Genomic DNA, 144,179 nt, shown 5'->3' with positions numbered 1-144,179 from the left:
ATTGAAAAGACCACTGTAAACAGTTAAAATCGTTGGCAGGGATATAATGAAACTTGTATTGTGGAATCAACTATGGTAACTATGGGTATATAATAGATGGATAAGGGTAAAAGATGCAGAATACTTTATTTTAAATACAGAACCCATGGAGGGCGGGAAGAAGGTCCGAAGGTTTGAATGAACATTTTTGTTTAATGTTTGAAATGGTTAAAGTTAAAATGTGTTACATTACGTAAAACCAATAAAAAATTATAGATGATAGATAGCCAGATGATAGATGATAGATAGATGATAGATGATAGATGATAGATTAGATAGATAGATAGATAGATAGCCAGATGATAGATGATAGATAGATAGATAGATAGATAGATAGATAGATAGATAGATAGATAGATAGATGATAGATAGATAGATGATAGATAGATGATAGATAGATAGATAGATAGATAGATAGATAGATAGATAGATAGATAGAGATAGATAGATGATAGATGATAGATAGATAGATAGATAGATAGATAGATAGATAGATAGATAGATATAGATAGATAGATAGATAGATAGATAGATAGATAGATAGATAGATGATAGATAGATAGATAGATGATAGATAGATAGATAGATAGATAGATAGATAGATGATAGATCTTTCTTAATTTTATTAGAGGTAGAAAGAAAGATTCCAATGGGCAAGGAAAGTTTGGTTCCATCTTTATTTTGTAAAAATACACACAGGATTAACACCTGTTATTATCAATTAATTTACATATCTGAACCTCTGCATTGCGTCTGATGTTTGTATTTCTGTTGTTTTATTGTGGAAAACATTATTACAAATTTCCAGAAAAATATATATTATCTCAGCCGTTTTCAAACGCTTGTTTTTATCTGGCAAAAGAACAATTTAATATAAAAGTTGTAGCACCAAAGCCCACAAAACTCCAGAGGTGAATTGATCTCAATGATCTCAGGATTAATTGCCTGACATACTGCTATTAAACAAACCCTTTTTCATAAATATTTGGTACCCAGCAGATTCTTCCTTATCATCAATCAACAGAGTGTTCAGGTACACAAGAGCCATAGTGTAATTTAAAGACTTTCCACGCCAGCTGGAGAAGTCCATATATCATCTTGTTCTTTCTTATATTTCAGCACCCTTACAGACATGTATAGTTCTGAGAGAAGCTAGGTCTTTATCCCTCTGGATCTTGTTTCATTTGGATTTATGGTCCATGTGTATTTGCCCTGAATGCCTGAAGAGGACTAAAGGCAATCATAAGGCCCTGGACCTGGGTCCATCCGGGATCAACTATTTTGATAACCCTTTTCAGAATCATGGATGGAATTCAGCATTGTGTGATGCATACCCTCCAACACATTAAGGCTGCAAACCGGGACATGCAGCTTCCTGTCCATGCTTCTGCACGAATTACGTGACCTGCATGGGAGCACAGAGCCAACATACATAACTTTTGGGGCTATGAGTTGTGGTTCGAGGACCCAATCCCCGCGTAGTGGAATGAAAACACAAGGACACGTGATATAAGGTTAATGGGCAAGAAAAGGCCACAACTTTATTGATTACAGCAAGTGAAAAGGTATTGGCTTAGGCATTGGATTACGTCAGCTGACTCCACCCCCACAGAGAGGGGTGAGTCTAAAACAGGGGGGTTTATTCACCAGTAGGTGGAGCCTGTTGATGCTAATCCAACTATAGGCTCTCCCCTGATGTCACCGAGGGTCGTGCCATGGCCTCCCGCCAAGCAGGCATCGGACAGAATACACGACCGCCGGATTCCTTTAACGGAATACCCAAAATTGAAGGCACAGGCCATAGCCACACCTAGCCCTTCGACACACCACAACACATTATTCCAATGCCTAACCTACCCACCAATACCACAAAAGTTGTGACGATTGCTACGAGATAGGCGAAAAAACCAAAAAGCCTAATGCCAAATGGAAAAATTCCTACCAGGCCCCCCGGACAACCAGGGCGACCAACCTAAGGTCCATAGCAAGGCCAAAAGAAAACTGAGACCCTGAGCTCTAAGGGAGTGGAGGGTGGGTGACTCGCGACGGGACGACAAAAAGTGAGGCCAGAAGGCTGTTGCTGCAGCAATTTAGGCTGCTAAACACGCCCCCTCGCAGGCACCTGGTTGGGTGCCTGCCCGTGGGCGTGGGCACCAGCCAGGTGAGTGGGAGGCAGGGGGCTAACGCCCCCTGCTTGAGGCGGAGTCCGGTTCCCGACCACAACCACTCCCCTCTCTTGCAGGAGGTCATGATCTCGTGCGTTCTTGGGCTCTGCGATCTCACACGATTTTGTGTGCTGTGCTGAGACCACAGCAGCCAAAAACTGGATGTCCCAATTTAATTGGGGCAGTTGAGGGGTATATTAATAATAAATTTTATTTATACCCCACCCTCCCTGGCCATAAGGCAAAGGTAAAGGGACCCCTGACCATTAGGTCCAGTCGTGACCGACTCTGGGGTTGCGGCGCTCATCTTGCTTTATTGGCCGAGGGAGACGGTGTACATCTTCTGGGTCATGTGGTCAGCATGACTAAGCTGCTTCTGGCAAACCAGAGGAGCACATGAAAACGCCGTTTGCCTTCCCGCCGGAGCGGTACCTATTTATCTACTTGCACTTTGACGTGTTTTTGAACTGCTAGGTTGGCAGGAGCAGGGACTGAGCAACGGGAGCTCACCCCATGGCGGGGATTCGAACCACCGACCTTTTGATCGGCAAGACCTAGGCTCTGTGGTTTAACCCACAGCACCACCTGCATCCCTTCCCTGGCCATAATAGGGGGGGGGACCAATTTAAAACACAGGTTAAAATGCAATTTAAAATGCAGCCTCATTTTAAAAGTAGCCCATACATCAAAACCATAAGGGGAGGGAAACATATGGGTCAGATTGAGTCCAAACCAAAGGCCAGGGAGAACAGCTCTGTCTTGCAGGCTGCGGAAAGATGTCAAGTAACGCAGGGCCCTAGTTTCTTGTGACAGAGTGTTCCACCAAGTCGGGGCCAGTACTGAAAAGGCCCTGGCCCTAGTTGAGACCAATCTAACCCCCTTGCGACCTGTAACCTCCAAAATGTTGTCATTTGTGGACCTTAAGGTCCTCCGTGGGGCATATCAGGAGAGGCAGTCCTGTAGGTACGTGGGTCCTAGGCCGCATAGGGCTTTAAAGGTCAAAACCAGCACCTTAAACCTGACCCTGTACTCCACCAGGAGCCAGTGGCATCATTCTGTCGGTGCAAACCTTTCTCCTTGCAAGACAGAACCATAGCCCTTCTCTTCCCCCCACATGCTGTTCTAGGGGTTCTCCCACCCCACCCCCCGAGTCAATTTGGTGTGGGGGGGGGAAGAGGAGAGGAAAGAAAGCCCCATTGAACTAGCAGGTGGGGGCAATCATTGTGCTGGTTCCCACTAGTGCTTTAATTGAATGCAGCCCCATGTTTCCAGCCCTATGTCTTCCTAAGCTCACTTTGGAAAGGGAGGACAAAATGTCAGCACAGAATGTTATGCCAAAGGAGGCCTTCAGCCTGAGTAAATACTAACAGAATCCAGCTCGAGGGAATTTGGAATGTGGTTCCAATGTAGCTTGATATGTGTGACAGCAAATGTCTCCGGCAAAGCTCCATCTGTCCTGCAAACGCGACTGATATTGGTGTAGACATCCTGGCTACATGATCTAATTGACTGCATGTGTGACAAAGCAGAAGGCTATTTAACAACAGGGGGCAGAGAAGTCCTAAGATGGTGGGACAGATTTTCCACCTTCCCCCTAAAAAAAAGACCAATAGCCTTGGCTTCTGTTTTATATCTCTGCAATAAGCCCTGCCCAATTGCTCCCTTGTCCACGCTGAACCATTCATTCTTGTTTAAGGTCCATGGCCTCTCTTTTCTCTCCTTTCTTTGTTTCTCACCTATCTACTGCTGTTACCAACTCAGCCAGGCATCTGAGGTCATGTTTAGAGGGTGAAGGCAGACTTAAGGAGACAGAGTTGCTTTGACACTGTCAAGAGACATTCAGCCTGGGAACATAAGGGCAAATATCTGTAGACAAAGAATCAGGGATATGTACACCAGTCCTGCTTCCAATCTCTCCATACTAGAGATAGATGAATACATGGATTTCTGCTTCTTTTCATTTCTCATTTTCCCAACTGAAACTTCAGTTCACCTAATTTTCACTTCAATTCACATTTAATTAAAGGGGGGGGGGAGTTTGCATGGAATTTTGTAAGTGCTTTGGTGTGCATTTCCCCTAAACTGCATACAGTTTTGTCTAAAGTATGCATCTTTATTAGCAATTTCCCCTAAAACAATATACAATGGAACCTCAGTTGTCAAACATCTTGGAAGCTGAACGATTTGGAACCTGAACGCCAAAAACCCGGAAGTAATTGCTTCCATTTTCAAATGCGCCTCAGAAGTCAAACTGCTTCTTCTACATGTTTTTCCATTTTGTCAATGGATTTTGCCGAACCGACTGATGATCCTCAATTTTCAAATGTTTCAGAAGTCGAACGGTCTTCCGGAACAGAGTACGTTCGAAAACCAAGGTTCCACTATACAGTGGTACCTCGGTTCTCGAATGTAATCCGTTCTAGAAGACCGTTCAACTTCCAAAACATTCGAAAACTGAGGTGCAAAGGACTGGCTGCAAATGCAATTGAGAAAATTGAAAAACACGCAGTGGAAGCCGTTTTACTTCCAAGGTGCATTTGAAAAGGGAAGCATTTACTTCCAGGTTTTCAGCGATCGGGTTCTGAAATGTTTGTCAATGGAGACATTCGAAAACCGAAGTACCACTGTAGTTTTGTATGTTAGTTTCACAAGCATATGCATTTTTGGCACACTCTTTTTGGTAGCAGAACAGAAGGAGGAGGAGGAGGAGGAGGAGGAGGAGGAGGAGAAGAAGAGTTTGGATTTGATATCCTGCTTTATCACTACCCGAAGGAGTCTCAAAGCGGCTAACATTCTCCTTTCCCTTCCTCCCCCACAACAAACACTCTGTGAGGTGAGTGGGGCTGAGAGATTTCAGAGAAGTGTGACTAGCCCAAGGTCACCCAGCAGCTGCATGTGGAGGAGCAGGGACATGAACCCGGTTCACCAGATTACAAGTCTACCACTCTTAACCACTACGCCACACTGGCATCAATATTTGGAGATGTGTTAAAAGACAGGTGTGTTTGGGTTCACTTTTTGTTTCAGGAAGCACGAACAAAGTGAGTTTGAATGAAAAAGCAAACTGAAATTCTCCTCCATCCAGGCACCATTGCTCCACCACTGATCTTGCAAAAGCCTGAAGAGGGCTTGTGAACTTGTACATGCTTGCAAGCCTCCTGGTGTGAGGGGAGCCTGATAAAATCCTGAAAGATAGTTTAATGAGTTTGCGGTGGGGGAAAGTAGGCTATTTATTGAGATTCTTTTAACCACTGGATCGAGTAAGTGTTAAAACATAAGCCAGGCTAGCTTCCCATGCTGAGGTGATCACATGAGTGATGGGCCATTACGGGAAAAACAAAGGAAAGTGGATCTGTAGGGTGTGCCACTTCAGGGGGTGAATTTTTTTTTCCTTCTAGATTTCTTCTGTGAGGTGTCAAAAATACGTTTTGGGGTGTGAAGAATTCAAATCTATTATTTTTTTGACGGGACAACATTTACCTTGGTAAGTCTATGCTTGATGAAGAACTACATAATCTGCTTTCGGAAAACCGAAAAATTGTTTTCCAGCTCTTAGGTTGTGCCTAAGATGACTCCATCGATTCTCAACACTCTTGGTGGTGCACTGTCACAGCTTACACCACCAGAGAGACTTCTCTATGGTTAGGCCTCTGATACCTGGAGCTTAAAATCATTTAATTATAGGGTCATCTAGTTGTCTCACAGAAAACAGATTGAACAGATTACGACCACGGGCATAGGGTTGGCCCCCCCAAAGCACACATCTCAGGGGTCAAAGGCCAGGGTAAAGGGGTACGTAACCCTCCCCTCCCTTGTTTTGAGGTTCTGATGAAAAACTCTCATTTGAAAGTGCAGTTTGCCTTGAGAGGAAATCCCTCTCAATGTGTAGGATTTCCCCTCAGTACAGAAAACAGCTTCAAAGAAAAGATTTTCCTCAGAACTGCAGCAGATGCAGATTTTTTTTTGGGGGGGGGGGAGGACTGCTTGTTGAATGCAAACCCATATTTAACATCACTTCTAATTTGGCCTTGTGTCAGCTGAGATGAAAACATCAGTCATTTAAAAGAACCAGCTTCCCTTTCAACTGATGGGGTTCATCTTTTCCACAAAGGTACCAGAAAGCATTTGTTTAACATAAATGTGCCTCGGAGCTAAAACTCAATCTAACCTGAGAATCGTGCTCATGAATCATAACATAATGGTGTGCCAACAGATAAGAAAAAAACCAAGTGAATCTATTTCTACACCCATTGGATTTCTAAACCAGGTGTGGCAGGGAAGAATATTTCTAACTACCAATGGCCATGAACAAGATGGACCAGTCAACTATAATTATGTCATGTACATAAATCAGTGTATTTATCAGTGAAAGGCCAGAAGATACAAGGATGAGGAAGCTCTCCTATGAGCCACTGTACTATCATATGAAGATAAAGCCATTGATGGCTCCTTTCTGCTTCTTTCCTTGTGACCTTGTGAATGCCAACCTTCTAGGAACGGGGCCATCATTCAGAGCAGAGGGGGGAAACCTCAAGTCTAGGTGATAAATGCAGGTGACCAGACCTCTCTGTCTGGCCCTTGAGACTCTCTCCAGGTCCTACCAGCTTCCTAGCTTCACCCTCTTTCCCCACCCCTCAGCAGCCTAGCTTCACATCCTCCTGGAGTGTTTGTGCCCAGCTGGGATGCATCATTGAAATTTGATAATACTCTTGTTTGCCTGGGTGGAGAACAGAGAGGGGCTTGGGAGTTTTAGCACTGCAAGGTTGCAGTTCACAAGGGAAGAAGCTAAGGAGATCTGGACACAAAAGCAAGCTTTAGAAAAAAGGCCAGTTCTTATACCATGTGTGCAAATTAAAGCCAAATGAGGACACATCCAACTGTGAGGCTGCTCTCTACCCAAACAGCAATGTTGCAGATGAGAAACATGTTCAATGTCACCAGGATTTTTAGGTGCCAGGATGAGCCCTTTGTTATTTTGCAAAATGCTTTATTTAACTTTGTTCTCATCTGAGGCAAGTGGGATAAGATGTTTTATCTCAGGCTTTGTCTGATGGCTCTCCTGCAGCCCTTCTTTTATGGGTAAGGGACGCGGGTGGCGCTGTGGGTAAAACCTCAGTGCCTAGGACTTGCCGATCGTATGGTCGGCAGTTCGAATCCCCGCGGCGGGGTGAGCTCCCGTCTTTCGGTCCCAGCTTCTGCCCACCTAGCAGTTCGAAAGTACCCCTAAGTGCAAGTAGATAAATAGGTACCGCTTTATAGCAGGAAGGTAAACAGCGTTTCCGTGTGCTGCGCTGGTGCTGGCTCACCAGAGCAGCTTTGTCACGCTGGCCACGTGACCCGGATGTGTCTCCAGACAACGCTGGCTCCCAGCCTCTTAAGTGAGATGAGCGCACAACCCTAGAGTCGGACACGACTGGCCCGTACGGGCAGGGGTACCTTTACCTTTAAAGGTAAAGGGATCCCTGACCATTAGGTCCAGTCGTGACTGACTCTGGGGTTGCGGCACTCATCTCTCTTTATTGGCCGAGGGAGCCGGCGTACAGCTTCCGGGTCATGTGGCCAGCATGACTAAGCCGCTTCTGGTGAACCAGAGCAACGCACGGAAACGCCGTTTACCTTCCTGCCGGAGCAGTACCTATTTATCTACTTGTACGTTGACATGCTTTTGAACTGCTAGGTTGGCAGGAGCAGGGACCGAGCAACGGGAGCTCACCCCGTTGTGGGGATTCGAACCACGACCTTCTGATCCGCAAGTCCCAGGCTCTGTGGTTTAACCCACAGCGCCACTCGTGTCCCTCTTTTATGGGTACTTTCTGCTATTTGGTTGTTTTATATGCTGTTGGATTTGCTCTTTTATCTGTTTTTGCTGCTTTATCTGTTCTTACTTTTAGTTCTTGATGCTGCTTTGAGAGCCTCAGTGTGGACCTGCTGTTGTTTCTGATAGAGCTCCTGATTGCTTTTGAATAGATCCCATTGTGCACTACTTTGCAAACTCTTAAAAGCGGAAATAGTAACATAATAAAGTATATATCATTCCTCTTTATATATAATTGATATATACACATTCTGTCTACATTCTCTTGCAGCAGACGATGCATACTGTGTGTGGGTATGGGGACCACATCTGTTTGCAAGCAAGTGTGGTGGCAGAAATTAGCTGTAGCTCTCCGTTGAGCATACACTCCAGGCCAAACTAGACAATACATTAAAATGCATGATTCCATTTGAGTCATAGCATAGCATAGCATAGCAGAATCATAGCACTGTAGAGTTGGAAGGGACCCTGAGGATCATCTAGTCCAACCCCCTGCAATGCAGGAATATGCAGCTGTCCCTTACGGGGATCGAACCTGCAACCTTGGCGTTATCAGCACCATGGTCTAACCAATGTCTAGTTTTCCTTTTTATATATAACAACCATAGTGAAGTGTGGGTTTCCTGCTCTGAGGTGAAGCAAGACCAGAATGGGTAATAGGCAAACTTCAGGGTGATGGCAGGGCAGGGCTCAGTCTGGATGCAAGTCTCAGCCTGGGCCTGTTGCTTTTGATCGCTATTTCAGCTCACTATTGCTGTTCGAATCAAACACTCAGGCTAATTTTGATGAAATTTTGTGTTGAATATATGCTATATGGTAATTTATTGACCCAATAGGTATCTAAAGCCATTTGCACATGCAGAATGTAGGCACCCTATATATCAGCCTATATATAAAAGGTAAAGGTACCCCTGACCATTAGGTCCAGTTGTGGCCGACTCTGGGGTTGCAGCACTCATCTTGCTTTATTGGCCAAGGGAGCCGGTGTACAGCTTCTGGTTCATGTGGCCAGCATGACTAAGCCGCTTCTGGCAAACCAGAGCAGAGCACGGAAACGCCTTTTACCTTCCCACTGGAGCGGTACCTATTTATCTACTTGCACTTTGACGTGCTTTTGAACTGCTAGGTTGGCAGGAGCAGGGACCGAGCAACAGGAGCTCACCCCGTTGCAGGGATTCAAACTGCTGACCTTCTGATCAGCAAGTCCTAGGCTCTGTGGTTTAACCCACAGCGTCACCCATGTCCCTATCACCCTATATATAAAAATGAGGAAACCAGCGATATTTTAGGGAGCAGGCTAGCAGGCAGGGCCCATTACTTTACATCAGAGGAGCAACACAACACAAAACACTTTTGCTGTATGTAGGTTTTATTTTATTTGTTTTGTATCTTATATTTTGGAAATGTACAGCCAGGTTGTTTTTTCTTTAATGTTTTTAGGGGGGCCCAAGAGAGTGGGGCCCTAAGCTATAGCTTCTTTAGCTTATGCGTAAATCTGGCACTGCTCATATTTTGTTGTGCAGGGTTGTGCAGGGTTGTTAAGGCAGCAGAGAGCATTGTTGGCTGCCCACTCTCCACCTTAGAGCAGATTTATACCACAAGGTGCCATAGGAAGGCACTGGACATAGTAAAAGATCCATCGCATCCTGGTCACTGTCTCTTCGAGCTTTTGCCGTCAGGATGGAGATACAGGACGATGAAGACAAGAACGAGCCATCTTTAAGAACAGCTTCTTCTCCAGAGCGATCTCGGCCCTGAATGGGAAGCCCGGACTTTGAAAGTCAACTAATCTCCCTTGCTGTATCATACTGTATTGTTTAATTAGTGTTTTTATGGAGCAGTCAAGTAATTTCGTTGTCCCCGAAGGGGGCAATGACAATAAAGATATATTATTATTATTATTATTATTATTATTATTATTATTATTATTTGCTCCATGAAGGAAGCTGGCATCGTTGGTAATCCTGATCCCTTTCCCCCAACTCCACCCTGCAGCTGTTGTTTAAAAGAGGAGCCACAAATGCAATCACACATTCAGCCTACCATTTAGTTTGGGCCTTAAGCATGAAACTTGGGTTGCCTCTGTAGAAAGCTAAGTAAAATGACCCTGGATGAACCCATGAAAATCAATGAATGGAATTAGCAACAAAAAATACAGCAGATTTGCTGGAGAAGATCTATATAATGCATGCAGAGGAGAGTGCGGCCACTTGGTCAGCGGTTTTTATCCAATTCCCAAGCAAGCCTTATGTGTGTTGCAAATATTTTGTTGGGTTGCCAGTGAGAGGCAAAGCGACATTCTTCTGGGATGCAACACAGTATTGAAATAGAAAGAAAGAGCAGTGTGTCTGTTTATGTTTCCTGTAGAAATTCCCCAAGCCTACTTTCTCCTGAGAGAGAAGGAAACAGCTGTGGAGTGTAAACGCTGTGAATTCCCCCTGCCTCTTTGCTATGGAGCAGAATGCGCTTGCTACTGATTTTTAAAACAAAACACATTTGTCAATGAAGCGTTTGCAGAACATCCGCAAAACCACAACCCAAGTGGTGATTCAATTTGTCAAAATCCACTTGTTCCTCATTCCAGATGGTGATATTGCTGGTGGTGTTGACTTTCAACAAAAAAATAAATTTAAAATATCATGGAGGCACCCTTAGGTGAATGACTGGTACCTCTTAGACCATATAATTGTCCAAGCTGAAGATCGCTGCAATGTGCTGCTTATCAGAGCTATGACGAGTGCCAACAACTGCTGGACAGATGACCAATTAATACATTCCACGATGGCTGTCAAGATTATACCTCAATGCAGGCTTCAAGGAAGGACACCAAGGTGCAAAATGAACACTCAAGCCCTTCAAGATCCTATTAGGCGGGATTGCTTCCAAACGACTCTTAAGGACCATATTCTTTCCAAGTTCCCTGATAACATTAAGGAATACTGGACCAAGCTAAAGACATTGATTATTGCAGTCTGTGGACAAACTATTGGATACCAGACCAAGAAACAGCAGAAATCCCTCTGCAGTGCCACAAATCCAACTTAACGGTGTAATGTTGGAAAATATTGATCACTTCTCTCACCTGGGCAGCTAGCTTTCCACAAGGGCCAACACTGATGCCGAAATCCAGCATCACCTGAGCTCTGCAAGTGCAGCTTTCTCCTGATTGAAGTGCAGAGGGTACTCACTGGATGAGGAAACATTGTGGTGGTAGGTCTGCCCAGAAACCAGGAAGCAGCAAGAGTCAGGAGAACTTCATTTGTTTATGAACAAAAGAACAACAGCTCAACATAGCCACTAGGACTTGCTACCCAGGTAAGGCTAAGGTTCCTTCTAGTTCCCACTGAGCTATGGAAGGGAGCACACCCAGAGCTTTCATTTACAGATCAGGTGTCATGAAAACCCTTAAGCCATCACGGCCTCTCACTTTGTCACACAGAGTCCTCAATTCCCATCTTTGTTGAGGTACGTTAGCCAGAAATGGCTTCCTCTTGGAGAAGGTAGGGAGAAGAGAGAATTGCCTACTGAGGTCACTGTGCTGCCTCTTCCTCCTCCTCCTCCTCCTCCTCCTCCTCCTCCTCCTCCTCCTTTGCCACCACTTCCAGGAGTCAGAGAAGATGTGCTGGAGGAGTCTTGCACCAGGTCCAAGGGAGAGAGCCAGCCGATGGAGTAGCAGCAATAGCAGGAAAAGGAGAAGCGAGACAAGTGTCCCAGCCATGGGAAGCTGCAACTTTCCAGCCTGACCATGCCAAATAAAAACAAGAAGGAGAAAGTAAGCCTGGGTAGGAGCAGGCCCTGGGGTGCTGGACTGGTAGGGAAGGGTGTAGCTGGCAGGGTGCAGGCAGGCCTGCGAGGGCTGGAGTTTGAGGGGTGTGTGGAGGGCAAGGAGGTTATGGGGGTTGAGGATGGGCACTGGAGCTGGCTGGGTTGAGGGGGCGGCATTGTCTGTATCCTGAAAAAAAATCCAATCTAAGGTTTCCATGGTTTTATTTTCTTACCCACCACATTTTAGGGCTTTGCACTTTTTGCAAATATGGCACAGCTGCATGTTATGAAAGAAGAACACAACATTTTCTGTGACAGCCCCATGTCAGTCACACGGCGCCAGTTTCACACAATAATATTCTTTAAAAATATTGGGAAACTTTTACATTAAAAGGCAGTTAGCTTCAATATTAAATAATTGCACTTCGTCTCCACCTGGTGGCTACACGGGGTGGTCCCTTCCTTATTCATTACTGCATTTTCTGTGAAACTCATACAAAATGAAGATGATGATGATGATGAAGAAGAAGAACATGTGGTGGCCCTTGTAACCAATAGATAAGCAAACCCCACAGCACTGGCTTGAATGAAGTAGCTTACACCAGCAGAACATAGAGGCTGCCATTTTGGCACAGGGGAGCAGTTCTCACCTGTATAAAAACAACGTCCAAAAGACTAGACAACCACAAGGGCATAAAAGCATGGGAAGATCCCAGCTGGATCTGACCCAAGGTTCATCTAGCCTGGCATCCTGTTCTCACAGTGGCCGCTCCCCGCCTGCAGTTCCCAGAAAATGGTATTCAGAGGCATTACTGACATCAACATGCCAAAAAGAGCCATCCTAGCTAGGTGCCATTGGTCATCATATCCTCCATGAATTCATCTAATCCACTTCTAGAGCCATCCAAGTTGGTGGCCGTCATGACCTCCATAGTTTAGCTATGCGCTGTGTGAAGAAGCACTTTCTTTTGTCTCTCCCAAATCTTCCAGTGCAAAAGTGGAGAAAGCCTTTGGAAAAGAAACCAAAAGAAATTCTGTCTCATGCAAAGAATATGCCCAGTAACATATTCTAACCATCCTTCTTTGACAGTCTCTTTTCTTCTTCTTCTTCTCTACTTTGTCATCTGTGAGTTTGTTCATTTGGGGCTGGATTGGAAAGAACTATGTGGCATTTGATAGGCTGTTAGTCACACCAGGGCTTTATTTTGTGAGAGGTGTTTTCAGAGTTCAGCCTCTTAAAGTGTGCAGTAAAGAGCAAGACCTGCCCTGCTGAGTGACCGCTATCAATCCGCCTTCCTGTTTAAGATTAGAAGAAGTACTTCTGTGTGGGAATTTCCAGGGAGTCTTGATCTCTGGCACAGCAATTTGAAGAACCTCTTCCTATTATGGAATGGAGCAGGATCCCAGCCTTAAGGTCTCAGACTAGTGGGGGTTTTTTGCAGGTGTATTTCCCAACGTGTCATTTACGCAATAATGTGATGTTAGTGCTATGTTGTTGCATTATTGCCATCTGCAGGGGCACTCTGGCACTATAGCTCAACAAAAGTGGGACAACAAAACCTGGCATAATCGTGGCATAAAAAGTTGCAGGATTTCAGCAGGAAATTATGAGGTGTTCACTGGCTGAAGGCTGTATGTCCACACACACACACCAACTTTTATGGGCTTGAACAGCATTGAAAGTAGCATTGTACATGACCACCTTGATACTGTCATGTGGATAAATCATTGTGGATGCGCAATAGAAAGGATGTCTGGAGGGGGCCTTAGACCTTCTTTTCTATTTCCTTTCTGTTCCTTCCTGGTATTATACCAGCCACAAACAGTCTGTTTTGTTAGCTTGCCAGTAAAGTGTGTAGGAGTTTTATTTATGTATAACATGTGTTCCTCTCCAAAAACCTGTTAGCTCTCCTTTTAGAAACGAAGCCTTGATCATACATGTAATCAACACTCCTGTCTTGAAAGTGACAATTAAGCTTTTCCTTACAAGACCAATATAAAGTTCCAGAAATCAAGAGAAGCAGTCTCTTCTATAGCTGGGGTGAAGGATCTGTGGCCTTGCAGATGGCGTTAGACTCCGACTTCTATCAGTGCCAACCAGGACAGCCAACGGTCAGGGATGGTGGCAGCTGTAGTTGTCATTTCCACTGAGGCATTAATATGTTTTCCCCCCAGTGAGGATAAATAGCCACTTTGGATTTAGGACAGGAAAATGGGGTGAGGGGAAGGTTTATCACCCCTTTTATAGGCTGGGGGGTGGACTGGAGTGAAGCCTGCTCCACTAGGGTCCACTCCCAAACCCCGCCCACCCAGTGAGGCAAGATTGGCCAGAATTCAAATATTGGGTGGCCAGAAAGCCCACCACAGCTGGCCTGGGGATTTCCCCAAATGCTGGCCACTTAGCCCAGTGTTGCTCCCTGGGGGATGGAGCTTGCAGCTGCAGGGCCACAACAGCCGCCCACCTTGAGCCTGGGTAAGCAGCCTATTATCACCCTTTTCCCTCCATGCTCCCATATTTGTGAAAATAGAAACATCAGGATATCTGTTCACAGATCTCCAAGGCCTGTTTATGTATTTTGTAGACATTCTACTGTATCGTTCATGAACATTCTGGAAGGGCAGAGGCCAGTTGCCACCGAATGAAGAATCCTAATCTAGTAGGTACAGATATTCCAAAGGACCAGAAAAGACTTTTTATGTATGCAACAACAGCCGTGCGGATGTTACTAGCCCAGAGATGGAAAGAAGATAAAGTCCTGACCCAAGAGGAATGGCAAATCAAGCTGTTGGACTATGCTGAAATTGCAACACTGACCGGAAAGCTCAGGAACCAAGAAGACAAAAACTTTAAGAAAGAATGGGAACAATTTATAATTTATTTAGGAGACCACTGTAAGCAGATGAAAACATTAGCAGGATTCTAATAACACTTGTAATGTAACAAGTAATATGGACAATATAGATTTAAAATACAGTGGTACCTTGGTTTAAGAACAGCTTAGTTTATGAACAACTTGGATTAAGAACGCTGCAAACCCGGAAGTAGGTATTTTGGTTTGTGAACTTAGCCTTGGAATAAGAACAGGTCCCGTTTCCTGTTGAGTGTGTTCCATTTGTAAATTAAGTCCCCCGCTGCTATGGGAAAGCACGCCTTGGTTTAAGAACGGACTTCCGGAACGGATTAAGTTCGTAAACCAAGGTACCACTATATGGATTATGAAATAATATGCAGTTGAAAACGTTGACAGTAAGACCCAAGGAGGGGATGGAGGGACGTCTAGAGATTCAGGGAAATCTCTAAATGTGGGTATTTATTTGGTATTGTTATAACTCTACACTTGTAAAATCAAATAAAAATTATTTCCGAAAAAGGAAAAAAGAATCCTAATCTAGCCCGTTGACCAAAGGCCAATAATAGATGACAGAGAAACCACTGTGCATTGTTGAGAGAAGCCATACTCCACTTTGGCTGCTGATCTTAACAGCTAAGGAAAGGTTCTTTTATTATGTATTACAATCACTCTGTGTTCCACTGTCATCTGTCCCCTGTGATAACAGCCGGTGGAGCGGGGAGCCATAGTGCCTGCTGGCGTGTTGTACATTACATTGCAAAATACAGTTGCTTACTGAGTGGTAGGAATCAGGAAACATTTGCCTCTCTGGAGACGTAGCGCTAAATTTGGCTCGCAGTGTTTTGCCTATAGCTGTTCTCGGGGGCATGCTACAGCTATAAACATCCTTTGTCAGCGCGGTCCAGTGTTTATCTTAATATGTCACCGTCTTGAGCTGAAACACAAAGCTGAACAATGTCTCACGTGACCTTGGGGAAATCGCAAGAAAAGGAATCCCAAACTTAACCTATTTGTCTAAGCAGCATCCCAGGAGAGGCGGGAAATGGTCTATTGTAAAGACACAATGCGAAGAAAAGCATCCCAGAGATGGCTAATTCTAGACTGCAATGTAGACCATGCTGGGAAAGAGAAACAAGGGCAGGTAAAACCTTGGAAATTCCTTGGTTACTATACTCTACTTAAAAGATCCTGTGCCTATTTCCTTGCTAGATGCACCCACCAGCTGGTGAGTACCAAATCTGTATCTCACAGTGGAGCATATTCTCCAAGTAAGGATGAATGGATCTGCCAGTTTTGATTATCATTGAGGATCAGTATATACATGGCTAGTGTATCAGGATAATTAAATGGAACCCACACAAATGGAAGCAGTATACCTGTGAATATCAACCATTTTTATTGTGATTATTGCTATGTGTGTGTGTGTGTGTTCTATCCATGTTTAATTGTATTTTAATGGTTGATTCTTCTATGTTTTTAGCAGTTTATCTATAAGTGGCCTTGAGTCTCATCAGAGGAAAAGGCGGTGTATAAACAAATATATCATCATCATCATCATGTGTGGTTGGTGATTTACTTTTGGAACCTCTATTTCAGCAAAATGTTCTGAATGCTGGGGGAAATGGCCAAGGATGAAGTTATGACGAACTAAAACATTCATCTGGATGAACTTGAACTGAACAATATGGCTCCATCAGATTCAGAGCATGAGATTCTGAATCTCAGGATTGTGGGTTTGAGCCCCACTTGGGGCAAAACAATTCCTGCGACCTGTGGGTATAGGGCAGTAAACAAATTTAAATAAATACAGTACAATCCAATCCAATCCAATACCCTTGTGGTCCCTTCAAACTCTCCAATTCTATGATCCCATGATTTTGTAAAAGCACAAAATTGCACTAGTTTGTTTAAAAATAAACACTCCAAGCTAGTGGTTTTTGGGGCAGACATAATCTGCAACATGTAACTTACACAGTAATCATTGTTGGATTTATACTGTATCATTCTGCTATACCTCGGTTTTTGAGAGTCTCAGAAGCTGAATGTTTCGGTTTTTGAATGCCAAAAGCTGAACGGCTTTCGCTATGTATTTTTCAGTTTTTCCAGTTGAACTTGCAGCAAGTCCTTTGCGCCTCAGTTTCTGAACGTTTTGGATATCGAACAGTCTTCCGGAACAGATTACATTCGAGAACCAAGGTACCACTGTATTAGTTGTCCTGCAATGCCTCCCCTGGGTTCCTGTGTAGTATGGCTGTCTGGAGGGTCACTCTTGTCACCACACCGGTCCTGAAAGACCTATATTGGCTCCCAGTACGTTTCCAGGCACAATTCAAAGTGTTGATGCTGACCTTTAAAGCCCTAAACGACCTCAGCCCAGTATCCCTGAAGGCGTGTCTCCACCCCCATCGTTCAGCCCAGACATTGAGGTCCAACTCCAAGGGCCTTCTGGCGGTTCCCTCACTACAAGAAGCGAAGTTACAGGGAACCAGGCACACGGCCTTCTCAGTAGTGGCACCCACCCTGTGGAACACCCTCCCATCAAGGAAATAAAAAACTATCTGACTTTTAGAAGATATCTGAAGGCAGCCCTGTTTAGGGGAGTTTTAATATTTGATGAATTGTTGTATTTCAATATTTTGCTCGCAAAACCCAGCCAGATGGGTGGGGTATAAATAATAAATTGTTGTTGTTGTTGTTGTGCTATAGGGCAACAAAAGCAGGCCACTCACTCACACACACACAAAACATTTGTGATATAACAAGTTTCAAGGTTTCAACAGGAACTTATGGGACATGCAGAGGCCAGAAGCAACATGTCCCCCATGAAACTTTTGCAGATGCTAGTAGCATCGAAAGCAGGATCACATACATCTGCTCCAGTACCACTGTGAGCACACAACAAAAAAAGAGCATCTGGAGGACCCTGGCATAGACAGGAAAATGCCTTTGGCCAGGCTTGACGGCAGTGCAAGGCCTAGCCCCCTGCCTAAGAAGCAATCAGAGGTTCGCAATGTTAGGAAACATTAGCAGAATGTTAATAGAATAGCAAACTGCGTTGCACATTCTGACTATTTATAGAGCAGTGATCCCTGCTGCTACATTATTATCATTAGATCATTTACTACTGGTAATTTAGAATCTCATTCTCCTCTCCCCCCCTTTCAAAAGCTTGAATTGAAATAATTGAGCAACCGTGCCAAACTAAAGAACTAGGAGAGAGAATAAGGCAAGATTCTATAAAGAACATTATCCCCCAAGGACACCTAGTGGTGGAGAGATGCTGTGACTAAGATTAAGACCTACTAGGGTTTTAAACAAGAGTTTCTGGAGCGGTGGTAGCAATAGAATGGTGCTCAGAACTGAGTCAGGTATTGAACCTAGTAGCAGTTCTGTGGACTCATTCAATGTTATGGACACTTTATCAGTGTGGGGGGGGGGAATGGGCCTTTTTGCAAGCGTGACCGTCGTCATGTGGACCAAAGTTGTCGAACTTTTTTTTGCTGGTTTCCACCTGGACACTGCTACCGACTGCAGTGTTCCGGGTATGTCTGGGAAATTCCGGGCGCATGGCAACCTTAGGCACAGTACTGGAAAAACTGAAGGCATCACACAAGCTTCGTCATCCATCTCTCTGCAATTTGCCTAGCACAGGTGTGCTTGGAAAGCAGGTCTGGGCTGCAGTTCTGCTGTAAGTTCAGAGAACGCCTTCGGGGAAATCACTTCTCCGCTTAGCATCAGCTTTCCCATCTGTGAAATGGGAATAATTTATCTCACCTGCATATTGTGCAAGATCAAAAATAATAAAAGAGTTTTTAGTGATAAGTTTCCATAGTGCTGTGGTGGGCAACCCAGTCCCCCTCCAGATGTTCTGGACTCTTAACTCCCATCATCTACCATGGATGCTTTAGTTGAGATTCCTGCATTGCACGGGGTTGGACTAGATGACCCCTGGGTTCCCCTCCAAATCTACAGTTCTATGATTCTATGATCAGCCCCAGCCAGAGAGGCCAATGGTGAGGGATGGTGGAAGCTGGAGTCCAGCAGGCCATGCATTGTCAGCTGGGGACTCCATTAAGAGAACCTGAAATCTGCAACTCGCTTGCTCCAGAGCAGCCGCCACCTGCAAATAAACAGTCCTTGGGATATGGACTAGCACGTACCTCCTTTGTGTACGACTGTATTCACCTGTGCAAACATTTTACTTACTAACAATGGGCGCAGCTGCATGCGTGCTTAAGATCCAATTATGCAAACAATCCCTTTAGGGGGGAAATGGCTTTGCGGCAAAAATGTGTTGCTAATGATAGTGTAATCCAATAGTTTTTAATGGAAAGGATCCATTTTCAGCCCTGGTTTCAAGGCCCTGAACTCCTCTAACCTCAAACATATTGCGGCACAATTCCAAGCACCATAAACTGTGTACTTTTCGAACTGCCATCATCCCAAATATCAGGGGAATTGTTTTCAGCAATGTGTTGTGGATGCAATACACACATGCACAGTCGCAGGTTAGTTGGTCACGCATAAGTTGGTTGTCGTCTATAATGCATGAATAGGGGCTGTCTTTAGCCTTCGACTCCAGTTCTCCTAACTCCCCCTGCCTCAATACCCACAGCACTTTTAAAAATAAATAATAATAATAATAATAATAATAATAATAATAAATAATAATTTTATTATTTATACCCCGCCTATCTGGCTGGCTTTCCCAAGCCACTCTGGGCGGCTTCCAGCAAAATATAAAATTTAAAAAGAAGACACCTGGCTACACGATTTGGGTTGGTCTCCTTTATTTGTTCCCCAGCAACAACAGTTTGAACTTAATTGCGTGGTGAGTTACCCAGGTGGAAATAATGACAGATGACACAATTATTAAGGTTAATGGGCTAAAAAGGCGATAGCTTTATTGGTTACAGGTGATGAGCGGTAGTGGCTTAGGCATTGGTCCTAACCAACTATATCCGACTCCAGCCCATCTGCTTGAAGTCCAGGAAGGGTTAACCACCAGTAGGGGGAGTCCTGCTGATGCACATCAACTAGGAACTCCCCTGGGGTCACTGATAGGGGGTGTGCCTTAGGCCCTAACTTCCCTAGGCTTTGGACAGGGCCACGCCCCCCAGAATCCGTTAACTGACTACCCTTTAATATGCGGGGCAGGTGATGGCGCTACCTCCATCTTCCATCTACAGAACAATACCAATGAAAGTTGTGACGATTTGCTACGAGGTAGGCAAAAACCAAGTGGCTCGTGACAATTTGCCAAGTTGAAAAATTCCAACCAGGCCCCTCAACAGCAACCAACCAAGGTCCATAGCAAGGTCAAAGGACAAAAATATAGAGTGGGAGGGTGGGAAAAATAGGAACAGCTGGCCGGTGGCAAAGAGGGAGGCCACGCCCTCAAACCAGCTGATTGGCCGGTTAGGGAGTGATGCAGCCGGGAATCCCTCCAATCGAGTGGGGCTGGCCTCCACCCACTGCGCACGTGGAGGGGCCGTGAAGCCCACAACCCCACCTCCTCCTTAAGGCCAAAGTGGCTTTCTAAGACCTAAGCATACCTGTTTTCATTCCTTATGTGTCACACTTGCCCAGCCAAAGTGTGTTCAACACCGTGTCATTCCCCCGCCCCTCCTGACAGTTCATTTGTTGCTGCTGTGTGTTTTCAGCAATGCAAATTGAAAAAATGGCTTCCATTAAAGAACAGGCCACATTTTTGTTCAACAAAGCTATCATTTGACCAAACGATGAGTTCCAGGTACTGTGTGTAGGTTTTCTTTTGCAGAGCACAATATTCCTGGCAGAATGATGGCTAAGCTGTTCAAAATGCAGATTATAATTAAAATGGGAACCACTGAGAGAGATTTGGGTTGTTGTTTTCTTATATAAAAAGATTCAGTCACTGCAAGCTTCAGTAATTGGATAGATAGAATTTCAAATTGGAAAGTATTGCAGTCATTACAAAGAAAGGTTTTGATTATACATATTTATTCTGTGAAGGTCACCAAGCCAGGGAAGGGAGGGTGGCCTTTCCCTATTGGATGCTACACATGGTGGATAATAGAAAATTTAAAATATAATTGTGATTGATAGGTGACATTCAAAAAGTCCTTTACCAAACTTCAGAAGCTTGGTTTTCCAAAGGTCAGGGTTTGCTTGTTTTTTACCTTTTCCTAATTGCTCATTTAGCACCAAAGGGATTTCCCTGTTCCCAATGCTGTTTCCATATTGGAACTTTGCCTGTTTCCAGTTGGGAATCTTAATAAGCTATGCACAGTGCATAGACAGACCGTGGAACTTGCTCCCACCATAGCCATCAACTTTTCCCTTTTCTTGCGAGGAATCCTATTTGGAATAAGGGGATTTCCCTTAAAAAAAAAGGGGAAAGTTGACAGCTATGGTTCCCACAAGAGGAAGTGATGGCCGCCAACTCTGATGTCTTTAAAAGAAGATTAAACAAAACCATGGAGGGTAAGGCTCTCAGTAGCTGCTAACCTTGATGGCTGTGCTCTGCCTCCACAACTGGAAGTGGTGTGCTTCTGAAGACCACTTGTTGGAAACGGCAAGAGGGGAGAATGCTCTTCTGCTTGTGAATTTCCTGCAGACATCTGGTTGGCCACTGTGAGACCATGGCGGTTGACTAGATGGACCATTGGCCTGATCCAGCTAGCTCTTCTTACATTATTATGTGGGGAAAACTTCACCCTCTTTTCCTAAAGGCGGCACACAGAAGCCTCCCCTTGATAAGAAGCCTTGAGGTGCCTGTAGCAGCTGCCAGTTCTGGCAGCTAATACTACAGACCCTCCAAGTGTCCCTGTTTTCCAGCGGTAGTCCCAGATTTACAGAAACCATCCCAGCATGTCCCACTTTTCCCTAAGACGTCCCTATTTTCATTGGAGAAATGTTGGGGGGTATGGAGTTATGCGATCCCTGAGCTAAGGAGATAACTATACAACCTTTAGAAGACATCTGAAGGCAGCTCTGCATAGGGACTTTTTGTGTTTAATGTTGTTTTGTGTTTCTATATATGTTGGAAGCCACCCAGAGTTGCTGGGGCAACCCAGTCAGATGGGTGGGGTATTATTATTATTATTATTATTATTATTCAATAGGGTGTCCCCATTATCATCAGATAAATGTTGATGCATATGGGAGTGGGGTATAATTCCCAAAGTGGCTTCCAAGTGATTTACAAATATAAAGTAAATTAAAAAAAACCAAACACATAATTATAATGTACAATAAAACAATTCCGAACATTACAATAGGTAATTCCGCAACTTAGGAACTGCAGAAGAGAACAGCATTTCCTGGACCACCATGATTTAGAACTTCTGAGGGTGGTAGAACTACCAAGAGATGTAAGAAGAGCTGTATTTAAGGTTTTGGGGTCTGAGTTGTTAGGCCTTGACCAACCTGCGCCCATGTCTTTCTCCGTCGACATGAAGACCAATCAAGTTCAGAGATATTTTTCAAATGCTGGACAAAATAGCCCAGAATCACATTTGGTATACAGTCATATGGGAACGCGAAGTATGAGTCAAAAGGTAGAAATAACGAGCAATTAAAATGTCACTCCCTTGATCTTCTTGACCCTAATGATGATTTGTGTGTCAGCTACACGGCCCAGGTGGCTGCTCTGTCAAGTGTGGCATTTTAAAGCTCTTTCTCTCTGGAACACACACTCATTGCCCTTTGCAATGATAGAATCACCAGACAATCGAGGGCGGGTGGGAACAACAAACCAAGAATGCTTCATAAACACCGTGTGTGTGTGTGTGTGTGTGTGTGTGTGTGTGTGTTATTATTGGTTTTCTGGCTGCAAGGAAGCAAGTCTGACAGATATATCATAGTTCAAGGGAGCATTTCTTTGGATTTCTCAGGTCTCAATATTAAGCTGCACCAAACAAAGATGATTCCATCTGAGCTCAGTGCAACTTGTGTCCCATTGACCTGGCTTATTATAATCATTCACAATAGATGGACCATGGAAAAGAAACTCAGGTCTTGAAGCAATAGAATGGGTTCCCAGAGACCACCATTTTTTGCTGGCTCAAGGGGTAAAGCTTGGTCGACTTTGGTGTGCTGAGGGAGAAGCCTGCAATGATATGGGGGTCAATGGAACCTTAGATTTATCCTGCAGCTCAAAATATATAATTTATTCAACAAAATACCAAACCAGAGGCAGGTAAAATAGGCGACAGGTGGCAACTCCTAGTATACACAAGACTTAGAACCTTTTCTGGAAAAAGTAATCCAGACACATTTATCCATGTCCATCCATTTATCCTGGATTTTATTACATCCAGGTTAGACTACTACATTGTATTCTACATGGAGCTGCCCTTGAAACGCCTTTCAGTGAAGAATACACCAGCAACTTGGCTGATCCCAAGAGTAGACAACGTCTCACACTGTTATTAAAATTACTTCGCTGGCCATCTGCTTTAATAAAAATTTCCCAAAAAATGCCTATAGACTAGGGCACTGAAGAACCACCTGTTCCCACAGTGACCTGCCAAATTGTTGATGTCTTAATCAGAGGTTACTCACTCAAAATGGGTGATGAATAGAAATGGGTTTTTTCACTTCAGTGGGTCTAAAACATAGTTGAATCCCACCCATTATGTTCATTTCATGTTAGTTAATATATAATGGCTTCTCCCAAATAATTCTGGGAACTGCCAGAATTGGGAGAGCCAGTGTGGTGTAGTGGTTGAGAGCGGTAGACACGTAATATGGGGAACCGGGTTCGCTTCCCCGCTCCTCCACATGCAGCTGCTGGGTGACCTTGGGCCAGTCACACTTCTTTGAAGTCTCTCAGCCCCTCTCACCTCACAGAGTGTTTGTTGTGGGGGAGGAAGGGAAAGGAGAATGTTAGCCGCTTTGAGACTCCTTAAAGGGAGTGAAAGGCGGGATATCAAATCCAAACTCCTCTTCTTCTTCTTCTTCTTCTTCTTCTTCTTCTTCTTCTTCTTCTTCTTCTGTTGGAGCTGCTGGAAAAGAGAAGACTGATGAGGGACATGTCCATATTCAAAAGCATCTACTAGTTTGCAGTGTTACATCATAAAAGCATTCGTTGAACGCAGTCTGAGCTCCAGACACCCTTCCTAGGCAAGTCTGTGTGATCACCAGCAAATACACTATGACAGCCATTCAGCTATTTTTCCTATCTGCTCAGATGGCAGCTGTCTGGGGGGAATCAATTCAAATTGCATGCAGATACAGATTCCAGCACATTTCATCACCTTCCTTACCACCTGTAGCACCTAATCAATTTATCTCAGCTATTGGTGGAAGGTCAAATGGTTATTCAGTATGGCTTCAATTCCACAACACAGTGGTGCCTCGGGTTAAGAACTTAATTCATTCTGGAGGTCCCTTCTTAACCTGAAACTGTACTTAACCTGAAGCACAACTTTAGCTAATGGAGCCTCCCACTGCCGCCGCGCCGCCAACGCCCGATTTCTGTTCTCATCCTGAAGCAAAGTTCTTAACTTGAGGTAATATTTCTGGATTAGCGGAGTCTGTAACCTGAAGCATATGTAACCTGAAGCGTCTGTAACCCGAGGTACCACTGTATGTGATCTAAGGTGTCCTGTCTCGAGATTGCAAAGCAGGTGACCCAATTCCCTTTACTGCTGGAGAAATATTTCTGAACATTCGCAATGTTTCCTGGGGAGGGTACCCCTCCTTTTTAAAAAACATTTCTATATCGCCTCTGATGGAACAGGAGGAAGGGTACCTCAGTCAGTAAAATGTCTTGGGCCAGCCCTGCTGTCCACTATGCATGTACTTTCTCTCTCTCCTTCTCTCCCCTAAAAAATGGAAGGCTAGGATTGTTTTGACAGGCTGACTTATTTTATGAGTACATGCCAGAAAGCAAGCAGCTGGGAACATGCTCTTCCTACCAATGAGCCTGGAAGCAATGATGTATTTCTCCTACTATACACAACCGCACAACAGGCTGTGCATCAGAGTCAAAGCCCAGTAGCCCTGTCCTTTAGCAAGGGGTCCGCATTTAATTTGGCTGGACCAACTCAGGTCTGTGTGGTATCCAATGGAAAAGCCATGGAAAACTCACTCTTTAATGCTAAATCAGAGCAAAGATCAATCCAGAAAAAACCTGAATTGCTGCTTCCTCCAACTGAGCACTAAAGAGTGGCTTTCCTAGTGGAAAGCAGCAGGACAAGGGGAAGTGTGGATAGATGAGAACTTAGGTTCATTCACTCTGACTCAGAAGGTGTCTCAGAAACAACTGCAATGCGGCAGCTAGACTAATCCGGGGAGCGGCTGCTGGGACCATATAACACCAGTTCTAAAATAATTTGGCTCCCAGTATGTTTCTGAGCACAATTCAAGGTGTCAGTGCTGACCTCTAAATTCCTAAATGGCTTCAGCCCTGTATACCTGAAGGAATATCTCCACCCCCATCATTCAGCCCAGACACTGAGGTCCAGCTCCAAGGGCCTTCTGGCAGTTCCCTCACTGAGAGAAGTCAGGTTACAGGGAACCAGGCAGAGGGCCTTCTCAGTAGTGGCACCCGCCTGTGGAACACCTTCCCAGCATATCTAGATCTCTGCACCTTTCTTGAAATGGAAGGAACATGCACCTAAAGCAAGAATTCCAACACAAGTCCTTGTTTAGTGTCATTCACCTTAAGACAGGGGTTGTGACTCTGTGGCCCTGCAGTTGTTGCTTGAATCCAACTCCTGTCAGTTCAGTCGGGGGTTGGGAATGCTGGGACTTTTAGCTCAACATTGGGAGGGACATCGGTGCAAAGGATCCCCCTTAAAGTTTAGCTGCTTTAATTACATAGTCGTGAAAAAGAAACAACTCCATCCCCAGTTACACCTGTGGCTTATATTGAAGGTCAAGCACATGTTTTGCCGTTCTCCATTTCCACCTTCCCTTTCCTTCCTTCAATTGAAAACAATGGGAAATTCCATCTCTACCCTAAGATGACCTCTTTTTTGCTTTGTTTTCTGTTGCTGTAATGCCGGGCTTCATGTTCCTTACCATTCGGCAAAGGAACTGTAATGGTTCTAGGGGTTGCTCGTGTGTAAGTTGCCACCACTCCTGGCTAGGTTACCTGTTTGAACCCTTTCTGTCTGGACAGCCTCAAGTTTTGTGGCTGCCTCAGTCACTGGCAGAATCCGTCAGTGGGCGTTTCTTGAACCTCTTCCAGCATAAGAGCTGTTTGACGCCCTGTCTCCTCCTATTCTCCCTGCGCGGAAGTCTTCTGCGCAGGGTGGGTGTGGGCAGCGGAGTCCCCGTGCTCTCTCCGCTGGTCTCCGGCGAGGACACCTGGAGCCACCTCTCCAATTCCCTCATTTCCCCCCCTTCTCCACTGGTGTTACGCTGATTTCCTTCCCCAACAGATGGGCTGCCTCTCTCCCTGCTGGGACCCTCTCCGCCATCCCTCTGGAGCCTCCTCTCCGCCTCCAGCTCCGATGGCAGTTCCCTGACAGGAACAATGAGAAAAGCAAGTGTTTTTTTAAAAAATGCTTTGTTTCTTTAATGGTCCTTTAATGGTTAGCCTTTTGACGAGCTCATTCCAAGGCCAAATGCATCCTGGGAACTCACACTTAGCTCCACCCCACCCCGCCATGTAGGAATCGCTTGCCAACGACCACAGTACCTGGGAACAGACAGTGACCAGAAGAGGAATGACCACTGGGAGGAGCGCAGAGAGAAGATACGCTGTGGTGCATCTGCCGCAGCACAACCGAGCGCCTTCATCTGCTCCAGCTGCAACAAAACATGTCTCTCCTGTATCGGTCTCTATAGCCGCAGTAGGTGCTGAAATCTTCCAACCGCTTGACTTCACCCCCAAATGCACATTGTCTCTTCTGAGACAGACGGATGCCAACATTATGGACACAACCAATCTAAGTGAAGCACATGAAGGCTGCAATCCCAGGCACACTTACATGGGGATGCACGCCATGGAACTCAATGGGACTTGTTACTTCTGAATTAGACTTGCTCCACAACCCATTGGTTTTAATGGGAAAGACTTGTTGGATATAATATAACTCTTCTACTGGAACCCATGGAAATTCAGAGTGCTTGTATTTGGGTTGGATCACATCCTACATTAGGGACGCAGGTGGCGCTGTGGTCTAAACCACTGAGTCTAGGACTTGCCGATCAGAAGGTCAGTGGTTCGAATCCCCGTGACGGGGTGAGCTCCCGTTGCTTGGTCCCAGCTCCTGCCCAACTAGCAGTTCAAAAGCACGTCAAAGTGCAAGTAGATAAATAAGTACCGCTCCGGCGGGAAGGTAAACGGTGTTTCCGTGCGCTGCTCTGGTTCGCCAGAAGCGGCTTAGTCATGCTGGCCACATGACCCAGAAGCTGTACGCCGGCTCCCTCGGCCAGTAGAGTGAGATGAGCGCCGCAACCCCAGAGTCGGCCATGACTGGACCTAATAGTCAGGGGTCCCTTTACCTTTACATCCTACATTAATTGCTAAAATCAAACATTATTATTATATTTATTTATTTCCCACTTTTCCCCCCGATAGTGACTCATGATAGAAGCACAGTGAGAAATATCTCTGCCTCTCAGTTGCTCTTCATTAGCAATCATTATTTAAAGGCAGCCAAAACACTTGCTGCTTCTTTCCTTTACATCCCGAGACTATCAACAATGTCTCACGTGAACAAATGGTCATAGCTGGAAATAAAATGCCTCTTTCGGCCAGTGAAGCTGAACAAGTATAATTAAATCCCGAGGACCTTCCGCCAGAAAGCCATGGAATTTATTTCCTACCCTCAAGGTCAGTCTAATGAAATTCATTGGCTTTTCCGGATCAGGCTGCCTGCAGCACTGCTGTGCGTACACAGTCTTGCAGCCAAACCAAACGCCATTCGCGTCCTCTCCCTGTTCTCCCTCGCCTCCCCCAAATTATCTCAAAGCCACAAAACGTGCAGAGAATCATATAACCCTCAGACCTCCGCTGGATCGGGCCGGTGGCCCAATCTGGTACAGTATCCTGCTCTCACAGTGGCCAATCATGGAAAGCCCATGAGCAGGACCTGAATGCAACAGCCCTCTCCCCTACTGTAGTTTTCAGCAGCTGGTATTCAGAAGCATACTGCTTCCATCAGTGGAGTTAGGACATACCGTACTTTTCCGTGTATAAGACGCCACCATGTATGAGACACCCCGTATTTTGGGGGACTCCGATTTAAGAAAATGGGGGGAAAGGGCCCAGAGGTACTGAGCTTTATTGGGGTGGGGGGCGAAAATCACTCACCAGACTGAGAAACACACGTGTCATAAAAGCAACAAAGCGTCTGCCTGATTGCCAACGGAAGCTGGTAATTGCCACAGCAGAAGCCAATACAGTGGTACCTCTGGATGCGAACGGGATCCGTTCCAGAGCCCCGTTCGCATCCTGAAGCAAACGGAACACACATCTGTGCGTGCAAGGGTCACATTTTGCCGCTTCCGCGCATGCACGTGACATCATTTTGAGCAGCTGCACATGCGCAAGCGGCGAAACCCGTAAGTAACATGCTCTGTTACTTCCAGGTTGCTGCAGAGCGCAACCCGAAAATGCTTAACCTGAAGCGTATTCATCCTGAGGTATGACTGTATACACAGCAGCCCTTGGCGCATCCAAAAATCAACGACACAATTGCCGCAGCAGCAGTCAATCCAAAGCAGTCCTTGCCACAGCCACAAATCACCCACCCAATCGCCACTGACAACCTCCTGGTCGCGGCTGCAACCAATCGCCCTTCCCTCCTCTGCACTATCCATATATAAGACAAGCCCCGATTTTGAACATTATTTTGGAGGGGGGAAACCATAGTCTTATACATGGAAAAGTACGGTATGCATCAGGGTTAGCAGCCACTGATAGCCTGACCTGCTGTTAAGCCATCCAAACTAGTGGCCCTCACATCACCTTGTGGCAGTGAGTTCCAGGGTTTCTACACATGAATCACAGAGTCGGGAGGGACCACGAAGGTCATCTAGTCCAACTTCTTTGCAATGCAGGAAACATTTGCCCCACGTGGGGCTTGAGTCCACAACCTTGAGATTAAGAGTCTCATGCTCTACCAACTGAGCCATCCCAGCTCTGTAAAGTAACCCTGGGATGAGATGGGGCTAAACAGAGCAGAGATGTAATGAGCAGAGATGTGCCAAAGCTGCTGGAAGTTATAACCTTGCTCCAAATGATTTGTGGGATTGGGGGTGTTTTTTTTACAGAGGCGGGCACTAGGAGTTCGTTTTGAGGATCAAATTTTGATTGCTTTCAGTTAAATGCATCACAGGGGGATATGGGATACTAATGCCAAAATGGTGATTAATTACAGTCTGTGGAAAATTCCTCATTAGGCAGTGCTGCCAAGAAGTGGTGTGTTCTTGATGACAATGTCAGTCTATATCAATAGAGGACATATTGATTCACTCCATCTATCAAAGCGGTGGCTATATTATCTGCGATTCATCCATCATCCATATGAAATTTCCCTACTGTTTGTCAGGATTTCGTTCATGAGGAATAGCCATCAGTAGCAAGCTGTATGAATTATGGACTCAATTCCACAAACTTGTACGATCCCAGTGACCACAGGACAGAAGAAGGGGCTGTCTACCATTTGTGATGCTAAATTGCGCATGCACAGAAGCGCCGAATCACAACCCGTGCGTGCGCAGATGCGCCGCTGCAGGTTGCGAACGCTGCGGGTTGCGAATGTGCATCCCGCATGGATCACTTTTGCAACCCAAGCATCCGCTGTAAAAGGAAACTCCTAACTACAAACATGTCCAGTGCCACCTAGTGACTAAACTGCATAATGACAATTTCCACAAAGACACACACACCCCTTTTTTTTCAACCACACTTTTTGATATTATTACCCTTAGTTCCTTTACATTTCTGCTTCAGTAATGGACTCTACATGGGGCTGCCCTTCGCAGCAGCCTGGAGACTGCAGCTAGGGCAGAAAGTAGCAGCCAGGTTGCTAAGTGGTATTTCCCCCCAATTCGCAAAGATCTGCACTGGCTTTGGGCCTTTTGTCATTAAGCCCAACTCAGGGTGTTAGCAGTGCTATTTTTCTAGAGGTGCTAGAACTCACCCTTGTTCTCTTATAATGGCAATGGCACCCACCTGAGAGGTGCCAGAACTCAGTTCTGGTGAGTTCTATCTGGGGGAAAAGCTCTGGGTGTTAGTACTGACATGCAAACAGCTTATGACCTGGGCACCTGAAAGATCATCTCTCTACACATAATCCTGCCCAGGCTCTGAGGTCAGCTGGAAATGTTCTTCTGGCAGTGCTATTGTTACATGAGATATTGGAGATCTGCAGATCACGTGAGAGCTAAGAAACACACTCCTTTCTGAGCTTTGGCTGGCTCCAAACTTGGCTGTTTTTCAGCAGCTGCTAAAGATTCTCCTCTTCTTCCAGATGTTCTGAACGGGCCATTATGTGCCCAAAAGGCTGCATACATACAATACTTTCAAAGCACATTCTTTCCCTCTTATAATTCTGGGCACTCTGCCCCACTTTTTGCCTTTGACCTGACCCACACTTTGCCTCTGGCTGCATCTCCTACATGTATGTGGCTCCAGGAAGGTTTTCCATGAGGGGATCTGGCCCTCAGGCTAAAAAAAAAGTTCACCACCCCTCTTTTATGTAAAGTTGTCGTCCTAATCTTTCAGCTTCTTCCTTCAAAATAGGAATAATAAGAGCTCAGCGAGAATTTTGTTGTGGCTTTACAAGAATTATGCCGTTGCTTTCAGTGAATGTGAAGGCCCTGGAGGCATCCCATCACATCCCTTATTAGCTGGGATAATTGTAAAATGAAGCTAAGACTTTGGGCTGAAATGGATTTTTCACAATTTATCTGTTCTTTCTTGCTGTGGGAGGTGGAGGTCGTAGGGTGGTAGATTTCCATTGAGCTGCATTAAAAACAACACATTTCCATTACTGTAGAAAGAATAATGGAACCTTGCTCAGGACTGGAAAGGGAGCCAATATGAACAGATTTTCTCTTTGTCTCTAGAGCAGCCTTTGGCAAGAGGCATCCAGCGTTGTTCTGTTTCCTGAATCCTCCTTCCAGCTGCCTGCATACATCACAGACATGCACATATCAGCTTAGCGGGCCCGTCCACAAATTTTTATCCACCCAAAATATAAACTTCTCTAGTACTAAATACAGTGGTACCTTGGTTCTCAAACTTAATCCGTTTCGGAAGTCCGTTCCAAAACCAAGGTGCGCTTTCCCATAGAAAGTAATGCAAAATGGATTAATCCGTTCCAGACTTTTAAAAACAACCCCTAAAACAGCAATTTAACATGGATTTTACTATCTAACAAGACCATTGATCCATAAAATGAAAGCAATAATCAATGTACTGTACTATACAATAAATAAGACAGTATTGTAGATAAAGATAAAAGTTTTTTTAAAAAAAATCTTACCTGCACTGATGATAATCATTGTTTGGATTGGAGGGAGGGCTTTTATCCATTTCCGCAGTCACACAATCAATCAATCAGTAGCGGAACTGAGTTCCACACAGTCACAAAAACAATTAACCAACAAAGCCTCAAAAATACAAAATAAATAGCAAAAACTAAAGTGCCAAACTTAATTCATTCCAGAAGTCCACTTGACTTCCAAAATGTTGAAAAACTAACTCCTAGGAGTTGCTTTTACTCTTTCAGGTGACTTTAAGTCACTGAGATTCACTAATTTTCTCTGAGAGAACAGCTGATTGGGAAATCAGAAGCGCAGCTTCTGATTGGTGTAAGTGCCCTGCAAACAATAGCCGACAGCCGAATCAGATGTTTGGCTTCCAAAAAATGTTTGAAAACTGGAACACATACTTCTGGGTTTTTGGCTTTTGAGAACCAAGGCATTGAGTACCAAGGTGTCTGAGAACCAAGGTAGCACTCTACTGCTTTTTTCTCAAGCAAGAGTGGCTAGTTCATTCACCCTTGTCTCTTTTGCTTGATGGAGCACGTTTGGCACAGTTTAATGCAACCCTGATTAATTCAAAATGTGCATCCACAAACTCTGGAACCCAAACACATAACAATATGAATCTCCCAGCAAATCAGCAGAGTTCCCCCAAGCTTTGGAAAGACTTACTTACTGCATCTGCTGTGCTTCCAAAGCTAGCAAGAAGATAAAATGAATTTTCAGAAGTAACAGGTTAACACAGGATGGCAAGGGCAGCAGCCGTGGGCAACCTTGTATCCACCATGGAGTGGAATGGGATTTCCAGAACAAGAGGCAAAGTTTGACATCCAAAACGACAAGCATCAAGGGTCAAAAGGAGTGACATCAAAGGTTGCAACTGTAGCATCGCCTGAAGGCATCTTTGAGAAATCACTGGAGAAGCTCCAGTGAATTAATGCTTTTTGAAAACAGCAGTCATCAAAACTTAGCCAAGCATCAAGAAACACGAAGCACAGAACTTACTGACACAGGAGCTTACCCAAAGAAACATTAGACAATTCTGATTTTTAAGGTCCTGCCACCTGGTTGATCTCAATAAAAAATTAAGGGAAGGGAAAGAGATTGCATTTATTTATCTCCATTTATGAATCAGTTCCATGCAGTTATGAATCAGCATGGAACATCAGCATTAAAAGCAATTACACAATTTCGTATAGAAAAGTAACTGTGACAATTAAAAATATATAAACACTTTCACAAATGGAAATACTTCCATAAGTAAAATGAAAAAAAGCTTTGAATCCAACACAGATACAGACTGGGAGAAACATCTCCACTGATATGACTTGTTGAAAAAGGAAGGTCTTGATTAGCCATGTGAACCACAGCTGAGTGAGGAAGTCAACTGTACAGCCAACTCCCTGTAGAAAGCAGACTTGAAGTCACCACCCATCAGCTGATCATGCTCTGAAAACAATTGTTTGAGAGGTTAGTGGCTCCACCCACCTGTCAAATTTTTCCAGTGATGGACAGGGGAGGTAGGGGTCTGGCTAAATCAGGTTCGCCACCTCTTGGCACGGTCCGGTTCACGGGCGGTTGAAGAACCAGCTGAGGACGTCGGGACCGGGGGCAAGATGGTGGGGTGGGAGCAGGAACAAGAGTCCAGAAGGCAGGGGTCCGAGGGTCAGGAAGCAGGGAGTCATGAAGTCAAGGTTCCAAGGGTCGAGAAGCAAGGAGTCAAGAAGCCAAGGGTCCGAGGGTCAAGAAGCAAGGAGTCAAGAAGCCAAGGTCCGAGGGTCGAGAAGCAAGGAGTCAAGAAGCCAAGGTCCAAGGATCAGGAAGCAAGAAGCCAAACCCAGCAAGACAGGAAGCATGTTGCTGTGGCAAAGAGCCAAAGGGAAATGCTGGTCTTATATCCTTTCCCGGCTCTTGCCACCAGGTGCAGTGAGTCAGCCTCACCTGTGCAGCCATGCCTTGCTTCTCCAGAACAAACTTAGGAAGGCCCAATCCTGCGAAGCCCTACTGGTCACAGGGCCTGGCCCCTGCACACACTCCTGACACCTCTGCTCTACTGAGCCAGAGTAGTAATCCAGTGTAGAGATGGATTGTGTACATTAGAACAAGGGTTGCCAAGATGGCACCATTCGTACACAGGAGAAATAGATATATTGTCAGGGATTGGTCCCAGGAGGGCAAGCTGGAGGAGGAATGGTGGAGATCCACACCCTTCTCCTAACGCTGTAGGAGAAGTGGAACGCAGCATTGATTTACAGCAGGGGTTTGAGGAATGTCACAGCTCAGAGATAGACAAACAGAAGAGTTGGGAAGTGTTAGAAGAAGGTGTGTGGAGCCAGCGGCAGAGGAGCCAGCTGACACGTCACTGGAGAGTATTTCTGATCCCCCTTCTCCCAGAGCGGGACGTTCGTTAAGAGCGCAGGAACAACGGACTCAGAGACAATTGGCCATGATCAGCCACCGTAAGGGAAGATGCTGTTGCTAGGAAGGAGGGAGGAGGAGCTCAGTTGGAGCAACCCCATTGTCAGAGCTTGTTGCGTTCTTTTGTCTCTCGCTATTATGAACGAATAAACTCATTCAAAAGGACTCGACCTTGTTTTCTCTGCTCTTGCTGCAACCGGGGGAGGAATAGCTTTCCTGAAGCCTTGACATGTATCAACAACCACAGGAAAATCCCAAGGTTTGCAGAGACAATATGTATCGCACAAAAGGGCTTATCCACACTTCCCAGGGGGAAACCGCTTGGACCCTGCCAAGTGTGGACATGCCCTAAGAGGTGGCAAAAGGGGTTTTAGTTGCCCTTTCCCATCATTTCTCCAGTGGTACGCAAAAATATTTCATGTTGTGTTTGATTGGAGCCATCTGCACTTAACCTGGGGACAGGTTTTGAAAGAGGGCGTCTTAATTCCTTCCTTTATCGCTGCCCATAAGTCTGCCACAATACCATTTTTTAAAACTGCTTGAAAGGAAATCTACAAATAGATAAACGGTCAGTTTAAACGCCTTTCCTGATTTCAGGCTATGCCCTTAATCTCACTTTTTCCTTTCCTCCCCCCTCCCCCCTTTCTGCATGCCTGCTGCAAGGGCAAATTATTAGGAGGCTAAGGAAGCAGAGCTCTGGCAACGTCGTGCAGAGATAATTTTAGGGGATTACACTATTTATGTAGTTAACTGCTCATGCTGGTCAAAGATTATTAATGCTTTTAAAAGCTTAATAAATAGAGCTTGTCAGGAAATGGCTCGACGGAACCTTCCTACTGGGGCAAGGAGGTGTCATCTAGAGTTGCCACTGCAATTTTGCCCAGAGGGAAATATATTTCATTAAGATGATAGGCGCACGCCTTGTTGTCAAAAGAAGAAGTAAAGAGAAATTGTGTGAGCCAGTAATTTTCTTCTGTGAGACCAAAAGAGGCCTGCTCCCCACATTACAATGGAGGCATCCAGTATCCCCAAAATAGAGCAAACTCCCCCCCCCCCCAAAAAAAAAAATCAGAGCTGGCGCAAACGTTTATTTGTGGTTTTGTCCCCCAAATCCTGGTTCATTATTTCTTAACCTATCTTAAACTGGAAGATGGTCTAGATAAATATTTCAGGTTACATGGTGGTTCAACTAATTTATTTAATTCGAAAATGTATAAAATGACTGCTTGCTCAGAAAAAGTTCCAAGCAGTGTACGATTCCAATTAGTATGCAGGACGTGACTAAAATGCAGAATCCAATTAAAAACAAGCATACGAAAAATCATAATTAAAGAAAGATAAAATCAATAGGATTCCTTTCAGACTGTGGGTATGTTTTTCCAAAGGAATTACTCCCAATATAATGCATTTTTGGTATGTTATTTTCACTAATATACACATTTATGATAACTTTAGGCTAATATATTCATTTTTGTACAAATTACATGACTGGAAAGCTGCACTGCAAAATTCAGAGAGGTGCCAATTTTTTAGGGGTTATTGTGTTTCAGTTCGCATATTGTTTTGATAAGTGTAAATTAGGTAAGTTAGCCTTTAAAGGCAAACTGACTAGAAAATCTTCCTCCATCCCCAATAATAGCCAAGGCTAGTCCTTAGGATAGCCTAACTTCTGTCGTTGATGCTCAGATAACCTCCAGGTAATATGTGGGGCTGCCTCTGAAGATGGTTCAGAAACTCCACCTGTTACACTGGTGCAACACAGTTTGATGAGCATATCACACTGCTCCTGGTCTGACTGCACTGGCCACCAGTTAATTTCTGGGCTCAATTCAAAATGCTGGTTTTGACCTATAAAACCTTAAATGGCTCATGACCAGAATACCTCAAGGACCACCGCTCCCCATACGAACTGCCTCGGACTGTGCACTCGTCATCTGAGGCCTTTCTTCATGTGCCTCCTCCAGGACAGATCCGGAAGATGGCAACAGAAAATGGGCCTTTTCTGTGGTGGCTCCCCATTTGTGGAATGCTCTCCTGAAGGAGGCTCGCCTGGCACCATTGTTATATATCTTTAGGTGCCAGGCGAAAACTTTCCTCTATAACCAGGCCTTTAGCTATCTGTGGCCTTTTAGAAGTGGGTGGGGTGTTTCTAATGCATTTCTCTTTCCTCTAGGTCTTAATGTATCTATGTGGCGTTTGTTGTCTATTTTGTTGGTGGTAAGTCACTTTGGGTTGCCCTGGGAAAGATAAAGCAATTAACAAATTCAATAAATAATGATAGCAATAACAGTCCGTTTGCTTTGGCGCTTGATAAACACAAAATCCACAAGCGCCTCTCCCTGGAAGTAAAAATACAACAATAAAACAAATAAGTTGCAATTTCCTGACTTTTCAAGAAACTCTAAATCTGCTGCCTGAAGTAGCCACCTCACTGTCTAATGGTAGGACTAGCCAGTGGCGTAGCGTGGGGGGTGCAGGGGGGGCCAGCCGCACCGGGCACAACATCTGGGGGGGGCACTCACAGCTCTCTGCCCCTACCTGGCTCACTCACTCTCTCTCACTGCAGTGCTGGCTGTGCGAATCCGATCCGAGCCTCCGGGTCCTCGCCCACTGTGGAGGGGAGGGTGCCAGGTGTGCGGTGCGGTGCGGAGAGAGAGTGAGGGACTATCTGGGGGAGGGACAGTGCAGCGGGGGGGCGCAAATTACTTGCCTTGCCCCGGGTTAGAGGGCGCAAATTACTTGCCTTGCCCCGGGTGCTGACAACCCACACTACGCCACTGGGACTAGCCCTCCTAGCAGACTTGACCCTTGTTCATATTCTGAGGGCACACAACTCTGCCCTTCCATAGAATCAGAGCACAGCTAATCTCCAATCCCTTCTAACATCCTTCACTCGTCCATGGGGCTCTCTGGAGAGTCTTGGCCTTTCAAACTAGCCTACTTCACAGAGCTGTTGGGGAGATAAAGCATTGTGAAAGGGCAGCGCTCACACACCTTTTGAAATACGGTATTTTAAACATAGTATTCCATGGGCATTTGGTTGGCCACTGTGAGAACAGAGCCCAGGGCTAGATGGACCTCTGGCTTTCTCCATTAGGGCTTTTTTTATGTTCTCAGTTGCAAGATTCCTGCACTGGGCAAGAGGACTAGAATATATGACCACCAGCACTCCAGCATCCCTTCCAACTCTAAAATTCTATTATCCTGTTTTGTGGACTGTCCCATCAAAAGAATTACTCTCTTTGACTGCTACACTTCAGCTGCAGCCGGAAAAACAACAACAGACCAATCTTTCCAGAATTGTAATAGAAACTCCTGCATTATATAACCAGAAGAGCCAGCCTTAAACTATGCTTTTATCCTACTTGCCACATAAAGGAGCACACTAGCCTTACCAAACCGGCTGTAGCTCATGCAGATCTTCAACGGTACAGTGCCACCTACGGTACACTCTGGAAAGTGCCATAAACAAACCAGCTTTTCTCTGTAATGCTTTCAAATGTGTCTGGTGGCGCCGTTGTTGCAGATGTGGGATTTTAACTACATTTACCTGTAACAGCTCAGGGAATGTGGAATTTTGTACCCATAACCTGGCTGGAAGACTGCATTGCAAAATTTAGAGAAGGGTTGTTGTTTTTGCTTTGAACATGTTTTAATTTTATTATGATTTTACTGTCTGGTTTTATGTTTTTATGTTGTTGTAAACCAGGGTGGTATATTTTTATGATACAGCGGTAGACAATATTCTGGAGGATAAATAATAAATCTGTGGTCTGAACCAGCTGAAGTTTCTCAGCACTTTTCAAAGATAGCCCCACATAGAGTGCATCACAGACGCCATTGAAGTATGTGTCAATCATCCCCTGATAATCAAAGCCAGGTCTAGTATTATTCCCCTCAAACATGAGTTTGCAAAGGAAGTGCAACCCTATCCAAGGCAGGCTGCCCTCCCCATTTTCCAGCTCTTAGCCTGACAATTGCTAAGCCTTACTGCACTTAACGGCTTTGAATTAGCCAAGATGGCTGCCCAGGCGTTTATATAAAAATTGAAACTTTTGCTTACCATTATAGCAAACAAAATGTGCAAGTGGCAATTTCCCCAAAGAGCACATTTCCTTCCAAGGTGCGAAAATAAAATAAACACTGCATTTTGCAGAGTGCCATTTTGAAAATTGTCCCAGTTGCCGTCTCTGGGCATGGAGCCATTTAAGAACTATTTGGTCCACATTTACCCATGTAATATGTTTTTCCCTCCCTCCCTTGCTTACACAGAGAGAGGGGAGGGGGAGGGAGAAAGGGAGGGAGGGGAAAAATAAAGTAAATCAAGGAGACAGAGGGTGAAACTCACCACTTTGCACAGCTTGCCAGAGTGGACAAGTACTGAAAAGAACAGCAAGGCTGACTTAAGCCACTAGACACCAGTCCTTTTAACCCTGAAAGCAGTGAGGTGTTTCTTTTTTAAAATGGGAATATGGTTTATAAAGCATATTAAGTCACAAACAGTGATAGAAATACAGTGTTAAACTAGACCCTTCCCCAATTACGTATGAGTAACTGAAAAGCCAGCACAGCCTGCTTATGATGACATGCGCTCCGTACATTTAAAGCACTGTGACACCACTTGAAACAGTCCCAGCTTCCCGCTAAGTATTCTGGGAGATGTAGTTTGATAAGGGTGCTGATATTGGTTCGGAGACTCTTGTTCCACTCACAGAGCCACGATTCCCAGAGTGCACTGTGAAGATGCATTGATTGTTAAACCACTGTTTAAAGTGGCGTGGTGCTGCTTTAAATGTACAGTGCAGATGGAATCAGTAAGTGGTGTAGCAGATAGAGCGTTGGACCCAGGCGTGGGAGACCCAAGTTCAAAACTGACCACCCGGCCCCGAAGCTCAGTGGCTCAGTCTCTCAGCCTAACCTACCTGGCAGAGCTATCGTGAGCATAAAGTGGGGGTGGGGAGAACCACCTATAGTCCTTTAAGCTGCTTGGAGGAAAGGGGGGGGTAGAATGGCATAAATGAATAAATATAAAGAGGAGAATGCAGATTCACACCCTTTTACAGGAAGTTCCCTCTTCTTCGTTCTCTGTTTGCGGTTCAGACTGGGGGGAATTCACAGTGCAGATGCTAGACCAAGATTAAAATAGCCTAAGTCCCACGGAAGTCAAGGCAGTGATGTCCGTTGGCAATGAATGAGAGATCAGTACCAAGATGGAGGTGCAAGCATTTAGCAGATCCTCTTTTTATCACAACATATGGTCCCAAATCTTTTCTTGTGGTTTTCGAGTTTTCTCTATCTTACAGTTAAGAGATGAGTCATGAGTTAAAGAATGAGTCATTAGCTCACTTGCATTTGGCTGCTTTTTTTTTTTTTTTTTTTTTTTTTTTGCAAGTTAGCTGCAGCTGGCTAAGCACTGGCCGGTTGGTTTCCCCTTTCCCATTGACATCTTTTCCTGGAAGCCATTGACTGTGAACCTAAATAATCCTGGGGGGAAAGCATGAGAATGAGCTCGTTTAGCATTCCTTCCCTGATCCTATGATATGACCCAACTGTCTGGCAGACAAACAAACAAAATGATTCTGGTAGCATCTGAGGGTCATCTGAACACCTCTGCTTGCCACGTGTTTGAAGAGCACATGTTCCAGAAGGTAGGTGCAAGGTGAGTGCTGGAGTGGACCCCTTTGTGCCTTGCAACAACACCTTCAGGGGGGTATTCGCTCATCACTTCCAAGGCTCAGTGGAGCCAAGGCTGATGTCAACTTAGCCTCAGGATCTCTTATCAGTGCTGGAAGGTAAAGGTAAAGGGACCCCTGACCATTAGGTCCAGTCGTGGCCAACTCTGGGGTTGCGGCGCTCATCTTGCTTTATTGGCCAAGGGAGCCGGTGTATAGCTTCCGGTCATGTGGCCAGCATGACTAAGTCGCTTCTGGCGAACCAGAGCAGCGCACGGAAACGCCATTTACCTTCCCGCCTGAGTGGTACATATTGATCTACTTGCACTTTGATGTGCTTTCGAACTGCTAGATAGGCAGGAGCTGGGACCAAGCAATGGGAGGTCTCTCCGTCACGGGGATTGGAACCGCCAACCTTCTGATCGGCAAGTCCTAGGCTCTGTGGTTTAACCCACAGCGCGACCCGTGTCCCTATCAGTGCTGGAAACAAGCTGGAAACAAGGGCATAATAATGCACACATTTGTAAATGCCTGTCTTTCGTTTACTTAGCAGATTCAAAGCAGACAACCACAATAACTGACTACTATTGTCATTAAAAACCATTGAGATAGCAGAAACACCGCAAATATAAAATATATTACAGACTTAGAACGTTCTTCTGTAACGGTAGTTCTATGAAAGGCAGGAACATCTGACAAGACCCATTATATCCAGATTTAGGAATTCAAATATTTGAGCATATTTCTAAATTAACAAACCTGATGGTCCCCAAAGCAAGCCCTTCAGCTCTTCTCTCTGTTTTCACCGGCTCAAAATTCCTCCATAAAGATCTTATTAATTTCCTATTGGGTGCAGTCAGATCATTGGTAGCCAGAGACTGAAAAACATCCTCTGGTTTATTGTGTATTTTTTAATGGAAATTGGTGTAAGCACAGGGGCATAGTGGGGGGGGGGTGCAGGGGTGATTGCCTCAAGCACATTTTCCTGGGAGGGTGTGCTGCCCTCCCAAAGCCAACCCAGCACCACTTTGCAAGGCAGGGATCCAATCAGATCCAAGACTTTGCAAAGCAGAGTTGAGGCTGGGATCATTCCCAGCTTAGGGCTGGTGTTACTCCAGCAGCGAGGGCTGGGCTAGCATGTGGTGAGCTCCTTTTTGCCCGTGCCCCTGGCGCCATTAAAACACAATCCACCACTGTATGAGCATGTTTCGCATCCTGCTCTCATGGAACGATTAATGTGTGATATGTTTAGAGTAGACCTCCAAGTGTGACTTGAAGTCTCCAGAATTGCCTGGCCACCTCGGGGGGGCGGGGCTCAAATCCCCAGGTGGGTGAGTGATTAAAAATTAATAAATAATAAAACAAAACTGTTATGTACTGAGTTGAATAGGATCCAAACTGCAGCAGTCTGATTGGTCCTAGAACAATAGGATCCAAAAGGCAGCAGTCTGATTGGTCCTAGAACAATAGGATCCAAAAGGCAGCAGTCTGATTGGTCCTAGAACAATGCAGCAGTATGATTGGTTGGCAGGAACCACCCAATCATGCTCCAGATAGAAGTGAATCCACAACCTGATTGGCTTACAGTAGAATTCCGGAATTAGCCAATCATGTGCAGCCCATTGTGTAAATAATGTATATAAAGCAGATACTTTGAGGGGACTTTCATTTTTATTCCTCCTCACCACTATGAGCTGAATAAAGAGCATGAAATCACTTTGCGACTCTGAGTATATTTCAAAAACAAAACAAAGAAGACTTTGCATACAGTTTGCAAGCTCAGGCCAGCAGGAGTTGGCTGCAAATAATAACATTTTAGGCAATCGAGGCAGCAGCGGTCTGCCCTTCTCCACTCCCCTCTCCCAATTGACCTCCATCTCCAGGGCCTGCCCATGTGACTTCTCCAAGGGTTACCCCTAGGTTTCAGGTTTGAGCCCTGAATTCTCAGGGTCTGGGATGCTCCTGACCTGGCAATCCTAGTAGAAAGCAAGAAGCCAAACTGCATCTAACCAATCTGGAACGGTACAGTTTCCGCTCCTAGCTCTCATAAATACTTCTCTTGAGAGTTCACAACCTCCAGTGACGCACGCTGGGTTTCGGAGGGGGCTGCATCAGATTGTTGTTTTACTTGTTGTTTATCTGATTTTCAGTGCTTATCACTTCTTCCCAACCATATATCGTAACAATGACACACAAGAAATCTGTAATTGTTTGTTTTGCTATCTTTGTCCTCTAGTGTGCTGCAAATTGCAGAATAAAATTATTTTCCACTGGAAAAAAAATTGATTTGGGGTGCCTTGTGGGAAGCGGTTCATAAATCAAATAAGTAAATAAATAATCCAGAAACATCCGAAGAGACACAGATTCCCTATCCCTGATTTAAGTGATCTAACTAAACATCACATTCTGTGCTCATTGTAGACAGCAAACAAGGAGAAGGCAATTGATCATTGATGCCACAGATCCCAGTAGACAAGAAGTAAATATTCTGTGGCTTTCTTCTCTGTCCTTTGACCGTAAAAGCTTTGTATTTGTTTTGCATTGCAAAGGAGCCCATGAGTTCCAATCAGTGACAGAGACAGAGTTGCATTAGCTGCTGACTTTGCTTCTTTGTCTTAGTATGCATCTCACCATCCTGTGATCTTTTTTGCCCATTTTAACCTAATTCGCCCGCAAAGAGTTTCCTGAATTACCACTGCAGCATTCTGCAGACTGGTCTTCCACTGTGTTCTCAATCAGTAGCTTTTTTTTCTCTCCTGCCCTCTTTTTTTGTTTAATATCAAGCCCAAGGAAGAGTTCTGTGAAGTTCAAAAGCTGACCATGGACCATAGGAAGATGCCTTATACTAAGGGTGGATCTACGCACAGGAAAAACCCCGCTATAAATAAGCCAGAAATTAAATTGTTATAACAAAAGGGAAAACAACCTATGTAAAAATCGCACAGGAAATTTGCTTGCTCTCTGGTGCCATCTGGTATGCTTATAACACATTCAAAGCATTGTTTTTTGACTAATGTACCTGAGCCCTGAGGCAGCCCATCTGGCTCTTATTATCTACATGGACTGCAATGGCTTTCCAGGGATTCTGGCAAGGGACATTCCCATGTAGAGATGCTGGGATTAAACCTGGCACATTCTGCTTGCAAAGCCATTGCTCTACCTCCAAGCTACAGGTCTTCCTTGAAAACATAAACCTGCTGCTTTGTAGTCTGAAATTGACTTCCTTTCCCACTCTGCTTTTAGACTCGGTTAGTTGCAATTTTTTGAAATTGCGGTTGCAGGACCAGACAATTTACTGTTGACTGACAAAACATGTCTACAATGTGTTTAATTACCAAAGATTCTGCCTCTTTCTTCCTATTCAAAGTAGCAGCATTATTATTGATGAACAGTCCCTTAATGACAGCTTACCGTATTTTTCGCCCTATAGGACGCACTTTTTCCCCTCCAAAAATGAAGGGGAAATCTGGGTGCGTCCTATGGGGCGAATGCAGGCTTCGCGGACCTCTCCGCTAGCAGCGGGAACGCTCCCGCTGCTGGCGGAGACGTGCCTGCATGCCGAAGCCTGCGCGCGCTGAGCTCAGCGCGCCCAGGCTTCGCGGACCTCTCCGCTAGCAGCGGGAACGCTCCCGCTGCTGGCGGAGACGTGCCTGCATGCGGAAGCCTGCGCGCGCTGAGCTCAGCGCGCCCAGGCTTCGCGGACCTCTCCGCTAGCAGCGGGAACGCTCCCGCTGCTGGCGGAGACGTGCCTGCATGCCGAAGCCTGCGCGTGCTGAGCTCAGCGCGCCCAGGCTTCGCGGACCTCTCCGCTAGCAGCGGGAACGCTCCCGCTGCTGGCGGAGACGTGCCTGCATGCCGAAGCCTGCGCGCGCTGAGCTCAGCGCGCCCAGGCTTCGCGGACCTCTCCGCTAGCAGCGGGAACGCTCCCGCTGCTGGCGGAGACGTGCCTGCATGCCGAAGCCTGCGCGCGCTGAGCTCAGCGCGCCCAGGCTTCGCGGACCTCTCCGCTAGCAGCGGGAACGCTCCCGCTGCTGGCGGAGAGGTGCCTGCATGCGGAAGCCTGCGCGCGCTGAGCTCAGCGCGCCCAGGCTTCGCGGACCTCTCCGCTAGCAGCGGGAACGCTCCCGCTGCTGGCGGAGACGTGCCTGCATGCCGAAGCCTGCGCGCGCTGAGCTCAGCGCGCCCAGGCTTCGCGGACCTCTCCGCTAGCAGCGGGAACGCTCCCGCTGCTGGCGGAGACGTGCCTCCATGCCGAAGCCTGCGCGCGCTGAGCTCAGCGCGCCCAGGCTTCGCGGACCTCTCCGCTAGCAGCGGGAACGCTCCCGCTGCTGGCGGAGAGGTGCCTGCATGCGGAAGCCTGCGCGCGCTGAGCTCAGCGCGCCCAGGCTTCGCGGACCTCTCCGCTAGCAGCGGGAGCCAGCACTGGGCTCCCACGGCTTGCAGAGAGCTGCCTGTTTGGGGGCTGGGGTCGGGGGAAGCTCGGGCTTCCCCAACCCCGCGCCTGGGGGGGAAATAATTTTTTTCCTTTATTTCCCCCCCAAAAAACTAGGTGCGCCTTATGGGACGGTGCGTCCTATAGGGCGAAAAATACGGTAATTAATCATTTCCTGTTCCTTGGGGGAAAGGGACTTACTCAACTGCTTTCCTATCATTATTCTTTTTTCTTCATAGCAAAAGATCAAAAATTAAATTAGCAAAAGAATTTAAAAGAACAAGAAAACTGTAAAGCTTATCCCCCCTCTACTGCATAGAACAGGAACTAAGAACGTAGTGTACAACTACACAGCTAGTAATCAGGAATGCTACAGCCACCCGAAACAGGAAGCAATGAAAGGCACAGCAGATGTGAAGCAAGGAGGAAGCTAATAATTGTAGGAGATGTTTGTCTAACAAGACTTATGTCTCAGTCAGCATTTCAGAAGGAAGGGGCACGGGTGGGTAATATAGGACTATAGCAAGTGTTGCATCAAACCACCTTTTAAATTCTGCTCTTGGTTCATTGCAGAAATGCAGTGTCGTACTGTGAAAGCTACTGGCCCATTAGAGTGGTGCATATGAACCCACTCAAATGCTGAAAGCTTGCAATGAGGGCATTGCAGCTATGCCTGCCTCCTCACAGACAGTGGCCATGCATTCAGTGGCTGTGAGAAGCAAGCCTACAGGCATATGTCATACGCATGGGGAGAGGGAACCTGGGCCAATCAGGATTCATGCCTCCCTACCTGTGGGAGGGGCCCCATCTGTGCACATCAGCATCTGTGAAAGTGCTCTGACTACATACATCAGAATGTGCAGAGGGCTGTTTCACACAGCCACCGTGTGTGTAGCCAGCACACCTGCTGGTGTGATCACTCCATGTGCACATCCATGACCCTGTGGCTCCCTCACATGTGCCTCCAATACCTGAGGGGTTTGCATGTGTTTGTCCCCTCCTGTTGTTGAAGTGTGCAGTTGGTCATAGTTACCATATACACCATCCAATGTCCAAAGCTGGAGAGACAAGGTAGGTTTCACAGGTTTCTGAAGTGCTGAAATAAATTATTTAGCGTGAGCCAATAATGGGACAAATAGGGACACGGGTGGCGCTGTGGGTTAAACCTCACGCCTAGGGCTTGCCGATCAAGAGGTCGGTGGTTCGAATCCCCGCGGAGGGGTGCACTCCCGTTGTTCGGTCCCAGCACCTGCCAACCTAGCAGTTCGAAAGCACTCTCGGGTGCAAGTAGATAAATAGGGACCGCTCACTAGCGGGAAGGTAATCGGTGTTTCCGTGTGCGGCTCTGGCTCGGCAGAGCAGGAATGTCACGCTGGCCACGTGACCCGGAAGTGTCTTCGGACAGCGCTGGCCCTCGGCCTCTTTGAGTGAGATGGGCACACAACCCTAGAGTCTGTCAAGACTGGCCCGTACGGGCAGGGGTACCTTTAATAATGGGACAAAGTGGTAATGGTGGAGGTTGAGCGTGTGTGTGTGTGTGTGTGTGTGTAGATATTTGTGTGTATGTTGTTGTTGTTTAGTTGTTCAGTCGTGTCCGACTCTTCGTGACCCCCTGGACCAGAGCACGCCAAGCACTCTTGTCTTCCACTGCCTCCCGCAGTTTGGTCAAACTCATGCTGATAGCTTTGAGAACACTGTCCAACCATCTTGTCCTCTGTCGTCGCCTTCTCCTTGTGCCCTCCATCTTTCCTAACATCAGGGTCTTTTCCAGGGAATCTTCACTTCTCATGAGGTGGCCAAAGTAGTGGAGCCTCAGCTTCAGGATCTGTTCTTCCAGTGAGCACCCAGGGCTGATTTCCTTCAGAATGGATAGGTTTGCAGTCCATGGGTAGCTATGTATAAACACATCACAGTAATACATATGAGCTCTACCACACCATAGTCAACTCTAATTAAATTAAATACAGTCTTTGTCTTCAGACCAAACTGGGAGCATGCTATCGCAAAACCACTAAGTGGCACTGCATTCCAATGTTGGTTAGTTTGTGAATGCTGAAAGAATTCTCCTGAATTTAGTCCCCATGAATTATAGGGACATCCTGTTACATATCCTCCAACATTTCTCTGATGGAAAAAGGGGTGCCTAGTGCTAATTTTCTAAAAAAAGAGGTGCTGGAACTCACCATGAATGCCTTCCTTGTTCTCTCTCTCATAATGACATTGGCACCCACCTGAGAGGTGCCAGAACTGACTTCCGGTGAGTTCTGGCTGGGGAAAAAGCCCTGATCCTAAGGAAAAGTGGGACATTCTGGAATCAAATCAGAAATTGGGAGGGCTTCTGTAAATGCTGGACTGTCCCTGGAAAACAGGGACACTGGGAGAATCTGTGTTATGCATTCTTGTCAACTTCAGGTAACAAGACTGAGAATTTGCATGGCGAGTTCCCGCCCCCCACCAGGATAAATAAAGACACAAGAGACCATAATTTAAGGTTAAATGGGCGAATTAGGCCACAACTTTATTGAATTCAGGAATGAGAGGCATTGGCTTAGGCATTGGTCCTATCGACTATCCAGCTCCAGCCCATTTGCTGGAGACACGGGAAGGGTTAACACCATAGAGGGGGAGTCTCCTGCTGAGGCACATCAACTAGGAGCTCCCCCAGGTCACCGCTCGGGGGCGTGCCTTTGGCCCACACCTCCATAGGCTTCGGACAGGGCCACACCCCCCGGAGTACTTTATCAGACCACCCTTCGTTCACTGGGGGGAGGTGATGGCGTTCCTCCCCACACACACACACACATCCTCTTAACCCCTTCTTACCAAAGCCCGCAACCCCACCTCCTGGGCAGGCCGGAAGTGGCTTTAGTAAGAAGGAGCAGCTAGGTAAACACCATTTTATTGGTAATAGGCAATATGGGGGGGGCACTGTGTGAAGGACAGAAACAAAAAGGCGTTCATATTAACAGTTGTGATGTTTTGAAGTTAGGAAGGCTTTTGTCTGTGTGTGGTGGAAAGTTGGTCATCAGTCCTGAAGCCAGACCCACAAGTGCCTGAAATAGCGCAGCCATTTCCTATTGCCAGTATATTCCAGTCACATCGTGCATTGATTAGTCCTGCCACCTCTCTCTCACTTTGAACGGCAGATCCGTTAAAAGAAGCTATGTCACTCTCCCTCTTCAAAATACCATCTCCTTCCTTTTTTCATTATTCTACTCAATTTCATTTGCAGTGATGTTTCCCAAATGCAGTTGGCACACTCTTTGCAATAACACATTTTGCAAATAAGCCCCACTTTGCTCCCCTCCTTGGCAAGCTAATCAGCACTTTACAACCCATCTGAGCCTCTTTACAAGCTAATTGATGTTTTGCCATGCATGTCACCTCCTTTCCCAGGCTATTTTTTGCACCAAGGATGGAAAAAAATTCCTGCTGAGGGAAGATGCCATGACAGTTTGGTTGCTGTTGTTGTTCTCTGACATTGTCTTGTTCAGCTCTAAGAAACTATCTAAAAGGAAGCCCTCGACTTAAATGATGACAGAAATGCCAGGTAGACTTTTGGCTGACTTTATTGTTGGTAGAACATGCATTTCCCCTGACATTGAAAGGAGTGCTCTAACAGGCTTGCCTGGTACCAGGAATGGGTGGGCAGGGGATTGGCAAACCCAATAGTTCACACCTCCAGCTCACTGGCATTAGTCGACCTTTGTGGTTACTTAAAGGAAAGGCATTTCTTCACATACAAATTATAACTGAGCAAAACAAAAAACAAAAAACCCTGCATGTCACATTAAATAAGCTACAACGTATTAAATGTAAGTGCATTTTTAAACTATTGTCACTACGTGGAAGAGTGCAATCCAGGTCAGGACCATAGTACATGAGTTTAGCTCATGGGTAGGCAAACTAAGGCCCGGGGGCCAGATCCAGCCCAATCGCCTTCTGAATCCGGCCCACGGATGGTCAGGGAATCAGTGTGTTTTTACATGAGTAGAATGTGTCCTTTTATTTAAAATGCATCTCTGGGTTATTTGTGGGGCCTGCCTGGTGTTTTTATGTGAGTATAATGTGTGCTTTTATTTAAAATGCATCTCTGGGTTATTTGTGGGGCATAGGAATTTATTCATTTCCCCCAAAAAATATAGTCCGGCCCCCCACAAGGTCTGAGGGACAGTGGACAGGCCCCCTGCTGAAAAAGTTTGCTGACCCCTGATTTAGCTCTTCCTTCCCCTGCTGTGGGTCCAGCCCTCTCCCACTCTCAGGGCTGGCTCAGTTGCAGTTCAGCACAGAAGCTCAGAGATGAGCAGCAAGGTTGATTCTTTATTCAGAGAGGAAAAAACCCAACAGAGAACACCACGGACAGGACGAGCTTGGTGAGGCAGTTGCCAGAACTGAGGACCTGAGCCTCCTACTTCCTCTGAAGGCTCCTCCCCAGCCAACTGCCTTCCCAACTCCTTTGGGAAGGCTCTCTGTGCCTTTTGTTCTGCTATATGTAACTCCCTCCTTGTTCTTGGGGACAGAGGAGGAAGGGAGAAGGCAACAGTGGAAATGGCAGGTGGCTGGGGATCTCAGCCTCCTCTTCAGCTACCTCAATCTCACTTAAACCTGTTGCTTGCTCAGCCTCCAACCCACCTGCACTCCCTCCTTCCTCTGACCTGTCTCCTGCATCCCATCACCATTCTCCTGCTTGGAGCCTTCCCACACTGATGATTCCCTGTGGCGTTCCCTGGCTGTAGTGGTTAAGAGCGGTAGACTTGTAATCTGGTGAACTGGGTTCGCATCTCCGCTCCTCTACATGCAGCTGCTGGGTGACCTTGGGCTAGTCACACTTCTTTGATGTCTCTCAGCTCCACTCACCTTACAGAGTGTTTGTTGTGGGGGAGGAAGGGAAAGGAGAATGTTAGCCACTTTGAGACCCTTCGGGTAGTGATAAAGCGGGAATATCAAATCCAAACTCTTCTTCTTCCTCCTCATCTAGCCAGTTCCTGACACCCGCATGACTGCAATTTGACTTGGCAAGGAAGCTTTCATTGGCACCAAGGGGGGGGGGCTTAGTTTCTGAAGGAAATTGCAGCTGTGAAGGTTGGGTGGCATGTTTGTCCGGGGCCAAAGTAGGAGAGGGAATACAGTGCCCCTGCCATGGCAGCAACTGCTTAAAATTGAACCTACATTAAATGCCGGAGCACGTTCAACATAGCATATTGTTCGGCTCTGAATCATAAACCAGAAATTAAAAATAGTGGCAGAAATCCTAAGCATGCTCACTTGAAAGCATTTTTTCATCCAAATCTCCCCCAAAAGGATAGTGGGACAAAATGGGATCAATGGTTTATCAGGGACAAGTATCCTCACAACCCCCTAAAAAAACAAACAGCCAAAGGGAAGTTAGAGCAGATGCAGAACTGATTTTTCAGTTGTTGCCCTGGATCAGAGCAGGGTAGAGATGGCAAACTGGTGGACTTCTAGATGCTACCGAACTACAACTCCCAAGACCCCTAACCAGAACAGCCAATGGTCAGGGGGTGATGGGAATTGTAGTTCAGCCATATTTAGAGAGCCACAAGTTAGTTGTACTGGATGGAAAGAGGCTGCTTTCGACTTGCGGTCTTCAAATAAAAACATCCTGAAGGTCCCAGGCCACAGAGAGGTTAGGCTGGCCTCAACCAGAGCCAGGGCTTTTTCGGCTGTGGCTCCAATCTGGTGGAATGCTCTGTCACAAGAGACAAGGGCCCTGCGGGACTTGACATCTTTCCACAGCGCCTTCAAGACAGAGCTGTTCCACCAGGCCTTTGGCCAGGGCACAGCCTGACTCCCTCCTTTAGCAATCCTCACAGAACTCTAGCCCAATGGTTGCCATTAATCAGATTTGAACTGATTTTATAATGAAATGATTTAGAATGTTGTATAATTTTACTGTTGTTAGCCGCTCTGAGCCCAGCTTCGGCTGGGGAGAGCGGGATATAAATAAAATTTTACTACTACTATTATTATTATTGCCTTGGCTGTTTTTTAAAAACACAACTTTTAAAGGGCATCCACTCAGAATTAAGTAAGTGCAGACCCGTTGATTTCAAGACAGCTTCCCATTGGAGTGTTGCCAGCCATTCTGAAGACATGACTCCTGAACAAAACAAAGAGCTTCTCCAGGAAAAATGTACCGGTAATTAGAAGCTAGCCTTGATGGCATGTTCACCATCAGATGCTCAATAGCAGTCGGCCCTGATTTGCCTTACTCTTCTTTGCTCCGGTGCACATTTAAATCTTAGGGAAATGTCTGTGGCTTTTGTTCAACCAAAGGGAGCTTGCGGGGGGAAATAAGTCAACTTAAGAAGAAGAAGAAGAAGAGTTTGGATTTGATATCCCACATTTCACTCCCTTTAAGGAGTCTCAAAGTGGCTAACATTCTCCTTTCCCTTCCTCCCCCACAACAAACACTCTGTGAGGTGAGTGGGGCTGAGAGACTTCAAGGAAGTGTGACTGGCCCAAGGTCACCCAGCAGCTGCATGTGGAGGAGCGGAGACGCGAACCCGGTTCCCCAGATTACAAGACTACCGCTCTCAACCACTACACCACACTGGCTCTTAACTTAACTTAAGACTTCTGGGGCTAATCCTGGGGTCCCTCAGAGAGCCTCTTCCTCTCAGCTTGATGTGGTGCCCTAAGGGGTCATAAGGTAAGCCAAAAAGATGTAGTGTCTTTTGTTTCTAGCCGCACCCACCAGAATTAGGGTACAGTGCTAGAATTTTTTTCAGTCAAGGTGTTAGGAATAAAAGAATTTCTCTGACAAAAAGCTATTTTTTATTTCTTGCTGCTCCTCTTCCCTTTAAATCTTTTTCAAGAAATATTTCTCAGGCTCTACCGAACGACCAGGTACTTTTAAAATCACTATGTCAGGGAACTGCCATCGGCTCAGGGAGGAGAGGGGAAAAGCCGGATGGATGACAGAGAGCCCCCAAAGATCGTGGGAAGCAGCACCTCCTCAGTGGAGGAGAGTAACCACGCCTCCAGTGGAGAGGAGATGCAGGGCTCGGAGGAGGCGAGGCGGTGCCAGGACACCTTGCCTGGGCAAAGCGGGGAGGAGAGAGGTCCTCCGTTACCCATGCCTTCCCTGCGCAGTAGGCTTCCACGCTGAGAGGGGAGGCGCAGACTGGGAGTCAAGAAACTACTCTGCTGGGGAAGGTTTAAGGACCGCCCACTCATGGATTCTGCCAGTGAATGAGTGAGCCACGGAATAGTGGCGCTCTGCATGGTGAAGGGTTTTTGGCACCAATAGCGAGGCTTTACAGCCAACCAGGGAGGCATGTGTCTGATTGCTCTTGAGTAACCCCCTGATATCCTTACACACTAGTTTGATACAACAATGTGCAGTAAATTTGATTGTACTACATGCCTAGCAAAATCGGGAAGGGCCATAGCTCAATAGTAGAGCATCTGTTTTTCATGCAGAAGGTTCTAGGTAGAGCTGGGAGAGAACTCTGAAACCCTGATGGACCAATGGTCTGACTTGGTATAAGGCAACTTCCTGTGTTCCCTAAGGCAACTTCCTGTGTTCCCTATGTCCTGACACTAGACTATCAGGAATGAATGATTAAAGGAGTATGCAAAGACTATCAACAGCTGCCATAGATAGCACATAATGTTCTGCATTTCCATCCCTTCACCGTGACTCTTGTTTTGGCTTTTCCCTTCTTACAAAATTGGGAAATGAAATTAAAAATTCAATACTGAACGTAAACACAGCATTTCACTTACACTTTGTTCGCCTGCGCCTCGTGTTTACTTTCCCGATAGAAACCTTCCTAGACACCGGATACTCCTGGCATGATAAATAAATATTATCTTTAAATAGAAGACCTACATCACTGCAGACGTAATACAGAGAAATAAAGAACACCTGATATAATCACCATAAATAACAAATAGCAACTTATCAGTACAGGCCTGTCAATCCAGCAAGACGCTTTCAACTGCCTAAGTGGAAATGTTTCAACCCCATGTAAAAGCAGAATCTTCTCAGATGGCAGATAAAGTCTGATTTAAAAGGAATCTGTTTTTGTGCCTTTTACTCTGTTTGTAGAGTCCCAGTTTTCCCAAAATGAATCCCTAAGGATATTTGCAGAGGAGGAAAGAGATTCTGCTCTCTGTCTTTGGGTTATAACGAGAGATGTCATGAAGAACCCAAAAGTGCTACTTGCAAAAGCAAACAGCCCTGTTCACCTCCTCACAAGTAGGACCAGGGTGATAAAGGGCTCTGCTCAGTGCCTGCCTTATGCCCCACCAGCTTTGGCCCTGACAGCCGATGCATTGACCACACCCCCGGAAGACCACACATTCAGTGTCTGTGTGAAGACCAACTATATGCTTACAGTGAGAACAGTAGGAAACTGACTTAAATCAAGACAGACCATAGGTCCAACTACTGTTGTGTTCCTCAACCTTGGATCCCCAGACATTGTTGGACTGCAGTTCCAATCATCTCCTTCCCATGGACCACAATTCCCATCATCAGCTTAGCCAATGATCTAATAAGAGTTGCAGTCCAACCACGTTGGGAGCTGTAGTCCAGCTACCTCTAGGAACCCACTAGTCTACAATGACTGGCAGCACCTCTCCAGGATTTCCCCCAGCCTTATTTGGAGATGGTGAAGACTGAACCTGGGACCTTCTACTGGGATGCTCTACCACTGAGCTGTGGCTCTTCCTCTAAATTGTAAGCACACAGGGACTCCTTCTCCATTGCAACAGGAACTGTTGCAGTTCCATGGGCTAAAGTGAACTATGAAAATGTACATGTGGAACTGCTTCACACTAATGCCAAATGAATGACCACCTAGGGACATGTTTAGGATACACAGTCCTCATATCCTGCCCCCTCCGATGCAGTCATTAAAAATGTGTGCATGGTATATCTTTTGGAACTATTAGCGTGCTAAGGTCAAGTTTGTGCATGCATGCTGTAGACCTTGAATGGAGAATCTGTGGCCCTTTAGATGTCCCTGGATGCCCATGATGGAGGAGGCTGATGAAAGTTGTACTTCAACCAATGCTAGAGGGCCACAGGTACACCAATCTGTGCTCTGAAGTACCTAGTCAAGGCAATGTATATACAGTGGTACCTCAGTTTACAAACTTAATCCGTTCTGGAAGTCTGTTCTTAAACCGAAACCGTTCTTAAACTGAGGCGCACTTTCCCTAATGTGGCCTCCCACCACCCATGCCCTTCCACTGTTCAGATTCCATTCTTAGACCAAAGTAAAGTTCACAAACTGGGACACTACTTCTGGTTTTGCAGAGTTCATAAACCAAATCATTCGTAAGCAGGGCTGTTCTTAAGCCAAGGTACCACTGTATATATGGCCTGCACACACCTGGACACAGTCTAGCAAACTACCCACTGAAAAGACTCCAGTATGAACTGTACAAAGCTACATTTTCCCAACACGCAGCTGCTACTTAAAAGCCAGGCACTAAGAACCAAAGAAAAAGGCTTAATTTTCACTTATAAAGCAATATCCTACTCAGCTTGTCTGAGCTGCAGTTCTAGTACGTTTAACCAACTCAGCATTGAGTGGTATGCCAGTTATCAGGCAAAAGTAAAAAGTTGTTCATTTTTTCTCAACAGCTGTGGTTGAAAACTCCCAGATTCTAAAAGAATATGCACTACTGATAATGATCGTGGTTTCATACGAAACATGTGGTGTTGTGGCTAGAGACTTGGACTTTGTAGACAATAACAGCAGCCTCATTGGAAGGGTGGGCCTGGATATCAGTTTCAAAATAAAGGTATAAGGGAAATGGTCCGATGGAAATAACCTAATCTTTCGAATGAAAAGCAGAATAATTTACGGTGCTGCAGTTTAAATATTAGCTGTCATGGAAGATGCTAAATAAATCTCAGTGAGAGGAAGTGGAGTGATGCTGTTCCCTTTTCCACTCCAAACCTTTGCCCTTTCCAGGATGTCTCAGGGTAGTGTGAAAAGTGTGGGTGCTTGTCAGCTCTCAGTAATGTCAGTCTACCCACTTGGAACTCTTATTATTTATTTACTACATAGATGCCAAAATGTCTCCTAAGCAGTTAAGTGACTTAGAAGCCATTCTAGCCGTCCCTTCTGAGTTCAACCTGCTGTGCGTGTGTGTAAGACCACACCTAAATATTGGTATAGTAGGGATAGAATCTGCTCTTAAGGCAGAACTTAAGACAGAACATAACAACCCAGCTGAATCTGATGAAAGGGTAGGGATCGATGGCCATTTCTAATTTTTGCAGTCTTAAATTCAGACCTCCAGATTTCTGCAGCAATTTCCTTTAAAAAACAACAACCACTGTCAGGGAACTGCCATCGGCTCAGGGGCGAGAGGGGGAAAGCCGAATGGATTACAGAGAGCCCCCAAAGATCATGGGAAGCAGCACTTCCTCAGCGGAGGAAGGTAGCCACACCTCTAGTGGAGAGGAGATGCTGGGCTCGGAGGAGGCGAGGCGGTGCCAGGACACCTTGCCTGAGCACAGCAGGGAGGAGAGAGGTCCCCTGTTACCCATGCCTTCCCTGCACAGTAGGCTTCCGCGCAGAGAGGGGAGGCGCAGACTGGGCATCAAGAAACTACTCTGTTGGGAAAGGTTTAAGGACCGCCCACTCTCAGATTCTGCCAGTAAATGAGCAAGACATGGATTAGAGGCGCTCTTCTTTCCAAAGGTTTTTATCACCGATAAGAAAGCTTTAAAACAGACTATTGCAGCATATTGCCTGGTTGCTCTCGAGCAACCAACCTATACCTTTAACAACCACCTTATGAAAATTCTTCAGCATTTTAAGAACATAAGAAGAGCCTGCTGAGTCAACCCAATGGCCCTTCCAGTCCAACAGCCTGTTCTCACAGCTGCCAACCAGATGCCTGTGGGAAACCAGTGGGCGGGACCTGAGCAGAAGACCTTCCTGTGTTTTCCATCAGATGGCATTACTGCCTCAGACCTTGGAGAAAGAACATAGCTCCCATGTCTTATCCTCTATTAAAGCCATCCACCTTGGTTCCTGCCACAGCCTCCTGTGGAAGCAGATTCCAGAGTTTAACTATACACTGTGCGAAGAAATACTTTATTTTGCCTGTCCTAAATCTTCCAACATTTAGTTTCATGGATGTACATGAGTTCTAGTGTTATGAGAAAGAAAGAAAAACTTCCCTCTGCTTTTCCTCTGTCTTCCCCATCCAAATAGTTGGACCCCTCTGGTTACTTAAAGAAAAGCAATTTTTTTGCGTAGAAATTATAACCAATTGGGAATTAAACAAAGACTTCAGTTCTAAACATCAAAGCCAGACCTGCCATGAGGCAGTGTGAGTCACAGGCCTCAGGCGGTAGCGTCTGTAGTACTAGGGACCGAGGGTAAAGTGTCTGAAGACAAAGCTGTGTGTGTGCTACAAAGGTTGTCCTTTGCCTCCTAAGCTAGTCTATAAGCCTCAGGTACAGAGGGGACCACTGTTATGTCACCAGCAGGGATGGAGGAGAAATTATATTCAGTATGCATTTTAAGACAAAAGAATCAGATGTGCACTTTGTGAAACAATATGCGAACAAAACACAACCTTCCTTCAAAATTCGCACCAATGCGAATCTTGCAGAGCAGTTCTCCAACCAGTGCTTACAAAAATGCAGAAATTAGGTGTGTCTGAAACTGAATATATTGGTGAAAGTAACATTTAAGAATGCATTATATGTGGGGAAATTGCATGCAAACTCAAAACTGCATCTAAAAATGTGTTTAGTAGCACAAATGATGATTTTTTGGCAATGGGTGTTTTTTTAAAAAAATATTGCAAATTGCTGCAAGGTGTGGAGAACTGAATTTAAGATTTGAAAAACTGGAAACTCGGAGAACTAAAATGGGCAGATCCTTCCATCCCTAGTCATCACCAGTGTCAGGGGTAAGATTCATTTCTCAGTCTGGTCAGTATTTGATGAACGGAAGGCAGGGAGGACACTGTCTTGCCCATGGGTAGGCAAACTAAGGCCCGGGGGCCGGATCCGGCCCAATTGCCTTCTAAATCCAGCCTGCAGACAGTCCAGGAATCAGTGTGTTTTAACATGAGCAGAATGTGTCCTTTTATTTAAAATGCATCTCTCGGTTATTTGTGGGGCATAGGAATTTGTTCTTTTTTTCTTTTCTTTTTCAAAATATAGTCTGGCCCCCCACAAAGTCTGAGGGACAATGGACCGGCCCCCTGCTGAAAAAGTTTGCTGACCCCTGGTCTTGCTCTTTGAACAACTCTTGGATTCAGCAGTGATTTTAATTCAAAAGTAAATCCCACTGTGCGTGATGGGGTTATCTCCTAGCAAAGCACACACAGGACTGTGACCTTAGAGACTTGGAAACCTTATTTGTTTAAAATGCTTACTATCCTACCCTTCCATCTGACAACTTTTCCAGGGCAGCTCACCATCAATATTCAAAACAACAACAGCATGGAAACTAAAGTGCAATTAAAATGATGGATCCAGAGAAAATCAATATGGGAAGACCACACAATGCAATTAAAAGCAAACATCCCCTCCCCACCCTCTCCCCCCCAAAAACTGTGATATCCCTGACCTACCTTACAAGGCCATTGTAAGGTTTATCATGAGAAAAAATATTTGTAGGGTGACATTTTCTTTTTGTAAACCTTCAATCCTAAACCTATTTATCTGGGATGAACACCCACTAAATTCAACAGAACTTACTTCTGAGTACACCTGTTTAGGATTGTGTGTATGTGTGTGTGTGTGTGTGTGTGTGTGTAATATTCATAATTGTGCTGTTGAAGGCTCTGAGGTTACTGAAGCCAGGGCAGCAAAAATTTGTTCCAGCTGTTCCACATTCCAGATCGGCAGGGCTGGGTTCAGGTGCAAGTGCCGCCAGTGACTCAGCAAATTGCAGCGTCATTTCACACACCCATCTAAATCTCAGATCATATGGTTGGCAGTATTCACAAGCCTACAATTATTCAGCTCTGCACAGTAATGTACCTGTGGGAAGCTAATAGAAATAGACTGAATGTAACAGACACATGTTCTGAAGAAAAGCTTGTCCTTCGGAGCATATTTCATCTCATTCTACCCTCTGCAATGGACTGAGCAACGACACAATTAGTTTTTGACTCTCAGAAAGTACTATAGCGTTTAATTGTTTGAGGGAATTAATACATTCATATTTTGACTGTATATGTAAATGACACCTAATCTTAAGTGTTTGCCATTGGAGACGTCTAAGAACAGCTGCTTGGCTTGCAAGGTTCCTTCTTTTTCTCTCTTTTTTTTCTTTTTTTAAAATTTGATATATATTTATTAATTTAAAATAAATACATTTATGAAAAACAGATGTACATACAAGTAAACAAACATACAATCAAATGGTACTGCAAATTTTATAGTGTGGTGGTTTGTTTGATTTGCAAGTTTCCTTCTATATGTCAGACTGAATGGCATTTGTGATGGTGTAACTGTGGATTTTTAAATATATCTGCAATTTGCTTTTAGAGTCATCTCTTGTGAAATTGTACTGAAACAATAAATGCTTCATAACAATAATAATGCAGTGTCAGCCATGTGTTTTCGAACATAATCAAAATTGACAGGTCCCTGTCCCAGTGGAATTGCAGCCTGGATTTTGACACTGCATAGAGAACATGTGAGAAAATATAGCTAATTGAATACAAGACCTGAGCTGTACTTTCAGATGCCAAGATCCTTGTAGCATTATGCACATTATGTTTCCCAGCATAAGCAAAAACGACCTGTTCCCACCCCAGTGGAGCTGACGTAATCATCTTATGTTGGAAGAAAACAAGGGATGCATTGAGAAAACGCAGAAAGACATGTTTATTTTAAAATGCTATGATCCAAGTATGTGTGACAGTTGTTGTTTAGTCGTTTAGTTGTGTCCGACTCCTCATGACCCCATGGACCAGAGCACGCCAGGCACTCCTGTCTTCCACTGCCTCCCGCAGTTTGGTCAAGCTCATGCTGGTAGCTTCGAGAACACTGTCCAACCATCTCGTCCTCTGTCTTCCCCTTCTCCTTGTGCCCTCCATCTTTCCCAACATCAGGGTCTTTTCCAGGGAGTCTTCTCTTCTCATGAGGTGGCCAAAGTATTGGCCTCAGCTTCACGATCTGCCCTTCCAGTGAGCACTCAGGGCTGATTTCCTTCAGAATTGATAGGTTTGATCTTCTTGCAGTCCATGGGACTCTCAAAGGTCAGTAGATATGGGCATTTCCTTAGCTCTAGGAGAAAAGATCACTCACTAACCTGCCACCCTTTAAATCAGGTCTGGAGGGGATCTTTGGTCCTCCAGATGCTGCTAAACTACAACTCCCATCATCCTCAGCTGTTGGCCTTGCTTGCTGGGGCTGATAGGAGTTGTGGTTCAGCAACATCTGGAGGGCTAAAGGTTCCCCACAACAGCTTTGAATAGCTCCCAAGGAACTCCTAGATGCTACAGTTATATTGCAATCCTACATACGGTCCCCTATGAGAAATGGGGATGAGTGAGTGGCTGTCAAGCACTTTGAAGACAGCTAATTCTCCCCTGGCCTCCTCGCTGGCCCAAACAGGACTAATTTAGCCAGCTAGCCCTGGTGACCATCTAATGTTTATTGGATGAATTTCCCTCAAAATTGATTTTTGAACTTTGAATTTATTGTTATTCACGCTTTTATACTGTATTTATGCTGGGTTTTTGGTTGTTGTATCACAATTAAGTGTTTTAAATTTGTTGTTAGCCACCCTAAGACAAGTTTTCTGAACCAGGAAGGGCGGGGTATAAATAAATTATTATTATTATTATTATTATTATTATTATTATTATTATTAGCAGGTAGGCTATTTAGACTTGCAGGCCAGTTTTAAGGACAAAGCCCCTTCCTGTGCATGGCCAAAGAACGTGGATGAAACTGTTCCAAGCTACTGCTAGTTTAAAAGAGGCACAAAATAATAATCTGTCATTGTATCAACTCCACAGCCATTGGATTTGCTGTAGTGCAATGAAGGTTTGCGTCACCCACCCACTTCTGGTTCTCTGGTGGGGGGGGAGAGAGTGATGTGCGTTTCTCCAGCGCTAAAATAGCCTTGCACGAGTAGGAGGAACTAAAACAAATTTCCTGTTATAGTTTCACCAATACAGTTGTTCCGGAGGTCCGTTCTTAGCCTGAAACTGTTCTTAACCTGAAGCACCACTTTAGCTAATGGGGCCTCCTGCTGCCGCCACGCCACCAGAGCATGATTTCTGTTCTCATCCTGAAGCAAACTTCTTAACCTGAAGCACTATTTCTGGGTTAGCGGAGTCTGTAACCTGAAGGGTATGTAACTGAAGTGTATGTAACCCGAGGTACCACTGTACTTTTGTTGCAAAGGACAAGTTTTGGGGTTTTTTCAGGAAAAGTCTGAGGCCTCTTAAAGTGGCAACCTTGCTACAACAGCGGCAAGAGCCTCGATAGCACAAGGATGGAAGAATGAGGTAATCCCAACGAAAGAACAGTGGCAAGAAAAATTGCTGAGCTATGCAGAGCTGGCCAAATTGACTTACAAACTGCAAGAGAAGGACTTTAAGGAAGAATGGGAACGTTTTACAAATTATCTAAAAAGACAACAAAATGAATTGGACTCCTTGGCAGGTTTTGAATAAACATACACAAATTTATTGGTTGACAACATGATAGATAGATAACGTAAGGGTATGTATAATTTTAGAGCATGCAAAGAATAATATGTGCTGAGAAATCAGAGAGAGGAGCTGAGGGAAATCTTTGGTGGGGGGGAGGGAGGGATAGAAGGGGGGGGAATAATGGTTATATGGTTTGATAATTTGTTATGCTGAAATTGCTTAATAAATTTTTTCTTTAAAAAAAAAAGTAGAAGTGGCAACCTTGCAGGAGCTAAGAGCAGGTCTCAATCTAGTAAAGGCATGGATCTGTTCACCCTCTCTGGATGTTAGCATCAAATATTGCCCAGTCCATATCAAAAGAAAACAGGAGTCCAAAGTGAAGCATCCTATTCACAGAGTTGCCTGGGAAAACTACTAGGATCTGTGTCCTAGCAAACATACATAAGGTTGCACTGCATGAAGTACTGGATCGATGCCAAGCCGTGAAAGGGTCTGCAACTGCCAACAAAAAGGATGTTGTTTCTTCCAAACACACCCCTGGGAGAAAGACAAGCTCACTGCAGGAGATTCTGGCCACCAGATCCAACAAAAATAAGCAAGCAATTACAGTGCTGTATTGCAAACATTAAAAAAGAAGAAAACTTGTCTGTAAAACTCCTAACTGAGAGCTAGGAGTTCACCTCCCCCACTTCGTCTTACAGAAAGTCTGTACAGAACTCAGATTCAACTGTTTCAGCAGGTATTTCAAGTTGTTTTGTGCCTATGTAGGGAAACAGCATCTGGTTGGCCAATGTGAGAACAGGATTCTTGAACTAGTTGAGCCATTGGCCTGGTCCAGAAGGCTGTTCTTATGTTCTTACCTACGGTTTTGTTTGTTTTAAAGACTGTATTATTTGATTGGTGAACTGTTTTGATTGTTGTGTAAACCTGCTGTTATGTACTGAGTTGAATAGGATCCAAAAGGCAGCAGTCTGATTGGTCCTAGAACAATAGGGTCCAGAATGCAGCAGTCTGATTGGTCCACAGAAGCCACCCAATGCAACTCCAGGTGGAAGTGAATCCGCAACCTGATTGGCCTACAGGTGAATCCTGGAATTAGCCAATCACATGGGGCCCATTGTGTAAATAATGTATATAAAGCAGACATTCTAGGGGAACTTCCATTCCTCCTCACCACTATGAGCTGAATAAAGAGCACGAAATCCACTCTCGACTCCCAAGTATATTTCACCTGCTGTGGGATCTACAGTGGTACCTCGGGTTACATACGCTTCAGGTTACATACGCTTCAGGTTACAGACTCCGCTAACCCAGAAATAGTGCTTCAGGTTAAGAACTTTGCTTCAGGATAAGAACAGAAATCGGGCTCCGGCGGCGTGGCAGCAGCAGGAGGCCCCATTAGCTAAAGTGGTGCTTCAGGTTAAGAACAGTTTCAGGTTAAGAACGGACCTCTGGAACGAATTAAGTACTTAACCTGAAGTACCACTGTATAGTGAAAAGCGGGATTTTGTGGTGCAGTTGTCAGCTCAAAAATGCACCGGAGAACCAAGCAAAAAATGGGAAACTGAAAGGAAACCGAAATTTTGCCTATGTGAGGTTTGCCTTGGAACAAGGGAAGGCACCAGACTAACCTGACTCTTTGTAGCTGACTGAGGCAGGGAGAGTGGAAGCTGTTTACTTTGAGGGGAAATAAGGCTGCTTTGCAGTCTGACACTGTCTGTCTCAGGGATTTTGCCTGCTCCCGCAGGCCTCCATAACTATACTTGTAGATAAACAGATTCCACTAAAATGCCATCAATCGCCAGCACTCGCCTCGCAGGGGAACTGACCCTGTGGAACTCCCTACCGCTTGGGAACAGGGGGACTGTCATGAACAAGAAAACAATATTTTTTTTATTTTGCCTCATCCTGCTGCTGCTATTAGAACAGTATACGTTCCAACTCCCAATTTACTAGAGGCAGTCCCTCTCCCCGGACAATGCTTGCTCCTATTTTTTTGTGTTTTGAAGATGCCTTCTTTTCTTTTGTTTCACTTTTTCAGTAGTTGAGAGTGAGCTGCTAGATTTCTTTGGGCAGGTGGAATGCATTTTGTTGCTTGAGAGACTGCATTTGCCTGCCGCCACCCTCAAACCTGAGGATCCCCATTCTATTTTGTGTGTGTGTGTGTGTGTGTGTGTGTGTGTATACACATACATATATATATATATATATATATATATATATACACACCAAAAGAGCCTTTGCCCCCAGCTGGCTTTTAAATCACTGCAGGACAAGCTAGGACAGACAACAAACCCTTTGCGCCTCTCCTCTGTTTAGGGTGGGTGGGTGGGTGGGTCATAGCTGTCAACTTTAAGATTTGAAAATAAGGGATCAGCAAACGCGAAAATAAGGGATCAGCAGCCTCACCTGTCCTGAGGACAGTCTACAGGATATCTAACAATCCGGGATAGCCTCGGGAAGCAGCGAGAAACAGCGCTGGAATAAGGGAATTTCCTGCCAAAAAAAGGAAGGTTGACATCTACGGGGTGGGTGTCCAATCCTGGTACAGTGGTACCTCGGGTTAAGAACTTAATTCGTTCTGGAGGTCAGTTCTTAACCTGAAACTGTTCTTAACCTGAGGTACCGCTTTAGCTAACGGGGCCTCCTGCTGCCGCTGCGCTGCTGTCACACGATTTCTGTTCTCATCCTGAAGCAAAGTTCTTAACCCGAGGTACTTTTCATGAGTTAGCGGAGGCTGTAACCTGAAGCGTCTGTAACCTAAAGCATCTGTAACCCGAGGTACCACTGTATTCTGTGAAATGTTGGCATGTTTAAGGGCCCGTGTTCAATGTAGCTGAGGCCAAAGCAGTGCAAAGAAGAACTGGCCAGGAACAGTAAACGCTGTCATGCTTTACAAGACGTTTGTAAGGGGGACTATATAAATTATTGTAAAATGGTTTAGGAAGGAAATAATTACGAAATGAAGTTTAAAAGCATTAATTATAATAATAAAATGCAAGATCAGGTAGCGAATTTGAAAATCACTAGACAGGATTGATGGAAGTCTCAGGCTAAAATAGCCAAAATGAGGATGGTGTACTGTGTTATGAAGTTTTGTCTGGAAAACATTTGCAAAAATTAATAAAAATGATGAAAGAAAGAAAGAAAGAAAGAAAGAAAGAAAGAAAGAAAGAAAGAAAGAAAGAAAGAAAGCTCTGCCATGCATTGTGAGGTTGGGAAGGGATATTTTTCCGAGATCTTTCGTGGGCCCTATAGGAGGTACAGTGGTACCTCAGGTTAAGTACTTAATTCGTTCCGGAGGTCCATTCTTAACCTGAAACTGTTCCTAACCTGAAGCACCACTTTAGCTAATGGGGCCTCCTGCTGCTTCTGCACTGCTGAAGCAAAGTTCTTAACCTGAAGCACTATTCCTGGGTTAGCGGAGTGTGTAACCTGAAGTGTATGTAACCTGAAGCGTATGTAACCCGAGGTACCACTGTACTGACAAGCAAACAGAAGCCCACGGGCACCGTGCTAGTGACCCGTTAAGATACAGATTTCCCCCCAGTATGATCTCTCCCACATGCAATCTATTCTAGGCACTTTCGGGCAGTAACACCTCATTCTGCTGCATGCGTAGTTCCACTCCTTAGTTGCTAATCCTGCAAAAGGCAACACTGGTGTGTGTATGTTTTTGGGAGGGGGGAGGAATTGGCTGCAGCCTGCAATGTGAACCCCCTTCTGCATTGAATCCCTTTGATTGCATTTTTATAATTCCTCTACCATCTCTTAACGATTTGCCAATCCCAAACCACCTGTAGTTGCAAGTGAAGGGGGTATTGGGATCGATTTCTTTCTTTTTTGTTAATGAATTGAAAAATACGGGGGGGGGGGTGGAGCGACGTGCACCGGAAGCTTCTTCCAGCTTGCCGTGAAGCCAGACAGTTGCCTCAGACGCCTCCTTGCTTTCTCCCACTCCATTTGTATGCAGCGAAGCTCACATGTTCACGCTCTTCGGCGTGTGACCTACACTAGAGAGAGAAAGAGTGTGAGAGACCAGCCAATTGCTGGACTGCCTTGAAGGGGGAAGGCAGCCAATCAGGAAGCCCATGCTCAGTGTTTCTAAATTAAGCAACAAAACCGGGGCCAGGACAGACGTGGGAGCTGAGCTTCATAAATCAAATTTCCCTGCAGTGATAGAGCCGTGATGCAATTGAGGAGGCAAGACGTATCCCTCATGAATCCATTCACATGTTTTGGGCCTCGTGTCGATGCTTCTCAGCGCAGGCCCCTCCAGGAACAGGTGCTGCTGCTGCTGCTGCTGCTACAAACTCCACAAAGAGAATGTAGCAGATATATAGGATTAGCCCCGAGTTCTTCATTCATGCTGTATCCTCAGGCAATGCCTTAGCTAGACATGTCTTTGCCTGGGGCTGGATCCCAGTCCTGCATCCGTCCTCCTGCGGGATGCGGCGACACCAGCAACGAAAAGCAAAACACACAATATTAGCACTTTCTGAGGGCAGTACCGGTTTCAGTTCCGCTAAGAGCAATCAGACGCATTGTCTGAATGCCGTTAAGCTATAATCAGTGGATGAATGCACAGTCGTTGCAGACTACAAATGAGATCCTGAGTCCATGAGAGTGAAGGCAAACGTGCCGACCAAAATTAGGTTTGTGGTGAAGATCTATTCAGACTCTTAAACTGAATGAGAGCTGTAGCTCAGTGGCATGCCATCTGCTTTCGATGCAGAAAGTTCCAGATTCTATCCCTGGAATCTCTAGGTAGGGCTGGGAGAGACTCTGAAGATCCTGGAGTACCTCTCTGGTCGGTGTTAAAATATTGATCTAGATGGACCAATGGTTTGGTTCAGTATAAGGCAGCCTTAAAGGTAAAAAGGTAAAGGTACCCCTGACCATTAGGTCCAGTCGTGACAGATTCTGGGGTTGCGGCGCTCATCTCGCTCTATGGGCCGAGGGAGCCGGCGTTTGTCCGCAGACAGCTTCCAGGTCATGTGGCCAGCATGACTAAGCTGCTTCTGGCGAACCAGAGCAGCGCACGGAAACGCCGTTTACCTTCCTGCCCGAGTGGTACCTATTTATCTACTTGCACTTTGACATGCTTTCGAACTGCTAGGTTGGCAGGAGCAGAGACGGAGCAACAGGGGCTCACCCTGTCACGAGGATTCGAACCGCTGACCTTCTGATCAGCAAGTCCTAGGCTCTGTGGTTTAACCCACAGCGCCACCCGCATCCCTAAGGCAGCCTTATGCTCAGTCAAACTGCCAAAGTTGAATGCTCTGCTTGTAAAACCTTTGATGCAAGTTTCAAAAAACAAAACATGAAACAACAACTTATCTTTGCTTCAATTATGAATCTAGAGAAGCTTCCAGATGGGGGGTTAACTTACAAACATGTCATGGAGAAAATGGCAGCAGGTCATTGGCAACTAAGGGGGCTTCCAGACTGTCACTGTTTTTTGTTGTGATTCAGTAACAGACCTGCAAATTCAAATTGCACAACTGCAGTTGATATGGTGCTCTTGTACAATAAACCTACTCCCCCTTCCATTTTTTTATTTTTATTTTTTACTTTTTGCAATAAAGAAAGTGCGCTGGGAATTGTGGGATTTCAATTGTTTGGTACAGTATTGTATAACCTCACTGCACACGAATCAGAACAAATTATTGATGTATAGCTGACATCGTCTAACCTCTCTGCAAACTTTGTGCAAACAATCCAGGGTGGGTGCTCAATGAACAGGTTGTCTAGAAGTGACTTTTCCAGATATTCCCCCAAAAAGTTAAAGCCAGATTAAACTAGGCGTGGGGTGGGGAATATGGACTTTGATGCATGTTTGAACAAGAAGTATCATCCGTAAGCAGCACTGGCTCTACAATAAACACCTACCTATAATAACTCTAGATTTAGAAAAGTTTTTATACTATTGGCCAGCCATCTGGCAGTAAAATAATTTTTCCATAACCAAAGCACTGCATTAATTTTTGTTTATTTTTTGGCCAGCAAGGAGAGAATAATGATCAGGAGACATTGAGCAAGTATCCTGGCAACAGCATTAATGTGTTTGGGAATGGGATGTAAATGTAAGCAATTTCCCTTCTGCACGGGCCCCTAAGGTTCTCCTTCGCAATGTGCAGAAAAAGCAGTTTGCCGCTTTTCATTCTAATTAAAGGGGTTTCAGTGAGAAGAGTCCTGCTCCCCATTCCTCGTGTGTTGTGTAGTCCTCAATTTGTATGCATTTGCCAGGACAAATTATCTGCATGAACTCTCAGGGGTGAACTAGGCTAGCTGAAGATAAGTGTCCTTTGGTGAGACCCCTTCTATTTCCATGTATCCCTTAGATGAGCAGTAGCTATGCTCTTATTGGTGCTGGATGGCTGCCATTTTAATTTCCCACAATGCACCAGAAAGATGCTACATTGTGGGCACTGTGGGAAATAAAAATGGCAGCTACCTGGTGCTTATCAAAGCACTGATTTTTAAGAGGCTCCAGGTCTGGTCTAGTCTAAAAAGCTACCCAGGAGTGCCACATAAAAACAGTCTCTGGCTCCTCAAGGGAGCCAAAACGCTGCTCTTAACCCGGTAGCTGTCATTTATCCTGGCAGTTTTTGCTGCTCTTTGTCTGAAGCCTACTCATTAAGAGAATCAGTTTTTTTAAAAAAAAAACCAAAAGACAAGGTCGGATCAATGTTATAGGGTTGATAGGCTTCAGAACATCAATGTGACATCCTGTGATTTGAGAAAACAATGAACTGACATCCATTCATTTCCAAACATGTCACTTAGGATCTGAAAATGTATCCATTCAACCAAAATGTATCCATTCCACAAGTCACAGTTAAATAAGTAGTTTCACATTCCAAGCAAATATTCTGTCCCAGAACCCTGTCAGAGAGCGCACCCAGAACGAAATGTCACAGTTTGTGGGAAATCCCTTTGGTACCTTAGGGCTACTTCATAGTTACCGTTCACATCATTAAGCACAGAGAAATCTTGCTCTCATATTGTCGTTTAGTCATGTCCTGCTCTTTGTGACCCCATGGACCAGAGCACAACAGGCACTCCTGTCTTCCACTGCCTCCCGCAGTTTGGTCAAACTCATGCTGGTAGCTCTCACATACCTCTCATACAGATGGGGAGTTTCTACATTTCTCCAGCTACTTCTTGCAGAAATATTCTGATAGGTTGCATTTATTTATTTATTTATTGTTTGTTTGTTTGTTTGTTGTATTTATTTATTAATTTTCTATACTGCCCCTCACTGTTGGATCACAGGGCGGTTTACGACATAAAAGCGCAAAAATACATACCATGGTAACAAAGAAAAACAATAACCCCCAGTGTACACGTCGTAAACAGTTTTAAAGGCCATAGATTGCTTAATTAGCCAAAGGCCCTGGGAGAAGAGGAATGTTTTTGCCTGGCGCCTAAAGATATGTAGTGAAGGTGAGCCTTTGTTTGGAGTAGACGGAAATATTCCATTAAACAAAATATTCCTCTTTCTTGGATCTGATCTGACTTATGTGGCAGACAGGGTCGCACACACATAAACACATATTCAAGGAAAGAAGCTGGAATCCACCAATTGGCAGGGCTGAACCCAGCCCGCCCCCTCCTTCCCTCACAATCACCTCACAATATTGTACTTTTGCTTTGTACTTGGCTATGTGTGTACAGCTATGCCTACCATTGTTATGGAGCATTATGGGGAATTAAAGGGGTGGCGCTGCCTGGACTGCTGCCAAACCTGCAAGATCAGCTTGCCAGTTTGCCAGGGTCAACTAATAAGAGAGAGGCCCCACCAAAGGAAACTCAAGATTCATAGAGTCCAACTGGATGTTCCCTAGAAGCCAACAAGTTGGGCACGCATGAAATAGCTCTTTTGCAATGCTGCTTCCACCCCAGCCATGGGTATTCAAGGGATGCTGCCTCTGATACAGCCATCAATAGCCACTGATAGACCCGTCCTGTGTTTCTGATAGACCTGTCCCTTAGCCTCCTAGCTAATCTAAGCTGACGATGGATGGTGAGGACATCTTGCTTTCATAGAGTGCCCCGTACATTAATTCTGCACTGTGTGAAGACGTCCCTTCTTCTCTTATCTGCCTTTCTTACAGTGAAAGATTCAAAGTGAGTCCTGAGGAACAAAGAAGGAAAGAAAGTAAATAGTTCCTTGATAGTTTTGAGGATGTATGGTTGTTATTCTGGATGCAAATGGCTTAAGCTGTCCTGTGGCCTAGTGAAGCACGCAGAAATGTAACTTTTAAACATTCGCCCATATGCACAGAGTCTCCAGAGCATCTCTGACCAGAAACAACCAGTTTTTTTGTGCAAATTTAATGAGATTTACATTTTTAAGGATGGAAGTGCACTGATAATTGCTCTGAAACTGTTAGCCTGGTTCTTTGTATTGCCTGTGAGAAGCTATTAGTTGGCAAAGCCATCAAGCTTTTTAATTTTTTTAAAAACGGTACTCCAGGATAAGAAATATGAGGCAACGTTCACCCTCATGACGAATAAAATCTATTAGTGTGACTGGATAGACAAAGAGGGCAAATATGCCTGTACCTTTAAAGCAAGGAACCCTTTTTCACCTGAGTGCCACATTCTTCTCTAAGCCACCTTCCAGGGGCCGTATGCTAATGGTGGGTGGAGCCAGAGGCAAAAGTGGGCGGAGTAATGGATGTGACTCTTACCTTTCTTCTGCTAGCTACATTCCAGCTGTGCCAAGGTCAGAGGTTTACATACAAATCTCCACCCAGGGAAGGAAGCAGCAAAAACACAAGTTCAAGAACACATTCAAGCTGGGCAAAAACACTCAAGGAGGACATGGGCCAGGGCCAGGGAGGGATGGTGGCTTCAGGTGACTCCTCAGCAGCAGGGAGATGCCTGGAGGACTCTTTGGTGCCAACTTATAATGCAGCTATTTTCCCAGTCATTTGCAGAAGACTAATTTGGCCCAGTCTTGGAAGAACAGAGCCACCTGCAATATTGAAGGCAGTTTTCCCCCCCTACAGTATATTATGTGGGGTGGGGAGAATCCTTGCCCCTCCATTTTGGTTGAATGAGCCAGACACGAAAAGTCCCACCAAGTTCTTTGATCCACAAAGAGGAAGGCAGGGGGAATCCAGGTGCTTATGAACACCAAGATCCCTGGTTTCGTCTGATCTCAGGTGTCAAGACCCACCCTTACCTATGAAACATGCCATGGGGTCTGATTGATCACTGAATGACAACTGTCACACAAACCAATGGGAGAGAGAAGGAGTCCTTAAAAACTGAGCTGTCGTACGCACACCGGGCTCCATCCCCACCCTAACTCCAGAATCGATTGCTGACCATCAGGAAACTTGCAAGTGACCATCCTGGTTGTGTTACTCTTGAGTAGAGTTGCTATATTTCAACAAGTAAAAACCAGGACACCCTGAAAGTTGCTGAGCTTCTTAAAGGAAGACCCAAAAGTTGTGGAGCCTTTTTCTTTTTTACAAAAACTCCCCAAAAACGTGACTTGCCTAATATCCAGAACAAAGCGTCACATTTCAGAAATCCCCCCAGGACGACAATTCTGCCTTTGAAATCCCGGTAATGTCCAGGCAGCCCTACTCTTGAGGAGACCAGCTTAGGATCTGTCAGGTTTGTGCCACAGAGTTCATTTTCTTTCAGTATTCTGCTTTTGTCCATTTGCTTCATTCTTCCCTTCCTTCCGTCCTTAATACGGATTCAGAATTTGGTGCTTACCAACCTCAGGGATCTTTGCAATCTCCCACTCGCTTAAACTGCTGGGACACTCTGTGAATATAGGTTTTGGCTGTTATAGAGAATCACACTCTTCTGATCTGTGGGAGAGACAGGGAGAAAGAGTTGTGTGCTGGCTTTAACCTCAAAGTGAGCTGAGAGGGATCGACTAGAAAATACAGGCTCTGTTGTTTCAGGATCCCCAGATTTCTTCCCAGCTGGAGAAGACTGTAAGTTCAGAGGGAACTGTTGGCAGTGACTACCAGGTATGTGGGTGGCGCTGTGGGTTAAACCACAGAGCCTAGGACTTGCTGATCAGAAGATCGGTGGTTCGAAACCCCGTGACGGGGTGAGCTCCCGTTGCTCAGTCCCTGCTCCTGCCAACCTAGCAGTTCAAAAGCACGTCAAAGTGCAAGTAGATAAATAGGGACCACTCTGGCGGGAAGGTAAACGCCATTTCTGTGCACTGCTCTGGTTTGCCAGAAGCAGCTTAGTCATGCTGGCCACATGACCCGGAAGCTGTACGCCAGCTCCCTCGGCCAATAAAGTGAGATGAGCGCCGCAACCCCAGAGTTGGCCACGACTGGACCTAATGGTCAGGGGTCCCTTTACCTTTTTTTACCAGATAAAAGGCACAACTGGCCTACTCCACAAGGCCATTGGGCATAAAAGGCTCTCCTGAACATCTGTCTTCTGCCTCATAGTATATTTAAAATCATTGGTTCACTTGTGGTACTTTTGTCTACTTTGGTCTGTTTGTAATATTTCATGTTTACATTTTTATGTTTTGTAACCCACCCTCGGGTTGGTGACACTGAAGGGCAGGCCAGAAACATTTCAAATAAATATTGAAATAAGAGTAAGTATTTTCTTCACTTTAGGCCTTCAGAACCTCTGCAGTGCTGTTTCATGGCAGAAGACTGAGATGACACCCAAAATATTTGCATACTTTGCATTAGCATAGCGTCCATTATGTACCTTAATGTTTTTCAATCCAAAACGAGGGAGGATTTCCAACTACCTGGAACAAATGCTTTTCGTTTCCTCTCCGATTCAAGCCCGGTGACACAAAGGTGCCGTTGTTTAGCCAGAATCCAGATCCATTTGTGAGATACCTGAAACACTCAATTAGGTAAGGTGGAAAGTAAGAGGCACTGGAACAGCATGTGGAATATTTGCTGTATTCAGGTCGCATGGAGAGAGTGCGTGATCAGTAGGAAATGCACACAGGCTCCGCGTCGCTTTTCTTGCTTATTTTATCCCCAATGCAGCTGGGTCTCTAATTGTACAATTAACCACATCTTGCGAGGGAGCTGTGTAATCGGAGTGGACTCTGTCATCTGCTGAACCCAAAGGCCGGGGGGAAGGTGGCTCATTTGTTTGCCTGCTTTTTCACTTTGCTCAGGGGTGGCGTGTTGCAGGCTATTAATAAAATGATAACCTATCATTCTAATTGCCTGTTCTTTGGGAATGTCTGCATCCGTTTTTTACAGTGGGGTTTTGTGTAACGACAGCTGCCTGTGGCCATCCTTTGCGGGTGAGGCAGGTGGCAACCAAGAAATAATGTTTGTTTTGTGCCGGCATCCTGGCTGTGAAATCTCTTCCTGAGACAAGTTCTCCTTGGGGTCATCATTGTTATGACTTAAGATACCAGGCTGAAATATTTCCCTCTGTGCTTTAAACAGCAGCTGATGGCTCATTCAGACATTGGGATCATTGTGTTAGGTTCTCCTGGTTATAATGCTCACACACACACACACACACACACACACACACACACACACCTCAGTTTCTAATGTTCCTTTTACACCAAATCACCTGCGGCATTATGGAACGGTGGCTTTTTTTTATCGATATACCACCATGTCACACTAAGTTACATTCACACCAGTGGGCGTTGCGTGCCAAAACAGGCATCAATGGGCATATTGCCAACGTTCTGCCCCTTTATACCCTCCAACAGGACACTGCCCAAATCCAGGACGCCATCTTCCAGGTCCAAAATCCCGTGCCAGTCACTTAACAACATGGACCCAGAAAAAGCGCATTGTCAGGTATGGTACCCGAAAGCACACATATTGGGGCACCATGCAAGATCACAGACTCCAAAACCCCACTTTTTTGGGGGGGGAATATTTCAGCCTGAAATGATTGCCGTACTCTTGCAGGGGGAAATGGGATGTCTGGGTTTTCCTGTGGCAGTTGTGTTTCTGTTTCCCCATGGTTCACGTATGAAAGCAGTGGGAAAGAACTGTATGCAGGGTTCGCACCCCAAATTTCATCCCTCAACTTTCCAGGTTAGTAGTGTGACTTTTTTTTCTTTCTGGAAGCAACGAACCTGGAAATGAGCACTGAATTCAACTAGATTTTCCAGAAGTGGCTTCTAGGTCAAATGAAAGATCACATAAAATGTTGAAATTATTGGGTAAGGAAACATTGGAAGGGGAATAAATATGCACTCTGAATTGTATGAAGCTGTTAGTGCTTCATTTCATTCTTTGTAACCGTGGCTTAGCATTACATGCGAACCAGGTTAATGTGTGAAAATAATTTTTTTGGCAGGAGGTCGGGGTGGGGGGAGCCTGTGTGTCTTCAGCTGCAGTCAGCCAAGTCTCAAGCTGGGAGGCCTCAGCTGGCAATGGGTTCATGGGAAAGGTAGATTTTGAGCTGAAGAAAGGGAGAAGTGAAATCCCATTCTGGGAGAGAGTACCAGGAAGAAGGGGCAACAGGGAAGATGACTGAATTTCTGCAAGCAGAAGCTTAAGAGAGAAAGGGAAATGAAAATATTCAAAATGAGAGACCAAGGCAGGCATAGGCAAACTCGGCCCTCCAGATGTTTTGGGACTACAACTCCCATCATCCCTGACCACTGGTCCTGTTAGCCTAGGGATGATGGGAGTTGTAGTCCCAAAACATCTGGAGGGCCGAGTTTGCCTATGCCTGGTCCAAGGGGATATGAAGATGTCAAAAGTCATCCTGTTATGAGGCTTTGAGAAATCAGTGTGCTTTTGCAGAGACCCCCGTCATTTCTGATAACATTTCTGTTTTCGTGCGAGGTGAATTTTCCGCTTACGTTAAGACAGGCTTGCAGTTTCCAATACTCTCTCATCCACAGGAAATCAAATCAGAGGAGCAGTGACAGTGGAGCTTCTCAACACTTGGAGAAATGGAGATCATGCCAGAATAGAAATCCTTCCAGAGAAAATTCATTTGTGATCTGACCCAGCAAGCCAAAATGGCCCTGTGGTATTCTGCCTTGCGTGTCTTCCCATACAGCTGTGCTTCTCAGTCGTCGATCACCAATTGCTCTCTTGAGGCCTATCAAGCAACAGCCCAATTGACCTGATACGGTTGGTAGAATCCTGTTATTTCCTCCACCACCCCGTCAGCAGCCAAGTCCCAGATCTCATTTCTGGCAAAGCCACCTGACTTCTTGCAGCTTAATGTGATTGTTGGAATTGCAAAGTTAATCTTGCCCTGCAAATACCAAATACGGCAAGACTTATCAACATGCTTTCACAAGTTAGCTATATTTATCTTAAGAGTGCAAGGTCGGTCTCCCTGTTCCTGTAACTCTTCAAAAAAAAATCACTATTCTTTTATATGTATTTAAAATTCCTTATTTAGGACGTTCCTGTGGCCATGGCGGAGGACTCCTAACAAAGGACTCGTGCAGAGGCAACTAGCTTATAATTTGTAAACATCAAGCAATAACAATATTCTGTTTTAATCGTATGTGTGTGGATTTTACATAAATGGCACTACAAACATTAAAAGGGAGCACCATACCTCCGAAGCTCCGTCTTTCAGCCTGCCACCACAGAACCTCTCCACTTAGTCACACTTGACCTCAGTATATGCATTTTTTATAGGCATTACTTGGCTGGAGTAGTGCTTTGCAAAACTCAGAGCATTGCAAACTTTAAAGGATAGTGGTGTGTCCGTTCTCATATTGTTTTGGAAAGCTCACTGGGAAGAAAAGTGTGATATAAATGTAAGTAAGTAAATTACCCTATTGTAAACAGGTAGCTGTTTACAATCACCCTATAAATGTTGTTGGCATCTGTCTGTCTTGAAGTCAAACAGCTGTGCTAGCAACACTGAGGTGACCACCCCGGATAGCAAGCGTAGGCAGCGTGTATCTAGGCTGCCCAGAAGAGAAGACAGTTGAGATTTCTATTCCACCTTAAGGAGCAGACGTGTGGAACTGTTGCGTGTCACATGTCTGTTTACATTCCAGAACAGCTTGCTGGGAACTTCCATTGTGTGTATAGCTTTTGCTATTTCTAGTTCTCTCCGAGAAGACGAAGAGAGAGAGACATGTTTCTTTGTCCTGATTTATGCTTAATAAATCTGTAGTTGTAGTATGCTTCCACAAGCCTCACGCCTATTTTGTGTGCGCAGTTCAATCTGCTGATAGTGTGCCCTGGCTTTGAAGCCCAGGTCGCTGATTTACGGCGGAGCAGAGGCTGATGTTTTTTGCAGTGGGACGGCTGGAAGGAGACGGCCCAGCTGGGGCTAGCCAGCTGGCCTCCTGGCCCTTTGCATGTCAACAAAGACATCCCCCCTTGACCTCACTGATGTGGTCCAAAGGAAAGCAATATGTTTGGCACCGGCACCTTTGCATGGTTTCGGGGTGGGAATGTTTTTCAGCCCTGCCTGCAGATGCCTGGGACTGACACTGGGCCCTCCTGCATGCAAATATGTCCAACCGTGGAGGTACAAACCCTTCCTCACTTTGCACAGGTGGATAATAACTCCTGAAACGGAGCCATACAACCCTACGCCTAAAGTAGCTGAATACAAGTTCTGACTGTAGCAAGACCTGAGACTTCTCTTAACTGCAAAGCAAGTCAGAAATGTGCCACAATGAATAAACTTTATCCTGGCACCAGGTGAAGAAAAACTAGGTTTTACCAGACCAGGCTCCACCAGCCTGCAATTTTAAACACACTTATTAGGGACAAATTGCCATTGAATTCAGTGAAATTAACATGTCAGGCTGCACAGTTGCAGTTCTAAGACAAGGCCCACTAAACCTGCTCAGGATTGCCTGAAATTCCATGCACACTTTATTTAACCCAGTTTGACACCCACCCACTCACGCATTTGTGTACACACACACACACACACACACACACACACACACAGAGGCTGGGAGCCTCAATGGCACCCCTCTGGAGGTTATACCTGAGGCAAAAAAACCCCAGTTAGCCAGGTAGCAATGGCTCTGGGCAAAGCTATACATTATACAGCGGTACCTTGGGTTAAGAACTTAATTTGCTCTGGAGGTCTGTTTTTAACCTGAAACTGTTCTTAACCTGAGGTACCACTTTAGCTAATGGGACCTCCCACTGCCGCTGCGCTGCTGGTGCACGATTTCGGTTCTCATCCTGAAGCAAAGTTCTTAACCTGAGGTACTATTTCAGGGTTAGCAGAGTCTGTAACCTGAAGCGTCTGTAACCCGAGGGACCACTGTATTGCCAGAGAGGTTCCCAAACCCATGTGTGCAGAGGAGTGTGACGATTTCCAGGATAGAAATGGCCAAGTCATGTGGGGCTGCTTAGCCCTTCTCTCCCCCTGTCATTCCCCCAACCAACCCATCTTCCCAGCTGTTTCACTGCATCCTGACTTATTTCTGGAATTGGGAGTCAAGGGGATGTGGGCAAAATAGCTAGGCAGGAGGGGTTGCAGGGGAACAGGGAGAGTCATGGGGAGAGCTGTAGACTCCATCCTATCTGCTGCTTCTCCTCTGAAAATATATCTCACGCCCATCTCCCTGCATTTATGGCCCTCATCAAACCCAGTGGCTGGGAACTTGTGTTAACAGATGGAATATATATCTACACCCTAAGCCTTGCTGAATCCAGGGCCAAACTAGATGTGGCATGAAGTCATTTGCATCTTTCTTCTAACATATTTGTTTACAAAACTAGAAGGCTCTCTGGAAGGCTTAACCCTTTCCCCTCCACTCATTGTTGTTTACTTGCTTTTGTTCAAAATTGCCACTTTTGTTCAAAATTGTTTTTGTTCAAAATTGTTTGCTTTTGTTCAAAAGTTTTGCTTTTGTTCTAAATTGTTGGTTTTCCACCTACAGGAGGAAACATATGCATGTCTGTATCTCTGCTATAAAGGCAGCTGCTGAGTGATTTTTAGAGGGGAAATGGTGAGTGGGGAAAGGATTAAGCAGACCCTCATACCTCATCTAGTTTGCACATTAGTGGCACTTTTGAGTTTTGGTTTAGAGTGCAAGTATGCATGAATAGGAGAAACCTTTAACCTTTTTTTTTTTTTTTTTTTTTTGCGCAGAAAGCCTTGTGGAGAAAACCATTTTTGGTTGTTAGCAAGTTTCTGAATAAACCTAGGGTAATTATTGCCTTGGATATCTCTTTGTCAAATTCATCTCTGTTAGCCAAATCCTAGAATAGATTCTACTACATAAACTGACGCTGGTGTTTATAGATGCTGCTGAGATATAAATAGACTTTTGATGGCAGGCTGTGTAATAGGTTTTCCATTTTCATAATTTGGAGACAGCCAAAGAGCTTGTTAGTGGGGTGGGGTAAGATGGAGAAACTCTGAAGCATACATAGATGCAACTCAAGGTCATGTCTAAGAAGATGGAAACAAGTCCCTTACAACAAATATTTCACACACTGTGGATTTTTCTATCCAACCACCCGAAGTTTATTATAACGAAAGTCAATCCTGCAAGTTCACCACACCCTGAACCAAATTAGGGAAGCGACTCAGATTGGATGTGATTTGTTAAGATTGCGAACATAAACTCTCCAGCTGCAGTAGAACTAACACACCCCTTGGTAACCTCTAGATTAGATTACGGCAGTGCACAGAAGCCGCCTTTGAAGAGACCTTTGCTGTTCACTACCAGCCTCCACCAGCCAAAGGTCTCCCACACCCTCAAGTGACTTTCCCTTTGTTTTGTACTGCCTCCCAGAACTCCTCCCAGAACCCACCTCTCATTCTTCCCTCAAATACCTCCTCAAAATCCACCTTGTCCGTGAAGACTTTGGCTCAACCCTCGAGTTCCCACGCCCTCCTGCAACTCAGCCTATAATTAAGCCTAATGCACTTAAATTAATCCTGAGCAATTGCATATTCCTTCCCTGTTTATCCCTGCCTCCCCTCCCTCTGCTGTTTCCTCCGTGTCAAATTTTAGATTGCAACCTCCCTGGTGTAAAGACCCGTCTTGTTGACCCGTGCTCCGCAAGATGCCATCGCACAACGATGACACCACATGCACAGGCCTGCTTGTAAATTGCCACTGGTCCAGAATTTGGTGACTGGTACCAGCTGGGAAAATGAGGCCAATTGTGAAGGAGCTACGTTAAGTTACTGGTGACTTTGTGGGCTCAATTCAAAGTTCTGCTGTTGCTCTTTTGATCCCTGTAATATCTGGGTGCAGAGTGCTTGAAGGGAAAGCCTGCTAAAATGTGCTCCCTGCCCTCCTGAATGTTTTCTTCTTCTTCTTCTTGGAAGGCCTTGCTTAGTGTTCTCTCATCATGGGAATCTCAAGCTTGGTGCATAGTTAGATGCAGTGCTTGGGCATGTTCTGCACAAGCAATGGAATGAGGTGGCAGAGCAGACTGTACCACTTGAGATTGTAGGTTGTGATGGGTGGTGGCTACCAATTTTTAAAAGCTTTCCCACAGATGAAGCTTAGTTCCAGAAGCAAACAGGTGGAGGCCATCTAGGAAGGCTCTACCCTGCCTTTGGTCAATGGTATGACAGGTCTCTACTTGCAAAGAGGTGTTATGTCATTTTTTACGGAGAGGAATATTCCCTTGACCTCACAGGTGGCTGAAGGGCGACCTTCTTGCAATGGCGCAACACCAGAGGTGCAAGAGGTGTAGGGATGTTGCAGGTTTGTCAGAAATGGAAACAGGAGTGGAAATTGCCGCAATTCACATATTTGCCCAAGGGACAGAAATTGCACAAGCAAATCCAAACAGTCATCGATAATGTTTCTAGGCCTTTCTTCCACATGCTCTTTTGCTTCTTATTCATTATTATCAATAGTGCGTTATTACAGTGGTACCTCGGGTTAAGTACTTAATTCATTCCGGAGGTCTGTTCTTAACCTGAAACTGTTCTTAACCTGAAGCACCACTTTAGCTAATGGGGCCTCCTGTTGCTGCCACGCCGCCGGAGCACGATTTCTGTTCTCATCCTGAAGCAAAGTTCTTAACCTGAGGTAATATTTCTGGGTTAGCGGAGTCTGTAAACTGAAGCGTATGTAACCTGAAGCGTATGTAACCCGAGGTACCACTGTACAAGCGTTTATCTGTGCATGTGAAGTACCATGTATATTGATAAAAGGTAAAGGTAAAGGTACCCCTGCCTGTACGGGCCAGTCTTGCCAGACTCTAGGGTTGTGCACTCATCTCACTCTATAGGCCGGGAGCCAGCGCTGTCCACAGACACTTCCGGGTCACGTGGCCAGCATGACAAGCTGCATCTGGCGAGCCAGCGCAGCACACGGAAACGCCGTTTACCTTCCCGCTAGTAAGCGGTCCCTATTTATCTACTTGCACCCGGGGGTGCTTTCGAACTGCTAGGTTGGCAGGCGCTGGGACCGAGCAACGGGAGCGCACCCCGCCGCGGGGATTCGAACCGCCGACCTGATGATCGGCAAGTCCTAGGCACTGAGGCTTTAACCCACAGCGCCACCCGCGTCCCATGTATATTGATAGTGTCATATAATTCATGTTAAGCGTCTATCATTTATGATTTTACCTTTGTCTTCACAGAAAGCTGGTCTCCTTCCCCACCACAAGACACACCCGCATTTCATCAGTAGAATGCTTGCCATGGTCCCTTCACACACACCCCTTCAATAAAATATTTGAGGGGACCGCCCCCCAACCCAAGTTGGCATTGCCATTCAAATGCTGTGGGTGCACTGCATCAGGTGATTTGATTGTGCAGGGTGGGGTTTCCCCCCCCCCCCCAAAAAAAAAATTATTCAATCTGGCACCCCTGATTGATAGAACAGAGAGGCTTCAGCCTTCTGCAATATTTAACACCAAAAACGAACAGGCCATTAACTCCAGGTTTCCTGTCTGCTGGAAGCTGTCTGCACTAAGCCATCTACACTGGTACCTCGGGTTAAGAACTGGAGGTCTGTTCTTAACCTGAAACTGTTCTTAACCTGAAGCACCACTTTAGCTAATGGGGCCTTCTGCTGCCGCTGCTGCACGATTTATGTTCTCATCCTGAAGCAAAATTATTAACCCAAGGTAATATTTCTGGGTTAGCAGAGTCTGTAACCTGAAGCGTCTGTAACCTGAAGCGTATGTAACCCGAGGTACCACTGTACTCTGAACTGGGGGCGCTGGCTCTGGGTATGTAGCAAGATGTGAGTGTGGTGGGGTGGATAACACTCTGCACATGGGCAGGAACACTCTCCACGGTTCCATCGCTGCCAATCTTTGGCGTCCAAGAGAGCTTACAACTGAGCTGAGCTGCCCCCCAAAAAAATGGGAACGAAGAGAAGGGCGAGGCTGGATGGCACTTGGCGGGGAGGAACGAAACCCTGGCCCCAGACGGGCGGAAACTTCAGCTGCTGTGTCCTCCTCTCTCCTGCAGCAGGAAGCTCTTGAGAGGATGCGTCGGGCGGAGAGGCAACCGGGGCGAGAGGCCTTCCTGCTCCGCCTCCCGGGGCTGCTCTGAATGCCCCGATTCCTTGCCGGCGCAGCCAACAACGCGCGCCTGTGACGCGCCGACGCGGGCGCGCGGCTCCCTCTCGCCTTGCCACATCGCGGGCCACCTTGGAGGAGCGGCTGCTCCGAAGGCGGTCGCGGGCACAGCCTCTGCGGGAGCCGCCGGCAGCGGAAGCAGCCGCCTCCCCGTCCGCCCGGCCAAGGCTAGAAACGCCCCCCCCCCCCAGGAGGCACCTGCGCCGCCCTCTGCAACAGCGCCAAATGCGCGCCGGGAGGAGCCGGAGCCATCCAAGCAGCCGCGGCGTTCCCGGCTTCGCCTCCGCTTTCGACTTGTGGCTCCTTCTCCCCACGGTGGGTTTTCCCTCAAAATCCGAGCCTTCGTAGACGAGGCTTTCCGGATTTCGCCCGCGTTGAGATCCATCCTGGCCGCTTGGGCGCCTGGATCGCGACCTGGAGGGTTCTTTCCGTCTGCGTTTTTACGCGCCAGGCTGCGAGCGGGGAAAGCTGCTCGGTTGCTGCTCAGATGAGGAATTTCTCTGCAAGGTCATCTCTCCTGGCTGCCGGTGCTGCGGCGGCGGCCGCTGCTGCTTCCCCCTGGCTGCGGAAGGTAAGCGGAGGCTCGGGGAGTTGCGCTTGCGTTGGGGCAATGCAGGTTGCAGGCGGCGGCCGGTGAGGATCCTGATAAAAATCCTGCCGCGGATTACTCCTAGGCGCGCGCGTAATTTATAGAAGTCCCGCTTTGATAGGAAGAAACCACTTACTAATAATAGAAGAACTTTGCAGATAAGTTCATTTGCCCTGGCCGTGGTTGCATTCATTCAGGCACATTCAACCCTAATATCGTCTTTGCAGATAAGTAGTTTTACTGGCCCTTGTAGGGAGAGACCAAGAAAAAAAAGTTGCACGTGTGTTTTTGGTATGGGGGTGATGGGCAAATATGTTTATTTTAAAAGGGGGCCAGTCCTCTCCTTCAAGTGATCTTCAGTTTGCATGCACCAAAAATTAAATCAGGTCAATGGCCAACTCAAATTATGATGGTATTATTAGTTACATCCCATAAAAGCTTTGATGCCTTTAGGATTGCTATTCTCCCCTAGAAAGGAATTGGAAGAGACATCCAATGAGAATTGCCTTGGGGAAGAGGGAAGAAACGAAGGGGACTGGATTGAATCCCAGATGCGTGACATGTGTACTAACTGTTTACGAGCTGCTTTGATGGCTGGATAATTTATTATGAAAATAAAGCACTTGAGGGAACTTTTCCCAGACGCAAGGTCAGGGCGAGAGGCCCTGGTGCTTTCAAGAGGCCAGCTGCTTCCTAGGCTACTTTTGCACAAATGATCCTTCCAGGCGACGTAAAGATCTCAATCCTTTTTAACTACGATTCTGATCTTGCCGGAAGTCAAGGTAAATTGAGGCCTGCACCAACCCAGGTGTTCTCCAGAGCACATACACCACTGTTCTGCTTTCCCTGTTAAGAAGTGCGAGAGTCTGTAAGCACAAAACAGGGGAGAGATTCTAACTCACACAGGGGTAGCTGATAGCCTTGCCTTCCTTTGTCTGAATGCGGCTTTACCTTGGGAATGCATTTAGGCTCAAGAACAGCAATCCTCTTCCATATACACCCTTTGTAAAATTGGCAATAAAACCCACCACTTCCTAGAGCAAACCTTAGCAATTGCACCACCATGGTCATTTTGGAGACCGGACGAAAAGGGACACCCTCATTTGTCGTTGCTCAGAATGAATGGAGGAGAGGGTTAAGGGAAGGTGCAAAGTTTTGCTTCTTTACCTTCGAACAAACACATTGAGTTTCTTCTTCCTGTTTCCAAGTGGTGGCTTGTCTGTAACAAAACAGACCAGGTAATATACACATGTCCCAAGAAGGGCATTTTAACTCTTGGTTTGTTGACTTAATTATATTTCATTTGACGGAGGTGTTTTTCAATACTGCCTTCAGAGGGCTTTTAAAAGAAAAGGTAGGGAGGAGAACTGCCAACAAACAGATTTATTATTTTTTTATATTAAAAAAAATATGGGTTCACAATATGCCCACTTCAGAGGCTTTTAGTCGACAAATGGTTAACAATATCTGGACAGAGTCCAGAAGCTTCTCTTTGGCATGCAGTTTGTTGAGATGAATGGGAGCTGCAGAGGAATGTGTGAAGCAAAACTTCCCTCCGGATCCTGCCCTCTATCACACTGCTGCAGTGTGTTCGGATTGTGCAGGGTGCCCCCTCCCGACTCAATCCAGTAGATAGAAGAGTCATTGCCATAGCAACACCACTGTCACAGCACCGAAATACTTCCTCAGTACAGGTGATGGGGAAAACAAGACAACAACAGAACACAAGCCTTGTGGCATCTTTCGTTAATTCACACGTACGGTTTGGGTGGCTCCCGCTGCCACTGATTGTTGTTGGGGGAGGTGTTGCGGATGGAGAGTGGGGTATCTATATTTGTGCCAAAAAATTGCATCCCCCGCATTTTTTGTTTCCCCTGCCAGCCTGCATGAATCCTGGTACTCTTCCTCTGCCCCCTCCATTTTTCATTCATTGATTTTCAGATGGCTCTGCAATGCTTAGCCATGACCGTCAGTCCCCTCAGCTTCTGGGGCTGATGGGAGCTGTAGTCCAGAGACAGCTGGATGGCCACCATGTTGGCTTCCCCTGAAAGTCCACAGGAATGTAGCTGGGTCATAGGAAGAAGGCCTAAGCAGGGTGCAAGGGTATATGACTACCCTGTGTTCACTGTCCCAACAGGGTGGCCAGGAGAACAGACAGATATTCTTCTGGTGCTTTTGCTGAAAGAAAGGGGAGCACGGGAAGATATACAATACAGTCATACCTCATGTTACGTCCGCTTCATGTTACGTTCTTTCAGGTTACGTCCCGCGGCAACCCAGAAGTACCGGAAAGGGTTACTTCCGGGTTTCGCCACTCGCGCATGCGCAGAAGCGCAAAATAACATCACGCACATGTGCAGAAGTGGCAAATCGCAACCCACGCGTATGCAGACGTGCTGCTGTGGGTTGCGCTCTTTTTATGTTGCGAACGGGCCTCCGGAACGGATCCCGTTCACGACCCGTTCGCAAGTGTTTACGAACTTAATCCGTTCCTGCTGTCCATTCGTAAACCAAATCCATTCTTAAACTGAGGCGCGCTTTCCCTAATGAAGCCTCCCACTGCCAGTGCCCTTCCACCGTTCGGCTACTGTTTGTAGACTGAGGTAAATTTCGCAAACCGGAACACTACTTCCAGTTTTGCGGAGTTCGTAAACTGAATAGTTCGTAAACAGGACTGTTTGTAAACCGAGGTACCACCGTATAGGCCACATTGTCTACCTTGCTCAGTGTTGTCAGTTCTCAGAAGCAATGGTTCTCCTACAGTCTGCGGCCCTTTTACAGGCTGCCAAGCTGAGAGGCTGCCTTCCTGCCACCTTCCCAAAGCTTAGTAAGTGCTTGCTTCAGGAAAGAGGCATGAGGGCTCCGACAGGGTCCTTCCCAAAGCCTAGTTTGCTCTTGCCCAGCTTTGGGAAGGAGATGGGAGGGCTCCAGAACCCCGCCAGAGCATCGGGGCTTCTTCCCAAAGCCTGGCACCATATTACCAAGGTCTGCCCCTGCCAGGGTCTTCTTTATGCGAACCAGGTGCTCTGCCATTGAGCGATTTTTGTATCCCAAGGAAGCCCTGCTATTAGGCAGAGTGAGGCAGCTGTCTCAGGTGGCAGATACAGAGGGGCAGGTAAGGGACGCAGCTGTATGCGCTCTGTGCTCCCCAGAGCTATCCTGCTGACCTTGGGTGCCATAGAGAACACAATTGCATCTCCAGCGTTGAGCCAAACATCAGCTGCCAGTCTGGTTTGCTTCTGTACATGGAGTAGGTAAAGGTGACATCTTGTCCTGTGCCTTGGGCAGCAAAATGTCTTGGGCTGGTCTGGGTCCTTCCCCAAAGAACTGTTCCCGTTGGTTCCTTATGCATAACAGGACTCCTTAGACAAGCATATAATATTGTGGTTTCTTCTCTCTTCCGGCTGATAACAAGTCTTCTGAAAGATTAAAAAATTCGTATTTTTTGAGTTTGCTGTTCAGCTGTGATTCGTTTGACAGGCATTATTATTATTTATTAAATTTGTATACCGCCCTATGCCAGTAGATCTCAGAGTGGTTCACAATTGGACAGGCAGTACCTATCCCCAGACTGCAAACTATAAGCTATAATGCATGGCCTTCCAGGTATGTCCCAGAAAGAGGCTGTTGGGTCTGGGAAAGTTGAAGGGAAGATGACGGCCCTTTCCCCTTAACCTACTTTTATAGCTTTAGGCAACCTGAAATTGCAACAATACTCACGATGTAGGAAAGCAAGGCCGGCAAGACTATCTCGGACCCTCTCTCTGCAGAGAAGCAAGATAACTAGAATTAGAAAGAAAAGAGAAAACTCCCTCCTTCCCCTGTTCCCTTCACTTTTCCATATTTTGTAGAAGGCAAAGGAAATGGCCTGGTAGTCACCTAATTCTGTGAGAATGCTGAAGGGTGTGGGGAGGAGAGAGCAGGGTTCAAACCCCTACTGGGCCTAAAACCCGCTAGGTGACTTCGGACCAGTAACTCAATTTCACCTTAACCCTCAATTTCACAGGGAAACTGGGTGTTAGGGAGAAGGGTTCTAGTCAATGGAATTTGAGTCACTTCTCCAATTTCAACAAAGTGATTTGCGTTCAATGAAAAGCCCAGCCTTTCTTTTGATCTCTTCTTTTGCATGTGTACAGATCCTTCTTCATCCGTTTCAGGGAGCATTTGAGCATGTGAAATCATACCAGGGATGGGTGGATTTGGAAGTTTTGGTTTCGCTCTGTGTTTTGCATTTTTCCCCCAATCCTAGGTCATTCCCCACATTTCCAATCAATTTGCACATTAAAGGCCGCGTGAAAATTCACCAGCGAATGTCTCCAAACACGTTTCCCCTCATGTAATGCGTTTTTTGCATGTAATTTTCTCGAATCTGTGCATTCTAATGCACATTTTACCCTGGTATGTGCATTTCTGTACACGTTACTCAGCCGTAGAACCACACTGCAGCATTCCAGTAAGTGAGAATATTGACGCATGGCCATGTTTCGGTTGGTATGATGTTTCAGAAGGTGCAAACTTGGTATGTTTGCCTTTAAACTTGAACTGGAACAATTTCCCTCCCCATCCTTACATAAATGCACCAGACCTGAACTGATACAATCCAGTTTGCATAGGCTTTCCCAAATTTGGGCCTCCAGCTGTTATTAGAATACAACTCCCATCATCCCTAGCTAGCAATGGTCGGGGATTGTGGAAGTTGTAGTCCAAAAACAGCTGGAGACCCAAGAGATGGATTGTTAGTGATTTATACAGATGTTCTCAATTGTCCCATATGGTGATGATGGGTCCATGCCAAATTGAGGGGGTTGTGCAAGGTACAGGGAGCCGGTGTGGTGTAGTGGTTAAGAATGGTAGATCTGGTGAACCGAGTTCGCTTCCCCGCTCCTCCATATGCAGCTGCTGGGTGACCTTGGGCCAGTCACACTTCTCTGAAGTCTCTCAGCCCCACTCACCTCACAGAGAGTTTGTTGTGGGGGAGGAAGGGAAAGGAGAATGTTAGCTGCTTTGAGACTCCTTCAGGTAGTGATAAAGCGGGATATCAAATCCGAACTCTTCTTCTACGGACACGTTCCTATTGTTCTAGAATAGGAACAGGGAAGATGGGAGCTGTCACCCAACAACATTTGGAAGGCCACAGATTCCCCAGTGCTGTCCTGGAACATTGTTGCATGTTGGAGCAGAGACATACTGCCCCCGAAGGTCCTCTGACAAGGAGCCAGTGTGGTGTAGTGGTTAAGAGTGGTAGCCTCGTAATCTGGGGAACCGGGTTCACGTCTCCGCTCCTCCACATGCAGCTGCTGGGTGACCTTGGGCCAGTCACACTTCTCTGAAGTCTCTCAGCCCCACTCAGCTCACAGTGTTTGTTGTGGGGGAGGAAGGGAAAGGAGAATGTTAGCCGCTTTGAGACTCCTGAAAGGAAGTGAAAGGCGGGATATCAAATCCAAACTCTTCTTCTTCTTCTAATTCTCCAGGACTGAATTGGCACCTGAGCTGAGCGGATCCTTGCAGATTTTGGCATGCAGTGGGTCCATCTGGAGCCCCTGGCCACGCGCTTCGCCTGCTTGCAATGCAACTTGCTCTCAGCGGCTCTCTCTAAGCGAGGCTGAATTGCCAGATGGCTGCCCAGAGGAAGTGCAACCACTTTACTGGGTGCTGAGTCTTGCCCAGATTTGCTGAGTCTACGTTGTGAAGGAAGGCTGGTTTTGTGGTTGCATTAATTGGCTGGAAACCGGGTGGGAATCTGCTACCAGAGCAGCGACTGGTGGCTGATGGCTAAAGAGCAAATAAGCACAAGAGGATTGGGAAAGAAATGGTGAGCCTTAGCTGTGTTTGGACAGAAATGTAGACAAGTATCAATAGTAACACAAGGCAGATGAAAGGGAAAGTTGCCACGACACTCTTGCATTGTATTAATAATTTTGATGAATGATTTGTGGTATTTTCTGATCTTTTGAATTACTATGATTTTATTGAATTGCATGAATTGTTTTGATGAATTTGTTTTCATTTGCTTTATTTATGTGCCATTGTGTTTGATAGCACAGCGATTGCAGTATTTGGTTGTTTTTTTAGGGGATGCGGGTGGCGCTGTGGTCTAAACCACTGAGCCTCTTGGGCTTGCCGATCAGAAAGGTGACAGTTTGAATCCCCACAACAGAGTGAGCTCCCATTGCTCTGACCCAGCTCCTGCCAACCTAGCAGTTCAAAAGCACGCCAGTGCAAGTAGATAAATAGGTACCACTGCGGCGGGAAGCTAAACGGCATTTCTGTGCGCTCTGGTTTCTGTCACGGTGTCCCATTGCATCAGAAACAGTTTAGTCTTGCTGGCCATATGACCCAAAAAGCTGTCTGTGGACAAACACCAGTTCCCTTGGCCTGAAAGTGATATGAGCGTCGCAACCCCATAGTTGCCTTTGACTGGACTTAACCATCCAGGGGTTGTTTACTCAGAAATAAAGTCCCATTGAGGTCAATGGGTTTTACTCAGAGAAGTGGGTATCTGATTGCAGTCTAACCCTAAGCATGTGTGCCTGAAATAATGCAGATTCTTTCCCTGTTTACCACTGAATTCACCTCCCTCCTCTTCTTCCCCACCCCCATGCAGTGAATTATATAGATTGTAAGTTCCTTGAGGCAGGGACCTATTCTCTTGTACTTTGAAAAGCATCGTGCCCGTCGATTATACTCTAGAAATTATAATAATAGCATAGTAATTGTAATTAATTGGCAACTAGAACTTGGACAAATCATGAGCTTACCAGGCAGATGTCCAGCTTTGACTTGAAGGCCAGTTGAGACAGTAGATGTTTCAGGCGTACTCTTAAATATTTGGAGTACAAATGAAACAAACACAGATGTGTCTTCCCCCAGAAGAATCTGAATAGTTTCATTTTAAGATCGTTTCTTTTATTATTATTATTATTATTATTATTATTATTATTATTATTATTATTATTTTCCTCTCTGCTTTCTCAATAACAGCCAAATGTCAACACATTTTGGAACACTGCAGCTTCCTGGAACAGTTTGTGTTTTCTCTGCAGTGTCCCTTGATTTTTTTTTGAAACACTGAGCTGGCAAGAGGCCTCCCAACCTGCAGAGGTGATGTTATTATCATTACCGTTATTATTAAATTTCTAAACCAGCCTTCATCCAAGGGTCACAGGGCAGCTTACAATGCAAAAACACAAGAACTCATAAGGTAGTAACAAGGTTGAGCTGCCATAGGTCTGCAGCTCCTGAGTTTTAAAAGATTCCTAGCAAAGGGAGGCACTACCCCATTCCCCTACGTTTTTGAACCGTTGTCTAATTAGCCCTGTTTAAAAATATACCCACTTGGAACATCGCTGCTGCAATTTCCTCCTATTTGATCTTGTTATGCCTTTGTCTGCTAGATAGGAACAGGCCTCCCCTATAGGGCATTTTCTCCCTGCGCACGTACTTATAAGACCATGATTAAATTGCTTCTGGTTCTGAACCTTCTCTTTGAATCCATCAAGGAGGCAGCCAGTGGGAAATCTGGGGATATGCTATAATTATGATTGCTCCCCACCCCACCGGTTGTCATTTTGGAAGTTCTGTCCCCAAGACGAAGGGCAAAGCAAAGGATGGGACCTTTCCGTTTTCTTCTTCACAATGGATGTCCCAACAAGCCAGTTGGTCTCTCTCAAAAATATATGCAATAAACCTCCCACAAACACATGGCATCACTCATCCTCTGTGTACTTACAGGAGAGTAAGCTCCACTGAACTCAACAGGACATGCTTTTGAGTTACAATGGGTGACCCAAGTCTGTTTTGGTTGTGCTCATTCAATCAGTCCTTACTGCATCAATCTGCAATCTTGTCTAAATGCATGCACGCACACAAACCACATTTTTGCATGGCTTTTGCCCTAAAACAGTGCATTTCAATATGCATTTTTGGTGGAGCCACAAACTGCATTGCAATGTGTGGAGAAGTGTGAACTCTGAAAGATAAGTGCTTATTGATCCAGAACATGCAAATAAGGTCTGTTCTCTGAAAAATGCAGACATTTCTCTTTTCTTACTAGGCACGCATAGAATTGTGTGCAGGATTATCACTCGATGACTGTAACTTTAATGATCTCTAAACATGAATGGGTTGTCAATGAGATAATTCTTTTCCATGGAGGACTCTCATAGCATTTTAAACACAGTGATTTTATTTTATTTTTTGCGAAGTTGGTTTGTGCAACCAGCTGCCAAAAACCAAGGGATGCGTGTACATGTGTGAACCAGCCTTAAGTGTGGCATATCTAAGAGCCAGTGTATTATAGGTATTTTGTGAAGAAGAACCCAGTGCTTCCATAGAAAGCTGGGATACAGTCCTCCTCTGCTTCTCTCCACTGTTGCCTGCTGAGCAGGAGACCAGAGCTCCATGTGCAGATGGACTTGGGTTCAATCCCTGGCACCTGCAATTAAAAAGGCTACAGTGGCAGGTGATGGGTAAGACTATCTGCCTGACTCCCTGGAGAGCCACTGCCAATCAGGGTAGACAGCATTGGGCTAGATGGGGATGAATCTTCTCACCTGGCATATGACAGCTTCTCTGTGAAAACCTTTTCCTATCCATGAAGTCAGAGAAAGAGAGACCCCACAGAATAATACTGTATTTTTAACGACTGTGTTGCAGGAACAAATTCAAACAGATCCAGCTGTTTCTGCTGCTGTGACAGACACTGCTCCTGTTGAGCTTTTTGTTAGGCAGCCTATTAAACGCATGAGCAGGCTATGTCTACTCTATATATTCCCAATTAGGTATTTTTAAGCTATTGTGGCACCTTCAGAATGGTACATTTCAGTTCCTTGTAAGAACATAACAATTCATAAAAAGTGAGTCGTGGAGTTGGAAGGGATCCTCTGATCATCTAGTCCACCCCCGCCGCCCAAGGCATGCCTGACTGATTTAGTTTCTGTTCTATGGTGACTTGCTGGAAGAATTTTGTGACTGTCCTGTTTTCTCCTTATTATTCTCGTGTGTTGTGTTATTGTGACATTGACTATGGGTTTTTTTGCTGGCTTTATCAGACATCACAAGCAGTGGTGTAGCGTGGGTTGCCAGAGCCCAGGGCTGTGTGAATGAGGGGTTAAATAACTGGAGTCTGCATGCGCATTCAACTGCCTGCATCATCAAAGGTGTCCGCATCATCCATTGCCTGGCGAGGTCACTTCCTGGTTCACATGGGGAATCCGTTTCAACGGAGCCTAGTGATGGAAGTGTGCAGCTGTATTAAGGCAGCACCGAGTACTGAAATTTTGCACCCTTAACAATTTTGTGCATGGGGCAACCGCCCCTATAGCCCTTCCCATGCTATGCCACTGAGTGCAAGCCGCCTGGGAAAACACAGTTATTTTGAAAAGCAGCTAACAATTTTTACTACTACTACTACTACTAATAATAATTTATTATTTATACCCCGCCCATCTGGCTGAGTTTCCCCAGTCACTCTGGGTGGCTACCAATCAAGTGTTAAAAACAGTACAGCGTTAAATATTGAAAACATCCCTGAAGAGGACTGCCTTCAGATGTCTTTTAAAGATAGGATAGCTGCTTATTTCCTTCACATCTGGTGGGAGGGTGTTCCACAGGGTGGGCGCCACTACCGAGAAGGCCCTCTGTCTGGTTCCCTGTAACCTCACTTCTCGCAATGAGGGAACAGCCAGAAGGCCCTCAGCGCTGGATCTCAGTGTCCGGGCTGAATGATGGGGGTGGAGATGCTCCTTCAGGTATACAGGACCGAGGCCGTTTAGGGCTTTTTTATTTACTAAATAAAATGCCTGTGCAGTCTCTGCTTAAACATCTCCAGTGAAGGAGAGCTCACCTTCTTCCAAGCCGTTGTTCAAAGCTCGTACTGTGAGGACGTTTCTCCTAATGTTTTATGATAGTGTCCACCTGCTGCTTCCTCTGTTCCAGAGCAGATGAAAGCTTTGGCCTCTGGTGCCAATGCTCGAGTTGGCCTTTGATAAGCTCATGCTTCCTTTTCATAACAAGAGCTTACCTGCACAGTTTGAGTGGTAAATTAGGCAATGCATTATTATTGATGTTTATCTACCCAGATAAGGCTGCTATGAAACTGGAAGCTCTTTTAATGTAGCTGGAACCCTAAAACACTTGATGCCCTCCGTATGTTGTTGGACCACGGCTCCCTTTATCGCTGACCATTGGTCATGCTGGCTGGGGCTGAGGGGAATTAGAGTTCAAAGCATCAGGTTGGCAGGAAGTTGAGGTAGGCTGCTTTAGACAATAAATATACACACATATTTACAAGATAGCTGGATCCCTCCTGTATTTGTAATGTAGATTGGCAGAAATGCCTTTATCCACCTGATAGCTCTAGCACAGATTCTGCTATAGCCTTGGCCACTTTCAGACATCAGGTTAGTCAGGGCTGGACCAAGACATTTATCTGCCTGAACCAAAACACAAGATGTCGCAGACTGGTTGGATGCAGAGGAATGGTGAAAGGAATCAGCTGGTAAAGAAGGCTCAGAGCCAGGGGATTGGTGGTGGGACGGTGATGTGTGGTCAGAGGAAGAAGAGGGAGAAGACTGGGAGGAGGCGTCAGAAGCTGAAAACAGGACTTAGTGAGTGGGGGGAGTCTGTTGCAGAGAGAAGTCCATAATCAGAAACTGAAACAGGAGAGTGGAATGACGGAGCACAAGAGGCAGAGATGAGTCAGGCTGGTGAAGAGGCATGGGTATATTCTCCTGCTGTGGCAAGCTTCCATCCCTTGCTGGTCTCCAGAACCAGGAGAGGCATGAAGAGATTAGCTTCACACAGGCACAGTCTCAGATTGCTTGGGAAAACCCTTGGAGAGGAAGGGACTTAGGCAGCTGTGGGGAAATGGGGACCTTCAGTCTCAGTAACTGCTTCTTGGAGGGAAAACCTATGAAGGAACTGCTGTGCTCATTGACACTCCTGTGTTAGATCCTCTCCTTGCTAATAAACGTGAACTCCAACTTTCTCGGTGTGATTTACTGCCGTCTTGCTCCTGTCACAAGCTAATGCATGGCCCCTTCCAAAGCCAGCAAGATTCTAGTTGACTTCATCACAGGTGATGGAGAGCATCCTTCACCAAACTTGAGTGCTAGCTTAGGGAACACGGGGCACTCCGTACGACTCAAGGAACTCTTGCTGCTCCAAGTCCCTTATCATCTGCTGCCTGAAGCAGCTGCCTTATTCTGCCTGATGATAAGGCTGGCCCTGTAGTAAACCATAGCTAATGGTTTGATGTGCTTAAGCCAACTTGCCAGCTTTTCTTCTTTCCGGTCACACGGGGGAAAAACAAACCATGGCCCTCAGATTAACATTACTTCTGAAGCAGGGACTGTGATTTGTTTTGTTCCAAACAATCTACAATGATAAGCCAAGGTTTTCTTGGCTTATTGGTTGCCGTTTGTTTAGAGCGGAACAAACCATGACTCCTGGTTTGGATGTAACACTGATCCAAGGATTGTGGCTAATTTTTTCCCCACCACAAGCTCAGATGCAACAAATTATTGTCTATGTTGATGTCTGAATGTTGCAAAGAAAGAGAAACATATTTAACCAAAATAAATAATACTTTGTGGCAAGTGAATTTGTGTCTGTTTTAACAAAATTGCCTTGTGGAAAATGCTTTATGTAGATCATTTCCTGGTGAAACTATTATCCATTGGGTGAAATCATGTGTGTGTGTGTGTGTGTGTGTGTGTGTGTAAACTGGTTTGTGGACTTTGAACTCTGCAGCTATTTTGCTGAAACAAAGACCGGTGATAACTGGTATTCTAATCACAGATATTTAGTTACTTATTAAATCTGCAAAACTCTTGCATCAAAGTGAGTAACTTGGTTTATTGCAGGGTGTGAGTGTGAGGTGAGCAGTTTTTAAAGTTCATTTAAAGTTCATTTATTTATATTAAAATGGAGGAGTCCACAGCAAATAATAATATTTATCCCAATAGTCAGTACCATCAAAAACAAAAGTGGATCGCTGCAACAGAATACAGGAAGCAGCAATAAAACATTTAAACTGATGAAACCTAAAAATAGTAGGGCTGAAACAAATCTACATTGCAGAAAGTGACTTTTTTCCTAGACAGCAAAGGAACACTTGCTAAGTAGGAGGAGATAGTGTAATCTCATGGAGCAGAGAGTTTCACATTCCTGAGTGCCATAGCAGAAAAGGCCCTGTCGACCACGTTTGGCCGCTGTTCAGGGTTGCTGGGAGCTGTAATCCAACAATATCAGCAGGAAACCACATTGCTTACTTCCTGAGATAGGGAGTCCATTATTTAGGCACTTCAGTCCTAAAAACATTTAGGGTTTTAAAGGCAAAAGCTGTTCAAGCTGACACTGCAGAGGGAATATCATCCCTGCCATCTCAGATACATTAAGTTGGTAAGATGCCCTAATACCTTGCCATGGTCTTCAAATCTGAAAGCTCTTTGTCTATAGAAACAGTTGCTAGGGTGGTGCACAGTACTGTATTTATATAGATGATTTGGACTGAACAGAAGGGCAGTCGTCTTCTTTTCCCCTTTCCAAGTACAGTGGTACCTTGCAAGACGAATGCCTCGCAAGATGAAAGAGTTTTTTGTTTTTTGAGTTGCTTCGCAAGACGAATTTCCCTATGGGCTTCCTTCGTGAGACGAAAACGTATTGCGCCTTTTTCTTAAAACCGTCAATGCATTCCTATGGGAAACCGTCAATGCATTTCCTATGGGAAACCGTGCTTCGCAAGACGAAAAATTCACAAGACGAAAAAACTCACGGAACGAATTAATTTCATCTTGCGAGGCACCACTGTATATGGATTCCAAAATAATGTGCATCATTTTTTGTGACTTGCTAATAAATGCAATGGTTAAAAATGATGAATAGGGCACCAATTCTCAAACTCTGTGCAGAATCTGCTCATACACGGAGAAATCATCCGGCATTACAGTTGTAAGGTTTTTTCTGTTATTTCCTCATGTTCATCAACCCTCCAAGGAGGCAGGTAGTTCTTTTGTGACAAACACTCCTAATGCCAGGGCACAACTAAATGTTACAGACCTGATACAAAAAGCTATGATACAAAAGCTATATTGATCAGATTCAATAGCTTTCTTTTCCTAACCTATCTAGAAGACTTCCCACCTACCGGAAGACATGTACATATTCTCTGTGTTGTACTATTCTGTGTGCATGAGATTGCAGTCTTCTTTCCTCTTTGTTTAGTTGTGTGTTTTTTAAGCAATTGACATTTTTTTCTGCAGCTGATCTTTCCCATTTCCCCTCTTCACTTATGTTCCTCAGCATCAGATGCACAACAGATTGGTTTCTGTTAAGTGACATTAAAAATTAAAATAACTGAAAAGCATGCCCTGCCATCTTTGTCTAAGGTTAAGAAAAGAAGTGTCTTTAATTGGCTTTCAGAATATTCATTAGCATATCAGCTGCTTTTAGACACAAGTAAGAAAAGAACCCACATAATTATATATCATCATTGTCAACTGATCATCCTGGTATGTACATCTTCTAAGGCACATTACACAGCCTCACCGTTAGGGATGTACTAGGTTGTTACACCGTGTGTGTGTGTGTGTGTGTGTGTGTGTGTTTATATTCGATTTTAAAAGACTAATAGAGGAACATTTTATTTATTTGTAAAAGTAGTTGTAAAGGTAAAGGGACCCCTGACTATTAGGACCAGTCATGACTGACTAGGGTTGCGACGCTCATCTCGCTTAATTGGCCAAGGGAGCCGACGTACAGCTTCCAGGTCATGTGGCCAGCATGACTAAGCCACTTCTGGCGAACCAGAGCAGCGCACGGAAATGCCGTTTACCTTCCTGCCAGAGCGGTACCTATTTGTCTACTTGCACTTTGACGTGCTTTCGAACTGCTAGGTTGGCAGGAGCAGGGACCGAGCAACAGGAGCTCACCCCATCGTGGGGATTCGAACCACCGACCTTCTGATCAGCAAGTCCTAGGCCCTGTGGTTTAACCCACAGAGCTACCTGCGTCCATACCACCATTTATATACTGCAATATCAGGGGTGGTATACAGCAGTGAAACATAAAACGTTTAAGAAAGTCCAAAACAATCATTAAAGCAATTGGTTGGTCTGAAGTGTTTAGAGCAGCTGCGTTAAAAAAGTCTTCCAAGTCTTCCAAGAGATTCCTGAGAGTCAAAGATGCCTTCTGAATCTGCTGGAAGAGTGCTCCACAGCCTGGGACCAGCAACGCTAAATGCCCAACATCTAGTAGACGCTAGTCAGGCACCATGGCGCAAGGGACAACTAACAGTGCTCCTCTGAATGATCTCGGTGAACAGGGTTCAGGCAGTCCTTACCACTGGACCTAGAAGAAAACGAAGGGGTTGAAGCCCCACTGAACATAATGGGACTTATCTCTGAGTAAAGATGTCTAGGATTGCACTGGAAGTCTGATACTTTATGACCATGTGAAGCCGTTCTATACTGAGTTAGGCCCTTGGCCCATTTCACCTAGTATTCATTCAGCTTACACTTCTCACTGGGTAGCTCAGTCAGTCGAGCACGAGACTCTCAATCTCAGGGTTGTGGGTTTGAGCCCCATGTTGGGCTCTACAATTCTGTGATTCTATTTGAAGCTTTTTTGAAAGCAGTGATACCCAATTATGTGTGTGGTGTTGTTGTTTATATTAACATGGAGGTTTACAAAGAATGAGGGTCCTTTCCTCAAGAGGAAGAGGAGGGTGATAAAGTTGGGGTACATGGGAAGGAACCGACTACTGCTAGAGCGCCATGTGTTTAGGCTTGGTAATCCCAGGAAGGGGAACCTCCGGGCCTCAGATGTTACTAGACTGCAACTCTTTCATCCCTGACCATTGGCTGAGGCTGATGGGATTTGTAGTCCAAAAACATCCGCAGAGCCACAAGTTCCCCTTCCTTGATAGAGCCATTGCTATCAAAATAGTTGGGTTGCAGATGTGTTTCACTCGAATCTTGTGGCAGTTTATTAGATTTCAACTGTATACAATGGTACCTCAGGTTACAGACACTTCAGGTTACCGACTCCGCTAATGAGGGAGTCAGTTAGCTCCATCTAGCATGAGAACCCCTCTGCTGTCAACCTTTGAACCGGCATGTGATAAGAGGAAGCAATGTAACTTCTGGGAGGCTTTTGATTGTTTTCCCTTCTTGAAGCAGGCTGGGTTGGGAAACCTGTGGAGAGGCCAGCCTTACCGCCTGATTCTCTGCTCTTTGATTCTCCTCAGGCTGGCTGTGCCCTCAAGTTTCACACAGAGCTCTCCCTAAGGCCCTGCCTCTTGCTAACACTCCTCCTGTCCTGTCAGCTGCTTACAGCCTTGTTTTTCTCCCCCTCCCCCAGGGTGTGGATTTTAGGCACAGAATGCGGCCCATGCCTCTCTAGCCGGCCCTCAGGACCAGTGTTAGAAATTCAGATCCATAAGCTAGGCTCCAAATGGCTCCTTAAACCAGTCGCCAAAACAGAATGTCTGGTTGCCATTTTGGAGTCAGATGGCTTTAAAGTCTTGTTTTTCAAATGATGGACTGACTGTGATTGATTCTCAGGTAAACATCTGGCTAGTGTGGTGTAGTGGTTAAGAGCAGTAGACTCATAATCTGGTGAATCGGTTTCGTGTCTCCGCTCCTCCACATGCAGCTGCTGGGTGACCTTGGGCTAGTCACACTTCTCTGAAGTCTCTCAGCCCCACTCACCTCACAGAATGTTTGTTGTGGGGGAGGAAGGGAAAGGAGAATGTTAGCTGCTCTGAGGCTCCTTCGGGTAGTGATAAAACGGGATATCAAATCCAAACTCTTCTTCTTCTAGTTCAGATGACTACCTTGAGCTAGGTTAAGAATTTTGAGAGCTCAGAGAAGAAAAGTCACTTGATCCAGGGACAGCCCACTTATATTTTGGCCTATTCCTACCTCTTTTTCTTAATGGTGACACAGACCATTCCTAATGTAATGCTATTGCTCACAACTTGTGAGTAAGGTGGGGTGAGTAAAGACAAGCGACAACAATTAGCTATAACGTTGTGCGCTGCTCCTGCTCCGGCTGCATAGAAAAAGCATTTTGGTTCCAGAAATTCATTCCGATTGTGCAGATAAAACATAGCAGATAGAATTCTACAGGGTGGGGTATTTGCGTGTGAAAGCAGTCCAGATCCAACGATCCCCAGATGGTGGAGACGTCAGGCGCCATCCTTGGTCACAAGTTTCGAACACTGCCCAGGACTCATCCTAGGCCATGCCTTTACCCAAACCACACTCCTCACAGACTTTGCTCCACACCCTCCTCAGGTGCACTTGCCTGGCTGGAATGTGCCTTTCAACTGTGTTAATGGCCTTTGTTTGCCTGCATGGAGGATAGAGAGGTGTGTGTTTGTACAGTCGTACCTTGGTTCTCAAATGCCTTGGTACTTGTATGTTTTGGCTCCTGAACGCCGAAAACCTGGAAGTAAGTGTTCCAGTTTTTGAACGTTTTTCGGAAATCGAATGTCCGATGCAGCTTCTGCTTGAGTACGGAGGGCCTTCTCGGTAGTGGCGCCCACCCAGTGGAACGCCCTCCCTTCAGATGTGAAGGAAATAAGCAGCTATCTTATCTTTACAAGACATCTGAAGGCAGCCCTGTTTAGGGAAGTTTTTAATATTTAATGCTGTGTTGTTTTTAACACTTGATTGGAAGCCGCCCAGAGTGGCTGGGGAAACTCAGCCAGATGGGCGGGGTATAAATAATAAATTATTATTATTATTATTATTATTGAGTACAGTAAGCTCCTGCAGCCAGTCGGAAGCCGTGCCTTGGTTTTTGAACATTTCGGAAGTCGAATGGACTTCCGGAACGGATTATGATGAAGAACCAAGGTATGACTGTATATATAAACCTCTAAGTTTTGCATGGTCGAAAGCCTACTGTACTAATTTGCATCCATTACTCAGCTCATTTTTGCCTCTGGCCAAGCTTGCCCTTGGCATACAGATCCGTGAAGGTTTCCCACAGGGGAATTTGGCCTTCTTTGTCTTCCCCCCAAAAGGACTATTGGTTTTCCTTCTTTCATAAAGAAAATGCTTTAAGATACTCAGGGTTTATTTTCAGTTGTGAGAACCGTAAAGTGGAACTTCCTGGCTTATATCTCCCCTCTGTCTCCCAGAGTCTATATGAGAATCTGACAGGGCCATTGTAATGGATAATTGAATTGATAATTATTTGCAGCTGAATGGAGAATTGAAGTGTGAAGTATTTCTTGACCATATTTAATTTTATGTGGATTGCACCGTAATGGATTCATGGTGTGGAACTAATTCTTAGATTTTGTTATTTTTTGTGCCATCTTGTTGCCGGCTGGTACAAATCCTGAAAAGGGTATACAAATTCAAGTTGATTCTTCCCCAGCATCTGCATTTGACTTCTTTCTGGTAAGGTCAGCCAGTGAGGTAGAAACTTTTGAGATCACGCACCAGCAGTTCTCCATCCATCATATTCTAGAAGCCGGATGGACTCAGTGCTGGCAGAAAACACATTTTCCAATCCATAGACCCTGAAGTCCTTGCTGCTGATGTCTTCCCCCGTTGTACTTTTAACAGAATATTCATGGGAGAAAGTGAATTTGTGTTTTCTATGGAGGCAACGAAGAATGACATGTGCATATAGTTTGGTCACTGGTAGGGAAATTGAATGTTTTTAAAGCATCAGCCCTACCTAGCTGGGGCAGGGAAGAGACAGGTGGTTTTTCATAATGGTATTTTCCCCATAGGACATCAGGCATGCACAAATTGCGAGCCACTAAAGCTGAAAGGTTATGGCCAGGTGTTTTTCAGCCCAAAGGAAACTGCAGAAGCAGGTGGCTCATTGATGCCCTATTTGGCCACCATATAGGCTGTACTTGGGGTGGTGACCTGCTCTAGAATCTTCTTTACTGTTCAGGTGTATACTTACCTGCAGCACGCCCAAGCCATGTGTCTCCTGGAAGAGTGCCTGTCGCCTCCCCCTCAGCTGTAGGGCGGCTGAGTAGGAGGAGGCAGGCATCCTGCCCTGGCTGGCCCCGCCTCTGTGGGTGGCTGGCCCCACCCCTGGGCGCAGGGCACATGCGCTGCCCCAGGCACCTGATCAGCTTGCTCCGCTGCTGGACTCGGGTCCATTTGCCAAGGGCAGCCCATCACACACTTCCTCATACACAGTCTTCTCGCTTGGGATGAGAACCCTTTGAATAACCAGTTCCACCCCACTTATATATGTGGGGCTGGAGAAGCATGTCGGGGAAGCTCAGCCAGCTGGGCGGGGTATAAATAAAAAATTATTATTATTATTATTAGTATTAGTTCAGCATCTTGCCTTCTTCCTAGTCATTTATCTTACAGCTTTGTCAAAGACTTATGAATTGTGCACCCTTTACTATGGGCTAATGTTTAGACTGTGTGCTGAATTGTTGAATAAATCTTTTGGGTTTCTTTGAAATTCTGTGTCCAAGAGTCAGAGCCAGGACACTCCTCTATGAGTGAACACTGAAAATCACCTGTCAGTCCCTTGACACCTGTTTAGGCCCACTGCCCCAAGGTTTCCAATTGCTGGTGTATGACTTCAGCACTATATGGCTGTTTTAAAAGGGTGAATACACATTTAACATGAACAGGGGCTCCATGGCATTAAAAGACATTGATGTCCTGAAGGCGTGTCTTCTTGGATGTGCCCACTGCATTTTTACCAAAAGTCTGAAGGCAGAAATGGATGGATTCAAATTGAGGCTGCTCCACAGAAACTGATGCCTGGCACAATCCATCAAATGTGGGGGGAAAGGCCAGCAAAGGACAAGGTGGCCCCCAAAAAAGTTTAAAATGGGATGCTTGCATAACCTGGAAAATATTTATTTAGGTTTGTTACGAAGTAGCTATCAAAAAACAAACAAACCCACCCACACATGCTTGTCTCCTTCTTTTGATTCCAAACAGCATTAGCTGAAACTTAAATCTGACTCTACGTCATCCTATACCTTTTGGCAGAAGAACATTCTGAAATATTTTCCTATGCGTGGATACAGGACTCTTTTTCCAGGCTAGGTCTTTAAATTACTGACCCCAGATTAAAAAGTGGACCAGAGTCTAGAGCAGTGAGGGGGGAGAGGGATAATAAATTAAACAGTGAATCTAGGCACTCTAAGGTGCTGTGTTCCATTTTTCAGCCATTGACCTCCTGTCAGTCAAACACACATTGCTTTATACTACGTAGGTTGTCAAGGGCAGACAGAGGAGGTGGAGGATGAGGAGAATTAAAAATGAATTTTAAACTGAGCAGACAACTTGGTTGATAAGCACAAAGATGTACTTGAGTGAGTGGGTGAGTGAGAAAGAGAAGGAAAGGAAAAGGAAAGGAAAGCGAAAAGAAAAGCTGTTAAGCCAGCCGTTCCTGACCTGGTGTCTTCCAGATGTTTTGAATACAACCCCCATCTGCCACAGGAAGCTGTGCTGGCGGAGACAGATGGGAGTTGTAATCGGAAACATCTGGGCACCAGGTTGGGAAACCAGATTTAAACTATCCCTCCTTTGCCACGAATAGTGAAAAAGAGAGTTTGTGTAGTGTGATGAATAATTTGATTCCCCAGTCCAAAAGCTCACCTTTATTAACTTGCCAGCTTATCTTAGGCAAAGGAAGTCTCATTAAGCAGTCTTGCCTTTCTCCTCCTTCATATATATATATTCTCTTCCCCCTCCCTATATGTATGGTGATAAATACTGACTTCCTTACAGGCGAGTCGATTTCAAATACATGCAGAGGCATTTTGTTACTTGTCAAAGGTTTCTCTGTTCACAAAAGTTACCCAGCAGGCATTTCTCCTGCTGTTCCGAATCATTTCTGTAGGATGTTTGGTGGACGACATCCTTAAAACGCTTCTTCTGCCCATAACCTTTGGATGGGGCGATCATAATTTTTCTCCATTGTTCTGCTTCCTTGTGCTTTTTGTATGAGAGCCAGAAAAGTGCTAAATACACACCCAATCCTCCTATTTCAAAACATTCAAGTATGAAATCAACAGCAGAGAAATTTGAGAACAGGCCTTAAAAACCTGTTGCCCATCATAATGAACACAACCAACCAGCAGAACTGGCTCCAGATATTTTGCTGCCTGAGACAAAAGTCAAAATGGTGCCTTTCCCGTTCTGTATACAGAAACTGAAAAGACTGGCAACTGAAACTTGCTTCAACACTGCTGATGGGACAGTGTCTTCCACTCCACCAGAGGGCAGTGGGTTATCATGGGGATGGTATGTGGGGGTGCACACAGCTCCATCCTTCCAAAATTTTGCTGCTTGAGATGGCTGCCTCACTTTGCCCAATAATAGAGTTGGCCCTGCCCGCCCCCCCAGCCTTCTTTTTGTGGCCTGTTAGGGACTTCAGAGGGACGTGGGTGGCGCTGTGGGTTAAACCACAGAGCTTAGGACTTTCTGATCAGAAGGTCGGCGGTTCGAATCCCCGTGACGGGGTGAGCTCCCATTGCTCGGTCCCAGCTCCTGCCAAACTAGCAGTTCAAAAGCAAGTCAAGTGCAAGCAGATAAATAGGTACCGGCGGGAAGGTATATGGCGTTTCCGTGCACTGCTCTGGTTCGCCAGAAACAGCTTAGTCATGCTGGCCACATGACCCAGAAGCTGTACACCAGCTCCCTCAGCCAATAAAGCGAGATGAGCACCGCAACCCCAGAGTCGGCCACAACTGGACCTAATGGTCAGGGGTCCCATTAGGGACTTCAGTTTTGGAGACTGCAAAATCTGTGGTGGGGACAGAAGCCCAAGCACCTAGCAGGTGACAATATATGGCTGTCTGTGTCTGGACCGCAGTCTGTTTGCTACATCGCAACTTGTGGAGGCCTGCCATAAAGGTTTTTGCAAGATATGTGCTATATCCTTGCATGTGGCTAATGGTTGCCACCATTCATTTTCCTAAATTCTGGTGCCTTGGATCAAGTCATTGTGGAAGGGATGCTTCTTTGCCTGTGCAGACTTATGGAGTGTCCTGCAGAACCTTTAAGTCTACATTTCAGATTGTCTGCCAAGGCTGGTAGCATCCTCTTGAGCAAGGGAATATATAGGAACATAGGAAGCCACCTTCTACTGACCCTTGTTTCTTCACCTATTTGAGCCTAGCTATAAGCAGAAAGCGTTTCCCATCACCTGCTGCCTGGTTTTTCTTTAATGAGGGATGGCAAGGGTTGAACTTCCAATCTGCCACTGAGTGATGGTCCCTTTGTTAAACGGGTACTGTGCGTCTGAAAGAAGCATGGAATAAATGGCAAGGAAGATGGGTTATTGCTCAGGACTAGAGCATCTGCTTCCCAGGCAGATGGCCTCAGAATCAGTCTGCAGCATCTCCAGGTATATCTGGGAGAGCCTCCTGCCCTAAACCCCAGAGACCCACTAAACTAGATGGTCTAAGGTAGCTTCCTGCATTCCTATGAATATTTCTAATGATGAATTCTACCGGGTGGGAGATGCTTGGCATCTATTCTACACTAGCTGGTTTGCCTGTAAAGCATCAGGCAGGCAGACACATGAATGCAGTTCTCTCCAAGTACATGGGACAGCAGCATGCTTTTGAACATTGCATCCGTGGACACAACTACGGGCGCTGCTTCCATGTGGTGCCTTGTTGCTCATTCTTGTGCAATGATAGCATGGCATCCTCGCCCCCCTACCGGACCAACTTTTAAAACTTCTAGCTCCAACAGCTGGCCAAGAAAGTGCAATACTAGTTTGTAAAATTTTGGGTAAGTCGCAACCCACAATGGGACTTTCCTTAATATGTTCAAAGCAAAGAGAGAAATAGGTAAAGGTAAAGGGACCGCTGGTGGCGCAGGGACGCGGGTGGCACTGTGGGTAAAACCTCAGCGCCTAGGACTTGCCGATCGCATGGTCGGCGGTTTGAATCCCTGCAGCGGGGTGCACTCCCGTCCTTCGGTCCCAGCGCCTGCCAACCTAGCAGTTCGAAAGCACCCCCGGGTGCAAGTAGATAAATAGGGATCGCTTACCAGCGGGAAGGTAAACGGCGTTCCGTGTGCTGCGCTGGCTCACCAGATGCAGCTTGTCACGCTGGCCATGTGACCCGGAAGTGTCTGCGGACAGCGCTGGCTCCCAGCCTATAGAGTGAGATGAGCGCACAACCCTAGAGTCTGGCAAGAGTGGCCCGTACGGGCAGGGGTACCTTTACCTTTACCTTTAAAGGGACCGCTGACCATTAGGTCCAGTTGTGGCCGACTCTGGGGTTGCAGCGCTCATCTCGCTTTATTGGCTGAGGGAGCCGGCATACAGCTTCCGGGTCATGTGGCCAGCATGACTAAGCCGCTTCTGGCGAACCAGAGCAGCACACAGAAACGCTGTTTACTTTCCCACCGGAGCGGTACCTATTTATCTACTTGCACTTCGTACTTTCGAACTGCTAGTTTGGCAGGGGCAGGGACCGAGCAATGGGAGCTCAGCCTGTCGCAGGGATTCAAACTGCCAACCTTCTGATCGGCAAGTCCTAGGCTCTGTGGTTTAACCCACAGCGCCACCCGCGTCCCTAAAGACAGAAATATCAGGTTGCAAATAGTATGTAGACACCCACATTCCGCAGTATGCAAGTAGATGTATGTGTTAAATATGGAATTGAACTTGATCTTCTCCCTATCTATAGTCTCTCCACTAGACCACACAGATACTCACGCACAGATACACACCCCCTCACATTATGTAATTAATGGGTAAAGGTCAACGTTGTCCAATGTTAGGATTCTAAATCTTGTATTTAGCCTCCTATACAAAAGGGAGCCAATCTCTTCACTCAACGGCAATTTTATTAACTTCCCCAGCGCCATTCATTGACATAAAAGAAATGAGCAGCCGAGTGTTTTGCAAACGCTATTGATTTTTATCTTCAAAGCAACTCTGGGAGGTGAAGTGCTGTCATTTATTCTCAGTTTTCAGATGGAAGCCAAGATACCATTTTTGGCCAGGGTGTGGGAGACAAGATGGCGAAATGTGCCTTTACTTGGGGGGGGCTGGGGGGGTTGCAGCAGGCTTCAAATCACTTGGCAGCTTACATTCCTGTTGTCTGCAGTAAGCAGCACACTGTATGCTTTTGGAATTCAGTCTCGGGATGTATTATTTAGCACCCTCGCCTGCTCTCAGAATAGGAAGCCTCATTTAAATCAGTTGCTAAAGATCACAGTGTAAGTGGGTGGTAAAGGCAGGATAGAATCCAGTCTTTTAAGATTCCCTTTCTACACTTGCTATCTTGGTCATTATGCCTTTGAAAAACTTGCTTTTGCAAATATTGTATAATTACATGGTAAATGATGCTTCTGCAAGGAGAAGTGATTCTTCCTAATGTGCTGGCTTAGCTGCCCTGTTCAGTGGTCATGCACTTATTCATAAAAGTACCCAAATTTGCAACATTTGTGGACTATTCATACATTTCAACTGGCTATGCATGTGCATATATGTGCAATACCATATGCCTCAATATCTGAAAATGGTCACCATGTATTAAAAGAAATGGTACATATTTGGTGCTTCATGAAGAAGAGGCGTTTGGATTTGATATCTTGCATTATCACTACCCTAAGGAGTCTCAAAGCAGCTAACAATCTCCTTTCCCTTCCTCCCCCACAACAAACACTCTGTGAGGTGAGTGGGGCTGAGAGACTTCAGAGAAGTGTGACTAGCCCAAGGTCACCCAGCAGCTGCATGTGGAGGAGCGGGGAAGCGAACCCGGTTCACCAGATTACGAGTTTACTGCTCTTAACCACTATACCACACTGCCCATGAAAAAGTACATAATTGATATATGAGCCACTGGGTGATGCACAACCAGGTTGCAGCCTCCATCCCTTTCGTTTGTACTCCTTTCCCATCAATTTCTCCCCTGTCACAGTTAACCATGGTGTACATGGACATCAGTGTTAATGCTAGCCATGGTTTTGCAACAGGGATAGAAACATGACTAGCATTGCTGCATGTAGTGTTGCCCTGGAAAAAAGAGGAAAGGTAATGCGGGTGGGTATTAATTCAAGAGATGTAGAGGGATCACCATGATTAGGATATTGGGAATGTTGCATCAGCCAGGTGTTGTTTTAAACCAGGGGTAGCCAACATGATTCTCTCCTCATCCCACCCCCCAAAATGTTGTTGGACTCCACCTTCCATCAGCCTCAGCCAGCATGGCCAAAGGTGAGGTATTCATTCCTGCATTGCAGCGGGTTGGACTAGAATTCAGCTTTTCTCAACCTGTGGGTCCCCAGATGTTGTTGGACTACAACTCCCATCACCCCTAGCTAGCAAGGCCAGAGCTCAGGGATGATGGGAGTTGTAGTCCAACAACATCTGGGGACCTACAGGTTGAGAACCGCTGGACTAGATGATTCTCGGGGTCCCTTCCAACTCTGTAATTCTATGAATCTATGATGGATTCTGACAACTTCCAAAGAGCATCATGTTTGCTACTCCTGTTTTAAGTCTAGCTGCATTGGGAGGGGTGCAGGCAAGACACATTAAATTGCCACCTAATCCCAAACAGTTATTGGTCCTCTCTACTTTCTGTGCCTCTCTTCGAATGCATTGCCAGCACTGGCTCTGTTGTCTCTTTTATTTCTTCCTTCTTCCAGTGGCGGATGATTCTGCAGCCTTAAATATATCTCAAAGTCAAGGAGTGTATTGGAAGGTTGAGAATAAATACACGCTTCTCCTCCATCTCGGCCAGCCCATTTTAATCGTTTTGATTAGTAACACACTGAGAGCAATGCAGAAACACACACGGTACCTCCTCACCCCTTTCAGTTGCAGGGACTTCTTTAAGCCTTCTCCAGTGCACTAATCAGATATTATCCATGAATTGAGTTTGCATTTGAAGCGCATTGGAAAACTTTCCAATTCAGCATGGCTCCTGAATCTGGTGAGATGGTTGGTATCAGAAGCAGTTGGGAGTCCAGCTGTGGCCCTGTTGATGTGTGTTGACCTGTGTCCTGTGTGGTGATTTGTTTCATTCATTTAAAGCATTTACCGTATTTTTCGCTCCATAGGGCGCACCGGCCCATAGGGCGCACCTAGTTTTTAGGGGGGGAAACCAAGAAAAAAAAATCTTATTCCAGCCCCAAACAGCAGCGTACAGGGTGCGCGCAACCTCTCCCTGCCGGAGGGGCTGCACGCGGCTATCCCTGAAGCCTGGAGAGCGAGAGGGGTCGGTGCGCACCGACGCCTCTCGCTCTCCAGGCTTCAGTGAAAGCAACGCAAAGCCTTTGGAGCATGGAGGGAGTGCTCCCTCTGCGCTTCGGAGGCTTAGCGTTGCTATCGCTGAAGCCAAGGAGCCTGCATTCGCTCCATAGGATGCACACACATTTCCCCTCAATTTTTGGAGGGGAAAAAGTGAGTCCTATAGAGCAAAAAATACGGTATATCTCAACTTTCCTTTAAAAGCTCAGAGTGGCTAAGAATAACAAATAAAAACAAGATTACTATAAATACAAAGCAAAATACAAAGCCATTAAGCCGAGTTGTCATCCTCCAGGGATTAAAAATTGTTCAGTGGAGGAAGTTAAAAAGAAAATAAACACTGGCAACTATAACAGCTGTCAGAGAATATTTGTTGTGTAATTATAAGAAATCACCCTCTATACTTTGGAACTTCCCTGCTAAACGTTTTTGTTCAGGTAGGTCTGTCCTGACATGTTGATGTCAACGTGTGCTTTAGTTATTGTTAGTTTGAGTTCTGTTTTGAGTTTTCGAATTTTGGAACTTCTTCTTTTATTGACAACTTTAATGGTGGTTTTAATTTTTTTTGTAATCCATTTAGACATTTCACATACAATCAAGCAGTGTGTAATTATTGTTAAATAAATCAATAAGTAGCAAAGGGTGTTCCAGTTTAATTCAGGGCTCATCATCAAATTGCTAGATGCCATTTGCAGCAAAGCACTGGTATTTGAGGCTGACTGAATACAGACGGTTCTTTCTGCGGGATCTCCAGTTGCAGAGCTTGGAAAACACCGAAGAGTGAACTAGATTTGAGATGCCTGTGGTTATGTCTGACTTTGATATATTGCAGTTCCGATTCCCCAGACCCAGTTTAAAATGGTATTTCTCAAAGTGCTGGGAAAGTGCTAACCTTGTGAGGAGACGGCATTCATTATCTTTAATTTTAAGGAAGGCCGTAGTTTTTCCCAGTTGATGAATGCTTGCCCAAAGGATGATGAATAGGGAGTTGTGATTAATGATTCATGAAATTCTCACATTGGTTCAGTGATGGCTTTGCATGTGGACTGGATAGAGCAGACCAAGTTATAAAAAGAAGCAATGATATGTCAGAAAGTCTTGTGGCATGGAAAAGATAGTGGTGGTATTGGTAGGATTCAGCCTGCGGATTTGCTAAGGACTCTGATCTTGGCTTCTTAGACCATGGATGGGCAGACTTCAGGCTTATGAGATCTACTTTGCTTCTTCCAAGTACATCAAGGTCCGTGTGTGTGCGTGTGTGTGCGTTTGGGGGAGTGGAGTCAATTGCCTATTATACCCCATGAATAATAGACTCATATCACACTGTATCTACAAATCTGTGCCTAAGGTTAACTTTTAGAAAAATGGTCTCCAAGAGACCGCTACAGTTTCACAAAGACCTAGTCAAAGGCACCCAGTTAATGTGGATATTGTACAAGTTAGGAATACTCAAGCTAAGAGATCAGCCTTAACACAAAGACAGCCAACAGATAGATAGACCTTTCAGTTTTGCTTCCTAATCTTGAACTAAAGAGAGTTGGGGACTTTTACCAGTTTGCAGCAAACCACCCACTCTTAGCTCTTAGAAGATGGGCAGAATACCATCTGACTGTGACTGCATTGTGTCCGATAATCAAGGCAGAAGTAGCTCACCAGTGCTTTACTCAAAAGCAAGATGCAACAACCATAGCAAAACTGAACATATATGCCTAGGCCTATCTCTTTTTGTGGGCTGACTTCCATTACTCCCTGCTGTCTTAAAAGATGGCTTAAATGGAAACTCCTTACTAAATCAACACATAGAACCCATGTTTTGTATGCAGACCTAGCCAAGTTTAATCCCAGGTAGAGCTAGGGGAATACCTCTGTCTGAAAACCCCAGAGAGCCCCTGCAAGTCAGTGTAGGTACTACTAAGATAAATGGACCAATAGTCTGCATGGAACATTAACCTGTCAGAATGGCAGCTCTTTCCTAATGATTTTTAATTTTGACCCAATGCCTTTTGATTGCAGCATTATTTAGCAAAAATAGAGCAGTAAGTGACTTTTTACTGGTCCGTTACTGTGTTTCTTTATTCATTTGTGTTGCTTCTCTCACACTAATCAGAGCAAATGAGTTGTGATTTTATTAGAATCGCCAAGGGCGGGGGGAACCAGAATCAAAATGGAAACTGTGGACAGATATGAATTTGGAAGGTGAGGTTAGCCCACTCCTTGAAAACAAAGACAGGAACACAACTTATCCTGATATATTCGCTCCCACCCTCCATGCAGTGAGCAGAATCCCCTAATCTTGCAGGGTTGGCGATTGCATGACAGGATCTGTGCAGGTAGGTTTCACATGTCCAGATTTCACATCCACAGGTGCACATGCTTTTCACACTGCTGCACTTGTGCAGATTTCACACACCTCTTTCACATGCTTCCATTGAACACCTGGAGGTCGAGGAGGGCCAAGACCAGCAGGCGCAATCCTGTACAGTGGTACCTCAGGTTAAATACGCTTCAGGTTACATACGCTTCAGGTTACAGTCTCCGCTAACCCAGAAATTGTGCTTCAGGTTAAGAACTTTGCTTCAGGATGAGAACAGAAATCGTGCTCCGGCTGTGCGGCAGCGGCAGGAGGCCCCATTAGCTAAAGTGGTGCTTCAGGTTAAGAACAGTTTCAGGTTAAGTACAGACCTCCGGAATGAATTAAGTACTTAACCTGAGGTACCACTGTATCTTCCTTTGACCATTCATTATGCACATGGATGAAATGCTTGAAGGATCCGAGAGAGAGAGAGAGAGAGAGAGAGAGAGAGAGAGAGAGAGACTCTGCCTTCAGTAGAGGATTGGTTATAATAGCACCTGAAGTTCGAAACAAAGATAGCCATGTTCAAATATATAAAAGGATGTCATATAGAGGAGGGAGAAAGGTTGTTTTCTGCTGCTCCAGAGACACGGACACGGAGCAATGGATCCAAACTAAGATTCCACCTAAACATTAGGAAGAACTTCCTGACAGTAAGAGCTGTTCGACAGTGGGATTTGCTGCCAAGGAGTGTGGTGGAGTCTCCTTCTTTGGAGGTCTTTAAACAGAGGCTTGACAACCATATGTCAGGAGTGCTGTGATGGCGTTTCCTTCTTGGCAGGGGGTTGGACTCGATGGCCCTTGTGGTCTCTTCCAACTCTATGATTCTATGATAAGCCACTCTCCAGGAAATCCCTCCTCCCTTCAGCAACAAACAAGACAAATATCAGAACATTGTGCCTATCTCTGATCATTGCAGTGCAGTTACGCTTATTTCAGTGCCTATCCAAAGTAGTTCGTGTTTCCTTCTCTCTGGGTTCCATCACCCTCCTTTTGCCCTACTTTTATATAAAACTGTGACAAAAGGTTTTTCCAGACAGTTTCCTCTGTCCCTCTCCCACCCAATTAACTGGTTCTTAACTTAAGTTTTCTCCAATCTAGATCTCTTGCCTCAAGGAAGCACTTGCCCTGACACAGAAAACGGCATCTATTAGCCTACAATTAACGGAAGACAATGTTGTTATCCAAGCTTCCGTTATCAGCCAGCCTCAGGGTTTGCTGTATAGAAGGCCTTCAACGTTCTTTGCTGAAGCTTAAAAATTAATCGTGGCTTATTACGAGCGGAAGGGAACGGTGGTTTCATAACTGGGCGGAAGGTGGGAAGGGTGCATAGTAGTTTCAATGTGTGGGGGAAGGAAGCTGCAGGAGGCTGCCCACGGGGTTCGTTTTTGTGCAAGGGAAGTTGCACAAAAGGAAGGAGGAAAGCATGGGCATGAGGTGAACATGAAAAACAGGTGCAAGGTGGGGCTTTCGAAATGAGGTTGGGAAGGTGAAAAATGAGCTTAACAGTTGCATGGGGTAGTAAGGGGGCAGTGGTAGGCAACCTAAGGCCCGTGGGCAGGATGCGGCCCAATCACCTTCTCAATCCGGCCCACGGACAGTCCGGGAATCAGCGTGTTTTTACATGAGTAGAATGTGTGCTTTTATTTAAAATGCATCTCTGGGTTATTTGTGGGGCATAAGAATTTGTTCATTCCCCCCCCCCCAAAAAAAAAAATATAGTCCGGCCCACCACATGGTCTGAGGGACGGTGGACTGGCCCACGGCTGAAAAAGGTTGCTGACAAACCATAGTCATTCACATAATTTAGATAGGTTGCCGAATTACGGATTTTGAAAGAGATTCTGGGATTTCTTTCTCTTGTGTGCGTGAAATGCACACAGCATGTCAATGAAAATTGTTTGTTTTTGTCAGAAATCTTCAGGCAGACAGCTGTAGTGCAAATCCTGGTCTTGAAATATTCATTTCAAGCCGGTGGGTAGGTACCACTTTTGTAGGGATATTTCTTGTCTGCTCTGACTCATATGGTGCTCTCTGGCATGCAGGTCCTGTTTTTTTCCCTTTGGCATTGTGACCCATTGAGCATGTGGAGGTTGAGCGTGGCCCCCATAGTTAGGCACAGTGAGTGCAGGTAGCAGAAATCCAATCAGTCCCGAAAGTGCTACTGGAACAGGGCTTGAGAGACCTTGTAGAAGATACTCCATATCAAGTCATTAAAAATATATTAAAACTAATGGACTTTTATTTTTTTGAGCATTTATATGCCATCTTCCATGCCAACCCAAGGTGGTTTACAACCCTAGAAAACAATCCAATAATCTAAATTTTGAACCAATTGTTGTTGTTGTTTACACACACACACACACACACACACACACACACAAACAGTAAATACAGATTGAAATACAACCACAAATTCAGTAACCACCACAGTTCTGAAGGCCAGGTATGAGTCCCAGTCATGGCAGGGAGGAGAAATGACCAATAAGGAGAGAATTTTGACAGTTTAATGGAGATATAGGGTCTGGCTACGGAAATAACTAGGAATTCTTAGGGGTTTGTCAGGCAGGATAAACCTGTTTAATTTCCTCAGAAAGGGTCTAGAGGTGCTTTTACGGGAAGAGTAAAGCAGATAGCCGTCCCTGGGGGAGATAGCTGTAACAAAAACAGTTCTGTGGTGGATAATTCCAGGTAAAGTTCTTGTTTGGAACAGTGTTTTGGGCAGAAAAGAAGGGCTGTGCCTTTGAGAGTGAAGCTGCCAAGCTGTATCCCTCTTTGAGTAAGTGGTAATAAAATACAGTTTCCATTTCCATTGTGTCTCAACTTTGATTTATACCTCTCTCGGGGAATAAGTTGTCATGGGAACCCAAATATCAAGATTATATACGCTACCACATAAGGTGAATTCCAGAATTCTCTGTGAGCAAGGTTAAATCTCCTCAGACACGGTCATGTTGCCCTTCACCTATCTTCACTGAGGGAGCATGTCATGAAGGCTATTAATGGCTACTAGCTGCCATAGCTATTCCTGTCTCCGCTGTCAGAGGCAATGTGCCTCTGACTACCAACAGCTGAGGATCATGAACGGAAAATTTCTGCCGTCGTGTCCTGCTTGCAGGGTTCCCATAGGCATGTGGTGGGCCACTGTGAGAATGAGCCTTTGGCCCGATCCGCCAGGGCTTTTCTTACATTTTTTGGTATAATTATTCCCTTTATTTTTCATCTATTAATTAGTGCAGTCTTATTTTAACAGGCCTTTGCCTTTGATCAACCTCTAAGTCCAGATATTAAACAAGACCGTGCAGATAAGCATACAAAAGGCCAGTATGCAAACATTGGCCTGTGGTTTGGCCAATAAATAACATTCCTGCCAGGGTACCCAGAGCTACAGAACAACTTTTTCCTAAATAACTCTTGTAGCCGTCACTTCGTTGGGGTATTGTTTGATTTAACTACTGTATGTCCTTTGCAATCCATGTCTCCTCGCCTTTCACCTTGGAAAAAGAAATAAATCTCTTTGCAGCGTTGGGCAATAAATAGGCTTGGGTTTTGGCAAGCGAGAGTACATGCCCTAGAAATGGTGCGTTCTTTTAAACACTTTCTGTGGCCTGAAAAATAGGCCCCCTGCTGAAAAAGTTTGCTGTTCATGATCATTTGTGTCCACGATGTTACCAGCGCAGTTATACTTTCAGTGCTCTTTGTGCCTGTAAGAGTTTCAGGACAAACGAACTGCTTGGTTTCAAATTTATAAACGTCCCGCAAGTTCCAACTGAAATCCTGTAACCTTTCATACTGTAAATATTCTGGGGAAGCTGGGTGTACAGCAAGAGCGCCCCTCCCGATGGCATTAATGCCGTGTCATTGCAGAAGCATCACGTAACGGGGAACGATGTGCAGACGGTCCAGTATAAATCCATCACTAATGCATTACTGTTGTGTCAATGACATGTCACAGAATACAACTGTTATGTACTGAAGTTCTCACCCTGGGCCAGCAGGGGGATACTGTAGATAGTTATACAAATGAAGGATCGAAAGTGACATTCAGTGATTGGATAGTTTTAGAAAGTTGTTACAGTAACGTTGTACTGGAGCTCTATATAAGCAGGCTGACTGAGCCCTTCAGTTCAGTTCTGTTCTGGCCTGTGAATAAACAAGAGCTGTTTGAAGAATCGCTGTGTCGTCTGATATGTTCACCCACAACTTAACAACAACCACAAAAAAAACACTGGTCTAAGGTGCCTTTCTGTCTTCACTTAAAAGTGGGGAGGGGGCTTGCTGTACATTGCTGCTCTGATCCAATCAGAACCCCCTTGTGGCTGCTGTGTAAAAATAGAAATAGAAATCCCGTCATGGATCTCCGGCATTTCCTTTTGAGGCAGGAGGTGTTTGCAATAAGTGTTTGCAATAAGCAAACCCAGCATCTACCACTGGCTCTTTGATTCAGAAAAGCAAACCTGCAGCCCAGATGGCGCATGTCTCAGTGCCCAGAGGTCTCAATACATCCATATTTCCTCTTAAGAAATCAAGCTGACAGCCGTATCATAAATAAATGATACTCGTTTTGCAACCAGCCGGCACTGCAAATGCAGCCCTGTCCCCCAGAGGAGGAATGGTGGTGCGCCAGCGCTAATAGCTAATAGCTCTCGGACTCTCAAGTGTGGAAGGGCAGCAAAGCTTATTCATGCTCCATGCTCACAGCACACGGCTTTAGCTTTTTGCTTTTAAACAGGAAACACCTTTATTTAATTCACAGCAGGCTTTAGTAAAAAATGAAAGACAATGGTCCTTCGTGGACTTGACCTGGCAGCAATGAGTTCCATAGCTCAGCAGAAACCATGATAATCAATAGTAGACAAATGACATTTTTTTAAAAGGAGAAAAGAGGAAGAGGAGCTTAGAAAGACACAAGGATCCCTGTTTCATATAAAACACTCAAGGACCCAGAATAGTTCCTTACTCCATGTTCTTATCAGGAGTTCCTCGTCACAGGATCTCTCTCTCTCATTCTGATAGATAGATGATAGATAGATAGATAGATAGATAGATAGATGATAGATAGATAGATGATAGATAGATAGATAGATAGATGATAGATAGATAGATAGATAGATAGATAGATAGATAGATGATAGATAGATAGATAGATAGATAGATAGATAGATAGATGGATAGATGAGAGATAGAGATGATAGATATATGATAGATAGATGATAGATAGAGAGATAGATAGATAGATAGATAGATAGATAGATAGATATAGATGAGATAGATAGATAGATAGATGATAGATAGATAGATGATAGATAGATAGATAGATAGATAGATATAGATAGACAGATAGATAGATAGATGATAGATAGATAGATAGATAGAGATAGATAGATGATAGATAGAGAGAGAGAGAGAGAGATGATAGATAGATATCCCTTATAACTTATTTCTGCTTCCCCTGACTTGCCACTGAAATTCATAACCCCAAACTCCCTCTCTTAGCTATCTCTTTAGCTCCATTTGCATTTTAAGCAGTATCATACCAGTTTAAACAACTGTGGCCTCCCCAAAAGGATTCTGGGAGCTGCAGTTGGTTAAGGTTGCTGAGAGTCATTAGGAGACACCCCCCCCAACTCCCCGCACAGAGCTACAATTTCCAGAGTTCTCTGGGAAGAGGGGATGATTTTTAAACCACTTGGTGAATTGTAACTCTCAGAGGAACAGGGATCTCATACAACTCTCAGCAGTTAGCACCCTTAACAAACCACAGTTCCTAGGATTCTTTCGTTGAAGGTGGTAGAGTAGTTCTTTGAATGTGTGGCACAGATAGGGCCTTGTTTTCTGTTTCACCAAAGGGTATGGCCTGAACCAACACTGCTCAAATTACAAGGAAGAGGATTTTTCACTAAACCTTAGGGCACAAGGTGTTCAACAGTTGAACAGGCTACCTCAGAAGGTTTTGAAGTCCAGGAACACAAGAAGCTGTCTTTGATCTATCTAAGTACAGTCGTACCATGGATCCCAAACACCTTGCGAGTCAAACATTTTGGCTGCCGAACTCTGCAAACCCGGAAGTGAATGCTCTGGTTTGCAAACGTTCTTTCGAACCCAAACGTCCGACACGGCTTCAAACGTACATGGAATCTGGAATGGGTTCCATTCAACTTCCAAGGTACCGCTGTATTGTCTTCACAGAATAATTTGGATAAGGTGAGACCGAGAGGAGATATGATAGCCATCTTCAAATATCTAAAGGGCTGTCACATGGAAGATGGAGCAAACTTGTTTTCTCCTGGTCTGGAGGGGCTCAAGTTACAAGAAAGGAGATTCTGACTAAACATCAGGAAGAACTTTCTGACAGTAAGAGCTGTTAGACAGTGGAATGGTCTCCCTCGGGAGTCTGCAGACTCTCCATCCTTGGAGGTTTTGAAGCAGAGTTTGGATGGTCATCTGTCATGAATGCTTGCATTGAGATTTCTGCATTGCAGGGGTTTGGACGTGGGTGGCACTGTGAGTTAAACCACAGAGCCTAGGACTTGCCGATCAGAAGGTCGGCAGTTCGAATCCCTGCAACGGGGTGAGCTCCCATTGCTCGGTCCCTGCTCCTGCCAATCTAGCAGTTCGAAAGCACGTCAAAGTGAAAGTAGATAAATAGGTACCACTCCGGTGGGAAGGTAAACGGCGTTTCCGTGCCATTCTGGTTCGCCAGAAGCAGCTTAGTCATGCTGGCCAGATGACCCGGAAGCTGTACGCCGGCTCCCTCGGCCAATAAAGTGAGATGAGCGCCACAACCCCAGAGTCGGTCACGGCTGGACCTAATGGTCAGGGGTCCCTTTACCTTTGCCTTATTGAAGGAGTCAGGGCTATAGTTCCTACCTGGCCTGGCCTGCTTTTGGAACTCACAAGCAGGTTACCATGTGTTATGTACTAAGCTTGGATCCTAGAACAATAGGCAAGTAGGATCCTGGAATGCAACAACTGATTGGCTTGCAAGAGAAGACCAATCAGGCTCCAGGAGAAAGTTAATCAGCCTATTAGGCTGGTAGGATCGTAGAATGCAATAACTGATTGGCCTGCAGGAAAAGACCAATCAGGCTCCAGGAGGGAAGCAGAATCAGCCAATCAGGCGGGACTCATTGTGTAAATAATGTATATAAAAGCCTGAGGTTTGGGGGGCAAAAAAAAATCACTGTTTTACAAGCTGCAATAAAGAGCATGAAATCACTAAAGGACTATGAGTCTATTTCACCATGTATAAAATTCTTCTTACTTTCTCCATGAAACAAGTCCGCGTGGATGTTGGTGGTAACGTGGGGAGGTTTTTAATACATTGCTTCAATGTGAAATAGCTTTATATAACTGCTTCTATGGCACTTGCAGTTCAGATTTTAAACCCCAGGCTTTTATATGTTTTAGTCCAGCTGAGATTTGGGAACTAAATCATCACCGTACTTCTTTTCCACAACCCTGAAGTGTTTATGCCTAGCCACCAGAAGAAAAGTGAAATTGTCAGAGACTGCAAGGGAAGTTGCTTCAACAAAGGGTTTCCTCTTTTTGGAGCCCATGTATGAGAAACTGCCCATTTGTTTGCTGACAGATGGCCATTCTTTTGAATGAAGAGGTCAGTACATGAAGAGTTATGAGAATGGGCTTGGATTTGTATGAAGCTAGGGAGCCTTGGCTATAACACTTGCACTTTAATTCAGCTATTTGGAAAAGCAGTCTTTGACCGTCTTTCTAAAAAACCCAAACCTCTGGTCATTGACTTGGGCTATAAACACTGCAAATTTTCAGCTTGCAATTCTTCTGAGAGTAGGTGCTTTTACTTCATTGTATTTTTCTCACCCCTTCTTTATGCCCCTTTGTGACATGGTGTAATTTTGCCCATCAGGCTTCTCCTTCCCTGTTCTGCTTTTCGCAGTATCCTCTTTGAAGATCCGAACACATGGCTGCATTCAGCACTATGGTTTGGTTTTGTTTCTTAAAGGAAATAAATCATTATGCTTAGCCGACAGAGGAAAATTAACATTGACCAAGACCGTCTAGCACTGAGACACTGGAATTAACTGTAGTAGGTTTCCTACAGCTCTGCGGATGCTGTAGGCCCACAACTCCCATCATTCCTGGCCATTGGCTGAGGCTGATGGGAGTTGGAGTCTAACAGTTTGCCTAGCAGGCATGTCCTAAAACCCTAAAAAAAAATTCATAAAGAAGCTCAACAACTTCAATCCTAAAAAAAAGTCAAAAACTTTGGTTGGCCCTTTGGTCGGCCCTCACGGCCCTTCACTTCATCAAATCTGGCCCTTTTTGAAAAGAGTTTGGACACCACTGTTGAAGGCAAAAAATTTAGCATGAAAGAGCATTCACGTGGCGTCCCTCAGCCTTGTTCTGGAGCAGACTTTCCCAAACTTGTTGGACTACAACTCCCATCATCAGGACCAGTGGTCAGGAAAGATGGGAATTGTACCCCCAAAGCAGCTAGAGACCTAAGTTTGGGAAAGCCTGTTCTAGAGCCTGGGGCGATTCATTACTTCTGGGAGGAGGGGGTGAATGTTCAGGCATTTGTTTTTCTGGAGTGCAATGAACTCCACCCTTAACCAGGGCAGCCTCAGAAGCCTTCCCACAGTTTGAAAGTTACAAGGGTAAGAGATGTGAAGCAGTTTTATGTACTTCGAAAGATCTTGTAATTGTTGGGAACTTCAGCAAAAGGAAGCAATATTCAGCGATAACCAAGAAGCAAGTTGGTTTAATTCAAGCTCTTGCAGTTGTCTTTGACGTAGGCATTCTAACTAGGTGTGCTTTATAGCATCTTAAAACATAGCCCTGCATGTTAGCGGGATCTGCTTTATTGGCTTGGATGTCCAACCTCCTCCTGGCTCATTTCTGTACTGGCATAATATGGCTCTTGTTCTCTGTGCGATTTATCAAAATCAATCTTAGCAGAGCTGGTGGATTGCTGACAGCGGGTTACACAATAGGCTAAACCCTCCAAACCTGAATGTGAGGTGTGTTAATATCACAATGCCAAGAATCTCTTCCCAGAGGCGTTATTACCTAGTAAAAACCCTAGAGGGGAAATGTTGGGCAAGCTCTCCTGCAAGGTCACTGCCTGAGAACCAGATTGTACGTTATGGATGGGCTCTAAAGGCTTGTTCAGCCCAGTGGAGATTCGGGCTTCTTTTTCTGGAACACCCAAGCTGTGTGGCAAACTGCTTTCAAGATTGAGGGGCCTTTCGAAAGCAGGTGGTGATTGGGCATGGGGTCACCTGATCAAAATACAAGCAGTCCATTGGGCATGCCAGGCTTTTGAGTACGCCAAAGCCAGGTGTAGCTCTTTGGAGCCTATCCTGTATTTTCCCCCGGACTGAGATAATTTCCCCATAAAAAGGATGTCCTGCTTAAAGTTGCTTTCAATCTTTTCTCAGCCTGCAAAGGGGGAAACACCTGATGATAGCCCAGCTGCATGTTATGTGTCATTGTATGAAACGAAAGCCCAATGGACACATTCCCTGTCTCCTCCCCTCGCTCCCTCCAAAATCAACTTAAGGGGACAGTTTTGTGTGGAGAAGCAGCAAGGGGGAGGGTGTGCTTTATCCTTTTCTCTCTATCCGTTTTTGCATTTGTGCTTCCAGTCTTCCCACCCTTCAAGCTGCTTTCTCTCCTTGCAGGGTTTCCACACATGTTTACCCTTGCAAACATGTATTAAGAACTTCATGGAGGGAAAAGCAACCAGGGGGGTAATTAATTTGAAGTAGGGGGTGAGTTAAGTGCACACCACCACCCACTGCTTATTTATGTAAAGCCCTGCACCCGGCCCCCAGGAATGGCTCTTCCAGGTCGTAAATAGAAAGGGGCACCTGAGTTTGCTCACGTGAATCTCTGTGTAAAATTCCAAGCCAGACTTTGCAACCTTGGCACTCTCTGTGCTGACTAGACTTATGGGAGTTGTACTCCAAAACATCCAAGGCACAGCCTGAACCCCTCCTTCGGCAATCCTCGTAGAACTCTGGCCCAGTGGTTGCCATTTGATTTTGAATTGATTTTAGAATATTGATTTTAGAATGCTGTGTTACTTTTATTGCTGTTAGCCGCTCTGAGCCCGGCTTCGGCTGGGGAGGGCGGGATATAAATACAATTTTATTACTATTATTATTATTATCCAGTGGCGTAGCGTGGGGGGTGCAGGGGGGGCCAGCCACACCGGGCGCAACATCTGGGGGTTAGGGTTAGGGGGCGCAAATCCACGGGTTAGGGGGCGCAAATTACTTGCCTTGCCCCGGGTGCTGACAACCCACACTACGCCACTGTTATTATCTGGAGGATTACCCCTCGTTCAGTGGCAGCCGACAGAGCCAACTATTTCTACCTTTGCCGCCCTCCTCCTCCCTTTAAGAAAACAAATCTAGCAGACAGTGGGACCCCCTGGGCTGGATGTATGTGAGAAGGCAGGTGGGGTGAGTGGGTGGCACAGTGCCCTGCTTGGCTTAATTGTCCAGCCTTCACTGCCCCCATCTTGAACCTGCTTGGGTATAGAGCCTACACTGCATATTTTCATTGCTTTTTATCTGACTTTGTAAATATTTCTGTCTCTCTTTAACAGACCAGCTGCGAGGAAGAGACGCTTGTGGCCGCACCTCTCTCCGCCTAGGCCCTTCTCAGCCAGAAGCTGGGCGAAGCTGACGGGAGCCTTGCAACACATTGCGTTCCCATGGGGACTGTACCAGATCCTCTGAGGTCTGCCAAGCGTCCACTGGTCACCGCTTCCGAGGAGGAAAACGACCTGAAAAGGTTGCAGTCCTCTAAACACCAGCACAAGCAAGCGGGCATAGAGAGCAACAGTAATGGATTTCCTTTCACTGCCAAGGTGCAACCCACTGGAGACCACCTGCTTGAAGGGAACTGCAGGGTGGAAGCTGATGTTGCAACGGGCGAACGGCATTGTGGGTATGACACTGGGAAACCAAGAATGTTTTCTCCTGGGTCCTCCAGCCCATCCAAAGAAGGCTGCCTAGCAGTTCTGGAGCCGGGGAATAACTCTGAGCAGGAAAGCATTAGTGATGCCGGAACTCAAGGCCAGGACCCAGCAAATGAACATGCTGCAGTCAAGGCACCTGCTACCCAGGAAGTCAATGAAATTGTGCCAAGTGGTGCTGGAGGGCAACTCTGCAGTGCAGCAGATAAGGCAAGCTCTCTGCCTGGAGGTGGTGGTGGCAGAGTCACAGAGAGCACAGCTCATGGCAGGTCTTCTCCTCCTTCAGATGCCCAGCAAACTGCTCCAACCACAAAGGAAATTGTGGGTGAAAGGATTGGTCCCGAAGTGACGCAGGTGCCAGGCTCGGCAAAGGAACTGGAGCCTGTCTCTGATCTTGCGCTGAAGGCCCACGGTTGCTCGGATGCAGAGCCAAAGGGCTCAAAGGAGGCAGGCTCCGATTCTGGCTCAAGAACTGCACCAGAGATGGTCCCCAAACCCAGCCTTGAGAGCACACCACAGCCTTCATGCGGTGACAAGGCTGCGGAGAAGGTAAGGCCTGAGCCCTCCGAGTTCAAGGACACAGGGACCATGATGGTGCAACCTGAGGGTGGGGAGGTGGCCAGCAGGACCCATCAGGATGCCGGGGTGCAGGCTGTAGCCAGCATGGAAAGCAGATCAGCGTCCACCAGCCCAAGCATCTTTGCTGCATTCTTACGGGAAAACATGCCTCCCCAAGCAACACAGAAGCAAGAGCAGTTGCACATTATTTACACAGGAGCCGGCGGGAAGGAGCAATCGGAAATCGTTGATGACTTTGCGGCGCTTGTCCAGACAGCTGTGTCTGCTGCCACCGTGACCGAAGCCCATATCCAGGCAGCAGCTGCAGTAGACGAGGGGTTGGCAGTTCAGGCTGTCAGACTTCAAGAGGGCACAGCAGGCACTCATGACACAGCCCACTCGACTTTGTCAGGCGACGCGACGTATCCCTGCCCTGGCGGTGTGCAAGAAACGTCGTCCAAGGTGACAGAAGCACAAACAGCAAATGCAGCCAGCCATCGCAGCGATGCTTCCCAGCAGTTGCCAGACGCTTCAGTCATGCTGAAGACAGCACCGCTTGACCAGATTACTGTCAATGGCAGCGCTTCCCCGCACCCTGCGAGCAACGAAACCAAGCTACCTCCACCTTCTGCTCTGCCAGGAATCAATAGCAAACCTCAGCACCTTGGACCCTCCTCTGTTGCGGAAAGCCAACAGATGCATCCAGCCTCCTGCAGCATATCTGAGCAAGACAAGGCTCTCCGCACCACTGGCGGCACTCCCGATAGCGGTTGCAGAGAGCAGCTGCGCACTGAGACGGTTAGGAGTCTTGAGACAGTTCCAGCCAGCCTCCACGTGGACGTCAAACCAAAGGGGGAAGGGAAATCCGTCCCTCTCAGTCCGAAGGAACAGGGGACGACTAACACTCCAGCAGCGGCTACTGCGCCCCCGACTGTGTGTGCGCCAGCCACAGCAAAAATTGAGCAGGATAAACTTCCAGACAAAGGATTTGGCATTCAGAATCTGGAAGCTGAGTCTGGGTTGAGTAGAAATTCTGGCCCTGGCCTAGGAACCAAAAGCAACAGAACTAAGAAGGGAGAGAAGGGCAATCTTTCAGCCTCTCCCGCTTTGCCCTTGCCAAAGCTGGGCGAGAAGAAGAAGGAAGGAAAAGCTGCCGCGGAGGGCAAAGGGCACCTGAAGCAGTCTAAGCGCGTCCGGGATGTCGTGTGGGACGAGCAGGGCATGACTTGGGAGGTTTACGGGGCCTCCCTTGACCCCGAGTCGTTGGGGGTCGCCATCCAGAATCACTTGCAGAGGCAGATTAGAGAACACGAGAAACTGATTAAGGCCCAAAACAGCCAGACCCGGAAATCTGTTTCTTCGGATACGTCTTCAAATAGAAAACTTAAAGGGAGGCAGCACAGTGTTTTCCAGTCCATGATGCAGAATTTCAGGCGCCCCAATTGCTGCGTTCGCCCTGCTGCTTCCTCTGTGTTGGATTGAAAGAGTCGGGAAGGCGATGAGCGTCCGTTTGTAGCCATTTGTTTCTGTGTGTGCACAGAAATCTGTAGAAAATAGGCCCAGGAGCTCAGCTTTGATGCTTGAGATTCTGATATAATGATTGGGGGTGGGGGGTGGGAGGGGGGGCAGAGTAACGGCTGTGTATTGTATGCCCAGTAAGTCATCACATCTGAGCTGTCTTGTTCTCTGCAAACGACACGTGCAGCTTTTACGTTTACTTAGAAGCCACTCCGGTCTGTTGCCAAACGACAACATAAGCACTTAAAAACGAAGCACAATGTGAGATTGCCAATTTACTGCGCCTACGGTGTGGCAGCTTTTTGCAGGCGGAAGAGAAGGGAGGCATCAAACCCTTTGCAAACGCCTTTCACGTACAACTAGGTCTTAACAATGTCGATAACTTCAACAACTCATGTAGCAAATATTCCCAAGTACCTGGATCAGGTTGCGTTGGTGCTGAGAGAGTCAAAGGAGCTGGTTTTCTTAAAATGATAGACTCTCTTTGAGGCGGTGGTAAGAGGATATCCCCTTGGAATTAGGGTGGTATTCCAAGTATGCCGGTCAGAAGGAGGCACCCCAAAGACAATCCACCCCTTTTGCCTCACATGCTAAAGAGCCCTTAGGGGTCCTGTACCAATCACATGCTAGCCTTTGCCAACCTGGGGCCATCCAGATGTTTTGTACTACATCTTCCATCAGCCCCAGCTGTGCTGATGGGAGTTGTGGTCCAAAACATCTGGACATCCAGTTGGAGAAGGTTAATCTGTACATATATGGTTACAGTGTGCCAAAAGGCCTGCTGGTGGCGTTCTTCTTGAAGGTTCTGGAAACCTCTGGCATCCCAGACGCGAGGTCCTTCAGAATGGAGTATAAGGGACTTCAGAAATACTCAAGAAATTTCAATGGGTACCAGAATTTCTGTTAAGTGTGAAATTTTGACTGTTAATTGCTCCTTAATGGGTCTCCTCTTCCTGTCCTCCCCACCCCCCCTGGTTGCAATTTTGTATTTTGCAATGTTTTATCTTAGAGGTGATACTTCCATGTCACAGAGAAACGGAGAAATGGTTTGGATTTTCAGCAGCAATGTAGAGAGGGCACGAAAGATTATTGTGCAGCCTTGTTAAAACTATTTTTTTATATATAATTTTTTAAAATTAGTTTTCCACTATACCCCCCAAAGTAGCCAAATTATAACAATAACAATTAACTCCCAAATGATACAATTATCAAAATGCCAATCAACTTCCAATTAATACATTTTAGTTAAAGTGGCTCCCCGTATGGTGGTTTGGGTGCATTTCTGATCTTATAACACTGCGTTCCATGATCTTAATTTATGTCAGTTACATTTCAGTTATTATAATAATCCCTTAGTCAACAGTTACATAATTAATGATCTCCATTTGTGATGTTATAAGATACAAATTTATAAAGCTTCAAGTGAGGAACTCAAACTATTATCTTTATTCTGCCCTGTGTGTGAAAACTGTTAGGTCCATAGAGATTCCTTCTGTCCATATATGATGTTGTCTCTTTCACTTCCCAACGGTTGTTTTCTCCCATTGTGACTTGGTGCAGAACTGAATCTCAAAGTTTCTCAGAAGTCCTATCTCTCCATCCCTTGCTTTGATATCTCGGAACAGGCAACAGTTTCCTAGAAACTATTCCGTCTCACTAGTAAACCGTGTCACAGATCTTCGCCATTTCCCCCTCAGCCTAGGAAAAAGTGGACAGTTTTCAAATGCACTGAATATTTAATACTCCTTTCCAACTCCCAGAATCTCTGCAGCGTTCTTATCACAGCCCCTAGATTCTTTTCCTTTCAGCTGGAGATTTATGGTGCAATTCATGGTGCCAGAACCGTCTGCTCGCTGCCATGCTAGATAGAAGCTATGCCTCTTGGTCTTGAATGTGAGCAACCAACAGGACAATGTTGTCGTAGGTTTCTCAAACATTGTGTTTCCCTAAAGAATGTCCCCAAGAAACTTGTTCGGGAAGGTGAAATACCTGCTAGTTCTTTACTCTGTCTTGTTAACATGGAGAACCAGTGTGGTATAATGGTTAGGGTGTTAGACCAGGATCTGGGAGACCAGGGTTCGAATCCCCACTCAGCCATGAAGCTCACTGGGTGACCTTGGGTCACTCACCATCTCTTAGCCTAACTGCTGTGAGGATGAAATGAAGAGGACAACCACATACACCACCTTGAGGGAAAAGGTGGTATATAATTGTTATAATTTCTAGCTCAGAGGCAAATGTGAGTGCCCCTTCATTTCAGAGCAGGTGGGAAGAGCCTCTGAAGTGGCTTCAGCGTGGATGATAACATTGTGGGGGATATCTGCATTGCTAGCCCCTCCTGAATGATCTCAGAGCACCACAGGAAGGATATGCACTTTAGAGGCTTCCCATGCTGTTAAGGTACCATTCGTTCCATCAGTTTCACTCACTAAGGCTTAAACAAGATTTCATCCCATATAGGTTTCCCAGTTCTGAGAACCTTTGCACTCTTACTGAACTTAACTATTAAAAAAGAAAAAAATCAATTCCAAATTATTCCCCTCTCCGCAAATTGGCGGTGGCCACTCAGCCAGAAGAGCTTAGTAGATTGTTAATTGATTTTGTCACTCCAGTTGTGTAACTGGTGCTTTATAGATCTGGGAGCTAGATTAAGAAAGAAAATCTGGGGGAAGGGAAATCACAGCATCCAGATAATTGCCCAACCTTCGCCGGGCTTTCCATGTCAAAAAAGCAAAAGCCGCAAGCCTAGTGAGCTGAAAGTGGAAAGGTCTGTGGTATATCTGTTCCCTTGCTTGAGGTTGGATGGGTAAAAGGCTTAAGCATCCCAACAGAATCTGCTCAAGCAGAGTAGGATGGATTCCAGGAGTGAAATTCAAATTTTGCAGCCATATACATGTTTATTACAGATAAATTTCAGGGTGGAACCACCAATTGCACAAAATAAAAGTAGTCTGCTGCCAAAAGTGGAACCCTTATGTTAAATATTCCTCTTCCCCCTCCACAGTGTGCAGTAAAACATGTGGCCTATTTCTGATGCCACTGTTTTGTGCATTTTCCGTCTTTCCGTAACTGGCTGTTGAGATTGCAAACATGCATTACATTATGACATCTAGCTGTAAGGGGAGTTTTATTGTTCGTTTTGGCAGCAATACTGGGTTCCTTATGACATGTAGTTCCACTGTCCCATTCAAAGATTTGCCTTCACACTAGAGTTTACTTAAGGTGTCAGTTTTGACATCAACATATTCCAGTACTGACCATCCAATTCAAATCTCCCATGCCTGCCCCTCTGTCTTTTGTTCATAGTCAGAAAACAGACCCAATAACTAGCACATTTTGAGTATGTGATGTTGTCTGCCTGCAAAAAGAAAATACTTGCATTTCCCCCCATTCCCTCACCGTTGTGTTTTGCACAAATATTATCACCATATTCTTTAGAAAGATTTGCAGTCTAGTTTTTGACTTTACCCATTGTGCTTCCTTAGGGCTCATATCCATCTGTAATTAGGTGCCTGTAGCAAGGGCTGCGAACAAAATTAGCAGCTAAGGGAATAGGGTATTATGTGGAGCAAGGTTTCCCAAATGTGGGTCTCCAGCTGTTTTTGGACTATAGTTCCCATCATCCCTGACCTACTAGCTAGGAATGATGGGATTTGTAGTTCATTTATTTATTATTTTTCTTAATGCTTTATTGGTTTTAAAAACAATACAATTACAAAACAAAACAATACTCAACGATCAACAAAAAGCAATCCAAGATCAGTAACACACATTACAGAAGAAAAGAAAAGATTGAATTCACGTCACAAATTCCAACATGACTTCCAATTCCCCCATTGTGATTCCTAATTTACATTACGACTGCATACTTAACTTTATCTCTCCTAGGTTATTCGGTTGTGTTAATTTTGTAAACTTCTCTTATTTCATGCAGAAATCAATCGAGGCCTGCTGAAAAACTTAAGATTATTACAATGTTCTGTTAAGTATTCTCTGTAAACATTCCACTCTCTATTAAATATTTGATCTGTATGGTCTTGATGGATCTTGCTGTCAATCTTGCTAGCTCTGCATACTCTAACATTTTATTCTGCCAATCTAATTTTGAGGGAGTAGAATCTCCTTTGCAGTTCAACAGCAGCTGGAGACCCAAGTTTGGGAAACCCTGGTTTTGAGAAAGGGAGATTTGAGGCAGAGCTCCCTCCCACCCAGCCCCCAAATGGGCTCAGCATAGGGCTTAGTGCAGTCCTGATCGTCCCTATAGATTCATATTTGGAAGGGACCTTGAATGACCTTGGGGGCCAATCTGTAATGGGGAGCCGGCATGGTGCCCTCCAGATATTTTTGGACTCCTCAGCTGTTGGCCATGCTGCCTGGGGCTGATGAACATTGAAGTCCACAACAGCTGAAGGGCCCCACATTGGCCACCCCTGATCAAAATGCCCCCCTACAGCAGGGTTTCCCAAACTTGGCCCTCCAGCTGTTTTGGGACTACAACTCCCATCATCCCTAGCTAGCAGGACCAGTGGTCAGGGATGCTGGGAACTGTAGTCCAAAAGCAGCAGGAGACCCAAATTTGGGAAACCCTGCTCTGACAGAACCAAGGTTACACTGTAAATCTTGTGAAATAAATCTAAAAATTCATTATTATTAGTTATTTGAAAATTAATTTTTTTAACCTTTTGGTTTCCACATACCACAAAGCTGGGGGGGGGGGGTTAACAATGCAATCCTATATGTATCTGCTCAGAAGCTAATCCCATGGGGTCTAAACAGGCCTACTGCTGGGCAGGTGAGTGTGGAGTTGCTGCTTTAATGACTGAGTTGTTTTTGAAAAATTTGCCCTAGAATATCTGCCTGGGCTTATTTCTGCTTTCTGCAAAGTCCATCCTACCCAGCACATATCTTCTCATCATTTACAAAGCATTCTTTACGGGATGAAGGATGCAGTGCCATATTAATAGGAACTACTACCTTATGGAGAGAGAGAGGCGGATTGGGGGCACATATTTATGATACTGTGCAAGTGGTAAATAGAACATGCTGATACAAAATATGGGATGTTTCCAAAGTGTAAATCTTCCTTTTGCATAACTGAACAACATATTTCTGGATGGAGTACCAGAATCAGATGGATTAGAAATTTAAGTTCATTAAATCTTCATCATAATTGCCATGCTGCCATTTCAATTTTATATTCCATGCATTGCAATTTTGTGCTTTTCATGTTCTCCAGTACCAACAGTAAATTATTATTATTATTATTATTATTATCATCATCATCATCATCATCATCATCATCATCAAAATCTGCAGAGACAAATTGCCTCCTAGCTATCAACAGCACTGTTTATTCAGTGTTCAAACTGACACCCTAATCTTAAAAAACAATTGCATACTTGGCCATTGACACTATAATATTGGTGTAAATTGTCTGTGTGTGTTTTAAAATTGCACTGGTGCTGGTGAAAATTGTGCTAGAGACTGACAGATGTAAACAAGCATTAACATAACAAGTTGAATCCCAGCCAATGCCCCAACCTTTCCCTGTGTTCGCTGTGCACTTAATTAAATGAAAATTAATTGATGTGGCCTTCAGTACCTTAACTATTGATTTGCTAAAGAAGCAGGGTTTAGGAAGAGATCACAAGGAGATATTAAGACCCTTCAGCATTTCTTTTAAGTATAGTCTGAGAGACAATAGTAGCAGATAACAGGCAATGTGCACCAGATCAGGTTCTCAGACTTTGGCTGGTAAATTTACATTTTACATGAAACGAGTGCATAGGTACACAAAATCCATTAGCTCTAGGCCAGGCATGGCCAAACTTTGCCCTCTAGCTGTTTTGGGACTACAAATTCCACCATCCCTAGCTAACAGGCCCAGTAGTTAGGCATGATGGGAATTGTAGTCCCAAAACAGCTGGAGGGCCAAGTTTGGCCATGCCTGCTCTAGGCAATGCCTTAAGACCTGGCCTCAACCTTGTATTTTCTGTTACTGTTTTTCCTTCCAGGTTTCAGCCTCGGCCAATTTTGAGTACACCGTTTGTCAGCAAATAAGTAAGGGCCCTGGACTGATCTGTCTAGCTGTCAGTCACCGGAACAAACTCTTAAATAACAAAGAGTTATTCTCTCATATTCCACCTTTTGATTCACTTGCAGCTGATATTTGAAGTGCCATATTTGAGGGATGGGGGATGTTGTTGTTTTGTATATGCCTGTGAAAGAGGTCTGTAATATCAATTCTCCTGCCTCCCTTATCATCGTCCAAAATGTGAACGTTGGGTTTATTATTTGAACGGTAGTATCCCATGACTGGTATTGTTCAGTAAGAGTCATTGATGTTTGGGATCTCGTCGTCTCTCAGCTGGGCACCAAAGTGTGTTTTCGCTCTTAGCATACTGCTGCCCTGCTTGTGGCTGTCTCACATTCAGATGATCTAAAGTTTCTTGATGTTTATTCTCGTGCCTTCAAATCCGTTGTTTCCCCCCTAAATTGTCCTCGCGGATTGTGAAAGTGATGTCCGTCAAGGAACCTTCTGTCATTTTCTCCAATTCCCCCCCCCCCCTTTATGGTAAACTCTTCTGACAAGATTTTCTTGAGCCGATACTGTACTATTTTTTTTTCCAAAACAAAACTGTGACTGGACTATTCATAATGTGTCGGAAGAACTGAGGGAATAAACAAATATCTGTATTTAAACGAACTTGAATCTCATGAGGAAAAATCGGGACGCAGCTTCCTCCGCTCTTCATTTACAGAAAACGTTCTTACTGGCCTTTCACTTGCGGAGGAAGTCAGTCCTAAATGTGGTCAAAAACAATGGAGGTTTTCTGCTCCTTGACAAAACTGTGAGATCTGTCTTCACGCTCTGCAGCAGCTTATCAGCTGAAGAATTCAACCCACCTCACCTTCCAGCTGAAAAAAAACGCCTCTAATTATAGTGTTTCCAATACAAATATATATGTATGTATGTATATATATAGCTAGCTAGATATTTTGAAAACTGAGAATAATTGGCTTCCAGGGAACTTGAGTGCACATGAGCAGAGAGAGTAAGTTGTAGAATACAGCTCTGGTACACTGCTTTAAAATAAATGGAACAATCGTGGAAAGTGAGGGGAAATTAGGACTGTTAGCGAATACAATACAATGGGCACAGAGGCCTGCTAAAATGCATTTGCAGTCAAGCAATAGTGTGCCCTCTGTTCTCCCTTTCTTCTCCCTCCCCCCTCAAAATAATAAAAAAAGACCACAACACCAGCACATCCCATGGTATAAAGTATTTATTTTTAAGACTTGGCTCTAATAGGACGGAATGCAAGCAGCATTAAGTGCCTGGTGTGTTTGTGTGTGTTTGTTTTAACTGTCATGGCCTTTATAGAGTGATCCCAAGCAAACAATCACATTCTGCTAATACATCCCCATGTCTGGCCCAGAAGAGTGAAGCGATCTGGCTTAGAATCACCAAAATACGGGAGTGCGAGTATAAAGTGTGCCAAACAACTTGTGGGGGGGGGGCGACCCTGAAATGCATATAATGCTTGTAATGATCTGTAGGAACTGATAATATTGCAAAGCATGTTAGAGCTGCAGGGAGATGTTTTAGCAGTATCCTCTCTCTTCTTAGGCTGTGTTCACATTCCCTTTCACTGCGATTGGAGAGCCGCTTTGTCAAATCTGTGTTCACACAGACATGTATGTATCCTGAACATCATTACAAAATACTGTATTGTTCACCCTATAGGGCGCACTGGCCCATAGGGCGCACCTAGTTTTTTTTGGGGGGGGAAATAAAGGGGGGGAATTATTTTTTTCCCCAGGTGCGGGGCTGGGGCGGGGGAAGCCCGAGCTTCCCCTGACCTCTGCCCCCAGAACAGGCTGCTATCCGCAAGCCTTGGGAGCCCGGCGGGAACTTCCTGAAGCCTGGAGAGCGAGAGGGGTCGGTGCGCACCGATCCCTCTCTCTCTCCAGGCTTCAGCGAAAGCTATTGTTTGATGTGTTGTTTCTCAAACCAGCTTCACACCAGTTGGAGTCCTCGAGCGGTTCCTAATTTGTCTCTAGCCCACCTGGCATGTTCAGCAATGAATTGAAGCTGTGCTGAGGTGAATAGCTGTGGGGAGGAGAGAGAGCTGTGAAACACACAGCGGGGGTACACAACTTCGCTGTGCTCTTAAGGCAGTAATGTGAACACACCCTTAAGGCGGGGTTGATTCTGCCAGTGATGCTTCATGTGGCGGCAAGAAGGGCAACCAATCTGGAAGGAACATCCATAAGTGAAAATGTGCCTTCACTATCAGAAGCTCCCCAGTGCCCAGTGGCGTAGCTAGGTGCTCAGGTGCCCGGGGCAGGGTGCACACCCTCCAGTCAGGGGCGAAGCAAGCAGGCCATGGGGATGGGGCAAGCTGCCCATGGGAGCAGGGCGAGCCAAGGCAAGGCGTGCTGCGTTTGTTGGCTATTTGCAAATTAGTTGCACTGCAGAAAGCTTGCTGGGGAGACCACACACACATTGCAAGGAACTCAAAAATAACTTCAACTAGGTTTTAATAACAAAAACAAAAACTCCTTTTACACTAAATGTATCAATAAGCATGACCCAACCACCAGGGTACTGAGAGAGCTAGGTGCTGCTCTTTATACACTATACTCAACAGCTTAATTAACATAACTTAACAGCACCTGCTATACTGCTTCACAGCTGTAAAACTAGGTCACGTTATTTGCTCTGGCCCTTAAAGAAATACAAATCTTGTGGAACAATAATGAACCTTCAAATTTAAAGAGACCATTCAACAGCGTTGAGCCTCTCTACAGCCCCTGTAGGGCAGCTGAGGTGGTGGGCAGATGCAAGCCCCGAGCTGCTCAAAAAAGCAGCGCAGAGCTTGCAGGCAGTCCGCCCGCCACCTCCCTCTCAGGAGAGACGAGTGGCTCAGGCACACTGCAGGCCTCACGGTGTGACGCCCAGTGCCCCCTGCCTCACCTACGTATGCCTCGGGATTAGGCAGATTCATGGAGGTGAGGGTTGTTGAAGGCTATTAGCTATAAAGGCTGTGCTCTGCCTGCAAAACTGGAGGCAGCAATCAATGCTTCTTGTTTCTGGAAATCACTTGAGGGGAGAGTGCTCCTGCAGTGGCGGTAAGAAGGGGCGTGCGGTGGGTGCGGGAGTTATTTTTTCAAAAACACATATTTTTGCCATTTTGGCACCCCCCTCAGTGATGACACCTGGGGCAGACCGCACCCACCACACACCCCTTCCTATGCCATTGCCAGTGCCAACACAGACCTAAGAGTTGGTTAAAGGACAGGTGGCATCCAAACTCAGAATTGGGCTTACACAGGGACTTGACCTTAACATTCCAGACGGTTGCAAAAGATCGCTCTAAAATGGCCACAAATGTGTCTACTGAAAATCAGAAGACTGATAGGCTCCTAAAGCTGTCTTGCATTCTTGCGGCTGTATTCTTTTTCTACGTCTGGGGACTGAAATGTGAAGCACTGTACAAAACAGAGCTAGTTTTAGCCTTCCAAGCTATATCATAGCATTTATTTTGGTATATTACCTTTAGAAACTTGCATGTGGAAAACAGTTCTGTATAATACACTGAAGTTACATTATTGATTTGGTCGACTCCCTTTAGGAAATTCCATGTTTTGCTGTTTTACATCTCTGGATTTTCACAATAAAAAAAATAACACAATAAACAATGTCTTTATTAACTTGCTTGTTTGTGAAGGGGGAGAAGGCCCAAATTTACAGTGGTGCCTCGCAAGACGAAAAGAATCCGTTCCGTGAGTCTCTTCGTCTAGCGGTTTTTTCATCTTGTGAAGCAAGCCCATTAGCGGATTAGCGCTATTAGCGGTTTAGCGGCTATTAGCGGCTATTAAAGGCTTAAGGGATTAGCGGATTAGCTGCTAAAAGGCTATTAGCAGCTTAGTGCCTTAGAAAAAGGGGGTGGGGAGCGAAAAAAACAACCCCAGGAATGGCAATACATTTTCGTCTTGTGAAGCAAGCCCATAGCAAATTCGTCCTGCGAAGCACCTCCAAAACGGAAAACCCTTTTGTCTAGCGGGTTTTCCGTCTTGCGAGGCATTCGTCTTGCGGGGCACCACTGTATAAGATTGTTTGGAACACACAAGTGAGGAAAGACTGGCTTCTGAATTAATGCATAGCACAGGCATGGGGAAAACCGTGACCCTCCAGATATTAGTGGACTTTCATTCTCCTCAGTCTCCGCCAGTATGCCCAGTGCTCACGGATGGTGGTAGTTGTGGTCTAATAACATTTCATGTGCTTGTAGAACTGTAGAGTTCAGATGGATCCCCAGTGGTCATCTAATCCAACCCTCTAGTTGATGCAGGGGGGCAGCACTGGGGGGGCTATTTAACCCTTTCCCCATACCATTTTCGCAAAGGAAATTCCTCCCTGCTACATTATCAGGCTGCCAAGTCTTCTATCATTGCAGACCTCCCAATTGTCCCTATTTTCCAGGGACAGTCCCAGATTTACAGAAGCCGACCCGGTTTCAGATTTGATCCTGGAATGTCCCACTTTTCCTTGAGGTGTCCCTTTCTTTAACGGAGAAATGTTGGAGGGTATGGAGTTATCTGACCCCTGAGCCATCTGAAGGCAGCCCTGTATATGGAAGTGGTTTTTTTAAATGTTTTAAGTTTTTATATATACGTTGGAAACTGCCCAGAGTGCCTGGGGCACCCCAGGCAGATGGGCAGGGTATAAATAGTAAAACTCTTGTTGTTGTGGAATAGGACATCCCTTTTTGCATCAGAGAACAATTGTTGGATATGCCACTGCAGGAGACACACACTGCTCACACCTGGCATCTCTCGGCTTCGCTGCCCTTCCTCCTGGCTGTCGCTTCCTGCTCACTTGGCCTCCCTGAGCACTGATGCAGTGACCAAGGGCGAGATACCGCAGCATCCTTCACTCATCACACATTCTTCCTCTGGGCGGTTTGGGAGATTGGGCTCTGGAGGTAGTGGGAAGCAAATGGATGGAAGCGGGCCCAGGGGGAGGCCATATCTGCACTATATTTATTTGTACCACTTTAAAGAGTCACGGCTTCCCCCAAATAATCCAGGGAGCTGTAGTTTTTTATTGTTTTTTTAGGGTTTTTTTACTGTATTTGGTTTTACAGGTTAAAATTTGCACTCATCATAATCAAAAAAAGAAAAAGATTCCCATGAATCTTTGGGCTTCCCTTCACCCCTCCATGGGTTCTATTATTAAACCTTCACTGCTTCTTTTAGGGACATGGGTGGCGCTGTGGGTTAAACAACAGAGCTTAGGACTTGCTGATCAGAAGGTTGGCGGTTCGAATCCCTGCGACACGGTGAGCTCCCGTTGCTCGGTCCCTGCTCCTGCCAACCTAGCAGTTTGAAAGCACGTCAAAGTGCAAGTAGATAAATAGGTAGCGCTCCGGCGGGAAGGTAAACGGCGTTTCTGTGTGCTGCTCTGGTTCGCCAGAAGCGGCTTAGTCATGCTGGCCACATGACCCGGAAGCTGTACGCCGGCTCCCTCAGCCAATAAAGCGAGATGAGCGCCGCAACCCCAGAGTCGGTCACGACTGGACCTAATGGTCAGGGGTCCCTTTACCTTTACTGCTTCTTTTATGGTAGTCCAATTTTAAAATCTCCATTGTATCTATTGTTCTTTTTACATTTCAAGTGTTATCGCAGTCCTGCTAATGATTTTGACTGTTTACAATGGTCTCCAAGGTAAACTATAAATTCCCCCCACTCCTTATTGAAGTTTTGGTCTTCCTGATTTCTGATCTTTCCGGTCCTTTTTGCCATTTCAGCATAATCCATCGTCTTAGTCTGCCATTCTTCTCTGGTACAGACTTTCTCTTCTTTCCATCTCTGGGCTAAAGGGAGCTTTAGTTTGTTAAGTGTTCTGAGAGTGTGTTAGGCGATCCCTACTTCCCTCACACAGCTACAGTTCCCAGAGTTCCCGGGAAGAGGGATTGGTTGTCAAACCACTCCAAGGATTAGAGCTCCGTGAGGGAAAGCGAAATCCCCTAACTACTCTCAGCACCCTTAAACTACAGTTTCCAGGATTCGAGGGGGGCATGAGTCTTGAGAGTGGTATGATGCTGCTTTAAATGCACAGTGTGGATGAGGCCCGAATGACAACACAGCACTGGCCACCCCACAAATCACATCAGCTGCAAGGAGACATTTGTGCCGCTTCATTTGAGGAGCGATTGCTGTCTCTGGTGCCAAGTAATATTTTGAGCATGAAATGTGCTGAAGGATCATTAGGGAGGCATTCCTGCAATGCTGGACTGGTGAGGCAATTGGATGCAGTGATGCGAGGGGCTGCTTCCTCGGGTTACTTTTGGAAGATGTGAAAAGAAGAGACAACGGCTTGGATTGGGTAGGTATATAAGGGGTACGCGGCTGGTGCTGTGGGTTAAACCACAGAGCCTAGGGCTTGCTGATCAGAAGGTCAGTGGTTCGAATCCCTGTGACAGGGTGAGCTCCCGTTGCTCAGTCCCTGCTCCTGCCAACCTAGCAGATCGAAAGCACGCAGCACAAGTAGATAAATAGGTACCGGCTGTAGCAGGAAAGTAAACAGCATTTCTGTGTGCTGCTCTGGTCCACCAGAAGCAGCTTAGTCATGCTGGCCACATGACCTGGATGCTGTACGCCGGCTCCCTCAGGCAATAAAGTGAGATGAGTGCCGCAACCCCAGAGTCGTCCGTGACTGGACCTAATGGTCAGGGGTCCCTTTACCTTTACCGTAGGTATATAAGGAACAGAAGAAACAGCCTTCTACTGAGTCAGGCCATTGGTCCATTTAGGTCAATATTGGTCTACACTGATTGGCAGAAGTTCCTGAAGTTTGCAGGACAGGAATTCCCAAACCATGCCTGGAGGTGCCAGGGATTGAATTGGAAGCCTTCATATAAGGAATGCTCTCCACTGAGTCTGTTCAGCACAGGGCTTTTTGTTCGGCTGGAACTCATTGGAACTCAGTTGCAGCACCTCTCAAGTGTGCACCATTGCCATTATAAGAGAACAAGGGAGGCGTTCGTGCTGAGTTCCGGCACATCTTTTTCTGCAAAAACAGCACTGGTTCCAGTTCCACACAATGTCAGGATAGGACCCATAGTGTGGTGGCACCTACCCTTTGGGACTCTTTCCCATCAGTGGCATGCGGTTAAATTTTTTGTGGGGGAACAGTTGGGGCCAGAGGTGCCAGCTTGCGAGGGCGATGGATGTGAGCCTCCCAAAGCTGGGCAGAATCTTCCTGAGCTTTGGAAGGAAGCACCGGGGGAACAGTGATAGATAGATAATTTATTACGGTAAGAGACCAGCTTATAAAACACACTTGGGGGTACAGTCACAGAAGGAAAACAAACAATTAAAACAATGTACAACAATAAATTTTAAAACAATGTACAACAATAAACTACCGCAGGGGGCTGACCCAGAGTCACCCAAAGAACCGAGTTTGGGGATTTTCTTAACGAACTAGTTTGAGTTGGGAGATGGTCTGTGCCTACAGAAATGTACACAGAATCTGGCGACCATCCAGGTCGTCTTCTGATCTTTTCCGGGAGGTCAGAGAGCTTTTCCGGGAGGTCAGAGAGCCTCACCAGTAGGGGATCAATGGTCTTACTACGTGTCTCTTCATAAAAGGGACATGTAAAGAACAAGTGCTCTGGGCTTCCTATCTCCTCCAATGAACAGGCGCAAAGTCTCTGAGCATATGGGACTTTTTTAAAGGCTCCTTCCAGGACTGGCGAGGGCAGGGCCAAGCTTCTGGCATGGGGGAACAGTGGTTTTCAACCTTTTTGGGTCCACGGTGCCCTTGACCAACCACATTCTTTCTGCAGCTCCCCTGTGGGAGCCACTTGCACTGGGATTCCATTGCAGGACGTGTTTAGTAGGGACTCCCCTGTTCTGCTCCTGCCATGTTCTGCCCCCGCCCCTTTTGGCACAGCTTTTGGCCTGCGTGTAAGTGGGAAGCACATGTGTCAACAGCACACAAGAGAGGAGGGGGGAGGAGAACCACACACCCCACCTTGAGTGCCCTGCAGAACAGATGGGATATCTTGAGGATGATGGACGCTCAGCAGCCCTACATGCACGAGACACAACCAAGCAGGAAGTTCTCCTGCACAAGCTCCTTTTCAATCATTGGGAAGCCAAGCAATGCCACTGTTCTGCAGGGCTGAGCTGAGACATTCAGCATGGCATCCCCTCTATTAAATCCCTCCTTATAGAAGACCCACACACCACGCGGCTGCTTGCATGCACTGTTGGGATTTACTTGTGAGCAGAAAGCAGGAATCAAAGCAGCCCTGGAAAGATCTCAACCCAGTGGCGTAGCGTGGGGGGTGCAGGGGGGGCCGGGCGCAACATCTGGGGGTTAGGGTTAGGGGGCGCAAATCCTTGGTTTAGGGGGCGCAAATTACATGCCTTGCCCCGGGTGCTGACAACCCACGCTACTCCACTGTCTCAACCTCCTTCCTTCCCCACATACTAGTTATACCGGGCATTATAACCACGAGAGGCGGTTGCTGGGAATGTGCATGGTCTTTGTCCTCCATCCTGCTCCCTCCCTCCCTCCACACCACATCGCTGGGAAGAAGAAGAAGAAGAAGAAGAGGAGGAGGAGGAGGAGGAGTTTGGATTTGATATCCCGCTTTATCACTTCCCTAAGGAGTCTCAAAGCAGCTAACATTCTCCTTCCCTTCCTCCCCCACAACAAACACTCTGTGAGGTGAGTGAGGTTGAGAGACTTCAAAAAAGTGTGACTAGCCCAAGGTCACCCAGCAGCTGCATGTGGAGGAGCGGGGAAGCGAACCCAGTTCACCAGATTACGAGTCCACCGCTCTTAACCACTACACCACACTGGGAAGGGCATGCAAGGACGCAGGACAAGGAACGCAGGGGAAGTCTTCCCATGACACGTCGCATGGGTGCTCTCTCTTGCCTTCTGGCACCTGCTAAAGACATTTCTCTGCTGAATGGAGATATTTATCTCAGCTTGTATCTGAATTCGGTTGGACTTGATTTCACGTATGCGGTGGTGTTCCAAATTGTGTATGTCCACACACACACAAAGAGAGAGAAGACAGTGTGGCCAATGGCAAGGGATCATGGGAGTTGTAGTTGAGCAGTGTATTGAAATATCACAGCTTAGCTATACCTGGAGTAGAGCGTCCATCTATCCAGAAAAAAACAAAGGGCTGCAATCCTTTGTAGAGTAAACTGCCAGCCCAGAAGAAGCAGTACTTGCTTCTGAGTGAGGAGCTTGCATAGGATTGCTCTGCCAAGGAAAGGAACAAGAGCTTGGGTGTCTCCTGAGCAGAAAGCGATGGATGTCCATTGGCTCCACTTCCTTGTGGAATATGAGAAGCCGCCAGAAAGCTAGGCTCCATGGCCCATTGGTCTGATGCACTCCAGCTGTTTCTGAAGGGGGCCACACTGTGCTTCATCTCTAAGCCAATATTTCTCTTTACGGTGTTTTAACAACAGACGTGCCAGATGGGAAGATGTTTGCCAAAGAGACCTCAGAGGTCAGGTTGTTTTTCTCAATGAATTACAGCATTTCTGCCTCGTCCAGCACTTTCAGGTTAGGCAAGTCCCTGCCTCAGCAGACAAGTCTCTCAAGCTAAGTGTTTCAAAAGTTGAGCATGTTTTCATCATGTTTACCCCCTGTTGCTTGAGTGGCAGCAGGCCTGGGTCCAAATAGGAGTTGACCATTGATTTCAAACCCCTCTCACTCTCCCCACAGATTGCTTCCAGATTGTCACTATATTGCAGGATGAATTCAGGTGCATATTTTAGGTTTGCAGTAGATTAAGGGACTCTGTCACTCTGGAGCAACAAACCCATGTTAAAATAAGAACTGGACTTTCGCAGTTTGGAATGTAACCGTATAAGGAATCCAAGAAGAGCTGGTGATAGAGAACAGTGTGTGTTTGCTTTGAAGAAAGCCCACCTGTATTCGTTCATAAAAACCCCATGTTGTGAGTTGCAGGATCAGTTCAGGCTTTCCCAAACTTGGGTCTCTCAGCTGTTTTGGGACTACAGCGCCCATCATCCCTAGCTAGCAAGACCAGTGGTCAAGAATGATGGGAATTGTAGTCCAAAAACAGTCAGAAGACCAAAGTTTGGGAAACCCTGGTCTAGATGATACCCTGTGTGCCCCTTCCAAACCGTGTGTGTGTGTGTGTGTGTGTGTTAGAATCTACAAGAAGAAGAAGAAGAGGAGTTTGATTTGATATCCCGCTTTATCACTACCCGAAGGAGTCTCAAAGCGGCTAACATTCTCCTTTCCCTTCCTCCCCCACAACAAACACTCTGTAAGGTGAGTGAGGCTGAGAGACTTCAGAGAAGTGTGACTAGCCCAAGGTCACCCAGCAGCTGCATGTGGAGGAGCGGGGAAGCGAACCCGGTTCTCCAGATTACGAGTCTACTGCTCTTAACCACTACACCACACTGGCAAGAAGAAAACCAGCCAAGCCACTTCCTTTCCTGAGATAATTAAGTTGGCTGGCTCGTTAACTACCATAATTAGCATGACCAAAGAAGTTGCCCTGTGCCATAGAACAAAGGGGTGGGTCTTCCAAGAACAATAGCGAGAGGGGTAAAATACAGGGGGGGGGGAGGCTGGAGAGGGGAAAGAGGGGTGAAGTTGTTTTTGTAGCTCTGCACTGGACTTTGGAGCTTTCCTGGGAACCGAATGGGAAAGCAAGCTCTGTTGGGTTGTTAATGCTGTGAGCCCCTCCATCCTGTGCTCAGGTTGTGCCATATCTGTAAGTAAAACCATATATCCTAAAGACACTGCCGTCTCCACTGACCCTCCTCCCAAGGAAACCCAACAGAGAGTATGCATTGGAACCCCTGGAGTCTCTCGCCACTCAGAGATTGGGGTGGCACAGGTGGTGCCTGACCTTGAGGCAAGGGGAGACGTCTGCCTTGGGCAGCAGGATCCACAGGGGGCAGCAGATCTGGGCTCCAAGGAATGCATTACTGCTGAGCAATGTCTGGTTTTCAACATTGTGATATATACCACCAGTTAAACTTCACAATATACCAAGATATCACAACGTCTGGAATAAGGATGGAACTATGGTATGTAGAGGCGAACGGGGTAATGACCTGGTAACTGCTACTACTTAGGGAGGTCTAAAACGGATGCATTTTTTACTTACCTTTAATGTTTGGTCACAACTGCTATTTTATATTACAGAGCAACAGCAGCGGCAGCAAGAGAAGCAATGGCCGGCTTCACGGTTTTTCCCACAACATGATTTTTTACATAGCACACACACACACACAGAGTGATTTACGATATATTGCCATATGAAATATTATGGAACCGTTCCCACGATGTGGGCTTCCAGCAGACCCAAAAAAGGAGGAGCTCCTGTTCCCTTTATTACCAGTATTCTGGAGCCTTTTCTTTGCAAAACATCTTGCCGGCTACAATGTTTTCTAACTTAGTGGTGTTCTTATTCTAGGAGTCCCAACTTGACCCAGTGGCCATGGGTGCCATGTAGCATGCCTGGCCCTAGCACTGAAATTTGTGGGTGCCTGGGCCCCTTTCATGGGGAATTTTGTGGGTGCTCGGGCACCCACGGCCTCGGGGAGTTGATGCCTAAGCCACAGTCTGAGCAAGCAGACGAAACCAGCCTCTCAACGGCTGCACAGGACGGTTTGTTGCCGAATTTGTCACAACATCCTCTGTTTGCTTTCTCTCGCTCTCTCCTCGGCATGATAGCCAGCCAGAGGAGCTTTCACCTTGTATGGTTTTGTTCCCAGGGGAATTCTGGCTCGCTCCAACTGACTCCCCTGGCCAAGGGAATTGAACCCACTTCAAAAATGTAACTGAAGTACATCAGCACTGATCCGTTTTCTTGCCCTGAGAGCCGTGACTCAGTGCCAGGACCTGACCTCATGTTCAAAATCTAACACTAATATAAAATTTTGCTTGAAATAGGCATTGAAGGACAGAGAAGCTTCCCCAACCCCCTTGTCAGGGCATGCATGGAACAGGGCCAGTGATAAGCTGGGCTTAGACAGTGTAGGAGGGTCCATTAGGGCAAATAAGAAACTGCTCCACTCCTCATCTCAGTCGGCTTTCAGCCAATCCCTGCCAGCCTGCTTTCTTACTGTTTGACCAATCAAGTGGGTGGCTCTGTCTGTCCTTGGCTCTGGCGCCACCTGCTGTTCATCTTCCAACCTTCTGCCCTACCAATCCCAATGGGCACCAGTTGTCTGGTATTAGAGCAATGGGTGCTGGAAACAAAATAAAAAAGTGGACGGGCCACCCTTATCCTCTTGCTTTCTTCTTCTGCCACCCCTTTCTCCCCATTTGCCCCCCTCCTTGCCACCTTCATGTAATACAGCTGAGAGCCACATGCACCCATCATATCACAGTTTGCCCGCCCCTGCATGGGTGATGTACCCCAAGGAGTTTAGAGAAACAGTCAGCAGTGGAAGAGGTCAAGATACATACATGCATCCTTTTATTTGCATGCTACCTTTCCATAGTTCAAATCATGCTCAGTTTGCATGGATTTTTTTATTTTTATGTTTGCAAACACAGCAAAATTAACAATGAATAAAACACTAAAAAGTACACAGCCAAACTGAACAATTTCCACATAAATCAAAGTAAAATCTAAAGTAAAGATCCAATAATAATAATAATAATATCCTAAACAATATCCAAGAGCAAGAGACTGTTTTTGTAGCTGGAGTCAGTCCAGGCCCTGCCCTCTCAGGCCAGTTGAAAAAAAGGCAAGGAGCAGTCCTTCCAGGAGTCACAGTCAAGATAGATTTTCTACTGCATGGAACAATGCAAGTTGTATTGTTCAAGCAAGTCCTACTCAGAGTAGTCCTATCGAAATTAATTACTGTATTTTTCGCTCTATAAGACTCACCTGACCACAAGACGCACCTAGTTTTTGGAGGAGGAAAACAAGGAAAAAAATATTCTGAATCTCAGAAGCCAGAACAGCAAGAGGGATCACTGCACAGTGAAAGCAGCAATCCCTCTTGCTGTTCTGGCTTCTGGGATAGCTGCGGAGGCTGCATTCGCTCCATAAGACGCACACACATTTCCCCTTACTTTTTAGGAGGGGAAAAGTGAGTCTTATAGAGCAAAAAATACGGTAAGTTGCATCAATTAACTTCAAGCCAATAAAAAAACAACACCTCAGAGGGTTTACTCTTGAGTAGAACTTGCATTGACTGCCACCCAATGTCCCTAAGGTCTTGAGAGCAAGTCAACGGCTTTGATCTGTAGAACTTGTTACTGTTACAAGGTGATGCACATTGATGAAATCAATCTTTTAGTGCGACAGCACCTACACTTTGGAACTCCCTGCCCATTTGGACTTCCCATGGATATGATATTGCCCTCTTTTGGACACCTTCTTGTTTAGTTTATCTAGACATGTAAAAATAAGCATGCATTTTAATTTCTTTTCAGCTTCCTGTTGATTCTAAAGATCTTTTGAATATTTTCAAACCCTGTTTTTAACGGCCTGACCATTTTAACATTTATTTATTTATTTTGCAACCCACTTTGAGGCTTTATTACCATCAAGCAGTAAATAAAAACAAATTTTAACCGGAGTTCACGTTGATGGATACAATTAAAATAATAATAATAATAACCACACAAACAAGTTTAATATCCAAATGATCAATATTGCCTGCACTGTTCATTGAAGACAGGAGAGAGAAAAGAGGGAGAAATAGACTAGGCTCCTCCCTGCGCTGGTGTTATGCCTGATGCCAAATGACTCCCAGGATTACAGCTAGAAATACATCAAAATGGTCTAAATGTTCTCTCGGCTCATTTGACCTATATCCTGCCTTCCAACTGACATGGCTAACCTTTACCCGTGAGAGCGACCAAAGGATAAAATCCATAAACTGCTTAGCCCTAAGAAGAAAAGAAATTCAGCTTTGATTTGATGGAAGCTAATCATGATGATTCCAAAATGGCAATTAAATAAAAGACCGCTGGCAGAAGTCAAATGTTTTTTGGTCTCTGCATGTCCTGAGCACGGCCTCATTCTGCTCTCTTTTCCCCTCCCTTAAATGGCTACACTCACAAGCAACACTAAAGCAGGCTTCCCCAACTTGACGCTCTCCCAAGTGTTTTGGACTACAACTCGCATCTGCACAGCTGGGGCTGATGCATAGCTGTCAACCGTCCCTTATTTGGCGGGAAACTCCCTTATCCCAGCGCCGTGTCCCGCTGCTGTCCCGGATTGATGATATCCCGTAAATTTCCTGGGTTTCAAAGGAAGCAGCTCCTCTCCCTCCCTCCCTGCTGGCCAGGGAGGAGGGAGGCTCCAACTGTGTTGCTTGGCTGCGTTGCTCACCCAATAAGGAGTCTAAGAATGACTGGGGAGTGGAGCTTGCATGCCTTGTGCTGATCAAATCGGCCACATTGCTTGGGGACTCGCCTTTGCTCAGTGCCTCCCAGTGGAGAGGTGACGGTGGTTTTCCTTGCTGCATCCCCTTTGCCGGGTTGCTGCGCTGTGGGAACCACTGCTTGAGGCTTCGTTTGGCTGCTGGCTGGGCTTTCTGCCTTTGGCTCAGAGAGGCTCAGAAGTTGAACATACCTGTGCTCGGAAAATCCCTTATTTTGGCTGCTGATCCCTTATTTTCAAGGCTGCTGGTCCCTTATTTTCAAATCTGTAAGTTGACAGCTATGGGCTGATGGGAGTTGTAGTTCAAAGCACCTCGAGGGCGCCAGGTTTGGGGAAAGCAGCTCTAAACGCAGTTCCCTTGTTTCTAATGTTCTTGGGCCAGCTGGCATTGGATAAAAGGAGACTGTGGCAATCTGTATGGAAGCACTTATTTGCAGGAAAACACCATGCAAGCAGAGCTGAAGGAAGGGTCTCCCCTGATCACGTCGGTCTTCCGAATACAGCCCTGGTCCCCAGCTCCGGCTGTGTATGCTGCTGTAGTTAGGAACAGCCTGATCAGGCAGAGGTAGAAATCAGCACTTGCATTAGAAATAAATACTGCCATCTTCTGTTGACTGTGAGACAGATGAGCTATGGGTTAAAAATACTGCCCTGTCTGCAGTCAAGATTTTGCCTGCAACTGAGACAAAACAGCCTTTTTAAAAATGATCTTTTTCCTATCCTATCAGTGCACATGCCTTTTCTCTTTGGAGTGGGAATGGCAATAATAATAATAATAATAATAATAATAATAATAATAATAATTTATACCCTGGCCATCTGGCTAGGTTTCCCACTCTGGGCGGCTTCCAACAAAAGATTAAAAATACATTAAAACATTAAAAACTTCCCTAAACAGGGCTGCCTTCAGATGTCTTCTAAACATCAGCTAGTTGTTTATTTCTTTGACATCTGATGGGAGAGCGTTCCACAGGGCCAGCGCTACTACTGAGAAGGCCCTCTGCCTGGTTCCCTGTAACCTCACTTCTCACAGCGAGGGAACCGCCAGAAGACCCCCGGAGCTGGACCTCAGTGTCCAGGCTGAATGATGGGGGTGGAGGTATACTGCAGGTATACTGCTTCAGGTATACTGGGCTGAGGCCATTTAGGGCTTTAAAGGTCTGCACCAACACTTTGAATTGTGCTCAGAAATGTACTGGGAGCCTATGTAGGTCTTATATGGTTTCGGTGGCCTCTCCCAGTCGCCAGTCTAGCTGCAGGATGTGGGTTGGGGAGACTTTACTTCTGAAGCTGGGTGATGGTTATCCACACAGAATAGGGCCTGTCTATGGGTAACCCACCTCCCTGTCCCTATTGCAATGATACCTAACCAAATACAATACCCATACAGCCTGGATCCAGAGTCTCTCATCACCACCGAAGTGGCATAGAGCCACTAAAAAGAAAAGATACACATAAGCAGGTCTAGAGTAGGGATGATGGAGAAATAAAGTTTTGCTTGCATTTTATGGGAGACTTATGCAATTCGCACTTCCAGAAACAATGTAAGAGCCAAAGCACAACAATACATCAAATTCACCTTTCTCCAAATTTTGCAATGAAGTTCTCCAGCCGAATAGTGTGTACAAACATGCATATATGAAGAAGCATGCATTAGACTGTATGTATTAGTGAAAATTGGGTTCTCGTAAAATACTATAGACAAAACTGTCATTAAATATATAATCTACTCTCTTTTCCCCAGCATTTGACGGCGCTTTGTTCCTCCAGCAGCCTTTCATTAATAAGTAGCAATGCTGTCAGCCCTTCGCACCGATCTCTGCTCATAATATAGTTCCTCTTCAGTCATTTAATAATAATGAAAGTCAGGCTCAGCTGAGATGAACACTTGTGTCTGACTATTTGTACAGCTCATAATTATTCCCACCGGGAGTTTGCCGTGGCTGAACTATTTCACAGGATATTTGTTAAAAGCTTTTTATATTCTTTTAATTCATCCTGTCACCGTTTCTATACTTGCGCCTGCCACATGTCACAAGCCCATACCATTTCTTAGCCTGGTTACTGTCACCGTGCCCAGCCATCTCAGAGCCAATTCACACATGCAGAGGTAACATGTCATACAGGACTGCTTGGGCTGCATCAATTCAGAGAATAGCAAAACAAAAAAGTCCCTGCAGGTAGAAGGGTGCCTCACAGCAGGGAGGTGGCTAGGTTCAAAACCACCTCCCTGAATTGCTAGCAGTCCGTGTGCAGGGAGATGGGTGGTTTATCAAAAACCAGGATTTCCTTATTTATTATATTAATATTGGATAGCTCAGTGGCTTAGACTGTGGTGCTGATAGTGCCAAGGTTGCAGACCCGATCACAGTATGGGACAGCTGCATATTCCTGCATTGCAAGGGATTAGATGATCCTCTGGTTCCCATTCAACTAGCTCTAGGCTAGCTCTTAAGGTGTTATGTACTGAAATTTTCACCCTGGGCCAGCAGGGGGATACTGTAGGCAGTTTTCACTCAGGTCCACATATGCAAATAAGGGATTGAAAGTGAAGTTCAGTGATTGGATAGTTACAGAAAATGGTTACTGTTGCGTTGTAGTGGAGCTCTATATAAGCAGGCTGGCTGAACCCTTCAGTTCAGTTCTGTTCTGGCCTGTGAATAAACAAGAGCTTCTTTGAAGAATCGCTGTGTCATCTGATATGTTCACCCACAACTTAACATAAGGTATATGCAGAACTTCACAAGTCTTGAATTTCCATTACCCTGCTTCTTCTTCACCAAATTTTGCACAAAAAACACCCAAAAAAACCATTTGCAGTAGCTTGGAAGCTCAGAGAAACATTTCTCCCTCCACCCTCTTTTAAATTATTACTTTACAGGACCCAGAGCTGAGTCCCTGGAAGCGAAAACAAATCCCGGATCTGAGCCCTGCCTCATAGTAAGCTATGAAGTACCACTGTACTTGCACTTTGACGTGCTTTTGAACTGCTAGGTTGGCAGGAGCAGGGGCCGAGCAACGGGAGCTCACCCCGTTGCAGGGATTCAAACCTGATCGGATTTCTGATCGGAAAGCCCTAGGCTCTGTTGCAATGGATGAACTTCGAGAGGGAAAACTGTGTCCTTCTGTTGGGTTTTCTAAAGGAAGTGCCTTTGGTACTTTCAACACGGCGAAATGCATCTGATGAAGTCCGCAAAAGCGTACGATGCCACAACAAATCTGCCGATCTTTTAAGGTGCCTCAAAAACTCTTTGTTGTGTCTAGACTGAAGTGTCAGCTTCTGCGCTGCTTCTTAACTGCTAGGCAGACCCAACGCTAAACACGCAGTCTGCTTTCATTTGTGTAAGAGCAAATCAAGGGGTTGGGTGGAAAACTGAAGGGGAAAGTACATTAGAGAGGATTAGGCAGAGGATGGTTTCCTACAGTTATCACCCTCCCCCTTGCAATGGCGTAGGGAACCTTTTCCAGGCAATAGGCTGCATCCGAACCTCAGCAACTTTGAGGTGAGGGCCACATACCAGTGATGGGAAGGGCCGGAGGCAAAAAAATGGTTGAAGCAAAAGGATGTGACTCTTACTCTTGCACAGAGGCGACATTCCACCAGTGTAACAGGACCTATCAGCATTGGCATTCTAACGGCTCCTGAAGGCACACCTGAGCATTTCCCTCAACTAGGGTTTGAGTTTTATTTGACTGTTATAAGCTTTATTTGGTTAAAAAGCAGTTCTGAATCGTATTTTTAATTCCTTGCTTTATTGTATATTTTAATGCCAAATGGAATTACGGCACGGTTTAATTATATATTGGTTTTATAGTTATAAATAGTTCAGTAGCCATTTGGGCATATAAGCTGT

The 144,179-nt window shown here is 45.7% G+C and overlaps 1 protein-coding gene across 2 annotated transcripts; it reads left to right on the top strand.

Annotated features, from left to right (window-relative positions):
• The first annotated feature begins 78,714 nt into the window (after positions 1-78,714).
• GPRIN3 (GPRIN family member 3) lies at positions 78,715-123,281 on the top strand. Of its 2 annotated transcripts, XR_014501821.1 has the most exons (3): positions 78,715-79,253; positions 117,449-122,667; positions 122,748-123,281. XR_014501821.1 is itself a non-coding variant. In XM_083398346.1 (2 exons), the coding sequence occupies exon 2, from the start codon at positions 117,557-117,559 to the stop codon at positions 119,858-119,860; it is 2,304 nt and encodes a 767-aa protein (XP_083254472.1). In that variant the 5' UTR covers positions 78,715-79,253; positions 117,449-117,556; the 3' UTR covers positions 119,861-123,281. The 2 variants fall into 2 exon arrangements, 1 of the variants encoding a protein (XP_083254472.1); XM_083398346.1 differs by having other exon boundaries at positions 117,449-123,281.
• The last annotated feature ends 20,898 nt before the right edge of the window (positions 123,282-144,179 follow it).

Source organism: Podarcis tiliguerta (assembly GCF_965153285.1).
Source record: "Podarcis tiliguerta genome assembly, chromosome: 9".
Classification (NCBI taxonomy): domain Eukaryota; kingdom Metazoa; phylum Chordata; class Lepidosauria; order Squamata; family Lacertidae; genus Podarcis; species Podarcis tiliguerta.
The sequence above is the reverse complement of the archived record's forward strand: the minus strand, read 5'-3'. Positions and strand labels throughout refer to the sequence as shown.

Excerpts from the sequence above, each read along its gene's own strand:
- GPRIN3 (XM_083398346.1), top strand. The coding sequence starts at position 117,557 with ATGGGGACTGTACCAGATCCTCTGAGGTCTGCCAAGCGTCCACTGGTC.